Source organism: Bufo bufo, chromosome 4 (assembly GCF_905171765.1).
Source record: "Bufo bufo chromosome 4, aBufBuf1.1, whole genome shotgun sequence".
Classification (NCBI taxonomy): Eukaryota; Metazoa; Chordata; class Amphibia; order Anura; family Bufonidae; genus Bufo; species Bufo bufo.
The window spans coordinates 252,909,709-253,053,887 of record NC_053392.1 but is presented as its reverse complement, the minus strand read 5'-3'; the positions used below and the strand labels follow the sequence as shown (position 1 = coordinate 253,053,887).

The following is a 144,179-nucleotide window of genomic DNA, read 5'->3' as shown; positions in this document are numbered from 1 at the left end:
TTCACAGTGTGCATAGATTTTCCAATGTGATTGTATGTATGTAAACTATACATAAAGGCCATAAACTACTGGATTGGAAAGGACTGACACATAGAACACTACTGATTCTTTATGTTCTGAGGTTTGTCGTTAACTTTTGGCCACATTAATTGTCAGCTTAGGCAGTCACGATATCCTATACGAGTACATTCACATGACAGTTAAAAAACAGACATTAAAACTGGATAAGCTGTCTGCTTTTTATGGTCATTTTCCATCAGTGTGTGCATGCATTATGTCATTTAAAAATGGACTAAAAACTGATTAATTTCACTGACTTTTTTTAAACCCTAAAGCCCAGTATATATATTGTAGTGCCCCCAGAATATATGTTGGCCCCGTTTTTTTTTATACACTCACCTAAAGAATTATTAGGAACACCTGTTCTATTTCTCATTAATGCAATTATTTAGTCAACCAATCACATGGCAGTTGCTTCAATGCATTTAGGGGGGGTGGTTCTGGTCAAGACAATCTCCTGAACTCCAAACTGAATGTCAGAATGGGAAAGAAAGGTGATTTAAGCAATTTTGAGGGTGGCATGGTTGTTGGTGCCAGACGGGCCGGTCTGAGTATTTCACAATCTGCTCAGTTACTGGGATTTTCACGCACAACCATTTCTAGGGTTTACGAAGAATGGTGTGAAAAGGGAAAAACATCCAGTATGCGGCAGTCCTGTGGGCAAAAATGCCTTGTGAATGCTAGAGGTCAGAGGAGAATGGGCCGACTGATTCAAGCTGATAGAAGAGCAACGTTGACTGAAATAACCACTCGTTACAACCGAGGTATGCAGCAAAGCATTTGTGAAGCCACAACACGCACAACCTTGAGGCGGATGGGCTACAACAGCAGAAGACCCCACCGGGTACCACTCATCTCCACTACAAATAGGAAAAAGAGGCTACAATTTGCACGAGCTCACCAAAATTGGACTGTTGAACACTGGAAAAATGTTGCCTGGTCTGATGAGTCTCGATTTCTGTTGAGACATTTAAATGGTAGAGTCCGAATTTGGCGTAAACAGAATGAGAACATGTATCCATCATGCCTTTTTACCACTGTGCAGGCTGGTGGTGGTGGTGTAATGGTGTGGGGGATGTTTTCTGGGCACACTTTAGGCCCCTTAGTGCCAATTGGGCATCGTTTAAATGCCACGGGCTACCTGAGCATTGTTTCTGACCATGTCCATCCCTTCATGACCACCATGTACCCATCCTCTGATGGCTACTTCCAACAGGATTATGCACCATGTCACAAAGCTCGAATCATTTCAAATTGGTTTCTTGAACATGACAATGAGTTCACTGTACTAAAATGGCCCCCACAGTCACCAGATCTCAACCCAATAGAGCATCTTTGGGATGTGGTGGAACGGGAGCTTCGTGCCCTGGATGTGCATCCCTCAAATCTCCATCAACTGCAAGATGCTATCCTATCAATATGGGCCAACATTTCTAAAGAATGCTATCAGCACCTTGTGGAATCAATGCCACGTAGAATTAAGGCAGTTCTGAAGGCAAAAGGGGGTCCAATTAGTATTGTGTTCCTAATAATTCTTTAGGTGAGTGTATATATAGCAATGAAAGCCCGCAGCACTCCGTGAAAGATAAAATGTGCTCTTTATTCACACATATCTAGTGACAACGTTTCGGCTCTCTCACAGAACCTTTCTTAAGTCAGGTAAAACATAAAGTGCAATAGTGCCAGTATATATACATGATAAGGTTGTTACCAATTAATTCATCAACCAATGCAAAAAAGTGCACTCCCCTTTGTGGACATGTTACAATTCATTGATTTACACCACATCTCAATGTGAACTGGGACCGCCCGGCGTCCCAGACATATCCTATGGCATTATAACTGTGATTCCAATTTTTCATAATCATAGTGCATGTAATAAAGTGCATATAATAAAGTGCATGGTGCAATTAAAACCACTTAACATACATCTATACCTTGCTGGGAGGTTGTAAAATGAACCCAGGGGATGGCGTCTTAACTCGTGTGAATGCACGCTGATTCTCCGCGTCCATTCCTGTCACGACCCTTGGTAATGGTCGTGACTCCTGTAACCGCATGCAGTTGCCTGCAGTCTTGGTGTTGTTGTCAATCACAGGTGAGGGCTATAGTATGTTGCTTCACCTGTGGTTGCCGCTGGCAACATTGTGTATGTGGCAGCAGAGCAGCCTGAGCGGTGCTAGGCAGCTTGCTGCAGTAGGCATGCGGTTGCACCTGGCAACCTCTCTTTATAGGTGTGCCTTTTATCGGTGTGCACGGGGTGTTATACGTGTTGTGTGCACTTCCCCTTTAAGTTGTTGTTTTCCCTTCCCTGGTGTTGGAAGGGTTAACTTCCTTCCTAGTGTGTGTGTGCACTGGGTGTGTCTGACTGTGGGTGTGGCTACTTGGCCCTATAAAGCCTCGGTGGAAGGCAGTAGTCAGAGAGGGTGCTTCAGCCATGCTTGCTGGAGACATCCTCCTGCTTATTTACCATCTGCCAGTGAGGGCCACCCTGGTTGTCATAAACGTTATGTCTGGTGTTAGTTTATGGTTTATCTGTTATTGCAGCATATGGTTTACTGGGTTCCCGTGTGATGTCTGTTGTGTGCTGTGTCCTTTATGTTGGTTGTGGATAGCAGCACTTGCACGTGGGTTCCAGGTTGTGTGTCTGTGGCAGGTAAGTGTGGAACTAGTCTCACTTACCTGTCATTGCCATATGTCTGTTTATGTTCCCCCTTTCTATGTAGCTTGGCCAGTGAGACTCCTGTTCCTCCGTGTCTAGGAGGAACGGGTCGTCTTACCCTGCTCCTAGTCCAGGGCCACCCTGAGGGCGAGCAGGAATATCAGGTTCCGGAGTATGAGCCCTCCTACCTTCAGGGTTGGCTCATACGGATAGGAGACAGGGTCAGAGTTAGGGATGTGTAGGAGGTGACCAGCTCCCTAATTCTCTGTCCTGGCCTTGCAGCGACTCCATCTGCTGATACCGCACGGCTGAGGGTTTTCCCCATCCTCAGCCGTGACAATTCCTCGCCAATGCGCATGTGTCAACCCTTACCCCTCCTGTTAGGCGGTACATAACTGCTGTACGTCACCAGAAGGCGGAGTCCAAACGCCGCAACGTCTGGTATGCTGCGTCAGCACGCACCGTGCTCATCACGTGCCCGTGAACCTGCCGTCACAGCCACCAGCACCGCTTCGCTTGCCTTTTCCGCATTTTTACAACAGGGCAATCTTTGGGGCAATAAATTTATCTGCCATCCTCCTTGTTCCTACTACTTTACACAATCCAAATCACCAACCCCTGCTGGTAAGGGTTGACACATGCGTATTGGCGAGGAATGGACGCGGAGAATCAGCGTGCATTCACACGAGTTAAGACGCCATCCCCTGGGTTCATTTTACAACCTCCCAGCAAGGTATAGATGTACGTTAAGTGGTTTTAATTGCACCATGCACTTTATTATATGCACTTTATTACACGCACTATGATTATGAAAAATTATGGAATTATGATTATGGAAAAACAGAGGGTGGTTATTAACGGTACACATTCAGATTGGGTCACTGTCACTAGTGGGGTACCTCAGGGGTCAGTATTGGGCCCTATTCTCTTCAATATATTTATTAATGATCTTGTAGAAGGCTTGCACAGTAAAATATAAATTTTCGCAGATGACACTAAACTGTGTAAAGTAATTTACACTGAAGAGGACAGTATACTACTACAGAGGGATCTGGATAGATTGGAGGCTTGGGCAGATAAGTGGCAGATGAGGTTTAACACTGATAAATGTAAGGTTATGCACATGGGAAGGAAAAATGCAAGTCACCCATACATACAAAATGGTAAAACACTCGGTAACACTGACATGGAAAAGGATCTAGGAATTTTAATAAACAGCAAACTAAACAGCAAAAACCAGTGTCAGGCAGCTGCTGCCAAGGCCAATAAGATAATGGGTTGCATCAGAAGGAGTATAGATGCCCGTGATAAGAACATAGTCCTGCCACTTTACAAATCGCTAGTCAGACCACACATGGAGTACTGTGTACAGTTCTGGGCTCCTGTAAACAAGGCAGACATAGCAGAGCTAGAGAGGGTTCAGAGGAGGGCAACTAAAGTAATAACTGGAATGGGGCAACTACAGTACCCTGAAAGATTATCAAAATTAGGGTTATTCACTTTAGAAAAAAGACGACTGAGGGGAGATCTAATTAATATGTATAAATATATCAGGGGTCAGTACAGAGATCTATCCCATCAGCTATTTATCCCCAGGACTGTGACTGTGACGAGGGGACATCCTCTGCGTCTGGAGGAAAGAAGGTTTGTACACAAACATAGAAGAGGATTCTTTACGGTAAGAGCAGTGAGACTATGGAACTCTCTGCCTGAGGAGGTGGTGATGGTGAGTACAATAAAGGAATTCAAGAGGGGCCTGGATGTGTTTCTAGAGCGTAATAATATTACAGGCTATAGCTACTAGAGAGGGGTCGTTGATCCAGGGAGTTATTCTGATTGGAGTCGGGAAGAAATTTTTTATTCCCCTAAAGTGGAGAAAATTGGCTTCTACCTCACAGGGTTTTTTGCCTTCCTCTGGATCAACTTGCAGGATAACAGGCCGAACTGGATGGACAAATGTCTTTTTTCGGCCTTATGTACTATGTTACTATGTTACTATGTTACAGTTATAATGCCATAGGATATGTCTGGGACGCCAGGTGGTCCCAGTTCACATTGAGATGTGGTGTAAATCAATAAATTGTAAGATGTCCACAAAGGGGAGTGCACTTTTTTTTGTATTGGTTGATGAATTAATTGGTAACAACCTTATCATGTATATATACTGGCACTATTGCACTTTATGTTTCGCCTGACTTGAGAAAGGTTCTGTGAGAGAGCCGAAACGTTGTCACTAGATATGTGTGAATAAGGGCTCTTTCACACCTGCGTTCTTTTCTTCCGGCATAGAGTTCCGTCGTCGGGGCTCTATGCCGGAAGAATCCTGATCAGGATTATCCCCATGCATTCAGGATGCATCAGGATGTCTTCAGTTCCGGAACGGAACGTTTTTTGGCCGGAGAAAATACCGCAGCATGCTGCGCTTTTTGCTCCGGCCAAAAATCCGGAACACTTGCCGCAATGCCGGATCCGGAATTAATGCCCATTGAAAGGCATTGATCCGGATCCGGCCTTAAGCTAAACGTCGTTTCGGCGCATTGCCGGAGCCGACATTTAGCTTTTTCTGAATGGTTACCATGGCTGCCGGGACGCTAAAGTCCTGGCAGCCATGGTAAAGTGTAGTGGGGAGCGGGGGAGCAGCATACTTACCGTCCGTGCGGCTCCCGGGGCGCTCCAGAGTGACGTCAGGGCGCCCCAAGCAGATGGATCATGTGATCGCATTGGACACGTCATCTATGCGCATGGGGCGCTCTGACGTCATTCTGGAGCGCCCCGGGAGCCGCACGGAATGTAAGTATACTGCTCCCTCGCTCCCCGCTCCTACTATGGCCACCAGGACTTTAATAGCGTCCTGGGTGCCATAGTAACACTGAAAGCATTTTGAAGACGGTTCCGTCTTCAAATGCTTTCAGTACACTTGCGTTTTTCCGGATCCGGAGTGTAATTCCGGCAAGTGAAGTACATGCCGGATCCGGACAACGCAAGTGTGAAAGAGCCCTAAAGAGCACATTTTATCTTTCAAGGAGTGCTGCGGACTTTCATTGCTGTCTTCTGTCCTGAATCGAGGGATTACCGCAGTCCAGCCAGTGTCCATGCGCCGCCTTTGCCGCACGGGGTGTGGTCTGTGTGGATGGTGGGCGGTGCGGATGGCGTGTGGGGGGCGGCGTTGATCAGCCGGAGCACAGTGTGATGATTGCCCTGCGCGCCGGCCAATTCTAGCACCAATTATTGTAACTGATATAATGTCTAGTACATTTATAATGTCGTAAACAAAGTATCATGAAGGTAGGTGTAACGGATCTCCTGGCACCCCGACTGCGTACCTCTATTGACGGATGCTCCTAGTGCTTCCCAAAGGCTCCAAGCACTCCACTTGACACCGTAAGCACTGCCGACCCCATGAACCGCCGCAGCTTGGTTGGGATCTCGCCGTCTTCTACCCACCCTGGGCCTACGACAAGGCTTCCAGGTTCCAGTGGGTGAACCTCTTTTCCTTCAGAGAGTGATGCAGGAACAAGTTCTTAAAAGAACTCAGGGATTTTAGCCAAGGGAGTATACAGCGTATAGCATTCCCCAGTGTAGATGCAGCTTTTTCCCCACAGACATGAGACCAGGCTCTATGTTGAGGGTAAAACAGGAACTCTTTAATGGGGCTACATGTCAGCCTTTTATGCAGGTCTTCCAGCAAGGGACACTCCCCTGGGGACCTTGTGGAAAACTGAGACAGTTTTTACATTAACCAATCGCATGCATTTACAGTATGGAAACACTCCCAGCAATTGTACACAAACCCCTTTCCCCCTGCCTGTGATACAATTACCAAACACAATGGGCTCTGCCTGTGATACAATTACCAAACACAATGGGCTCTGCCTGTGATACAATTACCAAACACAATGGGCTCTGCCTGTGATACAATTACCAATCACAATGGGCTAACTGAAGCACTCACAGGCAGAAAACACACATTTTTCCCCAAAACACAGAAAACACCCCAAAGCCCCACATATCCAAATAAATTATATATTCCTGGATAGCTCTGATCTGGGTTAACAACATATCCAGAAATCACCCAGATCCGAGCAGGGGTTCCCGAATTCCATGGAAGTCACATTTGACCAACAGCAAGCATGGCTTTCCTGCCCAAAACAGTTACACAGATTTAGGCTGTGCAGCCGGTCTACCTTCTCCTTCAAAGTTTTAGCATATGGGCCATAATCCTGAGGCAAAAGGCTGGCAAACAGGCCCCTCCAAAACCCAGTGGTGAGGTTATTTCCGCCACAGTAGGTTTTGACCCTGTCATTCTGGAAACTTTTCTTAAATCTCTAATTACCTCATTTGAGTAGCCCTCCTCTTCTCCAGGGATGCTTTTTTCCATTCTCCTTGAACAGACCACTGATGTCCTATGAGACAGACTGCTAACAAGAAAATATTTGTTGGTCAAGGCAGTTTAATGTTATAGGGAGACACCCTATAGCAGCTGTCAGGCACCTCTCTTCCCACTGCATACACTGTACCAGAGAACATAGGAATGCGGATGTGAAATTCCATCATGCCAGATCTTGTTTTCCTGAAGAGAAAATTTATTTTTTACATAAATCCCATTAAAACAAGCATTGGCCTTTTAGGTATTATACCCTAGGAAATGTAATTATTCGCTAGAGGGTCTGTTAATACAGAATGTCTACATCCTTTGGAATTAAAATTCTTGGTACTCAACTAATCTTCAACTTGACAAGCTTATCTAATAAATCCAGTTAAAGTTGTGACTAGAAAGAAATGTTCTGCCTCACAAATGATTTAAGGGCCCTTCACACGGGCCGAGAATCTTAAAGATAATGACTAATGAGCGTTCACAGCATTCGATTATCTGACGGTGTAAATGTACGATCAAAATGAGAAAATGGATATGAACTAGGCCCGAACCAGGGGTGTAGCTATCATGGAAGCAGGGGAATCTTCTGCTATGGGGACCAAACTCAGAAGGGGCCTGCCAGGAGGAGAACTGAAAGATTTTATTCTCAGAGCCCCCTCAACAGTCTTATACAATGAGATTATATAAAATGACAGTATGTACAGTGACATGGCATACAGTATATACGTGTAGGAAAACGGATGGCCTGAGAGTTATCTCGATTAGCCACAGGAGTGAGGGTTGCATGGGAGGAGGTGGTTGCTGGGAGCGGCCAGAACAAAGATTAATTGTCATATTTAAAGGGTTATGGCACGTCCAGAAGTCACATGACCAGGAAGCGCAGTCTAAGAGTGCGGTCTCTTTAAACAGGCAATCTGCTAGTCACAGGTTGCCTGTAATTGGTATTGTCTTCTGGATAACCTCACTAGTAGAGTTGAGCGAACCTGCCTTTTGGTAGGTTCGGGTTTTAAGTGAATTATCACGTAATTCAATGCTGGCATACTGCATAATACAAGTGTATGGCCAGCAGAACGGAACCCTCGGAGCTGGCCATACACTTGTATTATGCGGTATGCCGGCATTGAATTACGTGAATCCATTACATAATTCACTTAAAACCCGACCCCAAACCTGCCAAAAGGCAGGCTCACTCAACTCTACTCACTAGCCTTCTACTGAATTATTGACCTCTGATTTGGACCCTGACTATAGCTTGACAATTTGGACCTTGATGTTTCTTCCTGGTTTTGACCCTGCCTTGGTATTGTATTTGGTTTTTCCACTTCTGGTTTACCCTGTCCGCTCTCCTGGTTTTGACACGGTTCTGACTCAGATTTATGGTTCTTGATTCAGCTTAGTTTTGTCTCTCTTGGTCTGACCCAGCTCTGTTTGTGCCGTTTTCCTAGTGTTGTGGCTGCCGATCTTTCACTAGTTTATTTTGTTCCTGGCCTGTCCTATTCTATAGACCTCTGCATGTATTTACGAAGGGACTGTTGACCAGTTGTGGTCACTGCTTAGGGTGGGTCGTGCTATCGTACAGTGAGACGGAAGCAGGGCCGGCCTTTGGGGTGTGCGGGCTGTGCAGCCGCACAGGGCGCCATAGCAACAGGGGCGCCGGGCGGCCGACAGCTCGCAATGTAATATGCGGCAGGCGAGGCGGCACTTGTGTTCTCCCTCGGGGCGGGCCCCCCGCCCCCTCCCCTGTACTTAGCAGGGGGCGCCCGGGGCCCGCAGCAGTTTAAAAAAAAAGAAAGTTGCTTATATAAGTTCGGGCGGCCGGTGGCGCCACTCATGCTGCGCTGCCTGAGGCTGAGCGCTTGCCGCTCTAAAGAATCCTGCCTGCGCCTGCTGTGTGCTGTTAATGTAGCGTGGCCGAGCTCTGTTCGATCCGCGGTACAGGAGCTTTTGTTTCCTGTACCCGGCCGGACTGACAGGAAGTGCTCACTTAGTGTGCACTTCCTGTCAGTCCGGCCGGGTACAGGAAACAAATGCTCCTGTACCGCGGATCGAACAGAGCTCGGCCACGCTACACTAGAGGTGGAGGTGGGAGTAGAATGAGAGTGACAAGGGGGGGGGAAATAATGAGAGTGACAAGGGAGAAAGGGGGGAATAATGAGAGTGACAAGGGGAGGGAATAATGAGAGTGACAAGGGAGGGGGGTGGAATAATGAGAGTGACAAGGGAGAGGGGGGAATAATGAGAGTGACAAGGGAGAGGGGGGGGAATAATGAGAGTGACAAGGGAGAGGGGGGGGGAATAATGAGAGTGACAAGGGAGAGGGGGGAATAATGAGAGTGACAAGGGAAGGGGTAAATAATGAGAGTGACAAGGGAGAGGGGGGGGGGAATAATGAGAGGGACAAGGGAGGGGGGGAATAATGAGAGTTACAAGGGGAGGGGGAAATAATGAGAGTGACAAGGGAGGGGGGGGATAATGAGAGTGACAAGGGGAGGGGGAAATAATGAGAGTGACAAGGGAGAGGGGGGGGGAATAATGAGAGTGACAAGAGAGAGGGGGGGGGAATAATGAGAGTGACAAGGGAAGGGGGGGGGAAGAGAGTGACAAGGGAGGAAGGGAGGGAGGGAGGAAGGGAGGGAGGGAGGGAGGGAGGGAGGGGGGGAGAAGAGAGTGACAATGGAGTCCCCAGAGCCAGACTGCAGCCAGAGTCCAGATCATCTTATTGTCCTGGTGGTAAGTAGACAATCCAATATGTTTATTATTTACCGTAATTGTTTAGTTATTAATACTACATTGGAAACTAATTTTCTCAGCTGGACACCGGCCGACACTGCGCATGCGCTGGGAGCCTCACCAGCGGTTAGGGTAGGGAAAAAGCACTGGCCCGTACGTAATTTTTCCCTTCCCTAACCGCTGGTGAGGCTCCCGGTGCATACGCAGTGTCGGCCGGTGTTCAGCTGAGAACATCCATCCGATCACTGCGCCTGCGCATTGGCCCATAGTTTTTCCCTACCCTAACCGCCGGCGAGGCTCCTGGCGCATGCGCACTCTGCTGTGAAATTTCCCTAACCTGTCGTTGTGCGCCTGCACGGCGCTGCACACCTCCTCACGTCATGTCCGGTGCGACTGGAAGTGACGAGGGTAGGGAAATCTCACGAAGTAGGGAAGTATAACATTACACCGGCCTTTGGGGTGTGTGGGCTGGTAACTACTTGGTTGGATAGTCAGCCAGCCTATGCCATGATGCCAGCAACAAGCAGTGTTTTTTTTTTTTGGGGGGGGCGCCACAAGGTTAGCTCGCACAGGGCGCCTGAACACCTAAGGCCGGTCCTGGACGGAAGAGTTCAGTGTTCACTTCTCCCTATCATGACAGCAGAGTTCTAAGACTAGGTGCTTCCGAATCGTTTTTTAATAGAGAATGCAAGTGCTTACGAAAACAAACATGTCAGGGGAGCTGACAGGATCTCTTTAAACTCAGTAATATCTAATCTTTTAATCTCACTAGATAGACCCCTAGTTTGCTGCGGTATAAGACCTTTTTTGTTACTGAGCAATGTACAATGGCTTCTTATACAGTAAGTGATACTTATTATTGTAAACTGGCTGTGTGTTAAGTGTATAAAAGTGTCAGAAGTACACTAATGAGGCTCTTTGTAGCTGGAACTAGCTGGAAATTTATTGGAGCTTGAAATGTGAATGTCGTACTTCAATTGAAAAAAATAAAATGAGTTATTTCAGTACTGTGGGCTGTGTATAAATTGGCTGATGCACACAAAATAAGTTCCTTTCTGGTGCATTTACATGATTTATTCTGGTACATAAATCTGCTGAGCTTGTGAAAGACATACTCATCAGTAGCAGATACTGCAGGGATCAGGCGTGGTCCCCGGCTATAATGGTAATGGCCCATTACCTACCTCCATAGTTATAACACATGTGAGCTGGATTAACACACTATACCTTTGAGCAGTAATTATCTATCTCTGGATTCACTTGTATTTTTGAACAAAAAGGGGTTATTTTATGATTAAATATTCAATCAATCTCTTAATCACACACAAAACAATTACCATATTCAATTGAAATCTATATTTTTAATGCTTCTATGTCTAGATGTTGCTGTTGCATATTTGTTCTGGTGCCGCCTGGTGTTCCTTGGATTCACTTCCGGAACATCCAACTAATGTGCCAAGTGCTGTTGGTCATACATGCTCTGTACTTGAGTCTACTACTGGGATTCTCTTGTACCCAGCCAAGGGGGGCAGTGTAGGCCGGTCAATAAGAATCAACTCACTAGAAATTACGAGTTCTCACCTGCACTAGACACACTGGGACAGGTTTATCATTCAAAAAATATTTGGCACATCCTTTTTCCACTTACTATGCCACTTGATTCCTAGAGTCAGATTGCAGCCATTTTTGACACTGTTTTTATGTTTAACTTGCAGTTGGTAAATCTGGCTTCAATTAACTCAACAGGCTAGCCATGATCACTTTCCCACCCTAGTTTTCAAAAGAGTGATGTAAAAATGCAAAATGTGAGTGACAGGGCTGGGCATCCTTAATGTCTTTTTGGAGTATTCACCGCTTAAAGGGGTTGTCCGGGTTCAGAGCTGAACTCGGACATACCCTTTTTTCACCCAGGCAGCCCCCCTGAGGCTAGCATCGGAGCATCTCATGCTCCGATGCGCTCCCGTGCCCTGCGCTAAATCGGGCAGGGCACAGGCTTTTTTGTTTTCAATAACACACTGCCGGGCGGGAACCTCCGCCCAGCAGTGTGTTCGGTGACGTCACCGGCTCTAAGGGGCGGGCTTTAGCTCTGCCCTAGCCATTTTACTGGCTAGGGCAGAGCTAAATCCCGCCCATCAGTGCTGGTCAGCCCCATGGAGAGCCCCGGTACGTCACCGGAACTCCTAAAAATGCCTTTGCCCTGTGCAATTTAGCGCAGAGCAAAGGAGCGCATCGGAGCATGAACTGCTCCGATGCTCATGTCAGGGGGGCTGTCGGGGTGAAAATGGAGGGATAACCCGGACAACCCCTTTAAGGCCGTATTTTGCGGAATGGAACAGCTGGCCCCTAAGGGTCCATTCACATGTCCGCAAAATGGGTCCGCATCCGTTCTGCAAAATTGCGGGCCAATTTTCAATGGGGCCGCAAAAGATGCGGACAGCACACAGTGTGCTGTCCGCATCTGCACTTCCGTTCCGCGGCCCTCGCAAAAAAATAGAACATGTCCTATTCTTGTCCGCAGACACGGACAAGAAAAGGCATTTCTATTATAGTGCCGGCCATGTGCGGACTGCAAAACAGTTTCGGACGTGTGAATGGACGCTAATAGAACAGTCCTATCCTTGTCCGTAATGCGGACAATAATAGGACATGTTCTATTTTTTTGTAGAACGGAAATACAGACATACGAAAACGGAATACACACAGTAAGTTCCGTTTTATGGTTCCGCATATGGTCTGCAAAAAAACGGAACGGACATGGAAAGAAAATACGTTTGTGTGCATGAACCCTTTATGCTGTAAATCTTCTGGTACTTGTGGTTAAAAACTCCAAATCTTTATTTCAAGCGCATAAAAACATCATCAAGCAATACAAAAAAAAAAAACAGCTACGCATTTCAGATGAAAATATATCATCCTTCCTCATGGCATCGATCTTTACTGCACATACATCGATTCAACATTCACCAGCATTTCGGATCTCAGCATCACTGAAAGTTACTTTCCCCAATGCTGAGATCTGATCTGCGCATGCAGCAAGAATACAGGGCCAGGCAAGAAGGCAGTAAGAATGCCTGCCTCAGTCACTCAGTGAAGTGGTGCTCCAAAGGGCTAGGTCCAACCCTCGCCGCTCCAAACACCTAATTAGCATATTGAATAATGTGCATATTTCTCCACAACAGGGCTAAATTTGAACTACTAAGGGATGCTGTTAGTGGGCGCGTAGGCATATGCCGAAGTCACCACCATGGTGACACTGAGCATATTGAGGGTTGTACTGCATACTGTTATTGCCCCCCCCCCTTCCCTCCTTTTTCTATTCCTCTTTTTTTCGCTATCTTGCAGTTATTTCTACAGCTCGTCTGAGGTGAATTCTAGTGAGAGGCTGTGATTGGTGCTTTGGTTGCCTGCTGGGTACCTGTTTTCTGCCAATCAGTGATTGGTCATCCAAGTTCCAGTGGCGGGAAAATCGGGTATTTATACAAGCGGTGAGCAGGTTCGGAGCTTGTCCGTCGCAAAACACTTGAAGAAGACGTTGTTCCAGCCCACCCTCCCCATTTGCTTTGCTGGGGGGACAGTTGTGGAAGTACTGGTTTTTAATGGTCATATATTAATTTGATTAATTATTTATAAGTTTATTATGGTATGTAAATGAACCCTTAATAAAGGACTGCCATTATTTTACCACACTACGGTTAAGTGTCATTATTTTGTCTTTAAAGTTAAAGTGTAACTGTCATATTTTTATTTATTTGCTAGTTTATTAGATCTAGGCATGTATACCTGAGTTAGTCTGTCAATGGTTGCCAAACGATCTGTAATTACCTTATAATAACAGCTTTCATTAATGTCCTCTGTCCCTTTCCACTGCTCCCTTAAAAGACAGTTGCTATGGATTGTCTGTCTCTGGCTAGGAAGACAGGAAGACGGAGGGGCGGTCCTTCACACTGCATGCCTGCATTAGGCTTCAGAGTGAGGAGGCGTGTCTCTCAGTAATCCAATCTGATTGGCTGGCAGGGAGCCTCTGGCTACAGAAAGTGTGTATGGGAAGTAAGGGAAAGCAGTTTTGGCTTCTGGCAGAGGAGCCATCTTGAGAAAGTCCTCATATTGTAAATGTTTACACAGCCGTAACTAAGGGAAAAACTCAAGGAAAACAGTGGTATGCGAAGAAACTAAAGATTGCTTTATGCATAATGCTGCTGCAGCAGTAACATATGCTAAAATAGTTTTTTTTTTAAATGAAAACATGACAGTTACTGTGAGGAATATGGATTATTATTTACTGTCAGCCATGCTCCCACACCAACCATCTGCTGAAAGGCAGCAGAGGTAGTGAGCTTCACGGGGGGGGGGGGGGGGTCTGCTTCAAAGCCATCCAGATGGCAGAGAGGCTCTTGCAGTCCACCTTTGTTTACATTTCTCGCCTCCATTCAGCCAGCCAGGAACCCAGCTAATGGAACAGGAAAAACTTCAGGGGGTCTAGGCCATTCCAGAGTTCACGGAACATTATCAGACATCATGGAACCAGCGGTTCATAAGGAATTATAAATCGCCTGTCCATCACAGACATAAACCAAATGCACATTTGTGTCCCTGTGGCCACGATGAACAGGCCTGTGGTCATAGCTTGGTGGTGGGATGCCAGGGAGGGGAGATATACATACAGAAACCAAATAACGGTACCATGCTTGGACTCTAATGGTAGCCGGAACTCAGGCAAATCCATTGCCCCTGCGACATTCTGGTCTGGAGCCCTAGTCGTTTTTGTAGCCCATGTGCTGCCAAGCCCAGCAGAAGGGCAGTGGACCCGACCCAGAGGCCGGGAGGGGCCAGCTACAGGTTAAAAGGTTTGTGCCAGAAAGCGGGCTGGTCTTTTCTGAAGAGAGGTCACATCGTGCCATGTGTTTAGAGGGACCAGCAACCAGCTGACATCACTGCTTCCCATGTGACCACAGCTAAGAACTCATCACAACCCAAAGGACTCCTATACCGGGTAAACTGACTTTTGTTCTGCTTAATCCTGTTTGTACCACGCCATCTGTATTTGTAACTTTAGACCACTGTATATATTCTGTGTGTATAGTGTTATTTCTAGTGAGTCCTTAAGGCGATTAAATATATAATTTAATCTTATGCTGTTCTTGTATCTCAATCACGAATCCCCATGTTCGTGTTTCGGCCTAGTTATATGCTACCGCGGGTTGGTTTCTTACCCTATAGAATCCTGTTAGCAGAATGGGCTTATATTAAACAAGAAACTGGTGGCAGTTTTCCCGGGCTGAGAACGCACTGTTTCACTGGGCCAGTGAAAAGGCTCTCTCAGCTTGTTGCCTCTCTATGCCTGGGTGGACAGGAGTCTGTGAAAACTGTACTAAGACTGACCTTACCCGCTCCTCCATGAGGGTGTAACATCACGCCTTGGTAACCAGAGACCATACCATATCTCTCTGGCTCTACATATTTGACGTCTGACGTCAGTCGGGGTATGGTATTCATCACAGTTACCCTTTAAGGTTAATTCTGTATAGGAGTTATTGCTCATATGGTACCATATAAAGAGCCTCTGTCAGTATGATCAAGCCTAATAAACCAGGTATACTGCCTCGTAGGTTTGATTATGCAGATTGAAAAGATACCTTTCTTTTGTCCGCATGTTAAACAGCTGCAGAGACATCTGTGCTTTTATTCATAAGCAAATGAGCATGTCGGAGCACCAAGGGGAGGGCTGAATCCTTGGAGCAGTGCTTTTGTAACACCCTTGTGCTCTGTACAATTCCCCCTTCAATTGATTGATGGGGCTTGACATCAGCATATTGAAGGTAGAGCTATGTCCTAGCATGTACATATCATATACACCAGTCACTACAGCCATACCGTGTTGAGAATAGAGGTTTCCTATACTTAGAAAGCTAATACTATTACTGGTTTATTCACAGACACAATATATGATTATAAAGACACCAGTATTATGTATTAGCTTTCTAAGTATAGAAAACCACTCTTAATATGATAAGGCTGTAGCCTGGAGGTAAATGGTCAGCCTTGTATGAAAATGCCCCAGGTTCAAATCCAAGGAGAGACTTCTAGATTATTTTCTTTAGTTATTTTTTTTCTCCCTAATTTAACCCATAATAAAAGGTTTTAGCCTTAAAATATTGAGAATATTGAGGCTTTCTATCCTTAGAATGCTAATACATATTGCTGGTTTATTCACAGGCACAATATATGATTATAAAGACACCAGTAATATGTATTAGCTTTCTAATTATAGCATGATCAATCCTACCAGACAGTATGCTTGGTTTAATAGGGTCGATCATGCTGACAGAGGCTCTTTAACCCTGTTATTCCTCTTGCAAGGCCTGAGAGGAGGGTGCATGACACAGAGATTCAAAGAAAATAAAAGAATAAATACCAGTCATGCACCATCCACTCAGACTTAACAAGATAACACATGAAAGAAGCACTACAGTTATTTTTTGACCTCAATAAATCATAAACTGGCAGTTTAATCAAATAACAGCATTTTCCATGATTGAAGCAGTCCACACAATTACCAAAATTTTTTCAACTGCACAACTGGCTTCCATCTTTTGACCTTTTTCTTCTTTCTTCTCTATCCCTGATGTGCTCGCTCTTGCATCCTGATGCTGTATCACGCCACCCCATTAATCCTGTCATCCTGAGCATAAGAAGGTTGTGAATGACACAAGTTTGTGGGCTGCAAAAAGAGGGCTGCACAGGCAGGGGGTGATCACCAACTTTTACAGAAACAACCTAAAAGCTGAGACCCCCATCAGTCCTAAGAATGTGGGTCCTGTTCCACCGTATAAATGGAAGGTCATGCTTGTCCATTGCTGCTCCATTCACTGTCTATGAGACAGCCTAATATAGACAAGCACTCTATTCGGCTATCGCTGGTAGTGCCAAATAGAATGAATTGAGCAGCAGTGCACATTCTTTGAAGACTCAGGACCTCCATTCTCGAAATGGGCAACAAAGACAACATTACATAGATCTGTGCAACAAATGTATCAGTTGTGCCCAATATTCCTTTAATGTCATTAGTTATGGTGCATGAATATGGATGTGTATTGCATCTGTGGTGGCTATACAAGTTGTGTGTGTAGAATGTATACATGAGCTATAAAATGGATAGATAAGACAGCCCCACAGTCCTGTCCTGCAGTCAAAAGTTTTCCAAATTAGAATTATTTAATGAAATTGTTAATGTATTTTAATTAGCGCAATGACATGTTGTATGCCTACAATGACCGGCACTCTGTCATACTAATTCTTCAATGAAATAATGTTTGTACACTCTATGTAATTCTTGCACTGTTCTGCAAGTGACTGTGTCTCCAATTCTTTCGCTCTTGTCCCTCCCAATGTGATTTTATTTTCCATTGCTGGGAATTTATGTGGCTGAAAAATATTGAAGATAAGACGTGAATATCCAATAATCCTCTGGACTCATAAGTAACCATGGAGACCGTCACGGCAGTCCATCCTTTGTCAACCTGGTTCTAGATTACGCTACGGTATGTCAAACACTAATACTAAGGGCTGATTGACACAAACGTGATGAGGAAACATGGTCTATGTTGGCCGCATCTCCCGGGCGAAATGTGGCTCCCCTAACCCAAACTGACTGTATCTCTATCTAATAAAGGGGCTATTACAGTGTACTCACATGAGAGTTCACAGCAATAGCCCCATGATCTAATATGGACTGTGTTTCCTGGGCCGATCACAATCATGTCCATGAGTCCTAACACAAATCCAGGTTGTGTTATAAAGTCACAAAAGTCATGGTGGACTGCAAATAGATTCTAACTAAAAACATACCCCAGAAAGTAGACAAGTATATCTAGACTGGAGTACCTACAGCGCACCTACTGGCACAGAGGACAAGACAATTTGTATGTGTCCGGATTCATGAATGCTACTCACAGGTAAGGCATATTTGAGTCTTGACCACTAGTGTCAGTTGGCTGATCACTTTGGTCAGCTACTGGTTACAGAGGTCACGTGTGGTAAACAATGCCCGGCAGGCAGAACAGCTACAGTCGTGCTGTATCTGCTAGGTCAGTAATTCTGCATTTATTCTTCTAGGCCAAGGGTCAGCAACCTCCAGCACTCCAGCTGTTGTGAAACTACAACTCCCTGCATGCTCCATTAAGTTCTACAGGAGTTCTGAGAACAGCCAAGCAAGAGGGCATCTTGGGAGTCATTGTTTTACCACAGCCGGAGTGCCGGAGGTTAGCCATCACTGTTCTAGGCCATTTACTAGTATTGTCTACTTTTGCTGCCACACAACAACCCTTTTGATGTGGTTCTAAGTTTTTTTTTGTAAACATTCTCATTAAGAGAAGAGTAGGGTTCAACTCTTAAAAATCAAGCAAAATATACTTTAAAATTGGTGGCAATAATCAACAGCGTCCCATTCTTGTTGGAACGCAATGACATCACAGCACCATGGGATCACGGCAGTCAATTGCTCAAGTTGTTGGATGCAAGGGTGAGCTGACAGAGGGAGGCTGTGTCTTTGGCCTCATGCACACGACCGTTGTGTGCATCCGTGGCCATCGTGCCGTTTTCCGTTTTTTTTCGCGGACCCATTGACTTTCAATGGGTCCGTGGAAAAATCGGAAAATGCACCGTTTTGCAGCCGAGACCGTGATCCATGTATCCTGTCCGTCAAAAAAATATGACCTGTCCTATTTTTTTGACGGACAACGGTTCACGGACCCATTCAAGTCTATGGGTCCGTGAAAGAACACGGATCCACACAAGATTGGCATCCGTGTCCGTGATCCGTGGCCGTAGGTTAGTTTACAGACGGATCCGAAGATCCGTCTGCATAAAAGCTTTTTCATAGTTGAGTTTTCACTTCGTGAAAACTCAGAACTGACAGTATATTCTAACACAGAGGCGTTCCCATGGTGATGGGGACGCTTCATGTTAGAATATACTAAAAGAACTGTGTACATGACTGCCCCCTGCTGCCTGGCAGGTGCTGCCAGGCAGCAGGGGGCAGTTCCCCCCCCCCTGTAGTTAACACATTGGTGGCCAGTGCGGCCGCCCCCCCCTCCCTCCCCTGTAGTTAACTCATTGGTGGCCAGTGGGCCCCCCTCCCTCCCCTGTAGTTAACTCATTGGTGGCCAGTGCGGCCGGCCCCCCTCCCTCCCCTGTAGTTAACTCGTTGGTGGCCAGTGGGCCTTCTCCCCTCCCTCCCCCTCCTAATTAAAATCTCCCCCCTATCATTGGTGGCAGCGGAGTGTACCGGAGTCCCAGTTTAATCGCTGGGGCTCCGATCGGTAACCATGGCAACCAGGACACTACTGCAGTCCCGGTTGCCATGGTTACTTAGCAATTTGTAGAACCATTATACTTACCTGCGAGCTGCGATGTCTGCGTCCGGCCGGGAGCTCCTCGTACTGGTAAGTGACATGACCTGTGTACATGGGGCAGTCATGTACACAGTTCTTTTAGTATATTCTAACCTGAAGCGTCCCAATCACCATGGGAACGCCTCTGTGTTAGAATATACTGTCGGATTTGAGTTTCACGATGTAACTCAAATCCGACGGTATATTCTAACATAGAGGCGTTCCCATGGTGATGGGGACGCTTCAAGTTAAAATATACCATCGGATTGGAGAAAACTCAGATCCTATGGTATATTAACTCCTGACTTTACATTGAAAGTCAATGGGGGACGGATCCGTTTGAAATTGCACCATATTGTGTCAACGTCAAACGGATCCGTCCCCATTGACTTGCATTGTAATTCAGGACGGATCCGTTTGGCTCCGCACGGCCAGGCGGACACCAAAACGACATTTTTTTCATGTCCGTGGATCCTCCAAAAATCAAGGAAGACCCACGGACGAAAAAACGGTCACGGATCACGGAAAAACGGAACCCGTTTTTGCGGACTGCAAAAAAATACGGTCGTGTGCATGAGGCCTTTCTGTGAGCGAAGGACTGAGATTTTAGGTCCATGAGAGCTATAATGGCTGTGATATGGATTAGGTCCAGATGCATTCAGTGAAACTCACACCATTTTGCAAGCGAGCTTTGTCTGCGATTGCGTTCAGTGTTTTCCGCGCGGGTGCAATGTGTTTTAATGCGTTTTTCACGCGCATGATAAAAAACTCAATGCTTACAAACAACATCTCCGCGCAACCACCTGTGATAAACGCATTGCATCCGCACTTACTTGCTGTTGCAATGCGTTTTTCACTGAAGCCGCATTCATTTCTATGGGGCCAGGGCTGCATGAAAAACGCAGAATATAGAACTTGCTGCGTTTTTCATGCAACGCAGAACTTATGCGTGAAAAAAAACACTCATTGAAATTAATGGATCAGGATTCAGTGCGGGTGCTATGCGTTCACGTCACGCATTGCACCCGCGCGGAAAACTCGCTCGTGTGAAAGGGGCCTAAGGCCTCTTTCACATGAGCGTGACGGATTAGGTCCGGATGCGTTCAGGAAAACCACCACTTTGCAAGCAAGTTCAGTCAGTTTTGTCTGCGATTGCATTCAGTTTTTTCCACGCGGGTGCAATGAGTTTTGATGCATTTTTCACGCGTGTGATAAAAAACGGAATGTTTACATACAACATCTCCTAGCAACCATCAGTGAAAAACGTTTTTCACGCAGCCCCATTCACTTCTATGGCCTCTTTCACACAGGCGTCGCGGGAAAATGCGCGATTTTTCCGCGCGAGTGCAAAGAGTTTTAATGCGTTTTGCACGCGCGTGAGTAAAATCGGCATGTTTGGTACCCAGACCCGAACCTCTTCACAGAAGTTTGGGTTACTTAACATTCTGTATTAAGAATGGTATTATTTTCCCTTATAACCATGTTATAAGGGAAAATAATAAAGATCGGGTCTCCATCCCGACCATCTCCTAGCAACCATGACCGCATCCGCACTTGCTTGCGATTTTCACGCAGTCCCCCTCGTGTGAAAGGGGCCTTAAGCTGCATCTTGTCTCAGGAACTGAAGCCTGGGGTAAAAGCTGCACATAGTTACTACACATATTTCAAAAGCACTGTCAAGTGTGATATTGGGTGGAGATATACTTTAAGGGTAGCAATGTAACAGAAAGGGCCTTGTAGGCATGGGGGCCCCATCTCCACCATGACACAAAAACACAAATAAATAGCAACACTTCCAACTTTCTTCTAGCTCACATGTATCAGGCTGGTGGATTGTGATCAAGCAGATAAACTGGTGAAATATTTGCTGGGAAACCAAGTGTAAAAAGCTCCACAATGATCACGTCAATTGGCTGTTATATAGCGAGGGGTCCACATACTGTTCTTACATCATATCCAATTGAGATCTACTTTTTAATAGCTGATCCGGTAATTTAAATTCTAACATTAAATATAATATTCTTTTTGTGGTCAGACACAAGTTAGACTAAACACTCACCATCCTAAAGCCTCATTCACACATCAGTGTTTTGATCAGTGATTTCCATCAGTGACTGAGCCAAAACCAGGATTGGAGCCTCCACAGACATAAGGTATAAGGGAAAGATCTGCATCTGTTCTGTGTTTAGAGCCGCACCCGGTTTTGGCTCAGAATCACTGATGTGTGAATGAGCCGTAACCAACATACTGACAGCCAGGTTCATGTGGGCCCTTGGGCAATAAAGTCTCAGTGGGCCCCCTTGTGGCATTTTGCACGGCGCTAACAGCAATGAAACTGCATGTATTATAGATTAAATATCTTACACAGATATGTGCCCCCTCACAGTAGATATACCAAAATATGTGCCCCGTTCACAGTAGATATCCCAAAATATGTGCCCCCTCACAGTAGTTATGCCCTCTCTGTGCCCCTTTCACAGTCGTAATGCTCTGTGCCCCCTTCACAGTAATAATACCTTTTGTGCCGACTTCACAGTAATAATCCATAATCCCCATTGTGCCCCCTTCATAGTAATAATCCCCATTCTGCCCCTTCATAGCAATAATCCCTATTGTGCCCTCTTCATAGAAATCCCCATTGTGCCCCCTTCACAGTAATAATGCCCACTGTGCCTCCTTCACCAGAAAAATGCCCACTGTGCCCCCTTCATTGTAGTAATGCCCTCTGGCTCTGTGCCCCCTCCATTGTAATAATGCCCTCTGGCTCTGTGCCCCCTCCATTGTAGAAATGCCCATTGTGCCCCCTTCACATTAGTAATGCCCTCCATGCCTCCTCCAGAGTAGACATGCCCTCTGTGCCCCCTCCATAGTAATAAAGTCCTCTGTGCTCCCTCCAGAGTAGTAATGCCCTCTGTGTCCCCTCCATAGTAGAAATTCCCTCTGTGCCCCCTCCATAGTAATAAAGTCCTCTGTGCCCCCTCTATAATAATAAAGTCCTATGTGACCCCTCTGTATTAAAAACAAAAAAACACAGTAACTACTCACCTTGTCCTGCTCCTGAAGCTCACAGTCCTCTCTTGCTTGCAGGCACAGATCGATCTGCAGCACTGTGTGGGCAGGGCTTAAGCAGATTACATGGCTGTAGGCTCCGCCTACACAGGTCAGCAGCACAATCTGTGCCTGCAGGATGAATTGTGGAGCAGGGAGAAGTCTTCTTGCTTCACCATTCAGAGCGCGGCGGGCCTGAAGGAGGGGAGGAGCGCTCCAGCAATGAGCGCTTCCATCTGTATTGATAGAAGCGCTCATTGCTTCTAGCCTCTGGCAGCTGTGCTGTGGGCCCCGGCACTTGCCGGGTGCTGACGCCGGCCTTGTTGACAGCCCATATCAGAAACTTTCTATGTCTGAATATAATGTTGATAAGTGATTACAATATTAGAGCAAAATGATAAGTGTATTGGGGAAAACTGTACAAATGAAAGGAGGCTCTAGTACCCTTTTGGGCACCTTTAGACTGGGTACAAGATGAGATATGGTTGGGCATGGAGGCATACAGGTTCGGTATGGGATCCTGTGGTCCATTTGCCCACAAATGTTGCTGCTGGGCTTTCAGATTCTGCACATTCGTAGGCTGCTGAAGCTGGCATCTCAGCTGGTCCCATACATGCTTGATTGGCAATAAATTTCAGCACCAGACAGGCCAAGAAAGTGTTACAATCTGGCGGAGACATTCCTGGGAAACCCTTGCTGTGTGTGGGCGCGCATTATCCTGCTGAAAAATGCTACTTGTAAGCAATGTTGGGCTGGGGTACTTAGGGCCCACCAGTGTAACTGATTCTGGAGGCCCACCTTAGGGCTCCTGCACACTAACTTCTTTTTTTTTTCATGTCTGTACCATTCACTTCACTTCAATGGGGCCGCAAAAAAAAAAATAAAAGACTCCATGTGCATTCCGTGTCTGTATGTCCGCATGGCCGTTTTGCAAAATGATAGAACATGTCCTATTATTGTTGGCATTACAGACAAGGACAGGACTGTTCTATTAGAGGCTAGCTGTTCTGTTCCGCGTAATGTGGAATACACACACACCTGGTATCCATGTTTTGCGGATCCGCAATTTGCAGACTGCAAAACATTTAACGGTCGTGTTCATGAGCCCTTACAGTAATACCAAAAATATTAAAGATGAAGTATGATGGCAGACATTCACATCAAAATGCACAAACATACATGTGGCAGAATTTACACATGTATGGATATCCTGCATTTAAGTCAGTCAGAAACAAAACACATGCAGTGCACACCAATCACTCATTGGACACATGTGGCACACAAGAAACTTCTACATGGCTCACATGCCACTGATGCATGTCACATACGGCACATACACCACTGATACATAGAACATATAGTATATGGCCTCATGCACACGACCGTATGTATTTTGCGGTCTGCAAAAAATACGGATGACGTCCGTGTGCATTCCATATTTTGCTGAATGGAGCAGCTGGCCCCTAATAGAACAGTACTATCCTTGTCCGTTATGTGGACAATAATAAGACATGTTCTATTGTTTTGCGGAACGGACATATGGAAACGGAATACACATGGAGTAACTTCCGTTTGTTTTTGCAGACCCATTGAAATGAACGGTTCCGTGTATGGTCCACAAACAAAACGGAACGGACACGGAAAGAAAATACGTTCGTGTGCATGAGGCCTATAGCACACACCAATCACACATAGGAAACATGCAGTGCACACACCAAGACATTAATGCCTAACCCTATTAAGTGTAGAACACTTAAATGGGTTAAAGAGGTTGTCTCACTTCAGCAACTGGCATTTATCATGTAGCGAAAGTTAATACAAGGCACTTAACTACAATGTATTGTGATGGTCCATATTGACTCTTTTCCATCACATTATACACAGCACGTATCCATGGTTTTGACCACTCTGCAATCCAGCAGCGGTGACCGTGCTTGCACACTATAGGTAAAGGTGTTGGCCTATGCGCACTTCCAGCCTTTCCCTATAGAGTGCAAGCACGGCCACCTCTGCTGGATTACATGGTGGTAATAACCACGGATACGTGCTGTGTATAATGTGATGGAAAGGAGGAAATATGGACAATCACAATACATTAGTAGGTGCCTTGTACTAACTGCATGATAAATGCCATTTACTGAAGTGAGACAAACCCTTTAACCCCTTTAAGCATAAATGTCTGGAATGAAATTTACCAAATCGGAACCTCCTCAGATTGCACATAATCTACAGTATATTTAAAAGGGTTGTCCTACCATAATGACCTATTGACTATCTACAGGATAGGTGATAAATATCAGATTGCTGGGATCTGACTGCTGGAACACCAACTGATCATGAAAAAAAGGGGTCCTGAGACATTAACGCCAATCTATGTAAACAATGGTCTTAAGACCACGTTCCCTTGATCATGGGGGTCCCAGCAGTCAGACCCCCATCAATCAGACACTTATCACCTGTCGTGTCATAGCTGTTATACCTTTTCACATTCCGTATCCTTAAAGGTTTTCTTTGGGTGTAAAAAAAATAATAAAAATTTAAAATCTGGCCCCAAAGATGTCAAACTAAAATGGAAATGCTCACCTGTTAAAGGGCTTGTGTCCACTTTTCTAGTTATCCCCCTTCTTGATTGAGGGGCAGGTCGAGCATATGCCCTGCCTCTCCATCCCTTCTCTATGGGGTCGCTGGAGCTGGCTATTTCCAGTGGTCCCAAAGAGAATACATTGAGCAGCAGGGCATATGTGTGGCCTGCCACACTAACAAAAAGGGGGAAGAAGACCCGTTCCTGGGATCAGTAGGGGTTCGCATTAATGGACCCCACTAATCATATCGTTATGCCCTATAGTGTGGAGAGGATAACTTGAAAACCTGGACAACCCTTTTAAATCCTCCACCATTCCACCACCAGTATATCTTTATATCTTTACATGGCAGCAGTAATGCCGGCAAATAAGGAATATCATCTCTACCACCATGTAAACCATTTGTCTCAATACTGGAGAATGAGATGCACTGTGCAGAATTTTTCAGTCACAAGTCCAACCCCCTTTACAGGTCACAACATTTAACAAAGCCCAAGCAAAGTTGCTAGAGGAGCAACGTGAGCAAAGGGCACAAATGCAGTGTCATAACTAAAGCAGAGACATTAGGTCACCTGAGGCAAGGTAGTAGTGTGGATCCTAGAGTAGGGGTAACTGGAGAAGAGGCAATATTAGCAGTGCATTTAGAGTGGGGCATTTGGGACTGGGGCATTTATGGGGGTGCACCTAAAGCAGAGGCATTAGGGTCGCCTGATGCAGGGTAATAGTGGTGATCCTGGAGCAGAGGTATTAGGGGGCAACTGGAGAAGAGGCAATAATAGGGGTGCATTTAGAGTGGGGGCATCTGGAGCTGAGGCACTAATGGGGGTGCACCTAAAGCAGAGGTATTGGGGGGACCTAGGGCAGAGTCCCCCCAATGCCACTCTGAACTCTGCAGAGAGCAGCACACATTCATAGATCTGTGTCTGCTACAAACAAATCTCCTTTACAGTCTCCTACAGCTCACTACTGTCACACACCTGAGAAATCAGCCCAGCACCGCAGAGGAGTCCTTCTCTCCAGCAACCACAGTTTTCTGACAGCAGGGAGGGCAAGAGGATGGCCAGACATGGTTTTCTCCTCCTTCACTGCCAGCAGCCCGGGAAGTTTAGAATATACTGCGGGGCCTCCTATACAATTTACACCAGTAGGAGACTGCATCCCTGTGCGATACTGCCACCTAGTGGTTAAAATAATTCTCTCTCCTGAGAAAGGAGAAATAATTACTCCTCTGTCTTATCTCTGGGCGCAGGAGACTGGGGGCCCACCGAGGACTCCCCCACCTCTCCGGTGGGCCAGTCCTAGCCTGGTTGGAAGACTTGCCATGAGAGACAACACATGTGGCTACAGGATGTCCCGACCATATTGTTGAGCTGTTAGTGTCCCTCATATACAATGACTCCCCAGATCAATACACCAGCATTTGTAGCAGTGTGTCGTTGCACAGCAAAGGCAGGATTGAAGCACTCACCATGAGGCCTCTATACTTGAACTGACATAAAGCAGATGTAAAAATAAAATATAATGCTGTTAATACCTTAAAACTGGAATGAAAATGCAGTACTAAATACTGAACTTGCATCCTCAAGCAACAGAAACAGGTGTAATGTTATATGTAGACAGATCTGTGAAAATAAGGAAAATTACATCTTCGGAGCATTTGCTTTCTTATAATCTCCCATCATCAATACAAAACGAGCAAATAAAAACACCATTGTTTGCTTTTTATATATATTTATATATACACAGCCGGTCGTATATTTTCATAGACGCAGGAAAATGAGTTACAAACTTGGATGTTACCGCACAAGACCTTCCAAGAGCAGCAAACAGACACGTACAAAATGCTAGAAAAGAAGGGTCTCCCCTGCACAAAGCATGCGCCCACAGAGCCCACAGGGAGAAGGGTCCCCACAGTGTCACCGGAGCTCTACGAGTCCTTGTACAGTCCTGAGGCTGCACTAATGTCTCAGAATCCATAACATACCCCCATGTTCCTCACATCTGGTACCTGGATTCTGAGGTGCAGTGGGAACCAAAGAATTGCGAGCAGATCCAGGAGATGACAGGGACAAGCCGTGCTGCCACTGTTCCTAACCCAAAATCCACCAACCAACACATAAATCAGGCTGGAGGTGGCATTAGTTGGAGGTGGCATAAGATGGGGTGCAAGACATGCAAACAACAGCTTTAAGGCCCTCCACTGAACCAGCACGCTGCCCTAGGGCAAAGATCATGCAAAATAGACCAAACAGGCAATTCATTGTGGGTATATAAATAAAAACATAAAAGGAGAAAAGAAAATTAAAAATAAAATAAAAATACAGTAAAAGGAAAAAAAAAAAATCAAAAAGAGAGAAATCAAGATGGCTGGATTTAATAAACCATAATAATTAAATTAAGCATGTGGAGAGAATGGTTTAATGAGTTAATGCCCTCTGTTAGTCCATGATTCTCTGAAATCAAGGCATACTGTGATTCAGAAAAAAGGAGACTGGAAAAGTGATAGGGTGGCAGTGGCAGTTTGATTTTAGGTCAGGGTTGTTCCTCCTCATCTTCATCTAGTGATACCACACCAGAAGACACCACATCAGAGCCCTTCCTACGCAGAGTGAGAACCCCAGAACCTCGACTCAGTGTAGGGAAAGAAATCAGCTCGTCTTCGCTTGGACTTAAACAGGATTCAGAAAAGGACATGGAATATGAAGAGTCCTCACATTCCAGATCTTGGAGACGATCGTATGGACCTAGACCTGACTGTGGTTTCATTAGTAAAGACTCTTCAACCGTCTGAGCTGGAGATCCCAAGAGGAGCTGTTCCTCATCTAAGCTGCAGAGACTGGAGCAAAGAGTTTCAGGAGACAAGGTACGTGAGGAGTCGCTGTCACAGCAGCATATACGAGAAGACACCAAATCCTTCTGTACTGGATTGAGGAAATCTACACAGATTAAAAAAGAAAATTATAAATACCAACACAAAAAAAAAAAGGTCTTATCTGTTAAGTTCCATTACCTACATGAACAACATATACATGATATATAGATGAAGAAAAACAATGTTTAATTATAGTATAAGTGCAACAATCAAAGCATGAGACATTTTTCCTCAGTCAACATGAGTCTATAATATGCCACCGTGTCTTTCTTATAATTAAACACTGAAAAAAATTGAACTAGGACATACTAGGACAGATCTCCCAATTATACCGATTTGCCCATAGACTTTAGTTGGCATACATCTGCCCAAATGTATCTTTTGTTAATACCTATTTATAGGGCACATCAGGCCCAACTGCGTTAAAAAGCATAGCTGACTGCACTTTTCAATACAATATTTAATTTTTTTTTTTCTAATAGCACATGCATGCAACTGTATAAGCATACAATACAATACAAAGAACTGGCATGTGAACGATTTCTTTCATGAATTGTGTTTTGGAGGAGGGGACATTGTAAAGTGTGTAAAGAAAATAATTAAAGAGATATTCCCTTCTCAGGCATTCATGACAGAGACCGGAATACCCACTGTATGTGGGGGTCAGGGTGGTCAGAGTTACAGAAAAAGAAACCTCGTAGGACAGCCCCTTAGGCTAACTCCTATAGAAGTTGACGGGATTTACACTGTTTCTGTAGCTTCCCATCCACTTCTATGGGGGATATGGAAACAGAATGATGCCAGTCGCCATAATCCCGACTAACTGGCTGCTGCATAAAACGGCTATTCTGATAGTAGCCATGAATTGCTGAAATGGGAATACCCCTTTAAAGGCTATGTACACCTTACACAATTTTTGTTTATGATAGCATTTTACTCATTTTTGCCATAAAATCATATTTTCAATTGGCCTTTATTAAAAATATTGAGCTGTTCTGTCATAAAGGGTTAACTGTTCCATAATTAGAAAGTACAAACAGAATTTTAGCAATTTTTGCAAATTTATTAAAAAGGGGAATATACAGTTTTGCATTCAGGCCCTTTGCTACAACACTTCAAATCTAGCTCTGGGAGCCTTCCATCTCTCTTGATAATCTTTTAAATGGTTCTGCACCTTGATTGGAGTCCACTTGTGGTAAATTTAGTTGGCTGGACATGATTTGGAAAGACATACCCCCCTTTTTATATAAAGGTCTCACAGCGGACAATGCATATCAGAGCAAAAACCAAGCAACGGGGAGGAAAGGACTGCCTGTAGTGCTCTGAGACAGGATTGTGTGGACAGGATCACAGATCTGGAAAAGAGTACAACACATTTTCTACTGCACTTAAAAGTTTCCAAGAATGGCTCCATAATTCTTAAATGGAAGAAGTTTGAAACAACCCGGACACTTCCTAGAGCTGGCTGACCCACCAAACGAAGTAATCAGAGAGAAGGAGGTGACCAAGAACCCAATGGTCACTCTGGGTGAGCTCCAAAGATCCTGTATGCATATGGGAGAAACTTCCAGAAGGTCAACCACCACTGCAGCACTCCACCAATTTGGCCTTTATTGCAGTGGCTAGAAAGAAACTTCTGCTCAGTAAAAAAAAAAAAAAAAAATTCTTGAAAGCCCACCTGGAGTTTTCAAAAAAACAAAACAAAAAAAAAAATCTAAAATGGTCTCTCAGACTGTGAGAAAAACAGTCTGACGAAACCAATACTGGACTTTTGGGCCTCAGTTCTAAGCATCATGTATGGAGGAAATCAGGCACTGTTCATCACCTGCCCAATACCATCCCTACAGTGAAGCATGGTGATTGCAGCATCATGCTGTGGGGGTGTTTTTTGGCAGCTGAGACAGGGAGACTGGTCAGGGTTGAGTTAAAGCTGAATGGAGCAAAGTAGAGAGATAGTCTTAATGAAAACCTAATCCAGAGTGCTTCAGACTGGGCCAAAGGTTCACCTTCTAACAAGACAATGACCATAAGAACAAAGCCAAAAAAAACTAGGAGTGGCTTAGGGAATGTTCTTGAGTGGCCCAGCCAGAGTCCGGACTTGAGCACAATCAAACATCTCTGGAGAGACCTGGAAATGTCTACAGACGACCCCCATCAAACCTGACAGAGCTTGAGAGGATCTGCAGAGAAGAATGGCAGAAAAATCCCCAAAATATGGAATCATACCCAAGAAGACTTGGGGAGGTAAATTAGCAAAGATTTCAAAGATTTTGTTTTCACTTTCTCATTATAGAGTACTGAGTGCGAAATGAGGGGAAAAAATTAAATTTTAATTTAATTTTAGCACAAGACCACAACATAACAAAATGTGAATATTATAATGTTTTGTTATGTGTTCAGAATAATGTACTCAAAACATGAAAATTTATTTAAAATAATAGTGTTTATTGAAAAATGCAACACTGTTAGTCTGTCTATTCAACATCTGACACAATATTCCACTGTACTGTACATCTCTGTATAATGATTTCAACGTATGCTTCTCTGTATTGTATAATGACAATGCATAAGGTGTTGTGACTTTCGCTGCATTAATAAAATATCTTTTAAAAATAAAAATAAAATGTAAAAGCATCTCAAGACTTTCCAAATGCAATGCATATATAGTACAGAAAGCAGATTCTGGACATGTATAATGTACTAAATACAGTTTACATGTAAAACTGGGAGATGAGAGGCAGGCTCAGAAGCCTTAGGCTTGTTTCACATCTGTGTTTATACAGATCCGCAGTGGTCCTTGAATCCAGAGGGGAAAAAAGCAGTCTGGTTTGAGAGCTGCACTTCTACAAACAGACAAACAACACAAGTTTGTGAGCGTTCGCGTGTTTGATTTCAAGTGTGTGTTTGTATTAAGTGTGTGACTTTAGATTACCTGACTTCAGATTCAGGGACTTTAGGAGGGGACTACAGTAAGTTAGATTCTTATCACTGCACCATATTGTATTTTTTCTCTTTTCTTGCGTAATCCCTATTTAGTATGTGTTCCATTATTGACAGCGCAGTCCAGTGCACATCTTGTCTAATGTATGCAGTCCTGGAACAGCCGTTTGAGGGTGCATATCTTTGTTCAAAATTGTGAGCAAATTGCCCATTTGGAATCGCACATCGAGTATCTAACCGGGCAAGTTTCAACACTGAGAAGCGTTGACAATTTGGAAAAGAGTTTGCTGCTCACTGAGCAAGCACTCTATGGGGTAGATGTGGTGGAGGCTCAGGAAAGTGAGGTAGCCAGTCAGGGGAATGTCAGCTCCAGTAAGCAGGGGACGAGGAGAGCAGGGCAGGCCAGGCCAGACAGGTGCTGGTAGTGGGAGACTCAATTATTAGGGGTACAGATAGTGCGATCTGTCACAAAGACCAGGATCATTGAACGGTGTGTTGTCTTCCTGGCGCTCGAATTCGACACATCGCGGATCAGGTTGACAGAATACTGGGAGGAGCTGGAGAAGATCCAGCGGTCATGGTCCATATCGGAACCAATGACAAAGTTAGAGGTAGGTGGAGCATCCTTAAAAATGATTTTAGAGATTTAGGTCACAAGCTTAGGGCAAGGACCTCAAAAGGTAGTGCTTTCCCAAATACTACCTGTACCACAAGCCACACAAGAAAGGCAGCGGGAGATTAGGGAGCTTAACAAGTGGCTCAAGAACTGGTGTAGGAAGGAGGGGTTTGGATTCCTGGAGAACTGGGTCGGCTACAGGCTCTATTGTAGGGATGGGCTTCACCTCAATGGGGAAGGGGCAGCTGTGTTGGGGGAGAAGATGGCTAGAAGGTTGGAGGAGTGTAGGGACTGGGGGGAGGGTCATTACATTATAGGATGGGAAGAGAGTGCAGATAGAGACCGGGGTGAAAGGTAATGGGACTGGGGGAGGAATGAAAGGAGGGACTAGAACAGTTCAGAAGGAAAGGTGTAGGGTAAAAAATATACATAAACCTCTTAATTGTATGTATACTAATGTCAGAAGCCTGACTAATAAAACTGGTGAACTGGAATTAGTGATGTGTGAGGAGGACTATGACATAGTGGGAATAACTGAGACATGGCTGGATGACAGCTATGACTGGGCGGTTAATGTACAGGATTACAGTCTGTTTAGAAAGGATAGCAAAAACCGGAGAGGGGGAGGGGTCTGCCTTTATGTAAAAGTCCTGTCTAAAGCCTACAGTCCGAGAAGATATAAGTGATGGACATGAATATGTGGAGTCACTGTGGGTAGAAATACATGGAGGCAAAAAAATAAATAAAATACTAATAGGAATTTATTATAAACCACCTAATATACCAGAATCCACAGAAAATCTGCTACTAAACGAGATAGACGAGGCGGCAGATCATAATGAGGTTGTAATTGTGGGGGACTTCAACTACCCAGATATAGACTGGGAAAATGAAACCTGTATATCTCATAAGGGAAACAGATTCTTGGCAATAACCAAAGACAATTACCTCTCCCAACTGGTTCAGAACCCGACTAGAGGGACGGCCATACTGGACTTAGTATTAACCAATAGACCTGACAGAACAACAGATGTGCAGGTTGGGGGACACCTGGTAAATAGTGACCATAAAGTAATAACCTTCTAATTGTCATTCAAAAGAGTGTTTCTTCAGGGAGGAACAAAAATACCACACTTCAAAAAAGCTAAATTTAGCCAACTAAGAGAGGCCATAGGCCTAACTAAGTGGGACAAAGTTCTCAAAAATAAAAATACAGCCACAAAATTGAATATTTTTTAAAAGCATCCTAAAATATAATTGTGAGAGGTACATACCTTATGGGAATAAAAGGTTAAGGAACAAAAAAAACGAAAAAACAATGTGGATAAATAGAACTGTAAAGAAAGCAATGAATTACAAAAACAAAGCATTTAAATCACTAAAACAGGCCCTCTACAGAGTAATGGGGAGACGGGGGAGTTGCAGAGAGCGATGAGGATAAAGCAAAGCTATTAAATATTTTTTTCTCCACTGCATTCACTGAGGAAAATAAACTGTCAGATGAAATGCAGAATGTAAAAGTAAATTCCCCATTAAAAGTGCCCTGTCTGACCCAGGAAGAAGTACAGCGACGTCTTAAAAAGATTAAAATAGACAAAATCGCCAGGACCAGATGGCATACACCCTCCTAAGAGAATTAAGTAATGTCATAGCTAGACCCTTATTTCTGATATTTAAGGACTCTATACTGACAGGGAATGTTCCACAAGATTAGCGCATAGCAAATGTGGTGCTAATATTCAAAAAGGGTCCAAAAACAGAGCCCAGAAACTACAGGCTGGTAAGTTTAACATCTGTCGTGGGTAAACTGTTTGAAGGTTTTCTAAGAGATGCTATCTTGGAGTACCTCAATGAAAATAAGCAAATAACGCCATATCAGCATTGCTTCATGAGGGATCGGTCATGTCAAACTAATTTAATCAGTTTCTATGAAGAGGCAAGTTCTAGACTTGATAGCAGCGAATCAATGGACGTCGTATAACTGGACTTCTTCAAAGCATTTGACACTGTACCACATGAAAAGGTTAGTATATAAAATGAGAATGCTTGGAATGGGAGAAAACGTCTGTAAGTGGGTAAGTAACTGGCTCAGTGATAGAAAACAGAGGGTGGTTATTAACGGTACACACTCAGATTGGGTCATTGTCACTAGCGGAGTACCTCAGGGGTCAGTATTGGGCCCTATTCTCTTCAATATATTTATTAATGATCTTGTAGAAGGCTTGCATAGTAAAATATCATTTTTTGCAGATGACACTAAACTGTGTAAAGTAATTAACACGAAGAGGACAGTATACAGCTACAGAGGGATCTGGAAAGATTGGAGGCTTGGGTAGATAAGTGGCAGATGAGGTTTAACACGGACGAATGTAAGGTTATGCACATGGGAAGGAATAATGCAAGTCACCCGTACATACTAAATAGTAAAACACTGGGTAACACTGACATGGAAAAGGACCTAGGAATTTTAGTGAACAGCAACCTAAGCTGTAGAAACCAGTGTCAGGCAGCTGCTGCCAAGGCCAATAAGATAATGGGTTGCATCAAAAGAGGCATAGATGCCCGTGATGGGAACATAATCCTACTACTTTACAAATCACTAGTCAGACCACACATGGAGTACTGTGTACAGTTCTGGGCTCCTATGAACAAGGCAGACATAGCAGAGCTGGAGAGGGTTCAGAGGAGGGCAACTAAAGTAATAACTGGAATGGGTGGACTACAGTACCCTGAAAGATTATCAAAATTAGGGTTATTCACTTTAGAAAAAAAGACGACTGAGGGGAGATCTAATAACGATGTATAAATACATCAGGGGTCAGTACAGAGATCTCTCCCATCATCTATTTATCCCCAGGACTGTGACAAGGGGACATCCTCTGCGTCTGGAGGAAAGAAGGTTTGTACACAAACATAGAAAAGGATTCTTTATGGTAAGAGCAGTGAGACTATGGAACTCTCTGCCTGAGGAGGTGGTGATGGTGAGTACAATAAAGGAATTCAAGAGGGGCCTGGATGTATTTCTGGAGCGTAATAATATTACAGGCTATAGCTACTAGAGAGGGGTCGTTGATCCAGGGAGATATTCTGATTGCCTGATTGGAGTCGGGAAGGAATTTTTTTCCCCTTAAGTGGGGAAAATTGGCTTCTACCTCACAGTTTTTTTTTGCCTTCCTCTGGATCAACTTGCAGGATAACAGGCCGAACTGGATGGACAAATGTCTTTTTTTCGGCCTTATAAACTATGTTACTATGTCTTAGTCCGGCCACTTCTTGGCATATTTGCACCCGGATCTCCACCGGTACCCATTCATTATAGTGAATGGGCCAGACAGAATTCCAGTAGCGAGGGATCAGGCAGGCTGTTCCTGGCCAGAACAGCCTGCCAGATCTGCATAAGCGCAGATGTGAAACAGGCCTTACAGTTAACACTATGTATGTCTGCTTCAACCTGACACTGATTGGCTGAAGCAGTTACACTATGTGACCGCTCTAGCAAATGAGAAAAGAAATGAGTCTTTGGCAACATGATTTGCCTTTTATATATTAGTATGATAATTCGGAGAATTGTGATTGCTAGCCTAACCCAAAAATGAACTTCATGGAAATCTTCTGTCAGCCTGATCGTTCAGGTGATTCAGGTAACAGTTTCTATGAGGATGTCTCTTTTTCAGTTATCTCCATGTATTTATAATATATGCACAAGCAATTGCACAGACTGACCTGCAGGCTGAGAATGGTCCAAGGAAGGCTGCAGATCCTCATCATAAGAATCGTCTGTGGAATCTTCACCATCAACAGAGGACCAAGCACGGAGTTTAGCTTCTGCTATAGCAAACTGCTCAGCTACTCCTGGTAGTATATAGTAAAAGTGCAGACAGACAACGGGAAGAGCAAAGAGAACACGCATAGAGCAGAATAGAGAGCAGTGATGCATGGTTCAAAAAAATGCAGGATTGCGATAAATAAAAACAGTGACAGGATAGCAGGGAGCAGAATTCAGGAGAAAGCAATGGAAGAGGGTCATGGAGCGGCATGGACACAAATACAGCACAAAGACATTAACACAGTTAGGCGGTAAACAAAGAAGGATGGACGTTAAAAGATGACACTCCCATAAACAATGAGGCAATGGCAGCAAAAGTGATGAATATTCAGGAGCAGCGTAAAGAAGCCCAAAAAAATGTATTAAATAATGGCGAGCCAGAAGGGTGAGGGAGCACAGGGAAGATAAGGGGTGAGTGAAATATTCCGTCATCCATATAACCATCAATTGCTTTCATATCTCACTCTCACCTGCGGCAAACCTGGCCTCCTGTTCTCCCTCACTTAAATGTGAGTAGGAGTTAAAGTGAGTCTCCAGAGCTGCAGGATTGTCGCTGGGTTTGCTCCAGCCCTTCCACTCAATCAGATGAGCCACGCGTCCCTGAGCCATTGCTGTAGGCTTGGTCACATGATCCTTTACCACCTGTGAGATTCCTGGTACAGGGAGAGAAGACAGAGGACACAGGTGTCTCAGTCTAATGATATTGGTACACATCGCAGTATATGTTTACAGCCATTTAAATCCATGTAACTGGCTGACCTCCCATCATCTACGATCCTACCTATACAATTACATATGCGGCAGGGACCGATGTATAAGGTTATGAGCACTGTAGGCTTTCATGGACCCACTGCATCCAGCGGCCACATTTTAGAGCTTTCCGCAGTTTGTTCTTCTCCTCCACAGACAGTAGTGATCTTCTTTCTCAGGCCCCATCAGCTACATTTAACACAATGATGTAAGACTGAAAATTGAGTCATGTATGGGAATAAAGTGGAAAGTGTGTGGCGTGAGCCTCAGTCGTGTCATTAACTGGCTCCCCTGCAATCACGTGCCAACCTTTGTCAGCTCAGAACATCTGATGGCATTAATTTGTGTCTCTGGGATGTATGATCTAACCACTTCAAGCAGAATCATGCAATGCCTTCAGCATTTAGTCCTCACAAAAATTGTACTAAAATAGCATATAAATATTTAAAGGGGTTATGTCATGATTTAGGTCTGATTTTACATCATACAGTGCATGACAATCACTTTCTAACAAAGCTAGAACCAGCCCTTTCTCAGGGGGTGTGTCCTTTCTCACAGGGCGTGTCCTACCTGCTTTCCTTAACTGTTGCAGCTTCTAACAGAAGATATATATGGCTGGTGGCAGTTGAAGTTTTAAAAGCAGAGTTCACGTGACCACCTCAGTGAGGTGGACGGACAAATAAGGAAAAGAACAAAGAGCAGGTGGCGCTATACGGATACATTTTATTGAATAACTCAGTGGCTATGCTAAATTTTGAATAAGGCCACTTTCACACTTGCGGCAGGACGGATCCGACAGGCTGTTCACCATGTCTGATCCATCCTTCCGCTATTTCGCCGTGCCGCAGCTCCATCCCCATTGACTATAATGGGGACGGGGCGGAGCTCCGGCGCAGCACGGCGAGAGACGCCGGACTAAAAAGTCGGACATGCAGGACTTTAAGTCCGGTGGCCTTTCGCCGTGCACCGCCGTAGCTCCGCCCCCGTCCCCATTATAGTCAATGGGGACGGAGCGGCGGTCCGGCGAAATAGCGGAAGGACGGATCAGACATGGTGAACAGCCTGTCGGATCCATCCTGCTGCAAGTGTGAAAGTACCCTTACATGCCATTTCAAACGTATTCAGATCCAGGTGCTGGTTTGAAAACTGTAGAATATTTTTCATCACACAACCTCTTTAACGATATTATAAAAGGGGAATTTTTGCTCACAGACAAAAAAAAATCGTAACTGAGGTGAACAAATTACCCTATTAAGGATAGCAACAATGGTGGAAAGACATGCATTATTATATGAGAAAAACATATAACTCACCGTGTAGAGAGGAGCGAGCGAGGGCTGTGATTTCATGAATAGTGAGGGCTCGTCGAGACTTGGGTAACATTTCACCAGCGTCTTCAACGTGTAACTATCACAAAAGAAACAGGTTAGTGTGTTCCAGAGGAGACCTCTGACTACTGCTCGAGACGGGGAGACATTAAGAACACAGTAAGACACTAGCAGCGAGGTGGGCAGCAGTGGACATGGTACTTACAGGTAGTGCCATAGTGATATAATAGAGTTATGGGGCAACGCTGGGGCATTCGTCACCTAACAGAAGCGAATTGTTATTTCTTCACTTGTCCCAGTCAGTCACAAGGGCAGAGATTCCGCTCTCCTGAAGGCTGTGTACTTCGACATGGAAAAACCCAGCATCCAAGTTATACCATGTGACACATCCTTAACTAATGCAGCTTTTAAAAAATAAAAAGCGCTTACGGCTGAAAGGAGGGCATTTTCCTCAGACTGTGAGCATTGTTTCCAGGGAACTCATAAAAACAAGCACATAAGACCGCGCTCTCCACTCATTAGTGCTCTCTTAAAAGTGAAAATCAGAACCCAGCAAGCAATCTGTTACCTTACAGGCAATGCAGGAGAGGTAAGCACGCGTATAACTAGGTGCCAGAGGCAACAGCTCGTCGTTTGTTTCTGTACTTCTCTCCAAATTAAAGAGAGACTTCATGTTCTGAACCATTTCAGAGGATAAAAGAAGTCTATGCGTCACATCTTCTGTCCAATCTCAGTTTCTAGTAGAATGGATCAGTGAGGATGGTCTACTTTAGAAAGGGGACACATAACGTTGTCTACACAGGCTGACGTTTATGACATGACATATGCGGTAGCGCTTATTTTGCCTACAGGTGGCTGCACGACACCAGGGGGATAACAAGTTGTGAAGAAGCAACTAAAATATCTTACAGTACATCTGCTATTTGAACTGATCATTAAAGGGGTTGTCTCGCTTCAGCAAATGGCATTTATCATGTAGATAAAGTTAATACAAGACACTCGCTAATGTATTGGGGTTGTCCATATTGCTTCCTTTGCTGGCTTGATTCATTTTTTCATCACATTATACAATGTTCATATCCAGGGGTTCCGACCACCCTGCAATCCAATAGCGGTGGTCGTGCTTGTACACTATAGGAAAAACCATCGGCCTCTCTGGTGGCCAGGAAAGAGGGAGCGCACATAGGCACACATGCGCAGCAGCTCCTGTCCTGGCCTCCTCGTATCTGTGCTGCAGCAGAGACCGTAACATCTGGATACAAGCAGCGTAAAATGTGATGGAAAAATGAATCAAACCAGCAAAAGGAGACAATATGGACAATCACAATACATTAGTAAGTGCCTTGTATTAAAGGGGTTGTTCAGCGATTTATATTGATGACCTAACCATAGTATAGGCCATCAATGTCTAATCGGCGAGGGTCCGACACCCGGCACCCCTGCCGATCAGCTGTTTGAAGAGGAGGTGGCACTCCATACGAGTGCCGCTTCCTGGTCATTACACTACGAGTCGTCTCCCTTGTAGCGGTGGCGTAGTGTAATTACAAGCATTTGCTCCATTAAAGTTAACGGAACGAGTACTCGTCAATACACTGCACTTCCGAGACAACAGGCAGTATAATGAACAGGAAGTGGCACCCGCTGATCAGATATTGATGATCTATCCTGAGGATCGGTCATCAATATAAATCGCTGCACAACCTCTATATTTTTGCCTATATGATAAATGCTATTCGCTAAAGTGAGACAGTTCCTTTAAAGGTTGGTGCACATGAATGATAAGACCATTTGAGAATCTAGATAAATGACAGTACTAATCCAGAAAATAGTTAGCTGCACATCTAATAAACTAACACCTCAAGGGTAGGAATTCATGCCTACAGTAAAAGTCACTAAATGATAGGTCAATCATTTTGAAGCACTGTACCTTAAAGAGGACCTGTCAGCATTTCAGAAAATTATTAGAACTCTGCGTAGGGCTGTCCCTCTGTTATTCCTACTGGAATTTTACAAATAAACTGATAACTGGGTGTTATAATTCCCGTTTTTAAAGGATTGTGCCCCTACACAGTCTGGCACTGTCAGCACTGATTGGACAATATCATAGTATGAGTGGATAAGGTGGTCATATTTAGGTGTCAATTTGTACATTTCTAGGAGGAACAAAAGAGGAACAACACAACATAGCGTTAAAAGATACGATGCTCCAGAATTGTTATATTATGGGTAATATAAGTATGTACTAAAACAGACTTGTTAGGAAAGGTTACAGCTAATCTTTTAAGGAAGTGTGTCAGCAATTTTGACAATGCTGAACTGCTGGCACTGCTTTTGTGGAACTTACATTATCAGGAGTAGTGGGAATATGAACTTGTTTCTGCCAGATTCTGCTCTTGCAAGTGCCCAGGAGCTTCACTGTGAAGTGCTCTCTGCACTGACCTGCTTTTTCCTCTGCTCTAAGTGACAGCTGTAGAAAACTCCTGATTGGATGCTACAGATGTCACTCAGAGCATAGGGGGGGAAGAAGCCACTCAGTGCAGAGAGGAGAGCACCATAAAGTGACTTGCAGTAGCAGAACCAGACAGAATAAAACTTCATATTCATAATACTCCTGATAATATAAGCTCCACGAAAGGTATGTTTGTTATGGTCTCCCCGAACTCCAGTTAGCGCTGTCAGCAGTTTTGCATGGTCAAAACTGCGGACAGACTCCTTTTAACTGATCAAAGATCAGTCATTGGAAGCTAGGTATCAGCTTGCAGGTCGTCACTAAAAGACATTTAACATTCCCATATTGTACCTTAGGAATTATTTAGATGACATAGTGGCATGTTGATTAGGGGACAGGAATATCTATGAATACGTTTACAGTGTGACAAAATGCCATATTCAGTATGAAGTAGAAGCAGAGCACTGTGACATAGATGGTAAATGATCCTGATAATGGATACAATTGGAAAAACAAATCTGTGCATGTTTACGTACAACTTTCCAAAACTCGTAGGCCAGCCATACACATAGCTATCCGCCAAATGAGCATTCTCCTGGGTCCAACATACATGTGCACAGATGGCTCGGTGGGGTATGCATGTACCCTGAACAAGGAGAGGTCTCTGTCAGCAGCTTATCTCCCTGAAAACAAGAGCACCGGGTAGTGAAATCCAACTGCCTGAGCAGTTGCTGATGAGGTCAGGAGGTGGGTTAATCTAAGGCCTCGTTCACATCTCCACTCGAAGATCCGGCAGGCTGTTCCAGTACAGAGCAGCCTACCGGATCCCCATTGACTGCAATGAAGTCCAGTGGTGACACGGTCGATTTCCAGCATAAATGCTGGGTTATGGCCAGACAAAAACCATTGCATGCAAAACGGAGATGTGAACGTAGCCTAAGGGTATGGCCACACGATCAGGTTTCTGCACTCAGTTTTGGAAGCCTATACTAGGAGTTAATACAAAAAAAAAAGAAGAGAAGTTGTATTTGTCCTTTATATTTTCTGTTCTTTTATGAGCTACTCCTGATTTTGGCTTCCAAAACTACATGAAGAAACCTGACCATGTGGCCCGCACTGTAATATGTACAGTCAGGTCCATAAATATTGGGACATCGACACAATTGTAACATTTTTGGCTCTATACACCACCACAATGGATTTGAAATTAAACAAACAAGATGTGCTTTAACTGCAGACTGTCAGCTTTAATTTGAGGGTATTTACATCCAAATCAGGTGAACGGTGTAGGAATTACAACAGTTTGCATATGTGCCTCCCACTTGTTAAGGGACCAAAAGTAATGGGACAGAATAATAATCATAAATCTAACTTTCACTTTTTAATACTTGGTTGCAAATCCTTTGCAGTCAATTACAGCCTGAGGTCTGGAACGCATAGACATCACCAGACGCTGGGTTTCATCCCTGGTGATGCTCTGCCAGGCCTCTACTGCAACTGTCTTCAGTTCCTGCTTGTTCTTGGGGCATTTTCCCTTCAGTTTTGTCTTCAGCAAGTGAAATGCATGCTCAATCGGATTCAGCTCAGGTGATTGACTTGGCCATTGCAGAGCATTCCACTTCTTTCCCTTAAAAAACTCTTTGTCCATCTGCACTGTGAAGCGTCGTCCAATAAGTTCTGAAGCATTTGGCTGAATATGAGCAGATAATATTGCCCGAAACACTTCAGAATTCATCCTGCTGCTTTTGTCAGCAGTCACATCATCAATAAATACAAGAGAACCAGTTCTATTGGCAGCCATACATGCCCACGCCATGACACTACCACCACCATGCTTCACTGATGAGGTGGTATGCTTAGGATCATGAGCAGTTCCTTTCCTTCTCCATACTCTTCTCTTCCCATCACTCTGGTACAAGTTGATATTGGTCTTATCTGTCCATAGGATGTTGTTCCAGAACTGTGAAGGCTTTTTTAGATGTCGTTTGGTAAACTCTAATCTGGCCTTCCTGTTTTTGAGGCTCACCAATGGTTTACATCTAGTGGTGAACCCTCTGTATTCACTCTGGTGAAGTCGTCCCTTGATTGTTGACTTTGACACACATACACCTACCTCCTGGAGAGTGTTCTTGATCTGGCCAACTGTTGTGAAGGGTGTTTTCTTCACCAGGGAAAGAATTCTTCAGTCATCCACCACAGTTGTTTTCCGTGGTCTTCCGGGTCTTTTGTTGTGGCTGAGCTCACCGATGCGTTCCTTCTTTTTAAGAATGTTCCAAACAGTTGTTTTGGCCACGCCTAATGTTTTTTGCTATCTCTCTGATGGGTTTGTTTTGTTTTTTTAGCCTAATGATGGCTTGCTTCACTGATAAGATGAGATCCAAAGAGCTGTCCCTGAGAGTTGACAGCAACAGATTCCAAATGCAAATAGCACACTTGTAATGAACTCTGGACCTTTTATCTGCTCATTGTAATTGGGATAATGAGGGAATAATACACACCTGGCCATGGAACAGCTGAGAAGCCAATTGTGCCATTACTTTTGGTCCCTTAACAAGTGGGAGGCACATATGCAAACTGTTGTAATTCCTACACTGTTCACCTGATTTGGATGTAAATACCCTCAAATTAAAGCTGACAGTCTGCAGTTAAAGCACATCTTGTTCGTTTCATTTCATTTCAAATCCATTGTGGTGGTGTATAGAGCCAAAAATGTTACAATTGTGTCGATGTCCCAATATTTATGGACCTGACTGTATTTCCGGCTTTAGATCAGCTGGAACAGATAGTCATTTGGCACCCTGGACTTATTCTTTAAATTGTTACCGGCTCTGCTGTTAAGTGGTCAGTATTGCACAACCTATCCGAATTTCTAGGCTGCCCATACACATACTGATTTAGATAGTGTCTGTCTTTTATAATGACTCTCGCTTTATGATCCAGACCTGGTTTTGGGTTCAAAAACTGCATCAGAAAAGGCCACACTGACTGCTTGGGGGCACATCACTGCTGTGGCCAGTCATTGGCTGCTGCAGTGCATGTGACCCCAATCCATGCTAGCAGTTTACATGTGAGGAGGCAGAGGTGGTACCACGTAGCCGGAATATCAGAGTGAGGTAGGTATTGGGTGGGGGATGATTTAATTAATACTTGGAGGTTGGACAAACCATTTAAAGGGGTTGCCCACCTTTTTGTTTTGTTTTTAATTTCTTTTGCAAACCCCGTTTCTGGGCAGACCTGCAGAAGGAACCATACTTATATACTCCCCGCCGGGTCCTGGCTGTCCAACTCGGGTCCCTGCTGTCAATATCTACTTTGATTCCGTTGCAGCCAATGACTGGCTGCAGTGGTGACGTACCCACCCTTCAAGTGACCTACTGACACAGCACAAGGAGGGAAGGTACCGCTGCGGCCAGTGACTGAAGCCAGAGACCAAAAGGAGCCAGTGGTGGAAAGCAGGTAAGAATAATTTCCTTTGCAGGTCTGCATAGGAGGACGGGGGTTACAAGAATACCCTTCTCCCCCCAAAAAAGGCGATCAACCCTTTTAAGGCTGGGTTTCCATGTTCAGGTTTTTTTAATGCAGTTTTTGAAGCCAAAACCAGGTGTAAGATCATAAAGGGAGAATAAGAATCACCGGGGCTTATGCACACGGGGCTTATGCATTTTGCGGTCTGCAAAAATAAGGGATGACATCCGTGTGCATTCCGTATTTTGCGGAACGAAAAAGCTGGCCCTTCATAGAACAGTCCTATCCTTGTCCGTAATGCGGAAAATAGTAGGACATGTTCTATCTTTTTGCGGAACGGAAATACGGACATACAGAAATGGAATGCACACGAAGTAACTTCCGTTTTTTTGGCGGACCCATTGAAGTGAATGGTTCCGCATAAGGTCCGCAAAAACATCGGAACGGACACAGAAACAAAATACGTTTGTGTGCATGAGACCTAAGGGACAGATACTACCTGAATTATTATTATTTTTTTTAATCCACTCCTAGTTTTGGATCCATAAAACTGCATCAGAAAACCTGAACGTGTAAATCCAGCCTGCATCTGAAATTATCCTTGCCCGCTACCTATTATCATATAAATAGCTATCAAACATTTTGCTCTACAAAACTGTCCTCAGAGAAACACTATGTGATTTTGCCAGTCACTTCCATACACTTGTTGGACTCTGCCCCTTCTGGTAACCCTCATCCCATTTGAGTGTGAAAGAAAATAACTTGCTCTGACAATATCTCCTGCTATAATTAACTTAAAAAGTAGGGGTCTTATATATAGAATGGACATTTATATGGTATTGTGTTCTAAAATAGAATTGTAAAAGCCATTCATGAAGATCTCTGCATAAAATCAGGAACAAATATCATGTGGGTATATTAGAAATGGTTAGCCATTGTGTGAATACGGCTGGGGTACTGGTATAAAAGATGTATAAAACACATACAGCACTCTGTCAATACACTTTCCAAAATATATTTAATTTTCAAGTCACATAAAATGTTAAAGGTAATACATGTTAGGCTACTTTCACACTTACGCTTTCCGCTATTGAGATCAGTCATAGGCTCTCAATAGCAGGGGGAAAACGCTTCAGTTTTGTCCCCATCCATTGACAAAGGGGACAAAACTGAACTGAACGAAACGCCCCAGAATGCATTCTGTTCCATTTGGTTGCGTCCCCATCACAGACAATATAACGCTGCAAGCAGCGTTTTTCTGTCTGTGATGTGGTACAGAGCAAGACAGATCCGTCATGACTCACAATGAAAGTCAATGGGGACGGATCCGTTTTCTCAGACACAATAGAAAACTTTCAATGGTGTCCATGACAGATCAGTCTTGGCTATGTTAAAGATAATACAACCAGATCCATTCATAACAGATGCAGCCGGTTGTGTTATCAGTAACGGAAGCATTTTTGCTGAACCCTGCCGGATCCAGCAAAAACGCTAGTGTGAAAGTAGCCTTATTTATATGGCTGTTAATCTTATCTTGTGTTGGGAAGGGGGGGTACTCTTTCTTCTTGGGAAGAGAGCGCCTTAGGCCTCATCCACATTTCCGTGTCAGTGACACGTCCGTGAAGGATCCGTGTGTCCGCTTTTACTATCTATGTGTCATCCGTAATTCACTGATGTTGCTCAGCTGAAAATTAATTTCAAAAGAATCTCCTACCAGTCTTCAGTGAAAAACGGACACACCATGGATGCCATCCGTGATGTGTCCATGATTTTCACGGACCCATAGACTTCAATGGGCATGCTTGGTTTGCATCAAGGATCAAAGTAGTACACGTCTCCATGATTTTTTTACTGACCCATGGTCAGTAAAAAAACAAAACATTCTGAGATGTGAACAGACATATTTAAATCAATGGGTATGTGTGCTGTCCATGGAAAATGCACACAACACACATCAGTAATAAAAACAGAAATGTTGACAAGGCCTTAATCAGCATGAGGAGTCTTATAGACCAGGCAAAGCTACTCTGAAATTCTGGGACAAGGGTAGGCAAATGAGCTCTTAACAAGCTCTGCCTCTTATGCCACTAGATATAAGGTAGCTATCCTGTAAGTTAATGTTCAACCCTTTAAATAAGCCTTGAGACATGACTTGGATATTAACTAAGACAGCATCTCATCTGCAGACAGCTGTTTCAGGGTAATTGCCCCTCATCAGTGCAGAGCAGAGAGTACTGGCTTACCTGTGTGAGAGGCCTAAGTCAGGCATCTGGCCACAGCAGTGCTATGTCTATTAGGGGCTGCAAAACATATCGCAGGCCAGTGCTGTCATTAGCATAGACATTGTATAATAAGGACAGCGCTCTGGCCTGTCATGTGTGAGTGCCTCAGCTCATTTTGCCACCCTTCATTGACAACCACATCGCCCTCCTACCGGATGCCCTGTGCTGCAGTGATGTGGGGTAGGGATAGTCCTGCGGTATTTAACTTGTTAAACGGTTGTCTCGTTACAACAAACTTTGTACTTATGCTGTGTTAAGATATAATCAATGGCATAAAGGGGGTCTGCCACTATGCATTTGATAACTTTCTACGAGCCAAAGTGGAGAGCCCCTAAGGCCTCTTTCACACGGGCGTCATGTTTTTAGCCCGGATAAGATGCGGGTGCGTTGCGGGAAAATGCACGAATGCAAAACATTGTAATGCGTTTTGCATGCGCGTGAGAAAAATCGGCATGTTTGGTACCCAATCCCGAACTTCTTCACAGAAGTTCGGGTTTTGGTTAGGTGGTTAGGTGTTACCTAAATAAAAATAAATATAAACATCATGGGTATTACCGCGACCGAAAATGCCCATACTATTAAAATAGAAAAAAAAAATCCAATACGGCGAATGGCGTAACGGACAAAAAGGATCAAAATGGCCAATTTGCCATTTTTTCATTGCTTCTCTAACCCCAAATTTTTTTTATAAAATGTGATCAAAAAGTCACGCACACTTCAAAATGGTATCATTAAAAACTACAGATTGTTCCGCAAAAAATGAGCCCCTAAACAGCTCAGTAGACATAAGTATAAAAAGTTCTGGGGGTCAGAATATGGTGATGTAAAAATTTTTTTTTACAGTAAATCTTTTTTTTTGGTGTTTTCAATGGTTGGCAAATTGAGCCATAATTCGCAAAATTAGAAAGCATAACAATATACGCCTATACAATATACGCCTATGCTGAAGAGACATTTGGATACATCAATGGTTTGCAATTTGCATAATAGTATAAAAGTAGGGTCCGCAACATTTGGACCTTAATATCAAAAATGTAAAAGGTAAAGAGGGGAGAGGGAAGACCGGGGAGGGAAAGAGGGGGAAGTGAGGTAGTCCAATCTCAGTTTGTTTTTGATTCAAAAAGGCCCTTTCTACTTTGTTCATGTTGCTACACTCAAATTTCAATTCAGGCCTAGGGATCTTCTATTATTCAGGTTGAGTAATTAGAGTTATTGAGCCATGGGCTCCAAGTGAGTAGCCTAGACTTCAGGGGTAGAATCGTGGAAGGTACTAGACTTTCATACCTACAGGACTTGTTAATCTCTAGAATAACCTCTGCTATAGTTGGTGAAACTGTTTGTTTCCAGTAACGTGTGATAACCAATTTAGCACTAAGTAGGATGTGTCCAACTAGGTTCCTGCATTCAGGGGGGATATTGTGTATGCCTAAAAACAAAAGAGCCAGTTCAGGACGGGGGTCAACAACCTGAGAGGTTATCTCCGTGATCAGATCAAAAACACTGCGCCAGTATGGGGTGAGTATGGGGCATGTCCATAAGATATGGAGTAATGAGCCTCCAGCTCCGCATTCCCTCCAGCAGTAGGGGGAGGATGAAGGGTAGATCCTGCTCAGTCTCTGTGGAGTGAAGTACCAATGCAAGAGGGTCTCCAGCCCTGCTTCATAACGGGAGACACATTTGAAATTGGAGGTTAGGAATCTAATAGCTTGAGACAAATGCTCATCTAGAAAGGTTTCCCCCAATTCTGTTTCCCACTTTTTGATGGGTAAAGTTTTGGTAAAAGTATTTTTTCCCCCCAAAACATCATACACATAACGCGTAGTATGCTTTTTAAAAAGAGACGGGGAATGGAACAGTCTCCATATATCGGAGTTTATGGAGGGTGGATTTTGCGTAATCTTAGCAATAAAATGTCTGACTCTAAGAAAGTTAAAGAATTCTGTATGCGGCAACGTGAACAGGCGATGGATGGATTCAAAGGGGAGAAGACAGCCATTCGACATAATCTGGGAGACAGAAGTGATTCCCCTCTCTCGCCAGACCGTCAAGTTGATGTCAGGGATGGTCAGTTCTATTGTTCCTATAGTGGCTTGTGGGAGAAGAGTGGCCACCTTATCACTTTGTATTTTATGTATGGAAGACCACAGGCTACTAACTAGTCTCATTGTCAGTAAGCCTCCACTTGGCCTTGATGGATTCCACAACAGATGGATCAGGTAATCCTTCAATAAAGCTCGTTTTATAGTGTGTTGTTCAATCTGGATCCAGGCCTTATTGTCATCCGGGGACCACCATTCACGGGCAAAGGAGAGTGCTATTGCTTGAAAATAATCTTTAATGTCTGGGAGGCCTAGTCCGCCCACTTGCTTCTTTTTGGATAATAGTGTCCGTGCTACTCTCGGTTTGGTCGGACCCCAAATGTATTTACCCAAGGTCATCTGTGCTTTTTTAAAGAATGTCATAGGAATTGGGATTGGGAGGGCTCGAAATATGTAAATAAATTTGGGGAGGGTCATCATTTGAAATGATGCTACTCTACCTACCCAGGATAAAGCCTTCATAGAAAAGCTGTTAAGGTCAAAAATTTTTTTTTTATCAAAGTTTACATTTATTCTTTTTACACTATTTAGACATAAAGAACCCATACATATGGGGTATCATTGTAATCATACTGACCCAGAGAATGAAGGGCATGGTCAGTTTTGCAGTAAACAAAATGCCGTGGGAACAAAACCCGTAAAACGGTGGAAGAATTGCATTTTTTTCTCCAATTCCACCCCATTTGGAATTTTTTTACCGCTTCCATATTCTGTAGATATGCTATATATGTTCAGAAGGGACAACCCCTTTAAGCTTCGCAAAAGATTCCAGAATGATTATACATAAAAATATAATTGAAGGAGCTGTCTCATAAAGACAACCCCTGTCCATATGTTGTATTAGGGGTCCCCTGCTTGGAGCCATAGCAGGAAGCCACTCAGATGTGGCTCTTGCTCTGGTTAACGCTGCCAATGCATGTAATTTATGGTCGGCCATTTATCAGAACTGGCTTTCAAGTGGCTATCTTTATGAGACAACCTCTTAACAGTCTGCTCGGCCTTATTAACATAGCAGAACATTTGGTGCATATACATTTTGAATAAGGTTAACCGAAAAATTCAGACAATACATAATAGGGCAGTTTTAAATGAAACAGTTTTTAGTGCAATTTGCGCAAAAAAACTTATTTGAACCGCATTTATCGTGTTTTAGATACTTTAAATCCTCGGGATAGGTCATCAATATCTGATCAGCAAAGGTTCAACACCCCGCAACCCCACCAATGAGCTGTTTGAAGAGGAGACGGAGCTCCATGTTGGCGCCACTTCCTGTTCATTACACTGTACGCCATTCACTTAATTACACTATGTGCCGCTCCAGAGGAGACGACGTGTAATGTAATGACCAGGAAGCAGTGTAATCATCAATATAAATCGCCGCACAACCCCTTTAAGGAACTTTTTATGCCTGATCCGACAATGGTGCGTGGTTTAGTGGACAGAGTACATAGCTTTGCCAGGCTAGGCCAAAAAATAGAATAGACAGACTGTAGGTGCGCCAGATTTATCATTGTGGATTAGCCACTGTGATAAATCTGGAGCAGTTTTACACTAATAATCTTACTATTAGACAGTATTAGTAAATCTGCCCCAGTATTTTGGATAGAATTTGCTTGGATTTCTACCCTAAAGGTATAAAGGTGGTTCACACCTAGCATACAGCAAGATTGTGGAACTTTTACTGCAACCTGTCTGAAAATGATGGGTCCAGCAACTTGTAAATGGACATTTACTTTCCTAGTCCAGTTTCAGACGAGCGTGTTCACTGCATGAAACACGTGTGGAAGCATGAATTCCAATTCTGCTGTTTGACTGGATCGCACAGCATTATAATGATTTATAATGCTGTGTGTTTCTACCCGACCTCTAAAGTAATGTTTTGTACTCGCATAATGCTGTCAGTACAATCATTACAGTTGAGGTTGGGCAGAGACACACAAGATTATAAATCATTAGAATGCTGTGTGGTCCGGTCATAAGTGGCAGAGTTCTGTAGGGGAATTGATTATGTTTCACATAGTGAACACACTCATCTGAAACTGGCCTTAGAAGAGGGTAATCAGCCCTTGAAAGTGAACGACATGGTTTTATCTGACAAACTCTCGACAACACCTGGACATCTCAAAACGAGATAAATGGTAATAGATTTTTCTGATGGGAAAAGGTGTGCATGTTCTGTGACTTGGTGAACTGCTGGTTAGATGTATAAACCAGTCAGAGCTAGGTGAAAGTGAGCCTCAGGCCTAGAACTATTCCTCTTTAGGCGGCAATCACATCTGTGTTCTGAACTACGGCAGTCTGTTCCGGAGAAGAAACAGACTGCCGGAGTTCATAGTATCAGGCATAGGACTGTGCACTGCCGAATCCCCATTCAATATATTGGGATCCGGCGGCTTTCCGGCATAAAGGCTGGCTTTTATGTAGTATTTTTTTGTCTGACCGAAAGCCTGAGGTTCACAACATAAATGTGAACCACCACTTTACTTGGTGCCCAAGTGTATAATGATCCTAGCAATACAATGACTTTTGTTACAATCCTCCACTGTATTGGTCAGACCTTTGTGTACACAATCCAAAGCATTTGTTGCATTTCCAAGGCTATTCACTCCTTTGCTGCTACATGCAGTACAGCTAAAATGGGATCAAAATACTTGTGAACACATGGGAATCAAAGTATAATGTACTTTAGTGTCCAACCTGTACAGAAATGAGTACTGTACTGTAGTAAAATTCCCATGAATTATTATGTCATGCTACGCCCATACCTTATCAAGCCAATATGTAAAAAAATTTTAAAAAAAATTAAAAATATAACATCCACGGCAACCCTATTTTGCTGAGCAAAGTACATGACCTTCTTTAACCAAGAATCCATACAGAGACACAGAAAATGTGAAGGGATGTTCTAGAAAGTAGCTTTACACTAGGGATATTCAAGTAGTTTTTATAAACTAGTGATGCCCTATATTGACTCCAATTTAAATACCCCACGCTCTCCCAACTAACAGAGTGGAGCAGGTCTGCTCTGTGCTGTCTGTGGCTCAGTCCAGCAAGTGCGGTGACGTCACTACATCGTGCCTGAGGAGACAGACACAGTTGAAAGTGGGACATGCAGGGGTCCTGACAGCTGCCAACTGTAGTCCACTAGTATATATGCTTACACAAGAAATTTAAGATCTTTCTGGGGCCAACATTACATATATAATAAAATGGTACCACATGCTCTGTAGCACATATTTCCTACCAGCATGAAGACCACCGCTGGACAGCAGCTGTGGCTACACAGAATAAACCTTAAACCATTTTTAGTTATCAATATTGTTATGCCTCGGGCATCTTTAAAAATAAACTTTGGGCCTTTGTTGGTAGATTAGATTTATAATTATACATTAATTCTGAAATACATTGTTCAGTCATAACATTCAAATCTAAAACTGTGAAAGTCCCCCATATGCTGTTAAAACAGCTCTGACCGGTTGAGGCATGGACTGCACAAGATCTCTGAAGGTGTCCGGTGGTAACTGCTTACAAGACTTTAACAGCAGTACCTTTAAGTCCTGTAGCTTGAGAGTTGGGGCCTCCAAGGATCGGACATGTTTTTCCTGCACTTCGCATAGATGCCTGATCAGATGATGAACTGGGGAGTTTGGAGGCCCAAGTCAATACCTCAAACTTTTAGCAATGCTTAAACTATTCCTGAACAATTTGGCAGGCACATAATCTTATTTCAAGAAGCCACTGCCATTAGAGAATACCACCGCAATGACGGAAGGTACTGTTTAGGTAGGTGGTATTTATCAAAGTAACATCAGAATGAATGCCAGGTCCCAAAAGTTTCCCAGAAGAACATTGCAATATCATACTTCCTCCACCAGCATGCCTTCTTTCCATGAAGCCTCTTGATGCTATCCCTTTCTAAGGTAAGGGATGCACATGCACCCAGCCGTCCAAAATATGTAAAACAAATGGGATTCATCAGACCAAGCTATCTTCTTCCACTGAGAGTGGTCCAGTTCTGATATCGACTGCAGGCACTTTTGGTGGTGGACAGTGGTCAGGATGGGCCGCTTCATACACATCAAGTTGCAACGAGCTCTGATCTAATATCTTTCTACCATAACCAGTATTTGGTATCTGTGCTACAGTAGCTTTTTGTTGAAACAGAACAAAAGGGCTAGCATTTGCTCCACATCCATATCAATGAGTCTTGGGTGCCCAAGACCTGTTGTTGGTTTATCAGTTGTCCTTCCTTGGACCCCTACTGGTAGGTACTAACCACCAGGAACATCTCACAAGACCTACTAATCTGAAGATGCTCTGACTGACTCCTGTAGTCTAGCCCTCACAACTAGTGTTGATCAAGCATGTTCGGCTGAACCCCATGCAGTCAATAAACATGCAGGTAAGTAATGCCACTCACTGTAATGCCGTAGCCATGTTGGTTACTGGCATTACAGCGATTGGCTGGCCGAAACGGGTAATCGGGTGCTATAAAGCACCCGATGACTTGTGGTTCGGCCAGTCTTAGTCAGAGAGAGCTGTGCTGTAGAAGGGACAGATAGTGTAGGGAATTTAATCATTTTTTTTTTGTTAGACAGGGTTGGTGTTAGAGACCCAAAAGTCCTTTTATATATATTTTTAGCGCAACCTGTGCTAAATTGCGTGCCATTGCAGAGACCCAAAAGTCCTTTTAAAGGGCTTCTATCACCAGATTTGGTCCTATTTAGCTGACTGACACTAGCGATGTGCTAGTGTCAGCAGTCCATAACAGTGTTCTTACTTATCATCTGTCTGCTGCCGTTCACCTTAAAAACTTACTTTTATAGATATGCTAATGAGCCTCTAGGCGCTATGTGGGCGTCATTAGCACCTAGAGGGCTCCGTCCACTAACCATTTCAGCTGCCCATCGCGTCCCTCCAGCCCACCCCGCTCCTGTTGATTGACGTGAAACTTCTCAGTATCTCGTACCAATTCCCGCGCCTGCGCCGTGCGCTTCTGTATTCGGCGCAGGCGCAGTGAGTGAATGCCGCGCTCCTGGTGCCTGCTTCCTCACTGTAACGTAGTTGGCGCAGGCGCAGTGAGGAAGCCGGCGCCGGGAGAATACAGAAGCGCACGGCACAGGCACGAGAATTGGTACGAGATACTGAGAAGTTTCACGTCAATCAACAGGAGCGGGGCGGGCTGGAGGGACGCGATGGGCGGCTGAAATGGTTAGTGGACGGAGCCCTCTAGGTGCTAATGACGCCCACATAGCACCTAGAGACTCATTAGCATATCTATAAAAGTACGTTTTTAAGGTGAACGGCAGCAGACAGATGATAAGTAAGAACACTGTTATGGACTGCTCACACTAGCACATCGCTAGTGTCAGTCAGCTAAATAGGACCAAATCTGGTGATAGAAGCCCTTTAAAGACTATTGTTGTATCTGCCAGCAATATATATTTTTTGCGCAACCTGCGCTAAATTACTTTCAATTGTTTGGGCACTGCATTACTGCCGCGACATTACCTGCGCTACATCTCCAATATAACTTTAGTGCATCCGAAATATCAGTGACATTCAGTGTAATTTTTTCGCTGCTGGTGACAGCGACATTACCTGTGCTACATCTTCTGTATAACATTTGCCCATCCTAAATATCAGTGACATTTAGTCGAATTTCTTCGTTGCTGGTTGCAGCGACATTAACTGCGCTACATCTCCTGTATAACATTAGCGCATCCGAAATATCAGTGACATTCAGTGTAATTTATTTGCGTGTACACTTACAAAACCTGTGCTACTGTACGTGTGACATAGTTGCAAGCATATATACCATTTAATATGCGGAAGGCGAGCAGTAAGGGACGGGGAAGTGGCCGTGCTGCTGATGGTGCACCCAGAGGCCGTGGCCCTGTGTGCGGTGAAACTTTGCCTGCTACCAGAGCACACTCATCCACGATACCTAGCTTCATGTCCCAGTTTGCAGGGCGGCGCAGGACACCACTCTCGACGTCACACCAGTGCGACCAGGTGGTCGGTTGGATTGCAGCAAATAATGCTTTCAGTCAGTTAAGCACCACCCTGTCTTCCACAAACTCCAGTCACAGTAGCCAAGAGTCTGGTCAACAGAATCCTTGCCCTGATCCTCCTTCCTCCCACCATGGAGAATCTTTGCAAACAACTGATCCGACACTTGGATATTCAGAGGAGCTCTTTTCATCGCCATTCCTTAATTTGGGCCTCTCGCCAAGCCCGTTTGAAGAGGGACATGAGGAGATCTTGTGCCCTGATTCCCAAACTCTTGAGCATCCACAGTCAGAAGAAGATGGCGGTGGGGAAAGGCAATTAGTGTTTCACGAGGTGGATGATGATGATGATGATGATGAGACACAGTTGTCAATAAGTGAGTTTGTTGATGGGTCAACAAGTCAGGAGGATGACCAGAGTGAAGAAGTGGAAGAGGAGGTGGTGGACGATGAAATCACTGACCCAACCTGGGGAGGTGGCAAGCCGAGCGGGGACAGCAGTACAGAGGGGGAGGCATCCGCAGCACCGCAACAGGCTGGAAGAGGCAGTGGGATGGCAAAAGGGAGAAGGTGGGATACACCAAACAGGTCCACAACGGTTCCCCGGAGCACCCCCTTGCGGAAATCTCCCTTGCCAAGGGGTAGGTGTTCCGCAGTCTGGCGCTTTTTTGATGAAAGTGCGGACGATAAAAGAATTGTCATTTGCAACCTGTGCCGTACCAAAATGAGCAGGGGTGTGAACACTAGCAACCTCACCACCACAGCATGATCCTCCACATGGCATCAAAGCACCCTAATAGGTGGGCCGAACGCCTGGGTCCACAATAAGTGTCTGCAGGTCACACCACTGCCTCCTCTTGCCCTGTGTTACATGCTGGCCAATCCCCTGTCCAAGACGCAAGCCTGGATGCCTTCCGCCAAGCACCATCAGCTAGCACATCCACTTCTGTGTCCCAGCGCAGCGTACAGATGTCCATACCCCAGGCCTTTGAACGAAAGCGCAAATACCCAGCCACTCACCCACAGGCCATAGCACTAAATGCGCAACTTTCCAAATAGCTGGCCCTGGAAATGTTGCCATTTAGGCTTGTGGACACTGAGGCTTTCCGCAGCCTAATGGCGGTGGCCGTCCCTCGTTACTCAGTCCCCAGCCGCCACTATTTTGCCCGGTGTGCCGTCCCTGCCTTACACCAGCATTTGTCCCGTAACATCACCCGTGCCATGACCAACGCAGTTATTGAGAAGGTCCACTTAACGACTGACACATGGACAAGTACTTGTGGCCAGGGACGCTACATTTCCCTGACGGCACACTTGGTGAAAGTTGTGGAAGCCGGGAGAGAGTCGTACCCTGGGATGGCACAGGTGCTACAGACACCAAGGATTGCGGGCCCTACTTCCATCAGGATTTCCGCCACCACCTACATTAGTGGATGAAACCCCCCCAACTCCTCCACTTTCACCTCTGAATTGTCATCTTGCAGCACCAGTCAGTAGCTTGAAGCAGTGTAGCACTGCAGTGGGGAAGCGGCAACAGGCCGTTCTGAAACTTATTTGCTTAGGTGACAAACAGCACACCACCGCAGAGCTGTGGCAGGGGATGAGGGACCAGACTGAGCTGTGGCTCTCGCCACTCAACCTACAACCAGGCATGGTTGTGTCGGATAATGGCAGCTTTGGAGCTCAGCAAGCTTACACACATACCATGCCTAGCCCACGTCTTCAACTTAGTGGTTCAGCGGTTTCTCAAAACCTACCCCAATTTGCCTGAGCTACTGGTGAAGGTACACAGCGTGTGTGCCCATTTCCGAAAGTCATCTACAGCTGCCGCTGGTCTGGCAGCGCTGCAGCACTGTTGTGCGACGTGAGCACGCGCTGGAACTCCACGTTCCATATGTTGGCCAGGCTTTGTGAGCAGCAGAGGGCAGTAGTGGAATACCAGCTGCAACATGGTCGTCGCCTTTCCAGTCAGCTGCCGCTCTTCACAAGCGACGAGTGGGCATGGATGTCTGACCTCTGTGAGGTTTTACGCAACTTTGAGGAATCAACACAGATGATGAGCGATGCCTCTACTACCCACGTAACCATCCCACTTCTGTGTCTATTGAAACGCTCGCTGCTCACAAAGAAGGCGGATGCTTTGCATGTGTAAGAGGTGGAAATGGGGGAAGACATTAAACAGGGTGATAGCCAGACCACTCTCATTTCGTCTTCTCAGCGCGAATTGGAGCAGGATGAGGAGGAGCAGGAGACGGTTGCCTCCACTACAGAGGGTAGTACCCATTGCAGGTTTATTCCATCAGTTCAGAGTGGATGGGCAGAAGAGGAGGAAGAGAATGAGGAGACTGAGAGTCATCCTCCTGATGAGGACAGAGAAATCTTGCCTGTTGGGACTCTGGCACACATGGCTGACTTTGTTATGCTGTCTTTCCCGCGACCCTCGCGTTGTACGCATTTTGGCCAACACAGATTACTGATCGTTCACCCTTCTCGGCCACTGCTACAAAGAGAACTTCTCATCTCTCATTCCTGTGGTAGAGAGGACTAGCAAAATGGTGCAATACCAGAAGGTCCTTGTGGAAAAATTGCTCCAAAAATTTCCAGCTGACAACGCTGGCGGCAGAGTACGTAGTTCTTTGGGAAACCGAGGAGGGGAGACGAGGGAAACACACAGCAGTTCCAACAGAGGCAGGGCAACACTCTCCAAGGCCTGGGACAGTTTCATGACACCCCACCAGGACCCTCGCCCTGATGCGAGGACTACTGTCACAAGGAGGGAAAAATTTTGGAAGATGGTGAAGGAGTAGGTAGCAGACCGTGTCTGCGTCCTCAATGATCCCTCTGTGCCTTATAACTATTGGGTGTCCAAGCTGGACATGTGACACGAACTGGCGCTCTACGCCTTGGAGGTGCTTGCCGCCAGCGTTTTGTCAGAGCGGGTTTAGTGCTGCTGGGGGCATAATAACTGATAAGCGCATCCGCCTGTCAACTGAAAATGCTGATCGGTTGACTCTTATAAAAATGAACAAGGCCTGGATTGCCCCTCACTTCTCTACTCCACCAGAGGAAAGCGGCTGAACATAAAGGCACTTTAAATTGGCTTTTATGGTGTATTGCACCCCTTCTACCACAAAAAAGGGTATATGGTTCAATCTTCCTTTTCTCGTCCTCCGTCTCCTCCTCCATCAATATCAACATGCTTATTAGGCTGCCCTCGCTCCTGATGTCTTAGAGGGTCAGCTCAGCAGCAGGCACTCAACCATAATTTTTTTCAATGGTCAGCTCAGCAGGAGGCCCTCGCCCATAATTTTTTCCATGGTCAGATCAGCAGCAGGCACTCGCCCTTAAAGGGATTCTGTCACCAGTTTTCACCCCTGTCAGCTAAACATATGCTGATGTTCAGGGCCTCATCAGGATTCCTAATGTGGGCTTCTAAAATGTGATCCGTAGCCTTATTTTGCTAAAAAACAGGTTTTACTAACCTGTCACTCAAAGAAATAAGGTGCCCAAGGGGATGTCAAGGGATGCAAGGTGCCGGCCTTTCCAGACTTCTGCACCGCCTCCTAATCCTCTGTGCCGCCTCTCGCTCTCCCTCCATCCCCTCTCCTGCTGTAAGATCTCGCGCGTGCGCACAGGGCTCTGCCTGATGCGCCCGTGCGGACTTCTCAATTTGGCTTCTTAAAGCGAAGTGCGCATGTGCTGGCACTTCGCTCAACCCAGGTATGAACTGCACTCTGGCGCCAGCCTCTCAGAGCCCTGTGCGCACGTGCGATATCTTACAGCAGGAGGAGGAGGGAGGGAGAGCGAGAGGCGGCACAGAGGATTAGGAGGCGGTGCAGAATTCTGGAAAGGCGGCAGTGGAAATAAGGTGCCCAAGGGGATGTCAAGGGATGCAAGGTGCCGGCCGCACCCACCGCCACCTTTCCAGACTTCTGCACCGCCTCCTAATCCTCTGAGCCGCCTCTCGCTCTCCCTCCCTCCCTCCCCCCTCCTCCTGCTGCTGTAAGATATCGTGCGTGCGCACAGGGCTCTGAGAGGCTGGCGCCAGAGTGCAGGTCATACCTGGGTTGAGCAAAGTGCCGGCGCATGCGCACTTCGCTTTAAGAAGCCAAATCGAGATGTCCGCACGGGCGCATCAGGCAGAGCCCTGTGCGCACGGGCGAGATCTTACAGCAGGAGGAGGGAGGAGAGGGGATGGAGGGAGAGAGAGAGGCGGCACAGAGGATTAGGAGGCGGTGCAGAAGTCTGGAAAGGCGGCGCTGGGCACGAACGGCGGTGGGTGCGGCCGGCACCTTGCATCCCTTGACATCTCCTTGGGCACCTTATTTCTTTGAGTGACAGGTTAGTAAAACCAGTTTTTTAGCAAAATAAGGCCTCTTTCACACGACCGTATGGCTTTTTCAGTGTTTTGCGGTCCGTTTTAAATGGATCCGTTGTTCCGTTTTTTGTTTCCGTTCCGTTTTTCCGTATGGCATATACAGTATACAGTAATTTCATAGAAAAAATTTGGGCTGGGCATAACATTTTCAATAGATGGATCCGAAGAAAATCGGAACGGATACGGAAGACATACGGATGCATTTCCGTATGCATTCCGTCTTTTTTGCGGACCCATAGACTTTAATGGAGCCACGGAACATGATTTGCGGCCAAAGATAGGACATGTTCTATCTTAAAACGGAACGGAACTACGGAAATGGAATGCATACGGAGTACATTCCGTTTTTTTTGCGGAACCATTGAAATGAATGGTTCCGTATACGGACCGTATACGGAACGCAAAAAATGGCCCGCAAAACGGAAAAAAAAACAAAAACGGTCGTGTGAAAGAGGCCTAAGGCTACGGATCACATTTAGAAGCCCACATTAGGAATCCTGATGAGGCCCTGAACATCAGCATATGTTTAGCTGACAGGGGTGAAACCTGGTGACAGAATCCCTTTAATGTTTTAGAAGGTCAGATCAGCAGCAGACCCTCACCCCTAATTTTTTAGATGGTCAGCTCAGCAGCAGGCCTTCGCCCCTAATGTTTAAGAGGGCCTTGCTCCTAATGTTTTTGAGGGTCACCAGCAAGCTGTCAATCATAATTTTTCAAGGGTGTGTATGATGCCCTCCTTTATGTGTAATAAAGGGTGTATTAGAGTGTCGGTTCCTTGTATTTTTGGCAGCCCTTTCACTTAGTGCATAGGCGTCCCACTACCTGAACTATTGTACCACAATGTGAATGAGGCTCCATTAAGTGATATACAGGTTGTATTTTAGTACCTTTTCCTTGTAATTTTTGGCAGCACTTGCACTTTATATACAAGTAAATATACAGGAAAGAATGTTTCCTAATCATTTTTCCTCTAAAATCGATTTTATCTTCGGTTTTGTGCGTATTATTGTCAGTCTGTAAAGGTGGCGTACTACTCGGACAACATCGTTCCCAGCAGCGACCTGGGAGTCCAGATGCATCCAGACATCCTCTCCATGCTGTTCCCGAACCATTTACGTGGTGTTTCCATCAACTTCTGACCTTTTCATGTAAACCAGACACCCTCCTCTCTTCAGAGCAGGGGGTACCTGGTTTAATGCTCGGGTTCTCCCATTGACTTCTATTGTGCTCAGGTGCTCGGTAGAGCACCCGAGCATACCAAAGTGTTCTACTCGAGCACTTTGGTGTTTGTTCAACACTAATCACAACATGGCCTCAGATCCTTAGACTTGTCCATTTTTCCTGCTTCAAACACATCAACTTGAAGACCTGACTGTTCCACCCCAATAATATAATATTGATATCGAGATATAGATATATATATATATATATATATATATATATATATATATTCACACACATGGCTTCATTCTAATGTTATTTAAATAAGTGAATGCAGACAGTCATATCTTAGCAGAAGGACTAACATATTATATACAGTCAACTGTATTATTTTCATTTCATAGGCAGTGCTTTAAAAAACATGAAAGTGAGACAGTAAAGTGTCATTACAAGCAGACTGAATGCTTCTAGTTCATGCCAGTTTTATATACTGAACTACAATGCAGATTTACTGACTCTTTTACTGCAAATGAATGGAACATTCTTGAAATGTAAGAAAAAATAAGTAATTTAATTTTCGAACATAACCACATATGAACACACTCTTATCCCTACATCTAACTCACTTCTAAAAAGTAGGAATATCACAAAAACGAATCCTGGGATGGAGAGTGGGCACAAAAGACAATGGCAAAAACATATAGAAATGCACTCTAAACACTGATCATGGAACCCAGTGCACATACCACTACCCCAGAATTGCCCAAACTTTTGGCTGTTCCTCTGGTCTGCTGCAGATCTTCCCAACTCAACACACAGGCGTTGCTCTGTTAGGGAGAGAGAGGAATGCATATAGTGCTCTGCAATGCAAAGTGCCAGGAAGACAGAAAGGAAATTCATGCTATGCAACATGCGCTGCACTTTTCCATCACATTCAGTTTTATAACAGGTGGTGCTCACTCCAATCTCCCCCTCCTTCCACCTACTCATTGAGAGCCAACACCAACAAGGTGAATTTCTATGGAAACCTCAGCATGGAGAGAATCTCCTGGGATACAAAGAGAACATGTCAGGTGGGGGGGAGAGAGGAATAAATAAGGGGGATAGAAAGCAAAGAGAGGAGGAGGAGGTTGAGAGAGAAGAAAAAGGTTTCCTTGTCCCAAATAAACAGGGCATTGTATTGTAAATGACATATTTTTTTAAACCAGAACTCAACCACTAAAAAGTAGGCAAAAAGCAATGAAACAGCATTCACAGGCAACCTGCCTTGTTTACGAGTGAGAACTTAATAAATCACCACAAAGCATGCTAGAAATCTGTCACCAAATGTCACAATGCAGGCAGATGTGTGAGTTACTCTTCAATCTGAAGAATATTATTACCAATATAAATGTATTCCACATGTATGACATTGTAAGACAAGCCTTGTAGAAGCATGACACAAGGCACCAGTCTATAATAATGATGCATAAAAACCTCCCAACACTACATTATGGAAGTGACTGGAAACAGGGTGGCCCCGGAACAACATTATCCACTGATCCACAGGATAGGTGAGAAGGAATGTGTGACTGCTGGTGTTCTGACTGCTGGGACTACGGGGTCCCCGGTTTGCATGGAGCTGTGGTGTGCACCTACGATGGTGTGACCACTGCTACATTGGCTTCTATAGGACTGCCAACTACAGCTCTGTGAACTGATAGACTGTGTAGAGATATAACCCACTGGCAAGAGAATGGTTATCAATTCATTCATAAATATTCAGTAGAAAATCAGCGCAAAGATTTTGAAAAAGAGATGCTCCAAAATTGTTTCATGCGAGTATCAATGAAAACAGGCATTGCAATAACTATATGTCAAGATAAAATATTTTTTTAGTAAGCCCAAACATTATTACTGAATCCACCATTAAAGGGAATCTGTCACCAGTGACCTCCCTATCCAACTGTCTACATTAGGTGTGGGAACGTCCGCAGATCATTTCATATGGCCCCCAGCTACCTGCCAGAGCATACCGTATTTTTTGGACTATAAGATGCAATTTTCCCCCCAAAATTGGGTGCAAAGTGCAAGTGCGTCTTATAGTCTGAATGCTAATGACCGCTTCCATTATGGAAGTAGTCATTAGCATGTGGGGAGGCAAGGGAAGGTGAGGGCAGCGCTGCGCTGGCTGTACTCACCTTCCCTGGTCTTCTTCCGTACCCTGCTGTGTCCTAAAACGTACAGAGTCAGGAAGTAGGACATATAGGTGCATGCTATGACCTGATGCTGTGGACCCAGAAGAAGCGATGTGGGGAGAGAGGAGTCCTGCATCTGCAGTGCCGCCTGGAGCAAGCTAGGCAAGTTTATTTTTTGTAACATCTGATTTGAGGTCTGATGGGGGTCTGATCTGAGGCTGAATGGGGCTGGAGGGTCCGATCTGAGACTGATTATATCTGATCTGGGGGTCTGATTGGAGTCTGATGGGGTTCGAACTGAGGCCAATGGAGGCTAGGGGAAGTCTGATCTGAGGCTGATGGAGCTTTGGGGTATGATCTAATTATACGTTTGACCAAATATAGTGGTCTAATTTTTAATTTGAGAATTTTGTATAGCCTGCGAACAAGGATACAAATATCCAAATGGGCTCGGCAGCAAAAAGTTTCCTCACTCCTGGTCTACATGGACACATAGCTGTGGTTCTCCTGCTTAATAAGCTTTTTTTCTTTGGTTTATCTGAGGCTCTGTTTCCAAGTTATGATACATTTCATCATTGCTCTTGTTGCACCCAAGCTCCGCTCCTCACTGCTTTGATTGACAGGGCCAGGCAGAGAACTAATGTCGGGACTGGCTACAGAAATAAGTAGAGCCTGGGTGCCCCAAACTGCTCACATTTGATGGACATGCAGGTTTGTTGGCTGGAACAGGGGGCAACACCAGGATCCATTTTCACTTGTGCTGGACAAAGGAGGAGAGGGGCTGGGGCAATTTATTCTTATAATGGAAATCAATGGCAACAAAATCCAACTGTACAGGTGCCCAGTTGCATCCTGTTGTAGCAGTAAAAAATATATGCCTAAACTATACAGCAAAAAATATAGTGTGAACTCAGCCATAGAGCTGCACTGAAAATTCTGCTGGTTGTCAGTGGAAGCAGACATACAGGCAGCCCTAACAGCTCAGCTGAGCTCCTATTCAGTGTTTTTTCCGACATCAGATTACTGAACAATGACTGCTGGTATATAGGAAACTTCCCAGAATGTATCACTACAGCAAGCTATGAACAGACACTGAACCAGTGAAGACTAGTGGAAGGTTTCAAAATGCAGGCTGCAACTGATCAGAAAAAACAGGGGCAGATATACAAGGGATCAGAGTGAATGCCCAAGGTATGGGTGGCTGCCTCAGAGCGCTGTAATAATCATCTCCCTAGTTTTGGAGGGGGCATAATTATTTTGTCCATTAGGTGTCAGTATGGGCTACTGACAAGTGAAGAATTCCACCATCTATCCCTCCGTCCTACCGGGAGAAGAGGTTACAATAATGAGCTTCTGAGCAGATTTTAAAGGTCAGGGGATAGATTTCTGCTAGTTGCTGCCTCAGCAGGGGTCAACTGCAGGAGAATGTGTGAAGAGGGCAAGAGACGACATTGAATAAGATTTTTGTCCAAAATCAGGATGGAGGTCCAGAACTTTCACTGGTGCCAGGAACATTATGTAATTAAAGTGTACATGTACATCGGTGCTCCTGACATGTCTGATTTAGTAAATACATGCATTCCTATGTAATAACAACTGGGGAGCATCATTACTTAGAATTCTGCATTCTGCCGTTCCTGATATCCCTCCTACTATTCCGCTTGTCTACAATGTCCCTGCACAGTCTGACACTGGTAGCTCAGACAGAGGGAGGGACAAACCCCCAACTGGTAGGACCCAGTTGTCAATTTATTCATACATTTCTAGGAGTTATAACAGAGTAATGGCACAATGCAGAGTTACAAAAAAAGATGCTGCAGAATTACTATATTATAGGGAATATAAATATTTACTAAAAGAGACATGTCAGTGGAGCGGACAGGTCTACTTTAAACGGATTATCCAGGATATAGATTAATTTACAATTTTTATTCAAGAAGTGTTTGTGGGGTGTGTGCCCTACGTATAAAGATGACACATTTTTCAACATTTTGAGCAAAATCAATATATTATTTTTTAGAGTAAAAAAAGAAAAAGGAGCACCTTGCAAAACTTTCGGAAACCAAGGAGATTTGAGTGCTCAGATAACTTTGAGGGAGGTCTCAGATCTTAAAGGGAGTCTTTCACCTATACTGACTGTTCTAGAACACTAACACCATTATCAGCATTATAGTCCCCATATGTGAATGCTACTTACTGTTTAGCTGTCCATCGCTTATTATGCGGCCAGCTAGATCGGGATGTTGGGTCCGGCGCATGCGCAATAAACGCTTGGATGCCGATGCCCATAATGGGTAATGCTGTGCGCAGGCGTGGTGATTCGGATGCACGGCGCAGGCTCGGGATTTCACACTGAAGGGAGAAGGTAATCAGAAGAACCTAGGGCGGGTCAGAGTGGTGAAAGGGGAGGGGTTTCAGATTAATAGCGACGAGAGGCCTGGGCACCGGCCGCTTGAACGCCGCCCCTGGGCACCTTCAGGCCTAATTTGCATATTGAATAAAATTGTTTTTTGAAGAAAATAAGCAACGGACAGCTAAACAGTAAGTAGCATTCACATATGGGGAGTGGGGACTATAATGCTGATAATGGTGTTAGTGTTCTATAATGGTCAGTATAGGTGAAAGACTCCCTTTAAATAGCCTGTTAGGGTTAAGGCTTTTTCACAGTCCTCGTCAGGAAAGGCCGATAATGCAAATTTCAAAACTTGATACTCAGATTCCTCTAACCTTGTCCCAAAAAACAGCTGCCATGGGTTCTTCTAAGCAGCTGCCTAACAATCTAAAAATGAAAATGGTTGAGGCCAACAATGCAGGAGAAGGCTATAAGAGGATAGCAAAGCATTTTCAGGTTGCCTCAGTTAAAAAAAAATATATATATATATATATATATATATAATAATAATAATAATAATAATAATAATAATAATAATAAAGTCAGTTAACAGGAACAGTGGAGGTCAGGAAAAGGTCTGGAAGACCAAGATTTTTTTTTAGAGACCTAGGATTTCTAGAAAGGCAAATCAGAACTCCCGTTAGACTACAAAAGACCTTCTGGAAGATATAGCAGACTCTGGACATATGGTACATTGTTCTACTGTTCAGAGACACCTGCACAAATATGGCCTTCATGGAAGAGCCATCAGCAGAAAACCTCTCCTGCATCCTCACCAACAAATTTAGCATCAGAAGTTTGTAAAAGAACATCTAAACAAGCCTGATGCATTTTGGAAACAAGTGCTGTGGAACTCTTTGGCCACAATGAGCAAAGGGATGTTGGAGAAAAAAGGGCACAGAATGTCATGACAAGAACACCTCTCCAACCATTAAGCATGGGGGTGGATCAATCATGCTTTGGGGTTGTGTGGAAGAAAACATAAAACCAACTGTAAAAAAGTTGAAGTTGAAAAGAGGATAATGGATAATGATCCAAAATCCACAACAGACTACCTCAAAAGATACAAGCTGGAGGGTTTACCATGGTCCCCACAGTCCACGGATCTAAACCTCATTGAAAATCTGTGGATGGACCTCAAATGAGCAGTGCATGCAAGACTGCCCAGGAATCTCACAGAACTGGAAGCCTTTTGAAAGGAAGAATGGATGAAAAACAAGAATTGAAGGACTCTTGGCTGGCTACAAAAAGTGCTACTAGGTACTAACCATGCAGGGTGCCCAAAGTTTTACTTCTGGCCCTTTTCCTTTTTTGTTATTTTGAAAATGTGGAAGATGAAAATAAATAATTGTTTTTGTTTATAATACAAAGATAATATGTCATCTTTAACTTTATGCCTTTTACAGATAATTTAATCTTCAACTTGCTAAAAGGGGCTGCCTCACTACAGCAAATTGCATTTATTATGTAGAAAGGAAGTTAATACAACCACTTACTAATTTAGTGTTATTATCCATATTGCCTCCTTTGCTGGATGGATTTATTTTTCCATCACTTTATACACTGCTTGTTTCCAGGGTTACGACCACCCTGCAATCCAGCAGCAGTGGCCGCGCTTGTACACTAGAAGAAAAAGCACTAGTCTATGTGCTGTCCCACAGTTCCAGCCACCAGAGAGGCAGGCGTTTTTTCCTATGGTGTGCAAGCACGACCAAACACTGATGGATTCCAGGGTGGTCATAACCATAGAAACAAGCAGTGTATAATGTGATGGAAAAATGAATCCAGCCAGCAAAGGAAGCAATATGGATAATAACAATATTGTAGGAAGTGCCTTATATTAACTTCCTGTACATAATAAATGCCATTTGCTGAAGTGAGAAAACCCCTTTAACTGTTCACAGTAACCGTAATTTTGACAAACTTTTGCATGCCATTGTTGCATATGCCCTATGTACAAATGGTGTGTGTTCACATGTGAACTATGTACACTGCTCAAAAAAATAAAGGGAACACTTAAACAACACAATGTAACTCCAAGTCAATCACACTTCTGTGAAATCAAACTGTCCACTTAGGAAGCAACACTGAGTGACAATCAATTTCACATGCTGTTGTGCAAATGGAATAGACAACAGGTGGAAATTATAGGCAATTAGCAAGACACCCCCAATAAAGGAGTGGTTCTGCAGGTGGTGACCACAGACCAATTCTCAGTTCCTATGCTTCCTGGCTGATGTTTTGGTCACTTTTGAATGCTGGCAGTGCTTTCACTCTAGTGGTAACATGAGACGGAGTCGACAACCCACACAAGTGGCTCAGGTAGTGCAGCTTATCCAGGATGGCACATCAATGCGAGCTGTGGCAAGAAGGTTTGCTGTGTCTGTCAGCGTTGTGTCCAGAGCATGGAGGCGCTACCAGGAGAAAGGCCAGTACATCAGGAGACGTGGAGGAGGCCGTAGGAGGGCAACAACCCAGCAGCAGGACAGCTACCTCCGCCTTTGTGCAAGGAGGAACAGGAGGAGCACTGCCAGAGCCCTGCAAAATGACCTCCAGCAGGCCACAAATGTGCATGTGTCTGCTCAAACGGTCAGAAACAGACTCCATGAGGGTGATATGAGGGCCCAACGTCCACAGGTGGGGGTTGTGCTTACAACCCAACACCGTGCAGGACGTTTGGCATTTGCCAGAGAACACCAAGATTGGCAAATTTGCCACTGGCGCCCTGTGCTCTTCACAGATGAAAGCAGGTTCACACTGAGCACATGTGACAGACGTGACAGAGTCTGGAGATGCCGTGGAGAACGTTCTGCTGCCTGCAACATCCTCCAGCATGACCGGTTTGGCATTGGGTCAGTAATGGTGTGGGGTGGCATTTCTTTGGAGGGCCGCACAGCCCTCCATGTGCTCGCCAGAGGTAGCCTGACTGCTATTAGGTACCGAGATGAGATCCTCAGACCCCTTGTGAGACCATATGCTGGTGCGGTTGGCCCTGGGTTCCTCCTAATGCAAGACAATGCTAGACCTCATGTGGCTGGAGTGTGTCAGCAGTTCCTGCAAGACGAAGGCATTGATGCTATGGACTGGCCCGCCCGTTCCCCAGACCTGAATCCAATTGAGCACATCTGGGACATCATGTCTCGCTCTATCCACCAACGTCACGTTGCACCACAGACTGTCCAGGAGTTGGCAGATGCTTTAGTCCAGGTCTGGGAGGAGATCCCTCAGGAGACCGTCCGCCACCTCATCAGGAGCATGCACAGGCGTTGTAGGGAGGTTATACAGGCACGTGGAGGCCACGAACACTACTGAGCCTCATTTTGACTTGTTTTAAGGACATTACATCAAAGTTGGATCAGCCTGTAGTGTGTTTTTCCACTTTAATTTTGAGTGTGACTCCAAATCCAGACCTCCATGGGTTAAAAAATGTGATTTCCATTTTTTTATTTTTGTGTGATTTTGTTGTCAGCACATTCAACTATGTAAAGAACAAAGTATTTCAGAAGAATATTTAATTAATTCAGATCTAGGATGTGGTTTATTTGTGTTCCCTTTATTTTTTTGAGCAGTGTATAAATGTAATGTGTGCTGCATGTGACCCATGTATGAATGTTTATATATAAACTTTGATTTGGCCATAAATCAGCTTAGAACATCGTTCAGCAGAGGCCAGAGATGAGCTAGAGAACAAGCTTTTCGACAGCCAACATTATTCTGCAGCTGCTAAGTACTGTGAAACATAGAGGCTGCAGACACCAAATGATGCCGAGTTTTTAACGAACACCTATTCCAAAAATGTTTAAGTGTTTTTTTAGCCTAAAATATATGTAAATTAATAATACAAAAATGGCTCCAATGGTGTCCATGGCCTTTAAATGGTTTCTTCAGGTTTTTATAAAATCGTAGCATCTTGTGTCCAGTGTAGGAAAGATAGTTTTGTCAGTATTTACCCGTTTGTCATGTCACAGTCTCCACTGTGCTCAGTGTGGTTGAGGTCTTTTTCCGCACGGGTCCCAACTAGATGTTTTCCTGGGTCTTCCTGTCTGCATATGCAGCTGAACAGAAAGATTCGGGCACACAGCCGGTCTGGAACAACCAAGCAAAAAAAGATCATAGCCAGTGTGAGTGCTATGGAGATGGCGGCATTGGCGGTGCAACGGACAGGAAAGTATACTATCTTTCCTATACAGCACATAAAATGCTGGCATTTTATGAAAAGCTTTGAGAAACCCTTTAAGTTCACTTAATATGAGCTTAGTGCTATTTAAAACAGGGGTGCACAACCTTTTCTCGTTGGGGGCCATGTTGTCAGACTGAAGGAATCCCAAGGGCCGAAAATAAAAGTATTACCAACTGAAATACTGTAATTATGGCGTATTGTATATCCAGTATATACTATAAATGTCTGGTTACACCTCCAGGATTCCCATCTAATGGGAGAATACATGAAAAATGCGTGTGACCAGCCACAAGACATAGACATACATGTCTGTCACCAGGTAGTTGGGGGGCCGCACAGAATGATATCGAGGGCCAGAGTCCTCTCCTGCATAACAGAAACGGGACAGATCCGTTTTTGCAGCCCACAGACTTCTATTATGACGGAATGAATAACGGAATGCCTCTAAAGGCATTCCGTTATGCATTCTGTCATAGAATTGCGTTATAGTCCGTGGTAACGGAATCCATAACGCAATTATGCTTTTACCAGTAAACAAATCGCAAACAAATTTAAAAATATGAAATTCGCTCTTCTCTACTCATATTAATCATTTTTGCTAAATGATTAATATGAGCTACAGCAGCTTTGTTCCAACATCATAAAAATCAATGTCTTCTATGTGGTGAATGCAGAAAATAAAGAAAGCAATGCAGTGAAAGTACAAGCAGTGGTTCTCCTCTCTAGAGCTGAAGGTTCACAAGATATGCAGGCAAAAAAAAAAAATATATATAAGATTCTTTGTTACAGAACTCGACTCACCCAGGCCTAACCCCAGAAATGTAAAGTACTACTCTCCATCGTCCAACTGGAACATAGAAAAGTCAATTCCAGTCACGTTCTGCCATCTTATTTTACAGATACACATACTTTTTTAGCCCTTAAAGAAGAACTCCCGCAAAAAATGTTATTCTCTGACCTGTTAGAAAGTACATGATGTAATCTGTAGTGCATGTCATTTTCTTACCAGTGTCTGTATTTGTGAGTTATAACCTCCCTAATGCTTCTCATCTGTGTCATGTGACCAGCAATCAGACTCTCCAACTGACACAGCATCTTATGTGTGCACAGGAAGTCAGTTTCTCTATGTATTCCTATGGGAGCCTCACTCTCAGTCTCATAGGAATGAATAGAGAAGTAACTGACTTCCTGTCCTGTGTCAGTTGGAGATCAGATAGTTGGTCACATGGCACAGCTGAGGATCAGAAGGGAGGTTATAACTCACAAATATAGTCACTGATGAGAAGATTACATTCACTACAGATTACATCATGTGCCTTTCTAACAGGTCAGAGAATAAACATTTTTGCGGGAGTTCTATCAGTGACTGAAATACTTGACCGCAGTTGCATTTCTGGAATCTTCTGCATTTCTGGAGGCCCTGAATTCCACAATTCTGGTTTCATAAAGTCTAAACAAAAGTGCTTATTTGCTTTTAGATTTTTACACCACTCACTTCAATTTTGGTGGGAATGGTTACCCTGTACCCTCACCAGTTTCTGAAAAGGGGGTGTGGATGGGACCATCAGCCTCGGCATATTCATTATTTATGCCAGAAACTGGTTGTAAATAATAACTGAAATTTAGGCCAGTTATGAGCTGGAGTACATTTCAGTCTGACGCATGGACAGCCAGAGGAGGAATCTAATTTATGACGAGGCCTGTGCCTCATGATAATTTAAATATCTCTTCCAGCGGCACAAGCTCTATCAAGACCTAAGTGTTGATAAATCAAGGCCTTAGTGCCAGGCAACTATGGATGAATCTGGCTCATAACATACAGAATCTTGTCCATCTCTGTTAAAATCCTTTTTATACGCAACCAGGTCTCTCTCCAGCCGCATGAATATCTACAAGCCTAATTATGCTGAAACACATCGGCAGTTATTACAGTTGTCCAATTCTTGTCATAGCTATTGCATATCTACGTAGACAGGAGCCGAGTGATTAGGTCTGACTGCCGCAGACTAAGTAGGCCTTTTTACATGATGGCTGCTGAAATGAGATAAACAATTTGTGGGCCCCAACCTACATGACGACGTTAATGAGGCACTTTAAACATGCCACTGCTGCTAGAAAACATTACAGTATTAAGAGCGATAACATGAATCATGCGGAGGTGACATTGTCACTTGTCACATGGCAGTAAGCCCTGGATGAATTAAACATGCTTGCTCATGCAGACAATTGCTGGGATTACAGGTGCTGAAGTTGTCAGTGCATTGTAACAGAGGGCATGTGTCACAGCAAGGCAAAGCATGTGTCACCTCTAGGTACTCCTGGCTCTCCGACGGGACTCGTAGATTAAACCTTCGTACAAGGTACGGCCTTTTCTGAGGATAAAAAGCAGCACTGCACCTCCCCTCACGCCACTCCACTTGCAGAGCATCCACTGGATGGGAACACGCAGGAATTAGTGAGGACAAGTAGATAGAACAACAACAACCATCATGGGGTAGGTAGAACCGCATGACCTGGTGCTGGTGGTACTGGCATGCAGTGATGCGGACACTCAGATTGTGACTGGCTGCTGAACTATTCACAAGTAGCAAAGCAGGGTCTTTTGGAGAAGACAGAGATACATTTAACATAAAGGACAGTTAGAGGAGAAAACGGACATACATGCACAGATAAATGTATTGGCGGTATGCACTCACCCCTCCCCCCCCCCCCATTGGTGTCTCCCCCTGCATTTCTGACAACTTTAGAAAAATGTGATTAGTGCAAAAGGAAATCTAGACGAGACAGATAGATGCACGTATTAAATTCAACATAAACTCTTGGTAACAATGGAAAAGTGCTATTGAGTAACATAATATGTACGTTTGATTGCAACTGCCGTATGACCAGGGGTGCACCTAGCCTTTCTGCTGCCTAAAGCGAAAACTGAAACGGTGCCCTAACCCCCCAATGCCAACTTCTCAACCTAACCCCTTCCTTCCAGCCCTACTGTTAAAGACATACTTGGAAAACATTACATACAGCGCTACAAATCATACAGGGTAATACAGTGCTACATACTGTGCCCACTGTGCTACCCAATACTATACTGAAGAAACAGAGAATCCACCTTCCACTGCTCCCCTCTTGCCCCTACCCGGTGCTGCCTGAGGCAATCACCTTACCTCGCCTCATTGGTGGTGCACCCCTGCGTATGACCTACAGCTATGACATGAGAAGAAAAGGATAATAATTAGTTTAAAAAAAAAAATATAAATTACTTTAGTTTTCTAACCTGCTTTCTGCAACAGAATTATCTATAGAACTTTCTGTGTAAGAAATAGGCTTTTTAAAATTAGTACTCTCGGCAAATACTTGGAGATGCAAAGGCGAAGGAGCATGCCAACAATTCATTTTTTTACAAAACAAAAAGGTGAAATCCTAGGTATTCCTGGCTGCAGTGCTTACTACAAATAGAAATATGCAGCCATGACAATATTATACGTCAGACACCAGATGGCAGTGACCAGTTACTCAACTTTACACTGTCCTATGCAAAGTCAACACTAGAAGTACTGGGAGGTTAGGCATGCATCAAGAAGTGAAAGGACGTGTAAGGGTACTTTCACACTTGTGGCAGAGGATTCCGGCAATCCGGATCAGTCTGACAAATGCATTGAAATACCGGATCCGTCTCTCCGGTGTCATCTGGAAAAACGGATCCGGTATTCATTATTTTTTTGGCATTTTTAAAGGTCTGCGCATGCGCAGATCAGAAAGCCGTGTCCGTTTTGCCGGAACACTTAATGCCGGATCCGGCACTAATACACTTCAATGTAAATTAATATTAAAAAACCTGAATGTGGAAATCCATCCTAAGAATGTGCCAAACACTACACAAATACAATTTAGGGGTAAGCTGCACGCGGATACGACTGCTGGGCAAGAGCAGAGCAGCCAATTAGACGTTATTCACATGAGGATCCTGTGGCTAGTCTGCATCGTGAATTTTACCCCTTACACAAGATTGATATCTTTCACGCGTGTGCTGGGTATGTATGGAGGGGGCTCACGAGCTGAACTTGCTCCATGCATGGTGGGTGTCAGTTATTTTTATACAGCAGGCACCCAGGTGCAATTACTGGGATCGGAGATGACTCCAATCCCAGTCATTTAACCCTTCAGATACCACAGTCAACAGCACCCGTAGCTTCTGAAAGGTTAGACAGAGGGAGGGGGGAAGCAGCAAAATTGTGAGGTTCCAATTCGTTATAATAACAGCCTGGGGCACTGTGAAGGCCCCCAGGCCTACAATGGTAAGCTGCCCGTTATGTCTTTATACTATATTCAAATATAAAAATATGAGCAATGAACACAGTAATAGAAAAAAACATCAAAATAGCCAATTTGCTGCTTTTTGGTCACCTCACCACCCAAAAAAAATTGAATAGTTATAAAAAAAAAATTGTAAGTACCCCAATATGATAGTAACCTTCACACAACTTTGTAGATGGAAATATATAAAAAAGTTAAGGATGCCAGAATATGGTAAAGCAAAGAATTTTTTGCAAAGGTTTTCATTTTGTTTAAAAGTAGTAAAACATAATAAAACCTATATAAATATAGTACCGCCGTAATCAAACCGACCCACAGAATAGGGTCATCATGTCATTTTTAGTGCTCAGTTTCATCTCACAAAGATTTTTCCCCCCATTTTCCAATACATGATATGATAATGGTGCTATTGAAAAATAAAACACGGTATAAACCCGTATTCACAAAATAAGGCAGAAGTGCGCGCATTTTTTCTTGAACTACAGCACAGCATGCCCTAAGTATAGCAGTTGCTGCAGAAACATGGCATGTAAAAGCTGTCACCATGATGTGGTTTCCATAGAAGCAGTCCTAGGAGCATGACTAATTGATCTACAATCTAAGCTGCTATTGTTTACTGCTGCTATCAATCTTTATAGACTCCATTAAATGAAAGTGTTATAAAGCCGATTCGTCGGCTAAACATACTGCCCTATGTAGGGGTAAGTTATTACAGATATAGATTCCTTCTATGCATATACATGGCGTCGCAGAGAGGGGCAGCAGAGAAGGCGCTCCCTTCATGAATACAGTGGACTCCTAACTATAAATCCACTGTATTCATTGATCACGTCTATTAGCCAAACTGTACAATTTTGTCTCGGCAGACCTGTACCTGTAATATTCTTCCCTTCCATAGGGCGGCAAGTTCAGCTGACAGATCCGCTTTAATAGCCCGAAAATTTACAAATGAAAAAAGTATTAACTACCTTAATCATTGTAGAATATAATTTTCCATATTTTCTACCCATCTAAACTACTGGAAGAGGTCTAAGATCCAAAACCATGATCTTTTGTACTTTTTATACTCAGTTATTCTGAGTTATTTTACGTTCTTTTCTCCATGCATACAGAGATTTTCGTGAAACCAGCAGAATTCTGAATTTATATGTATCTATGCAAACACCAAAGCATATACAATATTAGAACAAAATTAGCATAGAAAAGTTACTCCATGTTTTTTGTCAATTTAGTGTAGTTGTTTGAAAGTGGAACTCTTCTTTAAAGGCATATTCTCATCTTACAAATTTATGGCATATCCACGTAATATGCTATAAATGCTTCATAGGTGTGGGTCCAACTGGGATTCGATGACTCTTGCTTCCTAGTCGCTGCACTATCAAATTTTAAAAAGTCAAAAGTAGTTAAACATAGATTTTTACCTGCTTCTGGGTTAGGAAATCACAAATCTCGTCAGTTTGGGCATTTTTTTAGTCTCTCTATATATCTTAGCTTCTTGGGGTTATATGAGTGTGAATATTAAGGTTTTAGGCTTTAAGGAACTGAAGTTTGCTGGGATATCCGACAAAAACCCTTATACCAATCCGGTCTACTGCAAGTTCTAGCAGCATTAAAACAAAAAGGTGCGGCACAGAGCTGGGCAAGATAACGAAAATGAAAAATAACTGTTTCTGTAGTGGCATCACTTGGTGAGCATTCAGACGACAACTTTCTTTTCTACATTTTGTATTACCTTGGAACCTCCTTTAAGTGTTACAGTTGAAGCATATGAAGCGTTATTGTAACAAAATAAAAAAGTTTTATATATCACAATATCAAAATCAGTTAAGTTAAAAGTATAAGTTTTGCAAAAAACCCTCTTTGCTAAATATGCACCAATTCACTCTGTACCACAAGACATAATTACTATTACTCTTTTGTATCTTTGGATTCTTATGTGTAAGAGTAAATATGGGTTAAAGAGGACCTATCACCACTCCTGACATGACTGTTTTTATAGCTTCATGTATTCCCCATGTAATAATTCCGGAGAATCTAGTCTTATGTCTGTATGTTGTACCATTCCTTTATTATTTCTACTACAATTTATGAATGAATTGCTATTAGCCTTCAGTAAGGGTACAGAGGGGAGGTAACAAGTTGGGGGGGGGGGGGGGGTGTACCTGCACAGACTCACTCTATCCAATCAGTGTTTCCATTGTCAGACTGTGCAGGTACACACCCCCAAGTTGTTACCACCCCTCTGTACCCTTACTGCAGACTGCTAGCAATTAATTCATAACTTCTAGCAGGAATAATAAAGGAATAGCACAACATAGAGCCATAAGAATAGATATTCCAGAATTGTTATTACATGGGGAATGCATAAAGCTATTAAAACAGGCATGTCAGGAGTGGTAAAAAGGTCCTCTTTAAATCTGTTTGAGTGGACAAAAAAACACTATCCCAGATCATAACTTTCTTTATAACAGATGAATTTTTCAGGAGAATCAAATGGAGGCCACAAATGAAAAAATACCCATGCACCTGTTAATGTCCCCAAAAAGTTGTTCCAAAAAGAAACAAGACATGGCTGATGTGTACGATTAGGGCCAAATACAGGATTTATTGGCACATTTTATTGTGGATTACCAATTTTTTAAGTTTACATTCACAGTTAAAACAATAGTTTACTGGATATAAAAATCTAAATCAACATAACTACATACAATGAACAGCAAATTGAGAAGATATAACTAACTAACTCTTGCTTGTATGATTATAGTCCTATCATTGTTGTAATAGTTGTGTATTTGTGTTCCTAGTGGGGAGGCAAACCATATACCTGGCTGTATTTCAATTAGCATGAGAAAAACATATGAAAAAGGAGTAAATAAAAAAAATATTAAAATGAGCACTGCATGTTTAAATAATCTTATATGAATAAGTCATCATTATGTTTTTTCTTGACACCATCGATTATGGTAAGATATAAAATTGTTTAAAAAATGTGTTTTAATGGTGCACTCTGAGTAAGTTCTCTGGAAATAAGCTTCACAGCTTCAAAATTCTATGCCGCTGATAAGATCCCTAAGGGTACATTCACATGGTGTGGTCAGAACGTGTTTCTTCTGCCTTTACCACAAAAATGCAGCAAAATGGTGCTGTTTCTGCAATACCAGGGGACGTTACTAGCTGTACCATATGAATGTACTCCAAGTGACCATGAGGCCATCTGGAGAGCATAGATATGAGTGTTAAATACAAGAGCTCACTTGCTAGAAAGAACTTGCCGTCATGTTTATGCAGAAGTCACAGAAAACCAGAAGAGGAAAACATGTTTCTTAAAATCTCATGGTTAATATTTTGTCAGGAACAAGTCACATTTTTTTAGAAATCCAATGAATGGGTTCCTGATGAGTACATTTTAGAGATCTATTTCTTCACATCCTGTATGTACTTTATAGACTGGATAGCCAATTAACAACTAGACCTCATGATAAGGCACACCAAGAGATACAAGAAGAAATACTGGTATTGATGCCCACGAAAAAAATCACTATCAACTATAAAAAAAAGTACCGTAAGTCATTTATTCAAATTCATTAAAATACATGTAGGCAAAATATTAAAATAGGAAGTCCACACAACAGTATTTAAGTACAGTTCATGTGATGGGCAGCCTCAGGGCAGACAATTAGGTGGAAACAAGCATAACTACATGACATACAAAAGCTGGTATTGGGAGGGGGGGGTCAAGAAAAAGCATCAAAACAAGGACTGCAATAGAATAAAGTGCAATGTGCAAAAATAGACTCCAGTTCTAGGTGTGATGCAAAAAACATCCATCAAAGTAAATACCAGAAAATGTCCCAGGCAAATTTGGCCAAGAGGCTCAGCTCAACAGAACAAAGAAATAGTCTGCATGAGGATCCTCAACGTGTTTTGCCATATACAGTATATTACACCTAGAACTGGGGTCTATATTTGCACATTGCACTTTATTCTATTGCAGTCCTTGTTTGGATGCCTTTTTTTGACCCCCCCCAATACCAGCTTTTGTATGTCCGGTAGTTATGCTTGCTTCTACTTAAATGTCTGCGCTGAGGCTGCCCCTCACATGAACTGTACTTACCTACTGTTGTGTGAACCTCCTCCTAATTTAATATTTACCTACATGTATTTTAATGAGTCTATAGACTGGGTATACACTTGTCATTAGTGTTCTAATGTTTTCATATTGCAAGTGCGACATGGCATGAGAATACCCTGGTAACATATGATAACCCTTCATCATTTGGCTGACACCTGTAGTACACAGAATGTACTCACACATTTCACACTTGCCATACACACGGCTGTCACGTATTGGACACGGGACACATGCTGCACCACATACCAAAGACACATACACCACTCAAACACATACATACACACACACACACACACACACACACACACAATAGCACTGTTATGCATTCAAACAGTGTGGGCGTTGCTGTAGTTTTACCACAGGGTGCAAAAGCTCAGAAGCTGGCACAGGTGATGCTCAGTAACTGATTAACCCCTTTCTGACATGACAATTAAACTTTTTAGTTTTTTACTACATGCTTTCCCAGAACTACCGGTATAACTTTTTTTATTTTACTGTTCGCATACACGTATGAGGGCTTGTTTTTTGCGGGAAAAATTGTACCTTCGAAAGGCACCATTTAGTATTCCAAATGGGGTGGAATTGGAAGAAAAACAAAAACAAACCAAAAATTCCACAGTTTTATGGGTTTTGTTTTCACAGTATTCCCAGTATGATTACAACTAGGGATGAGCGAATCGACTCATCCCTAGCGCCGTACAGTATTAGGCCGCATGCATAGGGCAGTTACGTGCATTGGGGACCGCGACATAGAAGGGGTTTGTGTTGGATGAGGAGCGCATCGAGTCCCCGCGCTGCTGTGGCGTGGACTCGTTGTGTCAGAAGGCAGCCCGATGCCGCGCAGAGGCTGCCCAATGCCTTGCACGGCATCGAGACCTGCCTTCTACCGATGCCGAGGAGATCCAGCCTCAGGCTGGGTCTCCTAGGCAACCTGTTCGTGTACTACAGTGAGTAGTGCACAAACAGGCAATGCATTACAATACAGACGTATTGTAATGCATTGCAGAGGGGATCAGGCCCCCAAAAGTAAACGTCAGAAATAAAGAAAAAAAAAGTGTTTTTAATAAAATTAATAAGGTTTTTAAGTAAAAAAAGAAAAGCCCCTTCCCCCTTATTTTATAATAAAAAAAATATGAAAAAACCCACATATTAGGTATTGGCCCATCCGTAATGACCGGCTCTATAAATATATTACATGATCCACCCTGTCCGATAAACACCATAAAAGTACATCACAAAAAGTGCAACACCAAGCGATCAAAAAGGCGTATGTCCCACAAAATGGTATCAATAAAACCTCATCCCACAAAAAATTAACACCTACCTAAGACAATCGGACAAAAAATAAAAAAAAAACTATAGCTCTCAGAACATGGAGACACTAAAACATTTTTTTTTTTTGTTTCAAAACTGCTATTCTTGTGCTGAAATGAAATACATAAAAAAAATAAAAATTATAATATAGATATTAGGCATCGCCACGTCCGGAACAACCAGCTCTATAAAAATATCACATGACCTAACCCCTCAGATGAACACCATAAAAAAAAAAAAAAAAAAAAAATGGTTTAAAATAAGCCATTTTTGTCACCTTACATCACAAAAATTGCAATAGCAAGAGATCAAAAAGGCGTATGCCCCCAAAATAGTACCTCGTCCCGCAAAAAATGATACCCTACTTAAGACAATTGGTCAAAAAATAAAAAAGCCATCACTCAGACACTAAAATAGGATTTTAGTTTTGCTTCAAAATTGCTATTATTGTGTTAAAGTGAAATAAATAAAAAAAGTAGACATATTAGGTATCTCCGCGTCCATAACAACCTGCTCTATAAAAATATCACATGACCTAACCCCTCAGGTGAACACCGTAAAAAAAAAAAAAAGCCATTTTGGTCACCTTACATCACAACAATTGTTGCAATCAAAGCGATCAAAACGACATTTCCCCCCCAAAATAGTACCAAACGATCACCTCATCCCTCAAAAAATGAGATCTTACCTAAGACAATCGGTCAAAAAATAAAAAAAAGCTATGGCTCTCACACTATGGATACACTAAAACATCATTATTTCGGTTTCAAAAATGGGCAATTCCATTTGTGACGGAATCACTATTTAAGTATGTGCTTCCACATTTGTCGGTAAATAAGTCTGCTACTAAAGTATATGCTATATGCATTTTGGCATTGTGTGACAAAGCATATATGAGACTGTACATTTACCGTAAGCAAAAATACTTATATTTTTTGCTTCTGTTACATTGTGTAAATTGTCCATTACATGTTGTGACGGAATCACTTTTCATGGACACAAAGCGATGAGTTTGTTTCAAAAAGAACAAATCTCTGAATGTTAAAGAAAAAGATAATGTTTCTGTTAGATATGTTATACATTACTTAGTATATAGCCTAGTAGCAGATATCATTTTTCTCACTTTGTTATACAACATAGCTTACCATCGATTTCAGCACTGTGACGGAATCACCAGTTGTCCTTCACAGTGTAATGAAAGATTTTATTCAACTTAAGTCTGGCCTGCTTCATCATTCTTTCTCAAGTGGAGAACTTCAAATTGGGAGTCTGCTAGTTGTCCAATGTATGATCGTTTTAATTTTTCCCATAGTATGTACAGAGCACGAAACTACCAACATTTAACAATGATGTAGTCCTTTAAACCAGGTGACATCCAACTGATATCGCTGTTGTAGAACTCTTCCCCAACAGCATTGACCTGCTGATTACTTGCTCTGGGACTTAAAGACTGGGATGGAGAGGGAAACTGATCACTGAGGCACTGTACAACTTTTATTATTTTTTACGTGGACTGTGCGGAAGACCTCTCTTGACCCGCTTAAAGGGGTTGTCTGGGTTCAGAGCTGAACCCGGACATACCTCCATTTGCCCCCGGCAGCCCCCCTGACATGAGCATCGGAGCAGTTCCTCTGCTAAATTGCGCAGGGCAAAGGCATTTTTTGGAGATCCGGTGACGTACCGGGGCTCTCCATGGGGCTGCCAGGCACCGATGGGCGGGATTTAGCTCTGCCCTAGCCAGTAAAACGACTAAAATAAACATAAAATAAATTGGATGCTACATAGACCTATACTACCACTCTAGTTAGCATGAAATAGCCTTATGGACATTCAGGTGATTCCGTCACACACACGTGATTCCATCACAGTGCCATAACTGTCCTAATAACATGTGAAAATGTGTGACTTTTTACAGTAATAATCCTGGTAAAGGTAGTGCTTTGCACAAAACTTTTTACTGACCTGTATAAAATACAGACCCGTATAGCAAGAAAAATCTCGGTTATCGTGATGGAATCACATGCTCATGCACACCATCTTTAAACAGCTAGTGGTTGACTTGTAAACATGGTGGAAAGTCTATCTATTAATATCAAATCTCTAATGCATGCTACAAGTGACTGCACTTACCAAACAAATGTCAAAACGTCCTGGCTTACTTGATGGTATCACAAACTTGACAAAGAACGCACCATCTGTGCAAGCAAATCGGCCATCTTGGTTTACAATGTTGCTACATCAAGGCGCCTTTTTTTTAAAGTTACAAAACAATATTTCCTTGAACTTTAGATTGTGTACATTAATATTACACACATATTGTGTTTTTAAATACAATTTCATTTTTGTGCGATGGGGTTGACATTTCCATGGAATTGCCCAAATGCTATTATTGTGTAAAACTTAAATAAGAAAAAGTAGACATATTAGGTATTGCCACATCCGTAAAAATCTGCTCTATAAAAAAAGTCACATGACCTAATCCCTCAGGTAAACGCTGTAAAAATAAATAAATAAAAACTGCGCTAAAACAAATTTTTTGGTCACCTTGCCCCATAAAGTGTAATAATGAATGATCAAAAAAATCATATGTACCCAAAAATGGTACCAATAAAAACGTCAACTCTTCCTGCAAAAACCTAGCCCCGGCAGATCGATCGACGATTGGCAGAAAAACAAAAAACAAAAAGGGTGTTCAGAAAATGGAGATACAAAAAATGCTTTATTATGTAAAACTGAAACAAACAAACAAACATAGAAAGTAGACATATTTGATATCATTGCGTCCGTAACAACCTGCTCTATAAAAATAGCTATGATCTAACCTGTCAGATGAATGTTGTTAAAAAAAAAAAATATGGTGCCAAAACATAATTTTTTTTTTTACCTTGCCTCATAAAAAATGTAAAATAGAGCAATTAAAAATCATATGTACCCCAAAATAGTACCAACAAAACTGACACCTTATCCCGTAGTTTCCAAAATGTGTTCACTTTTTTGAGTTTCTACTGTAGGGGTGCATCATGGGGGCTTCAAATGGGACATGGTATCTAAAAACCAGTTCAGCTAAATCAGCCTTCCAAAAACCATATGGCGCTCCATTCCTTCTGCGCCCTGCCGTGTGACCATACAGCAGTTTACGACCACATGTGGGGTGTTTCTGTAAACCGCAGAATCAGGGTAATAAATATTGAGTTTTGTTTGGCTGTTAACCCTTGCTTTGCTACTGGAAAAAATGGATTAAAATGTAAAATCTGCCAAAGTGAAATTCTGAAATTTCATTATTTTCCATTAATTCTTGTGGAACACCTAAAGGGTTAACAAAGTTTGTAAAATCAGTTTTGAAAATGGAGTCATTTTTGGGTGGTTTCTATTATGTAAGCCCCATAAAGTGACTTCAGACCTGAACTGGTTCTTAAAAAGTGGGTTTTGGAAATTTCAAGATTTGCTTCTAAACTTCTAAGCCTTCTAACGTCCCCAAAAAATAAAATGATCCAAACATGAAGAAGACATATGGGGAATGTTAAGTAATAACTATTATATGAGGTATCACTATCTATTATAAAAAGTAGAGAAAGACATTTCAAAATTTGTGAATTTTTCAAAATGTTTGGGATTTTTTCACAAATAAAAAGGTGAAATATATAGACTCAAATTTATGACCATCATGAAGTACAATGTGTCACGAGTAGTGTTGAGCGAACTTGTGTTTTAAGTTTGGCGTCTAAAGTTCGGGTTATCGAAGTATCCCGTTATGGATTCCGCTACCATGGGCCACCTCGATAACCTGAACTTGAACTTTAGACGCCGAACTTAAAACACAAGTTCGCTTAACACTAGTCACGAGTAAACAATCTCAGAATGGCTTGGATAAGTAAAAGTGTTCCAAAACTATTACCACAAAGTGACAAGTCAGATTGGCAAAAAATGGCCTGGGCAGCGAGTATTTCACAATCTGCTCAGTTACTGGGATTTTCACGCACAACCATTTCTAGGGTTTACAAAGAATGGTGTGAAAAGGGAAAAACATCCAGTATGCGGCAGTCCTGTGGGCAAAAATGCCTTGTGGATGCTAGAGGTCAGAGGAGAATGGGCCGACTGATTCAAGCTGATAGAAGAGCAACGTTGACTGAAATAACCACTCGTTACAAGCGAGGTATGCAGCAAAGCATTTGTGAAGCCACAACACGCACAACCTTGAGGCGGATGGGCTACAACAGCAGAAGACCCCACCGGGTACCACTCATCTTCACTACAAAAAGGAAAAAGAGGCTACAATTTGCACGAGCTCACCAAAATTGGACTGTTGAAGACTGGAAAATGTTGCCTGGTCTGATGAGTCTCGATTTCTGTTGAGACATTCAAATGGTAGAGTCTGAATTTGGCGTAAACAGAATGAGAACATGTATCCATCCTCTGATGGCTACTTCCAGCAGGATAATGCACCATGTCACAAAGCTCGAATCATTTCAAATTGGTTTCTTGAACATGACAATGAGTTCACTGTACTAAAATGGCCCCCACAGTCACCAGATCTCAACCCAATAGAGCATCTTTGGGATGTGGTGGAACGGGAGCTTCGTGCCCTGGATGTGCATCCCTCAAATCTCCATCAACTGCAAGATGCTATCCTATCAATATGGGCCAACATTTCTAAAGAATGCTATCAGCACCTTGTTGAATCAATGCCACGTAGAATTAAAGCAGTTCTGAAGGCAAAAGGGGGTCCAACACCGTATTAGTATGGTGTTCCTAATAATTCTTTAAGTGAGTGTATATATAATATATATATATATATATATATATATATATATACACACACATACACACACACACACACATATACACACACACACACACACACACACATATATACATACAGTCGCGGCCAAAAGTTTTGAGAATTAAATTAAGTTTTTATAATAGCAATTTGCATATACTCCAGAATGTTATGAAGAGTGATCAGATGAATTGCATAGTCCTTCTTTGCCATGAAAATTAACTTAATCCCAAAAAAGCCTTTCCACTGCATTTCATTGCTGTCATTAAAGGACCTGCTGAGATCCTTTCAGTAATAGTCTTGTTAACTCAGGTGAGAATGTTGACGAGCACAAGGCTAGAGATCATTATGTCAGGCTGATTGGGTTAAAATGGCAGACTTGACATGTTAAAAGGAGGATGATGCTTGAAATCATTGTTCTTCCATTGTTAACCATGGTGACCTGCAAAGAAACACGTGCAGCCATCATTGCGTTGCATAAAAATGGCTTCACAGGCAAGGATATTGTGGCTACTAAGATTGCACCTCAATCAACAATTTATAGGATCATCAAGAACTTCAAGGAAAGATGTTCAATTCTTGTTAAGAAGGCTTCAGGGCGTCCAAGAAAGTCCAGCAAGCACCAGGATCGTCTACTAAAGAGGATTCAGCTGCGGGATCGGAGTGCCACCAGTGCAGAGCTTGCTCAGGAATGGCAGCAGGCAGGTGTGAGCGCATCTGCACGCACAGTGAGGCGAAGACTTTTGGAAGATGGCCTGGTGTCAAGAAGGGCAGCAAAGAAGCCACTTCTCTCCAAAAAAAACATCAGGGACAGATTGATCTTCTGCAGAAAGTATGGTGAATGGACTGCTGAGGACTGGGGCAAAGTCATATTCTCCGATGAAGCCTCTTTCTGATTGTTTGGGGCATCTGGAAAAAGGCTTGTCCGGAGAAGAAAAGGTGAGCGCTACCATCAGTCCTGTGTCATGCCAACAGTAAAGCATCCTGAGACCATTCATGTGTGGGGTTGCTTCTCATCCAAGGGAGTGGGCTCACTCACAATTTTGCCCAAAAACACAGCCATGAATAAAGAATGATACCAAAACACCCTCCAACAGCAACTTCTTCCAACAATCCAACAACAGTTTGGTGAACAACAATGCATTTTCCAGCACGATGGAGCACCGTGCCATAAGGCAAAAGTGATAACTAAGTGGCCCGGGGACCAAAACGATGAGATTTTGGGTCCATGGCCTGGAAACTCCCCAGATCTTAATCCCATTGAGAACTTGTGGTCAATCCTCAAGAGGCGGGTGGACAAACAAAACCCCACTAATTCTGACAAACTCCAAGAAGTGATTATGAAAGAATGGGTTGCTATCAGTCAGGAATTGGCCCAGAAGTTGATTGAGAGCATGCCCAGTCGAATTGCAGAGGTCCTGAAAAAGAAGGGCCAACACTGCAAATACTTACTCTTTGCAGAAATGTCATGTAATTGTCGATAAAAGCCTTTGAAACGTATGAAGTGCGTGTAATTATATTTCACTACATCACAGAAACAACTGAAACAAAGATCTAAAAGCAGTTTAGCAGCAAACTTTGTGAAAACTAATATTTGTGTCATTCTCAAAACTTTTGGCCACGACTGTAATATATATATACATACACACACACACACACACACACACACACACAGTGATCCCTCAAGATACAATATTTTCTACATACAATGGTCTTTTCTGACCCATCGTAAGTTGAAACCAGACTCAACATACAATGTCTCAGACTGAGATCCAACAATTAAGGCCACTTCTCTGGTATAATACCATATTTTCCGGCGTATAAGACGACTTTCTAACACTAGAAATTATTTTCAAAAGTCGGGGGTCATCTTATACGCCGGGTATACTCAGATCCGATGGTATATTCTAACCCCCAGGCGTTCCCATGGTGACGGGGACGCTTGCTGGGGGTTCGAATATACAGGGCCACGCTGCTGACAGGAGTACATTTATAAACTGTAATCAGTAACTTTAATCATCGCTCATCTCTTTACTAGGATACCTTACTCTCAGCTCCGGTAACAGCAGGCAGTGCGGGCGGCGCTCACTCACTGATGTCACGTGCCTGCTCCTCCCACTAGGCGGTGCAGGCGCGTGACGTCAGTGAGTTAGCGCCGCCCCCCCACTGCCTGCTGTCACCGGAGCTAAGAGTAAGGTACCCTAGTAAAGAGATGTGGATGGCACCGTTTGGGGGGGAGGAACTGTGGATGGCACCGTTTGGGGGGGGGGGGGGGGATCTGTGGATGGCACAGTTTAGGGGGGGGGGGATCTGTGGATGGCACAGTTTAGGGGGGGGATCTGTGGATGGCACATATAGCATAAGATGCTATATAGTGTCATCCATAGATCCCCCCCATAGCAGTGTCATCCACTGATCCCCCTCCCCATAACAGTGCCATCCACAGATCTCAGTCAGTTCCCTGGACTGGAGAAGATCGTCTTGAAGACAGGGAGGGCTGGGCATTCAGGGGTAGTCTTATACGGCGAGTATAGCCCAAAACCTTTATTTTAAATGGAAAAGTTGGGGGTCGTCTTATACGCCCGGTCATCTTATACGCCGGAAAATACAGTAACTGTTTTATCTGTCCTAGTTATCTGCTTATTTTTCTTAAATCTTCATTTTCTCTTATCTTGGATGATATTTTGGGGCTTTGGTACAGATTACTCAACTTACAATGCTTTCAACATACAATGGTCATCCTGGAACCAATTAATATTGTAACTTGAGGGACCACTGTATATAAGCGCTGCCCACATGGGTGAATAAAAGGTGATTGTTTTTTTATTCAAATCTCTGGAGTGCTGCCTATTTTTTATATTTTTGTATTCAAGGACTGCTTATCCTTTGGGCAGTGCACCCTTCTACTGATTAAATCCCTTGTGCTGCCTCATTTTCTATATATACAGTACAGACCAAAAGTTTGGACACCTTCTCATTCAAAGAGTTTTCTTTATTTTCATGACTATGAAAATTGTAGATTCACACTGAAGGCATCAAAACTATGAATTAACACATGTGGAATTATATACACAACAACCAAGTGTGAAACTGAAAATATGTAATATTCTAGGTTCTTCAAAGTAGCCACCTTTTGCTTTGATTACTGCTTTGCACACTCTTGGCATTCTCTTGATGAGCTTCAAGAGGTAGTCCCCTGAAATGGTTTTCACTTCACAGGTGTGCCCTGTCAGGTTTAATAAGTGGGATTTCTTGCCTTATAAATGGGGTTGGGACCATCAGATGCGTTGAGAAGTCAGATGGATACACAGCTGATAGTCCTACTGAATAGACTGTTAGAATTTGTATTATGGCAAGAAAAAAGCAGCTAAGAAAAACGAGTGCCCATCATTACTTCAAGAAATGAAGGTCAGTCAGTCAGCCGAAAAATTGGGAAAAATTTGAAAGTAAGGGCTATTTGACCATGACGGAGAGTGATGGGGTGCTGCGCCAGATGACCTTGCCTCCACAGTCACCGGACCTGAACCCAATCGAGCTGGTTTGGGGTGAGCTGGACCGCAGAGTGAAGGCAAAAGGGCCAACAAGTGCTAAGCATCTCTGGGAACTCCTTCAAGACTGTTGGAAGACCATTTCAGGGGACTACCTCTTGAAGCTCATCAAGAGAATGCCAAGAGTGTGAAAAGCAGTAATCAAAGCAAAAGGTGGCTACTTTGAAGAACCTAGAATATGACATATTTTCAGTTGTTTCACACTTGTGGAATTATATACATAACAAACATGTGTTAATTCATAGTTTTGATGCCTTCATAGTCATGAAAATAAAGAAAAATGTATATATTATATTATATACACACACACACACACACACATATACATACACATATACATATTATATATATTAGGGTTGTCACAATACCAAAATTTCGATTTGATTTCGGTAACATAAAAAAGTATTGCGATAATCGAAACCATTCGATACCACGCAGAAAAAAAATAAAAAGCACCAAAAAGGCCGCATGCATTTCACATTTTATGGAATGTCCAGCCCAAAGACCAGTCCTATTTTATTTTTGGGAGTACAAGGTGACTAAAAAAAATGGCGAATCGCACATTTATTTTATTTTTTTCCTGTTACGGTGTTCACCGCATAGGAGATATTTTTTAATATTTTAATAGTTTGGAAAGGGGGCGATTTAAACGTAATATTTTGGTGTTTTCTTTTGAAACTTTTTTTTTACTTTTTATTTAATAACTATTAGCCCCCTTAGGGGCTAGAACCTGGGATCTTTTAATCCCTTATCCAATTCACACTAATAGAGCTCTATTAGGATGAATAGGACTTCACCCTGTCCATGCTGCCCTGTGCTTTGTGTACACAGCAGCAGGGAGCTTACCATGGCAGCCAGGGCTTCAGTAGCATCTGGGCTGCCATGGTAATTGATTGGAGCCCCGAGATCTCACTGCTGGGGCTCCCACTGTCCAGCTCCCACTGCCACTGCACCGCCAATGAGGCAGCTACCCCTGCCACTAATAATTATTAAACCTGGGGGTCTGGGGGGGTGCACTGCGCCACCAATCAATATAATTTATAATACTGGGGTGGGGGAAGGGGGGGCGCACTGCGCCACCAATGAAGTTACCTAACCTTTTAATACAAATATAGGCGGCAGGTGCCAGCGGCAGAATCACATACCCGGCACCCGACCTCTATGACAAGGCGCTGCGATCCGCGGCAATTAACCCCTCAGGTGTGCCTATATTTTAATTAATGGGTTAGTTATCTTCATTGGTGGTGCAGTGGCCACAGCCCCTCCTCTCCTCTTCCCTTCTCTCTTCTCATTGGTGGCAGTTGCAAAGTGGGGAGGGACAGACAGCAGCAAGCATCATGTTCTCTTGATACTAGGCTGCGCAGTCGATCCGGGTACAAAAGTATCTATTGGGTTTCGATAATTCGATACCCAGTTCAACCCTAATATATGCATATATATATATTATATATATAACTTGGAAAAATGAGGAGGCAGCACACTGTGTGAACAAGGGGTGCACGTCAGGCTGATGTGGACCAGCACCTAGGTCCAATAAGCTAGAAGTAGAAAAATAGCCAGCAGCACTCCAGGAAGTCAAAGGCAAACGGTGGTTTATTAGACCCAAAGTCAAGCGACGTTTCGACAGCTTGTTGCTGTCTTTGTCAAGCATGGTGCACATGTGACACAGACATGGTTTAAATAAGGATGTCAATCCACAATACATTAACATCAATTAAATAAATATAGTGCAAATACAGACCATACAACTTGCAAGTGATTACAAAATTTTTCATATGATGAAGCGCCGATATCCGGCAAACATGGTGCATGAAAGGTAATAAAACATTGATGCAACATAACGTGTTTACTGTGAAAGAAAACATAATTAGTGCAGGTGATTGTCCTAATGAAGTGAATTAAAAAACTCACTGTCCGGTGGGGAACTGGATGCGGCATAGATCGTGTGCAGTGGCGTCCCGGTTCACATACTGCGCATGCGCGAGAACGGCAAGTCTCGCGATAGCCGCAATGGCCAAAGACTGAACAGCAGCCTAAACAAAAATGGCCATAGCGGTCTCACACGTATTGTGCGCATGTCCTACAGGTAATCGGTGCCGCCCAGCAATCACTACGCTAACGTGGTCATGGAGACAAATAGCAACAAAACAATGGAGATAAATGCTATCAGCGAAATATACAATCAGAAAGGAGCGTCGGCGATACTGACCACCGGTCCGCCAGAAAAAGCCTGTGAGACCCCTGGGCATAGCGCCAAGCACCGTTGCGATCGCATAAAATATACAAAATTATTGCGAGATGGTGCGTCACCCAATAGTGATGGATCAAATTAAGGAACCATCAGTACAGGGGGGAGAGATAAGTGTCGCCGGGTTATCCCCTCGAACTGTCATCGATCCCTCATCAGGGTGCATCACCCTCTCGCCCATTCGTTTGAATATCAAAAAAAGAAAAAAGAAAAAATGACAATATAAATCCAAATGTCATAAAAAATATACAGATGTATAAAGACTGGATGGGTGGACCTCCGATACACAATGGACAAAAAAACGCATAAACAATATATCAGTAAACAGAGTATATTATATGCAGGTAAGGTGAACAAAACTTGAATGACCCATTGCAACCACGATATATGATGTGTCATACAGCGCCCCAATCACGGCAGTGGAACTGAAACGAATCTAAAAGCAAAAAGAGAATATTTTAGCATGATTCTCATATAAAATTACACTTGATTAAACATACTGGTATGTATGTGTATATACATGTGCATTAAACCCACAGCAAGAAATCTGGATTCAGCAATCACAAGAGAGAGACACTAATTGTGAACAGTATAGAACAAACTAAATCACACCTTGAAGTCCACGTTTAGCCCATTGGGTCTCAAGGTTTTCAATGTGTAGATCCAATACAATTCTCGTTTTTTAAGGAGAGCTTGTCGGTCTCCCCCCCGTCTCCCTAGTTCAATTTGCTCCAGAATACGGAATCTCAAGTCATTCTGTGTGTGTCCCGCCTCCTTAAAATGTTTAGACACGGGTAAATCTAATTTTTCTTTCCTGATGGAATAACGGTGCTGGTTCAACCGTGTCTTTACATCCCACGTGGTCTCACCAACATACCACTTCCCACACGGGCAGGTAAGCTGGTAGACCACGTAGGATGAATCACAGGTCAGAAATTGGGTGATTTTCATCATCCCATTCGATGCCGGATTGAAAAATGTGTCTCCTTTGATCATTAGTTTACAATTTATGCAATGATAACAAGGGTAGCAACCAGTGCGAGTGGAACCACACATTGTTCTCACACTCGCCCTGGTGCTACCCACATCTGCCCTCACCAATCTGTCACCCAAATTCCTCCCTCTCCGATAGGAAAACAAAGGGGGCGTTTGGAATTCCGCGACAAGGGGGAAACTATTCCCAATCAACTTCCAGTGTCTCCGAATGACGCCCGCAATTTGTGAGCTGTCAGTCGAAAAGCTGGAGATGAAAGGGATACGTGGAATTGGGGGATCACTCTGGGACTTGGTGATAGTGGATTGAGTCTCCACTCTCTTGATACTATCCCTAATCAATTTCTTAGGATATCCACGTGTGGCAAATTTATTGACCATTTCCTCAAATCTAGTATGTCTCACTTGGTTATCTTTAACTATCCGTTGTACACGTAGGAGCTGGCTGAATTGTAGAGACCGGACCATGGACCGAGGATGATGACTATCATAACGTAACAGAGTATTCCTGTCAGTGGGTTTCACAAACAGATCTGTACTCAAGCCTCGTCCCATGATCCGGACCTCCGTGTCAAGGAACTGAAGTTTATCATTAGACTGAATCATGGTAAATTTCACAGTAGGATTAACCTGATTGAGAAATGCGTGGAAAGCAAGGAGGTCCAACGTGTCGCCCGTCCACACCAAGAAGATATCATCAATATAGCGCCACCACCCCAGAACATGTCTGAAGTGGTGGCTGCCATAGATGAATGACTCCTCAAGGTGGGCCATAAAGATGTTTGCATAAGTGGGCGCCACGTTGGACCCCATCACGGTTCCACGCATCTGAACAAGAAAATCGTCCTGGAAGAGAAAATAGTTCTTTGTCAAAACAAATCTTAGCAATGTAAGCAGGAAGGTTCGGCATGCCATGGAGTATTCTGAGTTGACAAGGCACATCTCTACAGCCTGTAGGCCGAGTTCATGGTCGATCGACGTGTACAGACTGCACACGTCGAACGAAACCAGGGTCGCGCCCACAGGAATTTCAAGATTATCTATCTTGGATAAAAAGTCACCCGTGTCTCTAATAAAGGATTTAGTAGAGGAAGCAAAACGGCCCAACATCTTATCCAAGAAAATTGCCACATTGTAAAAGAGGGACTCTCTGCCGGAAACAATTGGGCGACCCGGAGGGGGCGACATCCCCTTATGGATTTTTGGCAGGGTGTACAGCAAAGGCGTACAAGGCTTATCACGATACAAATAGCAAAACAATTTATCATCAATAATGTCTGCCTCACGGGCCTGATTTAAAATATCTCGCAGTTCCCTTAGCAGACCAAATTTAGGGTCCTGTGCTACTCGTTTGTATACTTGTGAATCATCCAATTGGCCCTGGATCTCCCGGATGTACTCACTGGTGTCCATGACCACAACCCCACCACCCTTATCCGCAGATTTGATGGTGAGGCTGTGGTCGGAGGCCAGAGAGATCATCGCGGTGATCTCACTAGTGGTGATATTAGCAAATCTGAGGTCATTGTTCTCAGAAGCCCGTTTTAATTCGTCAAGGTCCCTCCGTATGGCCAAAGAAAAAGCTTCAATAGCAGGGTGGTCTATAACAGGGTTGAAGTTACTTTTGACATACAGCCCTGTATTACTCAAAGATAACTCAGTTGGCCTGTCTCCTTCACATCTCACAACCTGGTTCAAGTGTAATTTTATATGAGAATCATGCTAAAATATTCTCTTTTTGCTTTATGATTCGTTTCAGTTCCACTGCCGTGATTGGGGCGCTGTATGACACGTCATATATCGTGGTTGCAATGGGTCATTCAAGTTTTGTTCACCTTACCTGCATATAATATACTCTGTTTACTGATATATTGTTTATGCGTTTTTTTGTCCATTGTGTATCGGAGGTCCACCCATCCAGTCTTTATACATCTGTATATTTTTTATGACATTTGGATTTATATTGTCATTTTTTCTTTTTTCTTTTTTTGATATTCAAACGAATGGGCGAGAGGGTGATGCACCCTGATGAGGGATCGATGACAGTTCGAGGGGATAACCCGGCGACACTTATCTCTCCCCCCTGTACTGATGGTTCCTTAATTTGATCCATCACTATTGGGTGACGCACCATCTCGCAATAATTTTGTATATTTTATGCGATCGCAACGGTGCTTGGCGCTATGCCCAGGGGTCTCACAGGCTTTGTCTGGCGGACCGGTGGTCAGTATCGCCGACGCTCCTTTCTGATTGTATATTTCGCTGATAGCATTTATCTCAATTGTTTTGTTGCTATTTGTCTCCATGACCATGTTAGCGTAGTGATTGCTGGGCGGCACCGATTACCTGTAGGACATGCGCACAATACGTGTGAGACCGCTATGGCCATTTTTGTTTAGGCTGCTGTTCAGTCTTTGGCCATTGCAGCTATCGCGAGACTTGCCGTTCTCGCGCATGCGCAGTATGTGAACCGGGACGCCACTGCACACGATCTATGCCGCATCCAGTTCCCCACCGGACAGTGAGTTTTTTAATTCACTTCATTAGGACAATCACCTGCACTAATTATGTTTTCTTTCACAGTAAACACGTTATGTTGCATCAATGTTTTATTACCTTTCATGCACCATGTTTGCCGGATATCGGCGCTTCATCAAATGAAAAATTTTGTAATCACTTGCAAGTTGTATGGTCTGTATTTGCACTATATTTATTTAATTGATGTTAATGTATTGTGGATTGACATCCTTATTTAAACCATGTCTGTGTCACATGTGCACCATGCTTGACAAAGACAGCAACAAGCTGTCGAAACGTCGCTTGACTTTGGGTCTAATAAACCACCGTTTGCCTTTGACTTCCTGGAGTGCTGCTGGCTATTTTTCTACATATACACATTGTGTGTGTGTGTGTGTGTGTGTGTGTGTGTGTGTGTGTGTGTGTGTGTGTGTGTGTGTGTGTGTGTATATATATATATATATATATATATACATACATACACACACACACACACATATATACTGTATATATGGTTTTTCTTGTGTTTTAAGTTTGGAAAAAATACATTTTCATCGCCATATTCTAATGAGGGCTCTTTCCTTTTTTGCGTTGTATTACTTTTTGATCAATTTTTACTTAATTTTTTGGGGAAGGTCAAGCGATGGAAAAACTGCGATCATTTTTATTTATTTTTTTCCTGGCATATGGGATAACTATTTTTGTATTTTAATAGTATGGGCATTTTGGACACAGTGCTGCCTAAGAGGTTTATTTTTTTGTTGTTTAAAAACTTTTCTTTCTTACTTTTTTTAGGCTGCCATGGGGACCCCAACATGCACTAATTAGACTGCCATTTCTATTCAGTAATACATGTATTCCATTACTGAATAGAAAATTCAGTATATTCCAATGCAGTGCTGTCACCTCCATTGGAATACCAGTAATAGGCCTAGAAGCCTTGTACAGGCTCAGGCCTATTACCACTAAGGAGCGCCTTCCCCGATCTCACCAAGGGAAATGCATTCTGGGCTGGGAAACGCACGCTCCCGTGTTTTTTTAGCTCACATTTGAACAGGGCATCTGAGGGGTTAAAGGTCTGTGATCGTTATTATTGCTGATCACAGACATTAGCCCAAGCAGGCATTCGGCGGCTATGGTGCTCGCTCTGCTCCAGAGCAGAAGCCATCTTCAAAGATTCAACATCCGCCGTACTTGTATGGCAGATGTTGGGAAGGGGTTGGCTCATAATATAGATTGATGTCTGCCTCTCGGACCCGCTCCTACCTCTAGAACATTGCCCCTAAAGTGAAAGAGAGCTCATCACTTTGGGAGTTATAAAAATAGTCAAACAAGCGTGCTTTCCCATCTTCTCCATGTCTTATAGTGGTGAATAGAGAGAGCACCATGGCAGTGCGGCACCCTCTCCATTCACAAATAGTTGAGCTAGCACTTGGCTATTTTCAGAACACCCATAGCGTTGAATGGAGGGTGGCAGTAAATGTGTGGCTGCTCTCCATTCACTTTAGGGGCCCTATTCTGGAAAGCAGCTAGTGCCAGAAGTGGAAGAGGCACCTATTGGAATAGTTCCGGTGTAGTTGGCAGCTGACCCAGGGGAGTCAGAGACACTGGTGGAGAACACCAAAGGATAAGGCAATACTCATAGTCAGGAAACATGCCAAGATCAGGGCGGACAGAATAAGCGCAAATCCAATGAGTCCAGAGGTCAGGGCAGGGTCAGCATGGAGAACGAGCTCTAGCAAGCTACAGTAGAAAGACCTAGCAAGATCTGTAGAGACCAACTGCTCAGGGCAGGAGTAAGGGAAACAGCTAGGTATACATAAGAGCAGCTGATTAGCAGTTGGACACACATGCAGCTGCTCACAGAGCAGGAAAGGTTAACCCTATCAGTGCTGAAGACAGATACAATTAATACAAGATCTAATTTACGCACAGGAAGCTGGTGCTTGTGCGCACAGGACAGTGGCGGCCATGAACTGCCATTGTAACAGTATAAATGGTGAGTTTTGATAACTCTTTTCCCACAAAACTATATATCAACCTGCTCAGCTCCTCCTGCCTGCATTTTGTGGTGACAGGTTCTCTTTAAGGCCAAAAGAGGTTGAAACCACTGCAATTTGTGGTAGCATAGTGTGCAAAGCCAATCAGAAACTAAATACCACATAGCTGTATACACAAAATGCAAACACAAACAAAAGGTATACAAAAAAACTATGCCTAAAAGGGGGCTATGCACTTTAGATAGATGTTGGACAAAAGAGCTATTCCTCCCAATCGCCTCCGCTCCAAGCATGTATGTGTTCTTGATGGAGAGGCGATTAAGCTGCCGACAGACGTCAAGTTCCCAAACCCTAATACACATTAGACGGCCAGCTGCTCCTGCCAAAATTGGTAGGTTCATCATCTGTCGTTCATCTAATGAGTATATGCACTTTAAAGTGGTTGTCCAGGGTTCTGAAACTGATGGCCTTCAATATGATGGCTGGGTTCCAACACCCCGCTGATCAGTGGTTACCTTGTAGCTCTGGTGCCAGACACAGCTCCATCCATTGTGTAGTGGATTTCGCTGGTAACGGCAGTGCTGCTGCCATTGAAGTAAAAGGGCCTTCAATATTAAAATCCTGGACAACTCTTTAAGATAATTATCATATCATGCATAGAAACTAATTAGCATAACTTAATGCACTTTCGTCAATATGTCCTAGGAAAACTCACCATTTAAGCGCCTGTTAAACAATATTACATCTGATACGGTATCAGGGAACCAGAATGGCAACAGAATATCAATATTAATATTTTCAATATTCTAAATTAATCCATTGAACATAAAGATTGTGTGGTGGAGGTGATGCTAACTAGTCTATATTGTGTATCCAGTCACTCGTAAGAAAACATTACAGTTCTGTGTTCATAACCGTGCCAAAGTAGCTTTGAACGCCATTTGTCAGCACATACAATTACGAGAAGTTCTTTATGATATTCACTGCATTACTTATCTTATAACGCTTCTGGTTTCCAATGTCTGTAATAGGGCAAAGCTGCATTCACAAATCTCCTGGTTGTAATTGGAAACGGTCGACAGGCTTGTTGATAGACGCGTCTCTAACAGCTTAGCCGAACTTGTACAACAGGGGGTCAGCAACCATCAGCACTCCAGCTGTTGTGAAACTACAATTCCCAGCATGCTCCATTCATTTCTATGAGAGTTCTTAGAAGAGCAGAGAAAGTATGCATGTTGGGAGTTGTAGTTTCACAACAGCTGGAGTGCGGAGGTTGCCTACCCTTGTTCTAGAATACCTTGGGCCAGTAAGTTTTCAGACATCAGATTACTATACACTGATTGATATAAAGGCTACACTTCCCAAAATACAACTGACATGAGCAATTAAGGAATGCTGGAAGATAAAGTTAGATCATCTTTTTTGAATGTAGCTCTGGACTGTATTACAGGCTGTAAACCAAGGCTAGGGAAGGTTTTGTGAAGCAATGTTAGATATACTTTATGTAACCTCTAGTGTTGGTCGAGCACCAAAGTGCTTGTCTTCCCAATGCTCGGGTGCTCTACAGAGCATCCGAGCACAATGGAAGTCAATGGGAGAACCCGAGCATTAAACCAGGCACCCCCTGCTCTGAAGGGGAGGGTGTCGGGACTCTAGTTTGGCTTAGGAGTCCCTGCTCTGACTTCATACAGTGGATATAAAAAGTCTACACACCTCTGTTAAAATGTCAGGTTTCTGTGATGTAAAACAATGAGACAAAGATAAATCATTTCAGAACTTTCTCCACCTTTAATGTGACCTATAAACTGTACCATTCAATTGAAAAACAAACTGAAATCTTTTAGGTGGAGGGAAGAAAACAAAAAAAATACTTAAATAATGTGGTTGCATAAGTGTGCACACCCTCTTATAACTGGGGATGTAGCGGTGTTCAGAATTAAGCAATCACATTCAAAATCATGTTAAATAGGAGTCAGCATACACCTGCCATCATTTAAAGTGCTACTGACTAACCCCAAATAAAGTTCAGTTCTAGTTGGTCTTTCCTGAAATTTTCTTAGTCGCATCCCACAGCAAAAGCCATGGTCCACAGAGAGCTTCCAAAGCATCAGAGGGATCTCACTGATAAAAGGTATCAGTCATGAGAAGGGTACAAAATAATATCCAAGGCATTAGATATATCATGGAACACAGTGATCATCAAGTGGAGAAAATATGGCACAGTGACATTACCAAGAACTGGACGTCCCACCAAAATTGATGAAAAGACGAGAAGAAAACTGGTCTGGGAGGCTACCAAGAGGCCTACACCAACATTAAAGGAGCTGCAGGAATATCTGGCAAGTACTGGCTATGTGGTACATGTGACAACAATCTCCCGTATTCTTCATATGTCTGGGCTATGGGGTAGAGTGGCAAGATGAAAGCCTTTTCTTACGAAGAAAAACATCCAAGCCAGGCTACATTTTGCAAAAACACATCTGAAGTCTCCCAAAAGCATGTGGGAAAAGGTGTTATGGTCTGATGAAACCAAGGTTGAACTTTTTGGCCATAATTCCAAAAGATATGTTTGGTGCAAAAACAACACTGCACATCACCAAAAGAACACCATACCTACAGTGAAGCATGGTGGTGGCAGCATCATGCTTTGGGGCTGTTATTCTCCAGCTGGAACTGGGGCCTTAGTTAAGCTAGAGGGAATTATGAACAGTTCCAAATACGAGTCAATATTGGCACAAAACCTTCAGGCTTCTGCTAGAAAGCTGAACATGAGGAGGAACTTCGTCTTTCAGCATGATAATGACCCAAAGCATACATCCAAATCAACAAAGGAATGGCTTCACCAGAAGAAGATTCAAGTTTTGGAATGGCCCAGCCAGAGCCCAGACCTGAATCCGATTGAAAATCTGTGGGGTGATCTGAAGAGGGCCGTGCACAGGAGATGCCCTCGCAATCTGACAGATTTGGTGTATTTTTGCAAACAAGAGTGGGTAAATCTTGCCAAGTCAAAATATGCCATGCTGATAGACTCATACCCAAAAAGACTGAGTGCTGTAAACAAATCAAAAGGTGCTTCAACAAAGTATTAGTTTAAGGGTGTGCACACCTATGCAACCATATTTTATTTTTATATTTTTTCATCCCTCTAACTAAAAGATTTCTGTTTGTTTTTCAATTGAGTTGTATAGGTGGTGGAAAAAGCTCTGAAATGATTTATCTTTGTCTCATTTTTTTTACATCACAGAAAGCTGACATTTTAACAGGGGTGTGTAGACTTTTTATATCCACTGTATATAGCTATGTCCATATAGGGAGTCAGTGCTTGGGGACACCCAGTGTATTTAAACCTAATTTAGCCAATATTTCTGAAAAGTTTCTGGTGGGATTTGAACTCACAACCTTCTACATTACAGCCCAGAATGTTACCAGAACACTATAGAGCTGCATGGGCAGTTATTTAAAAAAAATATGAGACTTCTGCTGTATAGGAATACTTACTACTAGAAAGTATTCCTATACAGCAGAAGTCTCATATTTTTTTTTTTTTTTTTTAAGTAACTGGCCATGCAGCTCTATAGTGTAGTGGTTAACATTCTTAGCTGCAATGTAGAAGGCTGCGAATTCGAATCCCACCAGAAATTTTTCAGAAATAGAGGCTAAATTAGATTTAAATACATTGACTCGAGCATCGCGCTCGAGCACACACGATATTCGGCCGAGTATAGCGATGCTTCGGCCGAGCATGCTCGCCCAACACTAGTAACCTCCAAACCACTAATGTTGCCCGTTCAGATTAGTCTAAATATAATCAAAAAGGACAATTTCAACCAAAACAATTGTGGATGAAATTTATCAGTGAATGAACGTTTTAGCCCACAGATGAGAGACCATCATCGTCTAGAAAGAAGTCGGCCATGAATAGTTTCATCTAATGTAAGGACCAATATGGACTACAATGTGCATGGCTAGGTCGCTCCTAAGAATTCTTCGCCAGGGGATCCTGTTCATTCACTGGTTATTCCATTTACCTCTATCTAGTGCGTAATACTACCTTAAGACTGCCTGGTGTATTGTAGAGCAAGCTAGCGATACACATGAAGATGCAAGTTGTCCAAGTCTGCTGATTTTGGAATGAGTGGTTGACAATCTTAGGTTTACGGGGGGCTTTCTAACACTTCTTATTGCCAGATGTCAGAAAGATTAAGCATGCTGGATTTCGACATGATCTTTGTTCCAGTGGGGTACAGCGGCATTTCCCCACCCCCATCCACCTGTTGATATAAATATGTGTGCGCGGCTTGGAGGAGTTGTTTATGGTGAAGTCGAACACCAGTTGCGTATAGCCAGCTTAAAGATTCTTGGGGTATTAAATGTGGAAGAATTTTAAGGGGCTGTCCAACATCCATAAAATTTTAGAGGGTGGCTGGAGAGTCTTTAAAATCCCTGACAGGGATTAGAAATGGTATGGATGGGGGCTGCAGCATTGGGAAAGTACGACGGTGAAACGGCAAGTGCTTTTTTGTTGTCGTTTTAAACGCCGTCCACCCAGCCTCCAAATTTTAATGGATGTCAGTCAACCCCCATAACGAAACAATGAATCTACTTTTTCCTCTGGCATGAGAACCAAGTCTCACAACATACTATATACTTATACCAAGTTACGTGTTTTTCTATAACCATCTGGTAATTCAGAATATCTGAAAATAAAGCACTTGTCCAGTCTCTCAGATAGTCTAGAGGTATATGACTGGGAATAACTGTACAAAATAGTCAATAAAACTATGCTTACTCAGCTCGTGTGGAATTAATTGTAATCCGTCATGGTATGGCTAAGCAACAAAGCCAAATAATATTAACAGCTTTTATTCCAGGACGCTCTGTATACCTACAGCTCTAAGCTATCCCTGAATACCCTGAAAGCTAATTATACAGTAGCTGCCACATTACGAGGACCTCTACAGAGATACAGATCTATTGGTACTCAACAGCTTATATAACAGAGGAGCGTCAATGGAGGCTCGCCTGCTGTTGAGATACTACAACTTTCAGCTTGCTCCAAGTGCCAGTCAAAATACCCCAGTTAGTACAACACTCGCCAGCTTTACCATCTGCTCTTATGGAGGCAGCATGGGGTTTCCTGTACATCTCCATGACCCCCACAGATCAGCAGAACAAAGCATAGGCTACTAGCACATCTGCGTTTTTAATTCAGGTTTTGAGATCCGGCAGAGGATCGCAAAACCTGAATTAAAAGGATCCGTTCCATTTAATACATCCTGATGGCTCCGTTTCAGACGGATCCGGTTACGGTATATCAAAACTGAACAAAGCTGAGGCAACAAGGCATGAAAATCATTGTAATTCAATTGGTGCCTGATCCGTTGTTTTCTGTAACGATATGGAGCAGCGGTTTTGTGTCCATCCCCAAAACCGAACTGAACTGATGCAACCTGACAATTAATGGGGACTGATCAGTTTAATTCAGGTTTTGAGATCCTCTGCAGAATCTCAAAACCTGAATAAAAAACGCAGATGTGAAAGTAGCCTTATGTACCTGACACAGCGACACCCACATGAACTTAGCTGTACCTGGTACTGCAGCCAAGCCCATGTAAGTGAGCAGCACCAGGCACAGCCACATTCGATTGGACAGCATTGTGCCAGGCCCTGAAGTGAAGGAACAGCAGCAGGGCCACCTGAGAACTCCTCACTGTTGCTGGCTGGGTAAATACCACTGGGGCACTATATGGGGCCATTATTAGACAGCATGCTGAAGGTAGGGCTGGTGCTGTGGCCCGCATCTTGCCTCTTAAGCCCCCTGCTTCATATCTTGATTAGAGACAACTGGAGGAGTTGGAAGAGTAAAGAACTTGGTAGCTATTGATGGCCACCACAATGGGACAGCTTCTGGGGAGGTATTTTGTGCTACACTGTGGTATTACTGACTCTGCCACTTGTATTGGCCCCATCTACTTGTGTTGCCCCACCTTCTGTCAATTTGGACCCACCTACAACATTGGGGCCACTATTATATATTTTTTCCAGCGCCAATGTAAGCTCATAGTCCTAGGGGGAGGGGCGCTGGTCGCGTAGAAGTGAGCGGTATGACAGCGTGCAGTGACAGTGAGCACAGTTTTCTATTAAACTCTGCACGTCTATTGAGGAATATGGTGCCGGCACTGAACTGTGCCAATTGTGGGGAAAGGTAAATGTAGTCTTTGCAAAGGAATTACACCTAAAACTTGGGAAAGTATCATCTAGCAGTGTAAATGGCGTTTCCTCGCTGGAGGTCCTCCTTGTGTAATTGACATATGTTTACACATGACTTACATTGTAAGTGCACTGTGCCCAGGTGTGTTCTCATACAAAGCTTTCCCTCTGCCAGCTGACCATTCCCTTGGGGCTGCCTACAGGCATTGCCTACTCAGGTCCTGCCAGTACACAATTATGTCTCCATACTGACCTTATGCACCAGAGTGAAAGAGACCAGGCTGAGAAAATGGAGAACAGCAACACAGCAAACGGTAAGGCTACATGCACATGACAGTGAAAAACTGACATGTTTTTTTTTTTTTTTAACAGCCATCACACATCTGCTTTAAAACCAATCGTAGTCTAAGGAGTTATTCACACAGCAGTTTTTTGATGGTCAGTGAAAAACAGACGTGAAAAAATAGAACATGTATCTTTCACTGACCGACTGCCCCCATACAATTGAATGGATCTGTTTTTAACGTCCGTTTCTCAGAAGTGAAAAAAAACATGCGTTAAAAATTGGCAGTTGATCCATTTTTAACGGACATTTTTTTTCACTGTCGTGTGCATGTAGCCTAATGAAATTTATAGAGGACCTACCACTACCCCTGACATGTCCGTATTAAATCATTTTTTACCCCGTGCAATAATGATTCTGGAGCATCTATTCATGTAACTCTACATTGTTGTGTTCCTCAGTTATTGCTACTAGAAATGTATGGTGGTGGCAGGACCTATTTAAGGATAAATTAATTTACGTATCGGGGCTACTTGCTGTTTGTTTTTTTTTGCCAAAAATCTAAAACTGCAGTTGACCACAGCATTGTATAGCAAAACTCCATCCTATTTGCTTTGCTCTCTGGCATAATAAATAATGACGGAGGAGTTCACACAACAGTATGTATTTTGTGGTCCGCAAAAAACGGATCCGCAAAAAATACGGATAACGTCAGTGTGCATTCTGTATTTTGCGGAACGGAACAGCTGGCCCCTAAAAGAACAGTCCTATCCTTGTCCGTAATGTGGACAATAATAGGACATGTTCTATTTTTTTGTGGAACGGAAATATGGACATACGGAAACGGAATGCCATTGAAATGAATTGTTCCGCATACGGTCCGCCAAAAAAAAAAACGGACACAAAGAAAATACGTTCTTGTGCATGAGGCCTTAAAGGGGTTTTCTAGGATTTTTATATTGATGACCTATCCCCAGGACAGACCATCAATACAGGATCGGCAGGGGTCCGACTCTCGGCACCCTTGCCAATTAGCTGTATGAATTGGCCATGATGCTCAATGAGTGCTTAGAGCTCTTTCTAGGGTTCATCTGTAATGTGGCCTAGGCGCGGTTCAGTCCCATTCAAGGGAATAGGGTTGAGCTGCAATATCAAGCATAGCCACTATCCAATGGACGGTGCTGTGCTTGGCTCTTGGGGGGTAATGTTGCTTTGCTAATCAGCAAGGGTGCCAGGAGTCAGACCCCCGCCGATCTCATATTGATGACCTATCCAGAGGATAGGCCATCACTATAAAAAATTCCAGAGAGCCACTTTAAACCAATACCTCTCAGCCTCCTAAAAAATTATTATTCACAAAAGAAAAAAAAAAGAAAAATAAAGACTTTTTTTCCTCTTATTTCTTTGTCCTGCTCACTGAGATGGCCGCACATGCTCAGTTTCATCCTTCAACTGCCTCCTGAGCTGTGATAGGGGGAGATGAGACACGCCCCCTGAGCTGCAGCAGAAAAGACACTCCCCTTGATATAAATCTAGCAGAGCAATGAATGGGGAGATCTCTGGATCCATGTGAGGTACAGGGCTGGTTCTAGCTGTATTAGAAAGAGTTTGTCATGTACTATACGAAGTCCGATTTTCATTTTTTACATTAGTCATGGGATAACCCCTGTAACAATACACTACCGAAAAGCTATAAAAGAAAAAATGCAGGACTTAGTTGACTGTACAAATAAATACCGGCTGACCATTACATGACAAAAGGAAAGTAAGTACAAGCTGTGAAGCCATAATGCCATGGTGACATCAAGATTAGCACTTAGCCCGTTCTGCTCTCCGTTGCCACAAATTATGATAAAAATAGCTGCACTACAACAATGACACCCACCTTTTACATTTAAACCGGGGTTTCCATATTAAACAGTGCCAAACTACACTATACTTCACCTGGACTGAATTTTAGGTTATAAACGTCATGTTGGGCTGTGAGCCAGGGACCAATGCAAACAGTATAGAAAAAGGTATGCAGCTTCCTTATATCTCATCAGTGGACACTCAGCATGCCAGCAAGGTCTCTTCTCTAGTTACTAGGTGCCATGTTTAACACACTGGACAGAATGAATTAATACTAACACAACGTGTGATCTGGGTGCCAGTATATATCGCCCTGTGCGGAAGAGCTAGTTCGGAATTCAATAGAGCTAAAGACTAAAAACTTGAGAATTAAAACTTAGAGAAAACATTACTCTCATCTTAAAGGGGCTGTCTAGTTTAAAAACATATTTTCATATCAAGGGTTATAGAATTCTGAGTTAATAGGTGGGGGTCTTCTGTTAAGGGCTCATGCACATGACCGTATTTTTTGTCTGCATCCGATCTGCATACTTGTTTTACGGACAAGGATAGGACTGTTCTATAGGCTACGGCCATGTGCATGAACCCTAAAGAGGCTGTGCCAAGTATACAAGTTATCTCCAATCCACCGGATAGAAAATGACTTAACTGTGCATGTTCCCATCTCTATGGAGAGGCAGGCCGAGCATGCGCCCTGCCCCTCAATTCATTCTTTATGGGATTGCCTGAAATAGCTGAACGCCGTACTCGGTTATCTCTGGCAGTCCAATATTGAGTGCAAGAGTGCATGCTCGCCCTGCAGCTTCATCAGGTCGGGGGAAATGGGACCCCGTTCTTGGGATCAGTGGGAGTCCCTGTAGATAGGGGATAACAAAGTCCCTCATCTTCTGGCCAGATTGTAGAATAGCTTCAAAAAATGTCTCTCACCCTGGAGGACCTGTCTTGCCCTGCATTACCCAGACTGCCCATCTGTTTAAATGGGCATGTGTAATGTTTAACATGCCCTGTGGTGGCGCTGCAGGGAAATTGAAAACTTCCTTCCCAGTTTCTCCACAGCTGATTACTGGGGGGGGGGGGGGGGGGGGGTCACAACAGGGGGACAATTTATGAACTGATTATCAAGGAACCTTTCTAGCAAGTAGTGGAAAAACCCCTTTAATGCTTTATGGGTTAAATACACGGGGCATTCAGCTTCCCTATTACTGTGCATTAGTCTTATCTAGATAAATATGTCCCACAGTACAATTACTGTTCAAATAGAGCAGAAATATATAGTTACTATAGCAATACAGAATTTTTCTGCAGAGACCCACGAAGGATAAATTTGGATACTATAACACGTATTATATCTTCTAAATGCGATGAAGATTTGTATAGAAGATATTAACTACATAACCATACAAATCCTAAAGTCCTAAAGAACACACATTTCGAATATGCTGCTATAAATGTCAGCGGACAGGTGGATTTACCCGATATCAAAGCAATATTGCTGTTTTATTTATTATTACTGGATTATTCTAACCTATCGGATCGGGCTGCTGGCCACATTGGCGTGTTAAAGAACAGTTAGTATGGAGAGCATGATGTACTGGTTGATTTTGGCAGATAATAAAGTGTAACAGTCAGGTGCTCATTTACAGGCCTAAAATGAGGAGGTAGACACACTCAGACAAGCACTACCTCTCGCCAGCTGAAGTCAGGCTCAGTAGAAGGTCTATGTGTCCATCTTCAGCTAGGCAGGAAAGACTGTTCTCCGCTGAGCCATTTTGCCTCCTTGCTTTAGTCATTGTGAGTGTGTCCACATCCGGACCCCACCAACCAAAAGTTGTGTCCCAACTCAAAGCTGGAGAGGTCACAGAACCTGTCAGAAAAAAAGGAAAGTACCATATAACTGCAGCTGTCTGTCCTCTCGATTCTCCTGGGATCGCAGTGATTATCGCATTGACTAATGTGTTCCCTAGCTCTTTTACCAATAAGTCCCCTTTGGCATTATAAGACTCTGTATGTGACTGCATACAGCTGCCACTCTTCACAGACAGCTATTAATTACTTGTAGGACCAAAATCTTTTATAAGCCACCTGTCAGGGCACTGCAACATCCCAACACAAAGCCTGTGATGAAATACAGTATTCTGTTTTTCTTCTCATTTGTGCCTTTGGAGGCCCTTTGTATTGGATATACTCTCATAAGGCACAAAGCCCCAGACTGCAGGGTTGAACGCGGCCAAATGTTCTTCACTGGTTTGTAGTGCTGACAACCACTTAATCAGCACTACACAAAAGAGTGTGTGTCCTTAGCTGCAAGTGGAAGTCCATCAATATAGCATGATGAAAGGATGTCAAACAGGACACGCTTCTACCTACTAACAAGGAAACATGGGAGGCAAACCAAGGAATACAGAATATGACCATTCAGCAATGGTAAGGAGGACATTTCAGCCTTCTCCCATATTCCTGAAGGTCTCAGCAGTCCTCTGCTGCTCTTCATCCTGACAATGCTACCAGAAACCATGGTCTAATACACTGCATGCCTTCTTATGTAACATATCAGATATAAACGTTCCTCAAACATCAAGTTTCTAGGAAACAGTGTTTGTATTGTATGTGGTCTGGCATAAAGGGGCCCATACACCTTCAACAGATATACAAAGACAAATGGAAAAAGAATTAACAGCAGAAAAATTACACAAAATTGAACAAGAATTGTCCCAAGATTTTATCATGTGGAAGAAGGAAATTACTGAAAGAAAGCTGAGAAATATCAGAGAGATGTGGTTGACTATCAGTCTAACAGTGCATCGTTAGCAAAGAAGAGAGTCAAATGAGGATCCCTATCTACAGCTTCCTACCAGATCTTTCTAGGATCAAGTACAGAAGTGAACCTGCAACAGATGATGGATAAACACTCAATCGGCATCAGTTACTTTTCCCAATAACCCATACACATGCATACTTGACTTGGCTGAGTGTGCATGTTTTTTTCCCCAAGGGGAGAGGAGATTAAACCGCTGTGAGGCATTAGGGGGGAGATTTACCATCTCCCTATGCCTGGCCTTTGGTGTTCAAAAGTCCCCAAAAACTGTTTTGCAAAAATAGCTGATATAAATTGATCATGAAATGTTATGTACTAGAAAAAGTATACCGAAAAGAGAAAGAACACACTCAAAAATGTAATAAAAAAATAAATTAAAAAAAACCTGCACAGCAATGTCAGGAGAAAAAAAAATTATGCTGCGTCCAAGGAGGAAAACTTTAAGGGGTTAAACATACAATATACAAAAAAGTGCTCATATACATTTATAAATAGTATTCCAAGGAATCTATTTTAGTACAGCAAAAGTGATATCCCAACATGCTTTTGGTATATGTTTGTGCTACAGAAAACTATTGGTGTGTTACATTATATGCTAGTATATGTACTAAAATGTACAGTTAGGTCCTTAAATATTGGAACATTGACACAATTCAAAAATTTGTGGCTCTATACACCACCACAATGGATTTGAAATGAAACGAACAAGATGTGCTTTAACTGCAGACTATCAGCTTTAATTTGAGGGTATTTACATCCAAATCAGGTGAACGGTGTAGGAATTACAACAGTTTGCATATGTGCCTCCCACTTGTTAAGGAACCAAAAGTAATGGGACAGAACAATAATCATAAATCAAACTTTCACTTTTTTTTTTGTAAATAATTTTTATTGGTGTCGCCAAAATACAAAATATAAAGTTTACAGACATTTCAGTTACATGAGTAAAATGACAATACCCATTTTCAATTTTTAGTACCATACCCAGAACCCCTCTCCCACCCCCCTCCCCCAATCAACTCGGTCAAATCAGCGCATGCCCACTCCCCAATAATTCCAACAGACTACTAATGTTAATGTTTTCCCCCAGGACCTCAGACAGTTACTATAGGACCTTGTATAATCCAGTCGAAACAATCAAATGGCTAGTTTCCCCAAAGTGCCTTTGAGGGCCTCTAGGTTGTACCACTCTGTATACTGAAATGACAACATAATCTCTCTAATGACCTCCTGTTTGAAGTTATTTGAAATAAAAGTTTTCCATTTTTTAAAAAACCCCTTAGTTTTCTTATCTTTGTTTGATTCTGTGTCAAGTTTATCAATGTACATTAAACGCGTCAACTGAGACTTAACCTCTTGTATCCCCGGCACCTCAGGTTTCAGCCACTTCTGGAGAAGGCAACGCAGTGAGACCAACAAAGCTACATCCACTATCAAAGGGGTAGGGTTTTGAGAGGCCTCAAAGTCGTGAAAAAGCATAGTTTCAGGCGTTAGGTTCAGGTCCGCTTTCCAAACTTCCCCAAGCCAACGCCTGACCTGACTCCAGAAGGCCTGCACCCGAGGGCATAACCATACACAATGAGCTAGATCTGCTTTGTCCTCCCCACACTTCAGACATGCAGTAAGAAAATCTGACTTATTGGGCTGCTTAGGGAAAGCAAAAGCATATATGGCCGAGTGCATTAAACGCAAGTGCGACTCCCTCCACACCTCGCAAGGCACAGCCCTGCACACTCTGAGCCAACCCTGGAGGACTTTTTCGGACGCGACCGAGATGCCTAACTTTTTTTCCCATTTTTTAAAGAGAAACTGGGCTGAGGCTTTGTTGCCTGATTCCCTTAGCACTTTGTATATATGGGATATAGAGAGCCTGAACTTGTCTGCTCCCAAGGAGAAAATCAAAGCGGCCCCAGCACATTCACTTGTTACATCTCTTAGCCTATCTCTGCAGAACAAATGAACTTGCTGAAAGGGTAACATGTGGTGTTTATCTAGATTATACTTTTGGCAGAGTTCTGTAAAGGTAAGATATCTTTTATCTCCAACTTGAAGAAGGTCAAATAAAGTTTTAATGCCCCTAGACCTCCAGACCTGAAACATCTTATTTGTCACTCCTTGCGGAAATTCGGGATGCTGCCAAACTCTCATTACTCTAGAAGCTAGATAGGATTTTTTGGATAGTTTACGGGCCTCCTTCCAAGCAACCATGGTATCTCGGATTACCAATGAGTGCTTCAATATTTGGGGTAGAACCTGCCTCCTAGAGTGTAGTAAATTTACCAAGGGCCAAGGTTGATACATCTGCGTCTCCAGATCATAGTTTGAAAAATGGCTAGTCTCGTGCACCCAATCTAGACCATGTCTGATAAGACATGCCAAATTATACAATCTAATGTTTGGCAAGTTAAGGCCGCCCAACTCCCTAGGTAACATTAACTTGGTTAAGGCTATACGAGGTCTTTTACCTGCCCATATGAATCTCGTAAAAACAGACTGCAAGTCACGCACATCCGAATGTTTCAGAAGTACTGGTACCGTTTGTAGAGGATAGAGTAATCTAGGGAAACATATCATCTTCAGCAGATGGCACCTTCCGGATAAGGACAAGGGGAGGCTCTGCCACCTGTTGAGATCAGATTTAATCTTTTTGAACAAGGGGAGATAGTTCAGACCATAGAGGGAAGAAGGAGATCTTCCTATTTTAATACCTAGATAGGTGATTTGGGAATCGCTAACCCTGATACCCTCGCATACACTGGGAAATCTACTTCCAGCCTTCCCTGGTTTTAGTGGTAACAAAACACATTTATCCCGGTTTATTTTAAATCCAGACACCAGTTCAAAGGAGTCCAGGAGACGGATAACACTTTCCATGTCCTCCAAGGGGTTGGCCACGAACAGGAGAACATCGCCAGCAAAAAGTGATGAGAATACTTCCTTCTGCCCCACCTTGATCCCCCTAAAGACCTCCCCCCCCTCTAACAGACGAGCTAAGGGTTCCAAAGTGAGATTAAATAACAGCGGGGAAAGCGGACACCCCTGACGTGTCCCTCTGCATAACGGGAACGAAGGAGACAAAAAGCCAGGAATTGCAATCCTCGCTCTAGGGGAAGTATAAAGCGCTGAAATAAAGGTTCTAACTGGACCACCGAAGCCCATCCTATCTAGTATCTCGTCCATCCAATCCCACCTGACACTATCAAAAGCCTTCTCCGCGTCGATCGCAAAAAGCGCACATCCACTGAACCACATCCAGTATCGTCAGCACCTTTCTGATATTGGAAACAGCTGCTCTGCCCTTGACAAAGCCCGCCTGGGATGGAGACACCAACCCCGGCACATATGAAGAGAGTCTGTCTGCTACAATCCTTGCCACTAGTTTCAAGTCCACATTAATTAAAGATATCGGACGGTATGACGAGGGGTCCGTTGCATCCTTTCCCGGCTTTGGTATTAGTTTAATATACGCCAAGTTGTCAGCTGAAGACAAAGGGGCACCCCCCAGCATACCGTTAAATACCGCAGCCAAAGGCTCTTTTAGTTCGTCTCCTAACATCTTATAGAACTCCCCCGTAAACCCATCAGGACCCGGGGCTTTATGTAGACCTAATCCCTTGATGGCTATACAGATTTCCTCCTCAGATATAGGGGCGTTCAATGTACCCAATTGGGCCGAGGAAAGGGCAGGTAGGTTAATACATTTAGAGAGAAAGGAAGACAACCGGGACTTAGGACCCGGATCACAATATAGCTTCTTGTAAAAAGCACCTAAGATAGAGACTATTTCCTCTGGTTTATTATGCATTTTACCTCTTGAATCAGTTATTTTCATGATGTGACTCCGGGGTCCAGAATTTTTGATAAGATTGGCCAGCATTTTACCAGACTTATTTCCTCCCCTAAAATATTTATTTTCCAAGTTAGATAAGTCACACTTCATTTTCCTTTCATACCAGAGTTCAAACTCCCCCTTAGCCAGAATCCAAGACTCTTTGTTCTGTGGGGTCATATTAACCTGGTAGTTTGTATATGCTCTCCGCAGGGAAGAACTAAGTTCCTGGAGGCGATCTGAGATTTTTTTTTTTAAACCTCTGGCATAGGCTATTATCCTACCTCTAAGAACAGCTTTTGCTGCGTCCCAAAACAAAGACGGATTCTCAAGACTAGATATATTATCTCCTCTGTACTCTAAATACCAACCTCTAAGAATCTCCCTGAAATTTTCATCATTACATAGGAAAGCCGGGAATCTCCAAATGAAATCCTGGCCCCTTGGCTGGATTTCAGACAATACTATAGATATCGGACTATGATCCGAAATTACCATGTCATGTATTTTTGAATCCACCACTCTTGATCCCAGAGACTCCGAAACCAAAAGGTAGTCGATTCTGGACCAAGATTCATGAGGAGATGAGTAAAAGGTGAAATCCCTGTCGTCAGGATTGGCCGCTCTCCAGGTATCAACTAAGGCCGTATCTCTCAAGAAAGGTTCAAGCACTGTGTCATGCACATGGGTCTGAGGGGGAGTTGACCCTCTATCCGTGCTTTTCCTATCCTCTAAGGTGTTGAGCACTGTATTCAAATCCCCTCCAACTATCTGTTTGAGCCCCAGGCCTCTATTTATTGTGCTTGCCAGTTTAGCAAAAAAGATCTTGTTCTCAGTGTTGCACACCCTTTAGAATGTTCCGTTGGCCTCTTGTCACCGGGCCCATTTTACCCTCAAGTTCAGCTGCCGCTTTCTCCAGTGAGGTGAAGGTTTTGCTGGAGCCATCCAGTTTGAACACTCTCAAGGTGGCCGGATAGATTAGAGCGAATCTAACTCCTCCTCGGTGCAACTGGGTGCAAAGTGGGGAAAAAGCTTTACGCTTTTTGGTGACTTCAGCGGAGTAGTCTCCAAACAAGAGAATCTTCATGCCTCTCAATATGACCGGTTCTTTGCGAGCTTTATAGGCCTTGAAGATGGCCTCTTTGATAGAATAGTCCAGGAACCGCATGATCACCTGCCTTGGACTGCTTGGCTGATTCTCCATGCTGGGACGAGGAGGACCCATTCTGTGAGCCCGCTCCACCTTGCAGCTCCCAGTTATCCCCAAGGCCTGAGGTAACTCCTGCTCACAAATGGTAAGTAGATCTCCTTGAGGAATAGATTCTTTAAGGCCCACTAACCGTAGGTTGTTGCGCCGGGATCTATTTTCTAGATCCTCAATCTTCTCCCATAGGCGCTTGTTGTCAGCCACCGCAGCCTGTAATTTTATTAAAATAGACTCTGCGGTGTCCTCCAGTACTTGGATACGGCCCTCAGCTTCATCCAGCCGAGTTTCATGCTGTTGCACCGCCTCTTGTAGCTGTCGCATGACATTGGTGACTGATGCCAGCAACGTAGCCACCTCGACCGCAAGAGCCTTGTAATCAATTTGTGATGGAGCATTCGAGTGTCCCGTGCGCTCGCCCACCTCGCCCGCTTCAGGTACCTTAGGCGCCATTACTACGTCAGCCCGGTCCTCAGACCGCGAGGGAGAAACTGCTTTTCCTTTCCCTTTCTTGCCCATATTCGTCAGGAATCGATCCATACGTTGTAGTCGATGGTTCAGGAACGGTAAGCACACGAATCCCGACGAAATACAGGCAATTTGTAACTATATGTGATCCAACTGCATCGGAGCTCTTGTGCCTGCCGCCTTCACATGTCGGCGCCGGAACCGGAAGTAAACTTTCACTTTTTAATACTTGGTTGCAAATCCTTTGCAGTCAATTACAGCCTGAAGTCTGGAACACATAGACATCACCAGACGCTGGGTTCATCCCTGGTGATGCTCTTCCAGGCTTCTACTGCAACTGTCTTCAGTTCCTGCTTGTTCTTGGGGCATTTTCCCTTCTATTTTGTCTTCAGCAAGTGAAATGCATGCTCAATCCGATTCAGGTCAGGTGATTGACTTGGCCATTGCATAACATTCCACTTCTTTCCCTTAAAAACTCTTTGGTTGCTTTTGCAGTATGCTTTGGGTCATTGTCCATCTGCACTGTGTAGCGCTGTCCAATGAGTTCTGAAGTATTTGGCTGAATATGAGCAGATAATATTGCCCGAAACACTTCAGAATTCATCCTGCTGCTTTTGTCAGCAGTCACATCATCAATAAATACAAAAGAACCAGTTCCATTGGCAGCCATACATGCCCACGCCATGACTCTACCACCACCATGCTTCACTGATGAGGTGGTATGCTTAGGATCATGAGCAGTTCCTTTCCTTCTCCATACTCTTCTCTTCCCATCACTCTGGTACAAGTTGATCTTGGTCTCCTCCTCTGTCCATAGGATGTTGTTCCAGAACTGTGAAGGCTTTTTTAGATGTCGTTTGGCAAACTCTAATCTGGCCTTCCTGTTTTTGAGGCTCACCAATGGTTTATATCTTGTGGTGAACCCTCTGTATTCACTCTGGTGAAGTCTTCTCTTGATTGTTGACTTTGACACCTACCTTCTGGAAAGTGTTCTTGATCTGGCCAACTGTTGTGAAGGGTGTTTTCTTCACCAGGGAAAGAATTCTTCGGTCATCCACCACAGTTGTTTTCAGTGGTCTTCCGGGTCTTTTGGTGTTGCTGTATACAATTGATGGCTGGCACTCTACTAGGTATATATTTTTCTTCGGTGCTCAATGATGGAGGTTATCCCCGCAATAATATTGTAAATTAATTCACGGCACACAAATTAATGTGAATGAAATGAAAGGTTTTTATTTGCAATGCCACCAGTGGTTGTCAGTTTATATGGCCAACGTTTCGGTCCTCCCGAACCTTGTTCACGGCCTGTTAATTATAATAACACTAAATAAATATGACAAAGAAATAAAATAAAATAGAACCATATAGAGGCAAATATATAGATATGTACAAATATACACAATATATACTATATTTCCGTCTGCATACACTTGTAAAAAATACATATTCTGATCATGGGATAGTCATCACAGGAATAAACTTCCATCTGCATACACATGTAAAGATACATATTCTAATCATGGGGTAGTCATCATAAGAATAAACTTTAAAGATAGCAAGGCAGGAAAAGCAGAAAACCATTGGGGTTATGAAGAAAATAATAATCATCAAAAAGAATCAGGGGGTATCAGAGTTTATAGCCAGATTATGACCACAATACACAAGTAGAAAAACAACCAGATGTCCAATGATAGACATTTGAAAACTTAAGAAAACAATGTGTGTAGAGGCCACAATGGGTTAAACCAACAGAGGACTAGTGGATCTATTTATGTACCATACTCCATGCCATATGTCCGTTGACTCAAATTCTATTTAACTATGAAACATCTCAGTATTAAAGAGTTCAGGCAACAGAGCATTATAGCACATATATAGAATCGAGAATATTCAATAAAACATGTAGCTACCAATGTGGTGTACATACCTCTGAGTAATCCTGACTAAAGAAAGAGTGGCGTTGCACCAAGTGAAGTGCGCATGTCTGGTATATATGCAAAACCCTGACCTCGCGATATTACAGGAAGCATCATCATCGGAATGTCCGCTTGCGCAATTCTGGCAGCGGAGGTCCGATCATGTGATTTCAATAATGATCGAACCTCCGCTGCCAGAATTGCGCAAGCGGACATTCCGATGATGATGCTTCCTGTAATATCGCGAGGTCAGGGTTTTGCATATATACCAGACATGCACACTTCACTTGGTGCAACGCCACTCTTTCTTTAGTCAGGATTACTCAGAGGTATGTACATCACATTGGTAGCTACATGTTTTATTGAATATTCTAGATTCTATATATGTGCTATAATGCTCTGTTGCCTGAACTCTTTAATACTGAGATGTTTCATAGTTAAATAGAATTTGAGTCAACGGACATATGGCATGGAGTATGGTACATAAATAGATCCACTAGTCCTCTGTTGGTTTAACCCATTGTGGCCTCTACACACATTGTTTTCTTAAGTTTTCAAAAAGTCTTTTCAGATGTCTATCATTGGACATCTGGTTGTTTTTCTACTTGTGTATTGTGGTCATAATCTGGCTATAAACTCTGATACCCCCTGATTCTTTTTGATGATTATTATTTTCTTGATAACCCCAATGGTTTTCTGCATTTCCTGCCTTGCTATCTTTAAAGTTAATGCTTATGATGACTACCCCATGATTAGAATATGTATCTTTACAAGTGTATGCAGACGGAAATATAGTATATATTGTGTATATTTGTACATATCTATATATTTGCCTCTATATGGTTCTGTTTCATTTTATTTCTTTGTCATATTTATTTAGTGTTATTATAATTAACAGGCCGTGAACAAGGTCCGGGAGGACCGAAACGTTGGCCATATAAACTGACAACCACTGGTGGCATTGCAAATAAAAACCTTTCATTTCATTCACATTAATTTGAGTGCCGTGAATTAATTTACAATATTTTGGTGTTGCTGAGCTCACCGATGCGTTCCCTCTTTGTAAGAATGTTCCAAACAGTTGTTTTGGCCACACCTGATGTTTTTGCTATCTCTCCGATGGGTTTGTTTTGTTTTTTTCAGCCTAATGATGGCTTGCTTCACTGATAGTGACAGCTCTTTGGATCTCATCTTGACAGTTGACAGCAACAGATTCCAAATGCAAATAGCACACTTGAAATTAACTCTGGACCTTTTATCTGCTCATTGTAATTGGGATAATGAGGGAATAACACACACCTGGCCATGGAACAGCTGAGAAGCCAATTGTCCCATTACTTTTGGTCCCTTAACAAGTGGGAGGCACATATGCAAACTGTTGTAATTCCTACACCGCTCACCTGATTTGGATGTAAATACCCTCAAATTAAAGCTGACAGTCTGAAGTTAAAGCACATCTTGTTAATTTAATTTCATTGTGGTGGTGTATAGAGCCAAAAATGTTAGAATTGTGTTGATGTCCCAATATTTATGGACCTGACTGAATATATGTACATCTGATATATGGACCAAGAGAACTGTACTCATGCTGTGAAAGAGGATGGGAGTGGTAGTGGCCCCAATGAAGTCTTGTGTCACAGTGTACTCCCTCAGGCCGTTGTTCTCTGGGGATCATTGCAGTGAAAATTTAGTTGTAAGAATGAGGCCAGAAGTGAACATATAACAGTCTCTTTTTAATAAGTGCAAAATATAACCTGAGGTACATCTAATAGCAGCAAATTCAAAGTGGGGAGTGAGGAGGTATGGAGGCAGGTAGGATGGCTGCTAATGGTACCTTGTGGGTATAGGTGTCCACTGTCAGGTTCAGACTTAAGCTTTATCTAACCTAGTGGTAGTTTTGGGTGATGGGTGTCTGAGCCGTAATCCCTCACCTTGCAAAAATGTCTGTAATGCAGTTTTTGATGTTTACTCTGCTGTCTTGTCTCTCAAGTGCTTCCTTAAGACTGACCAGAGTTGGTCTCTCTGGAGAATCCTGCCAAGATACAGGAGCTCAGCAGTGTGCTTTATCTCCTGTAAGAAGCTACTCAGCAACTCCAGGACCAGTAGGATCAGGCCACTCCTACCAAGAGGGGAGGAACTGGGAGGTTAGCCCTGTTCCTGCCAATATTTGCCATCCACCCCTCCTCTGATGGAATGCACGTCCAATACATAAAATGACAACACATTACAATAATATAACTATACACAAGACATTTGCAGATACCCCAAATTTACATAGAGTTACACAACATTTTATGTATGCCCCCCCCCCCCCCCCCCCTCCCCGTAACAATAGTTATCATAGTATCTTCCTATAGTTTGTACAACTTCTATTTCCTAGAGCGGTTCCTTGGCCAAAGCCTGATCACGTAGTGTACCCCTTGCTGGGACCCCCAGCAATCAGCTGCAATCTGCTGGCATTAAGTACAGCACAGCACCCCTCCCCCACTCTACCTCTCTGAAACAGCAGTCAGCTGGCAGAAAGCTACATGAGAGCTGCCCATTACCCTTTCCTGGCTGATGAATGTTGCTTAATGTATCACTCTGTTAATAGATAGCAAAGCAGTTGGATGCTGTCAGTGACAGCCCAGCTCCCCTGTATTCTGCAGGCGGTGTAACGTATACAGAGCTGGCAGTAAGACCAGGTTTCCAAAGACAATTTCCTTTTCATCACGGCGACTGGATTTTGTCTAGCTAGACTCTACTTAAGACTTAACTATAAAATACTGCCATTTTTATGATTATTGCAAATGTCATGGAAAAAGAGGCAAAATCCTTTTCAGCTTGCATAATGTATAACACATAAAAATAATATCTTCATACGTTGTCAAGAAGTTTGTGGCAAGAAAAATGAGGTAAGTGATAAAAGCAGCTTAGCAACAGTATTGTTTGCAAAGAAAATGGACAACTGCTTGCATTACGACTAGGCAGACAATGCTTACCAGGATTCGGAGAAATAACTATAGTGTCATTTTTACAATGTAACCCATGGAATCAGGAACGTCGGCAAAATATCACTGTACAAATCAATATGATTTTCTTTTTGCAGTCATTTAACGGTCACTACTAAGTCATTAAAACATAAAGATACATTAAAAAGGTTTTCCGCACAGCTCAATGCAGAGAAAGGAAGATGATCGATCATTATTATGATGGTTTTCCCCTCATTCACTTTGCATAGTTTCGACGGTATATTAAAGATGCACTCACCTGACAAAGAAGCATTTTTCTCATTTGTCGGGTGATCGGCACACCACCTTTACAAGGGCCAGTTATCAAGAACAAGCATCTGCAGGAGCGTTGCTTTCCGATAATTGATTTAAAGTTCGGCCAGTGTAGAAGGGCCCTAACTTTTTAGTAGTATAGCTTATCAAAGAAAAATGCCTCTTTTTCCACTTATCAGCTCTTTTACTCTCCCCTTCCTAAACTAAAGGCCCTTTCACATGGACCAAGGATTAGGATAATTTGGGGGGCAAACATTCATACTTCAGTAAGTGTCCCATGAAAAGATGCCGCAGACCACCAGACAAAAGAGCAAACGGTCATTGGTCAGGTGATCGCATCTTTCACGCAGCACCGAAAATTGGCATTTGTCAGCAGCTAGTCACCCTGTTATGCATGGAGGTGGCGCAGACAGACAATGAATCTGCATGTGAATGAATGATTGTAGTAGCAATAGATCATCCCCATGGAGAGGGAACAATTGCTGCATGTAAATATAGCTAATTAAGTGGGCAATAATCAGAAATGGCTTGCTCCCGATAACTACCCTGTGCATTAGCCCACGTAAATGGTCTCTAAAATTGCTGTTGAGGGGGAGTAGAAGTGAGATGACAGTCTGTCTTCAGAAGGAAAATGTTAGTTGGGGAGAGCTGATAAGTGGAAAAAGCCATTTTTATGGTCTAAGAGTCACTTGTACTATTGATTTATGCAAATTTGTGTAAATAGTTAGTGACTATTTAAGCATTGATACCCAGTGCTGGAAAATTCCCAAATGCCAATTATTTGATGTAAAAATTTTCTACTAGCGTCTAGGGCTCTGTTTACGTCATTGATGACACATATTGCTAGGTGACTAGAAAAGTGAATGTGGATTCTTGATTTATCTGCTAAAGTTTTTAGAACTTTATCCATCCTTGGTTAAGTTGGTGGTCACAGTGACCAATGTAGGAGGCTATCTGACCAACTGGTTAACAAAAACTGCAAAAGCTGATCTGTGAATTAGGCCTCATGCACACGACTGTATTTTTTCACGGTCCGCAAAACGGGGTTCCGTTGGTCCGTGACCGTTTTTTCATCCGTGGGTCTTCCTTGATTTTTGGAGGATCCACGGACATGAAAAAAAAAAATGTCGTTTTGGTGTCCGCCTGGTCGTGCGGAGCCAAACGGATCCGTCCTGAATTACAATGCAAGTCAATGGGGACGGATCCGTTTGACGTTGACACAATATGGTGCAATTTCAAACGGATCCGTCCCCTATTGACTTTCAATGTAAAGTCAGGAGTCCCTATTATACCATCGGATCAGAGTTTTCTCCAATCCGATGGTATATTTTAACTTGAAGCGTCCCCATCACCATTGGAACGCCTCTATGTTAGAATATACTGTCGGATATGAGTTAGATCGTGAAACTCATATCCGACAGTATATTCTAACACAGAGGCGTTCCCATAGTGATGGGGACGCTTCTAGTTAGATTATACTACAAACTGTGTACATGAGTGCCCCCTGCTGCCTGGCAGCACCCGATCTCTTACAGGGGGCTGTGATCCGCACAATTTGTGCATATCATCGCCCCCTGTAAGAGATCAGGGGCTGCCAGGCAGCAGGGGGCAGACCCCCCTCCCTCCCCAGTTTGAATATCATTGGTGGCCAGTGTGCGCCCCCCTCCATTGTAATATCATTGGTGGCCAGTGTGCGGCCTCCCCCGGCCCCCCCTCCCTCCCTCTATTGTATTATCATTGGTGGCCAGTGTGCGCCCCCCCCTCTATTGTATTAATATCATTGGTGGCCAGTGTGCGGCCTCCCCTCTCCCCCCCCCCCCGATCATTGGTGGCCGCGGAGATTCCGATCGGAGTCCCAGTTTAATCGCTCTGGGGCTCCGATCGTTAACCATGGCAACCAGGACGCTACTGCAGGCCTGGTTGCCATGGTTACTTAGCAATATTACAATATTAGAAGCATCATACTTACCTGCTGCGCTGTCTGTGACCGGCCAGGAGCTCCTCCTACTGGTAAGTGACAGATGCAGCACCTGAGGGGTTAATTGTGCGGATCACAGCCCCCTGTAAGAGATCAGGTGCTGCCAGGCAGCAGAGGGCAGTCATGTACACAGTTCGTAGTATATTCTAACTAGAAGCGTCCCTATAGTGGAAACGCCTCTGTGTTAGAATATACTGTCGGATATGAGTTTTCACTTCGTGAAAACTCATCTCTGAAAAAGATTTTATGCAGACGGATCTTCGGATCCGTCTGTATGAAAGTAACCTACGGCCACGGATCACGGACGCGGATGCCAATCTTGTGTGCATCCGTGTTCTTTCACGGACCCATTGACTTGAATGGGTCCGTGAACCGTTGTCCATCAAAAAAATAGGACAGGTCATATTTTTTTTGACGGACAGGAAACACTGATCACGGATGCTGCTGCAAAACGGTGCATTTTCCGATTTTTCCACGGACCCATTAAAAGTCAATGGGTCCGTAAAAAAAAAACGGAAAACGGCACAACGGCCACGAATGCACACAACGGTCGTGTGCATGAGGCTTAAAGGAGTTATTTTTTACCATCCAAAGGAGTGCCGTTCATTTTCTGGACTAATATTGGGGTAGGCTGGTTTCACACGGGCGTTGCGGATTGGGGCCGGATGCGTTCAGAGTGCGTTCAGTGAAACTTGCATTATTTTGCAAGCAAGTTCAGTCAGTTTTGTCTGCGGTTGCGTTTAGTTGTTCAGTTTTTTCCACGCGGGTGCAATGCGTTTTGATGCGTTTTTCACGCGCGTGATAAAAAACTGAAGGTTTACAAACAACATCTCTTAGCAACCATCAGTGAAAAACGCATCGCACCCGCACTTGCTTGCGGATGCAATGCCTTTTTCACGCAGCCCCATTCACTTCTATGGGGCCAGGGCTGCGTGAAAAACGCAGCATATAGAACATGCTGCGATTTTCACGCAACGCAGAACTGATGCGTGAAAAACAACGCTCATGTACACAGACCCATTGAAATAAATGGGTCAGGATTCAGTGCGGGTGCTATGCGTTCAAGTAACGCATTGCACCTGCGCGGAAAACTCGCTCGTGTGAAAGGGACCTAAGAAATCTTTTTCCTTGAGAACGTGCACCCACATTTTTCTCATCCAGCTGCTGCTGCCATTTCAAAATGCGTTCAGTGTTACTATGGCAGCCAGGACGCTATTAAAGTCCTGGTTGTCGTAGTAGTAGTGGGGAGCGGGGGAGCAGTATACTTACAGTCCGTGCAGCTCCCAGGGCGCTCCAGAATGATGTCCCCCGCTCCCCACTACACTTTACCATGGCAAACAGGACTTTAGCGTCCTGGCAGCCATGGTAACCATTCAGAAAAAGCTAAACGTCGGATCCGGTAATGCGCCGAAACGACGTTTAGCTTAAGGCCGGATCCGGATTAATGCCTTTCAATGGGAATTAATTCCGGATCCGGCCTTGCGGCAAGTGTTCAGGATTTTTGGCCGGAGCAAAAAGCGCAGCATGCTGCAGTATTTTCTCCGGCCAAAAAACGTTCCGGTCCGGAACTGAAGGCGTCCTGAACGGATTGCTCTCCATTCAGAATGCATTGGGATAATCCTGATCAGGATTCTTCCGGCATAGAGCCCCGACGACGGAACTCTATGTCGGAAAAGAACAACGCAAGTGTGAAAGAGCCCTAAGGCTAGTGATTGGATGCGGAAGACGTGTGCAACAGTCATATTTGGACCAGCGGGGCAGTTAAAGAGAGGGTATGCTTTTTTATTATTTTACATAGCCTCCCTGCTCAAGGCCAGGTTTTAAAATCCTCAGAAAACCTCTTCATGTGAAGCTTCCCTTTCAAATGGTGATCTGGCACATCATTTACAAGGAGACATCACAGATTCACAGAAGTATACTTTCAACACCATGACTCTCTATAGGCAATTTTTACCTGCAATTAGGGATGAGCAAATCAACTTCGGATGGAACATCCAAAGTCGATTCGCATAAAACTTTGTTGTACTACTGTACGGAGCAGGAGTTATTGAAGCAATAACTTCGGCTCATTGGAGCCAATACATTCTAATACTGTACGGAGCTCCTGCTCCATACAGTATTAGAACGAAGTTTTATGCGAATCGACTTCGGATGTTTCATCCGAAGTCGATTCACTCATCCCTACCTGCAATGTCAAAGTGCCTTGCAAGTTCACAATTGTGGTCATGTAGTCCTAGCCTAAAGCTGGCCATACAAATTAGACTAAGGCCTCATGCACACGAACGTTGTTTGTTTCCGTGTTCGTTCCTTTATTTTGTAGATAGGATGCAGACCCATTCATTTCAATGGGTCAGCAAAAAATGCAAACAGCACACCGTGTGCTGTCCACATCAGTATGTCCATTCCGTAGCCCTGCAAAAAAAAACACATTGTTTTAAGCATTGTTACAATGGATCTGCAAAAAAAAAAACGGACGGCATAAGTTTTTATTGTAACAATGCCTATCCTTGTCCGCAAAACGGACAAGAATAGGACATGTTCTATTTTTTTTTGCAGGGCTACGGAACGGACATACTGACGCGGACCGCACACCGTTGAAATGAATGGGTCCGCATCCTATCCGGAAAAAAAACCAAAACGGAACGGACATGGAAACAAAATACGTTCATATGTATGAGGCCTAAGGCTTGCCGAACCCCTCTATTTTGGCAAGGCTGTTCGACCATCTAATGTGTATTACATGTTCAGCAGGTGTTCATTTGGCAGAAGTCAGGAAAAAAAAAAAAAAGGATCAGACATGCCCGATACTTCTTTTCTCAAGTGAGATAAGCTGCAACCAGGGATGTCTGGTAGTGGCGTAAGGCACCAAGCATCTTCAAAAGCTGTCAACCAAACGCGTGTCTTCCCATACACATGCCCTCTCCTTCCTGCCGAGTGAGCACATGTTCTAATAAAGAGTCAGGAGTAAGTTGCTGTCAAACAAAAATGCTGTCCCTTAGGCCTCATGCACACGACCGCATGTATTTTGCGGTCCACAGAAACCGGATCCACAAAAAATACGGATGACGTCTGTGTGCATTCCGTATTTTGCGGACCGGAACAGAGTAACTTCAGTTTTTTTGCGGACCCATTGAAATGAATGGCTCCGTATACGGTCCGCAAAAAAAAAAAAAAAAGGAACGGACATGAAAATAATATACGTTCATGTGCATGAGGCCTAAGAAACACAAGGATCAGGCATTTTGAATCTCAACATGCCCAATCCTTCTCCCAGCCAACCTCTGCAGAACAAGCGTCAGCTGAAAGTATAATACAAATTACAGCAAGTTCCACAGAAATTGGTGGGTTCCGACATGGCCACTTTTAATCTCATCTCATTATTGACAAGACATGCACGCTCAACCAAACCATGACAAACCATGAATGCATGTGTATGAGGAGATCAGGTGGAATAGCTGTAGGAAGTGTATGACCACCTGCATAGCCGTGTTCCGCGTATGATCGATACGAGTGTATTACTGTACAGCAGCGGCTGTAACCAATGACGCCGTGCGCTCCTGCTGTCAGCAGGAATCCCGGCCGGGTTACCACGGACCGCTCTCGGCCGCGGAACACGGCCGTGTGCATGAGGCCTTAGACTGATTCCACACATCTAAAGGCTACTTTCACACTCGCGTTTTGGGCGGATCCGTCATAGATCTGCAAAAACGGATCCATTACAATAATACAACCACATGCATCCGTCATGAACGGATCCGATTGTATTATCTGTCACATAGCCGTCATGAACTCCATTGAAAGTCAATGGGGGACGGATCCGTTTTCTATTGTGCCAGAAAAAACGGATCCATCCCTATTGACTTACATTGTGTGCCAGGACGGTTGGCTCAGATTCTTCAAGCGGACAGCAAAACGCTGCAGCGTTTTGGTGTCCGCCTCCAGAGTGCAATGCTGAGCGGATCCATTCTGAGCGGATCCTTTTCCATTCAGAATGAATTAAGGCAAAACTGATCCGTTTTGGAGCGCTTGTGAGAGCCCATGACTGATCTCATAAACGGAAAGCCAAAACACGAGTGTTAAGTAGCCTAACATCTAGATTTTTATTTTTTTGGTCTCATGCACACATTTTTTGCAGATCCAATGCAGACCCATTCATTTCAATGGGGCACAAAAGATGCGGACAGCACACTGTTTTCTGTCTGCAAGTCCGTTCTGCGGCCCCACAAAAAAATTAAATAGACAAGAATAGGCAGTTCTAACAGAAGGCAGGATGTAGTGATCCACAAAATGCGTAACGCACATGGCTGGCATCTGTGTTTTGCGGATCTGCAATTTGCGGACTGCAAAAACAGCAATGGCCTTTTGCATAAGGCCTTAGGCTGCGTTCACATGAAGTCTTTTAGTGGCGTTTTTCTGCACTTTTAGGCCCCTTTCACACGAGCGAGTATTCCGTGCGGGTGCAATGCGTGATGTGAACGTATTGGGCCCGCACTGAATCCGGACCCATTCATTTCAATGGGTCTGTGTACATGAGCGTTGGTTTTCACGCATCACTTGTGCGTTGCGTGAAAATCGCAGCATGTTCTATAGTCTGCGTTTTTCACGCAATGCTGGCCCCATAGAAGTGAATGGGGCTGTGTGAAAATCGCATCACATCCGCAAGCAAGTGTGGATGCAATGCGTTTTTCACTGATGGTTGCTAAGAGATGTTGTTTGTAAACGTTCCATTTTTTTTCACACGCGTGAAAAATGCATCGATGCGCATTGCACCCGCGCAATAAAAACTGAACGCGATCGCTTACAAAACTGAATGAACTTGCTTGCGAAATCGCACATTTTACACTAAACACATCCGGACCTAATCCGCTCAAGCTCGTCTGCAAGGGGCATCCGTGGCCGTTGTGCCGTTTTCCGTTTTTTTTTTTTGCGGACCCATTGACTTTCAATGGGTCCGTGGAAAAAAAAAAAAAAATCGGAAAATGCACCGTTTTGCAGCCGAGACCGTGATCCGTGTATCCTGTCCGTCAAAAAAAATATGACCGGTCCTATTTTTTTGACGGACAACGGTTCACGGACCCATTCAAGTCAATGGGTCCGTGAAAGAACACGGATGCACACAAGATTGGCATCCGTGTCCGTAGGTTACTTTCATACAGACGGATCCGAAGATCCGTCTGCATAAAAGCTTTTTCAGAGCTGAGTTTTCACTCCGTGAAAACTCAGAACCGACAGTATATTCTAACACAGAGGCGTTCCCATGGTGATGGGGACGCTTCAGGTTAGAATATACTAAAAGAACTGTGGACATGACTGCCCCCTGCTGCCTGGCAGCAGCCCCCCCCCCCCCCGTAGTTAACACATTGGTGTCCAGTGTGGCCGCCCCCCCTCCCTCCCCTGTAGTTAACTCATTGGTGGCCAGTGCGGCCGGCCCCCCTCCCTCCCCTGTAGTTAACTCGTTGGTGGCCAGTGGGCCCCCCCTCCCTCCCCCTCCTAATTAAAATCTCCCCCCCTATCATTGGTGGCAGCGGAGAGTACCGATCGGAGTCCCAGTTTAATCGCTGGGGCTCCGATCGGTAACCATGGCAACCAGGACGCTACTGCAGTCCCGGTTGCCATGGTTACTTAGCAATTTGTAGAAGCATTATACTTACCTGCGAGCTCCGATGTCTGCGTCCGGCCGGGAGCTCCTCCTACTGGTAAGTGACACATTGCTTAATGACCTGTCACTTACCAGTAGGAGGAGCTCCCGGCCGGACGCAGACATCGGAGCTCGCAGGTAAGTATAATGCTTCTACAAATTGCTAAGTAACCATGGCAACCGGGACTGCAGTAGCGTCCTGGTTGCCATGGTTACCGATCGGAGCCCTAGCGATTAAACTGGGACTCCGATCGGTACTCTCCGCTGCCACCAATGATAGGGGGGGAGATTTTAATTAGGAGGGGGAGGGAGGGGAGAGGGCCCACTGGCCACCAACGAGTTAACTACAGGGGAGGGAGGGGGGGCCCACTGGCCACCAACGAGTTAACTACAGGGGAGGGAGGAGGGGCCCACTGGCCACCAACGAGTTAACTACAGGGGAGGGAGGGGGGCCGGCCGCACTGGCCACCAATGTGTTAACTACGGGGGGGGGGGGGCTGCCCCCTGCTGCCTAGCAGCACCTGCCAGGCAGCAGGGGGCAGTCATGTACACAGTTCTTTTAGTGTATTCTAACCTGAAGCGTCCCCATCACCATGGGAACGCCTCTGTGTTAGAATATACTGTCGGATTTGAGTTTCAGATCTAACTCATATCCGACAGTATATTCTAACGTAGAGGCGTTCCCATGGTGATGGGGACGCTTCAAGTTAAAATATACCATCGGATTGGAGAAAACTCCGATCCGATGGTATATTAACTCCTGACTTTACATTGAAAGTCAATGGGGTACGGATCCGTTTGAAATTGCACCATATTGTGTCAACGTCAAACGGATCCGTCCCCATTGACTTGCATTGTAATTCAGGACGGATCCGTTTGGCTCCGCACGGCCAGGCGGACACCAAAACGACTTTTTTTTCATGTCCGTGGATCCTCCAAAAATCAAGGAAGACCCACGGACGAAAAAACTGTCACGGATCACGGAAAAACGGAACCCGTTTTTGCGGACCGCAAAAAAATACGGTCGTGTGCATGAGGCCTTAGTCACGTTTTTTGGAGCACTTTTTGTACAGACGTTAGCCGAAGGTCTATGGGAAATATGAAACGCAGGTCATGGAAATAGCTTTTTATTTTTTTTTATACTTTCTTGCCTCTTTTTAAAAACACAGAACTCTTTAGCTCTTGGCATTTCTTCAGTTGTTTTGCCAACATCTTAAAGAAAACGGCTAGTGGTAAGACATAATGGGGGAGATTTACTATCTCTCTATGCTAGTTTTCTTGCGGGAAAAGTCGCAAAACCCATGTTTTTATGCCCCCCTTGCAACTTTCTGAAAAGAGGACATGGTGAGCGGGCACAATTTTCTTTGTTTATGCCAGTTTTTACGAAGACAGAAATCTACAGCAGCTCGGAGCTACCGTAGATTTCAGCTTATGAGCACGAACTGCCGGAGGATGTGCCTAATATATGGTGTCTCCTCTGGCAGCGCAGCAGACATGAAGACTGACTTGTGGTATGCCTGCAAAATAAAAGCAATAAAAACCACAGCAAAAAAAAATAAAAAATTCTTGTGCTTAGGTCTCATGCACACTGCCGTTGCCCGTCCGTGGCCGTATTGCCGCAATACACGGGCACTAGCCGTGTGTACCCCGCATCACGGATGCGGACCCATTCACTTAAATAGGAGATGCGGTGCGGAAGGGAAGCACGGATCGGAACCCCACGAAGCACTACGGAGTGCTTCCGTGGTGTTTCTGTCCGTGCCTCCGCACCACAAAAAAAAATAAAAAATAGACCACGTTCTATTTTTTTACGGTGCGGACGGATCACTGACCCATTCAAGTTAGGCTACTTTCACACCTGCGTTAGGTGCGGATCCGTCTGGTATCTGCACAGACGGATCCGCACCTATGATGCAAACGCTTAGATCCGTTCAGAACGGATCCGTTTGCATTACCATGGAAAAAATATATATATATATATATATATATTTTTTTTTTTTCATGATGATGCAAACGGATCCGTTTTGACTTTACATTGAAAGTCAATGGGGGACGGATCAGTTTGAAAATTGAGCCATATTGTGTCAACTTCAAACGGATCCGTCCCCATTGACTTACATTGTAAGTCTGGACGGATCCGTTTGGCTCCGCACGGCCAGGCGGACACCCGAACGCTGCAAGCTGCGTTCAGGTGTCCGCCTGCTGAGCGGAGCGGAGGACAAACGGAGCCAGACTGATGCATTCTGAGCGGATCCGCATCCACTCAGAATGCATTAGGGCTGGACGGATCCGTTCGGGGCTGTTTGTGAGAGCGTTCAAACGGAACTCACAAGCGGAGCCCAGAACGCTAGTGTGAAAGTAGCCTAAAATGGGTCTCGATCCGTCCCGGCCACCGCATGGATGTTGCCCGTGCATTGGGGACCGCAAAGATTAGTAAACATGGATCAGGGATCGCTGGCTCCAGTATTTCATAAAGATGTCCCATAGTAAGGAAAGGCTGGCAATTGTATGAAAGCAAAGTGAAGTCTGTACACGTTAATGGAAAAGGAAAGGGACATTGCATATGAGAATAGAAAGCCTGTGTCATGCAGTGCAATAAGGGCATAGCGATGACTGCATGTTTTCAGGGCGCAGACCTTCAATAATAATAAGAATCACGGTCAGGACGTCTTGCTCATGCCTGTAGCCATTAATTGACCAGCTGCTCTCAAAGCTCTTCCATAGCCACCGAGGTCTATGCGACAGGAAGTGACAGTGCCAAGTAATGTAGGGTGGATAAAAATAATATGGGCAGGCCGTGCTGTACTCGCTTGCTAGACAGCCCCCTTGTCAAAACCGAAAAAGACCGATTATAGCGTTTAAGCATTTTCATGTACAAATATTCTAACATTAAAAATAGTCAAATCATTGCAAGGCTTCTACAAAAGTCTAGAACAAATCTCTTTCGCAAAAAAACAAAAACAAAACCCTATATTATAAGTGAAGGGATCTATCTGAAAATGAATACGTCATGGCCGCCATGATAGGACTGGATGCTATGGTGGTCCAATGTATTACATGTGCACAAGATAACGGGGTTGTCCAGGCCCATAGCTTACAATGATAAAAGATAACAGTAGTAACTAGGGCTAAAGCGATTACTCGAATTAATCGAGTAACTCGACACAAAAAAAATGGGTTTGTGCCATGTGACCACGGAGCGGGAGTGAAGCTTTTGCTTTTACTCACGCTCCGTGGACTCCCGCCGAGTCACACCGTATCCAGACGTGCACACATCGTCAGGACAGAGTGCAGCGCGAGAAGAAGAGGATGGAAGATCTGTGGAGTGTCGGCAGCGCCCCTACAGGAAAAGTAAGTATTTTATTTCACTGGCGCTGCGATTGGGCACTGATGGCTAGGAGAGGGAGTGGGGGAACTGATAGCATGGGGGAGTTCATGGCAGTGGGAGGAGCTGGTGACACTGGGGGGGAGGCGGTGGCACTGGGGGATGGTGATAAGGGTGCATTCACACGACCGTAAGTGTTTTGCGGTCCGCAAATTGCGGATACGCAGAACACGAATACCGGCCGTGTGCATTCCGCAATTTGCGGACCGCACATGGCCAGCGCTACATAGAGAATGCGTAAGCTTGCCCGCGGTTGCGGAGAAGAATAGGACATGCTCTAGCTTTTTTGCGGGCCACGGAACGGAACAACGGATGCGGACAGCACACAGTGTGCTGTCCACATCTTTTGTGGCCCCATTGAAATGACTGGGTCCGCACCCGTTCCGCAAATTTGCGGAACGGATGCAGATCCATTTATACGGTCGTGTGAATGCACCCCAATGCCGAGGACTGATGGCATGGGGGGAGAGGGGGGGGGGACTGATAAAAGATAGAAAACGTTTTTTTAATTAGATTTTTCTTATTAGAGTACTCAATCGTTGGATTCATTGGTAGAAAACGTGATTAGTAAAGTATAGGACATGTTCTATGTTTTTGTGGAACGGACATATGGATGAGGAAAGCACATAGATGAAATCAATGGGTCTACTAAAAAAATTAAAATAAATGAGGACGGCACACGGACTGGACCCGTATTTTGCGGATTCGTGGTTTGTGGACAGCAAAATGGACACAGTCTGGTACATGAGGCCTTACAATAAGATCTAAGGCTAGGCTGGCGTATTTTCTGCTGGGGTCTGCAGGTTTCCGTTATGGTGTCCATCATTCTGCTGGAAAGGTATTTTGTCCAGGACTTTTGTCTGAACTTGCAAGGGAGGCCCCTAACATCCGCCACAGATGTGAAAACAGCCCAAGACCTCTTATTCACATGTCCAAGATGACACTTGTGACAGGACAGTCAGTGGTTCATCCGTGTTTGGTCTGTGTGTCCGTTTTTGGCCCTTCATGTGTCATCCGTACACTGCTAGGCTGAAAATTCATTTCCAGAGCATCTCCTACCAATGGTCCATGAAAATCACTGACAGAACACAGATGCCTGTTGTGTCAGTGGTTTTCATGGACCCACAGAGTTCAATGGGGGTGCTTGGTCCACATCACAAACCAAACGAGTGCATGACTGTGTACAATAAATACATTGGATTCACTGACGTGTGAAAGAGGACTAAGGCCTCTTGCATATGAACGTTGTGCATCATTTCCGTACATTGGGGACAGCAATTTGCGGTCCCCAATGTACGGGCAACGTCTGTGCGGCGGCCGGGATGGATCGAGACCCATTCAACTTGAATGGGTCCATGGTCCGTCCACACCTCAAAAAAATAGAATAAGTTCTATTTTTTTGCGTTGCAGAGGCACAGAAAGGAACACCACGGAAGCACTACGGAGTGCTTCAGTGGGGTTCCGATCCGTGCTTCCATTCCGCATCTCCATGATTGCGGACCCATTCAAGTGAATGGGTCTGCATCTGTGATGTGGAGTGCGCAAAGTTCGTGTGCAAGAGGCCAAAAGCTCAGGCCTCATGCACACGGCCGTGGCCGTATTGCGGCCCGCAAACAGCAGGTCCGCAATATGCGGGCACCGGCCATGTGCTCATCGCATCACGGATGCGGACCCATTCACTTGAATGGGTCCGCAATCCATAGCTGCGGTGCGGAACGGAGGCACGGAACCACTACAGAGTGCTTCCATAGTGTTTCTGTCGGTGCCTCCGCACCGCAAAAAAAATAGAACAAGTTCTATTTTTTTGAGGTGCGGACGGATCTCAGACCCATTCAAGTTGAATAGGTCTCGATCTGTCCTGGCCGCCGCACGGACGCTGCCCGTGCATTGGGTACCGCAAATTGAAATCAATGGAGCTGATTTGCCAGAATTTTGGGTGTGGTTTTGGGAGCAGAATCCGCTCCAACATCCGCTCCGAAAAACTCAGTGTGAATGTACCCGTACTATGATTTTTTTAAATGCTTATATTTAACACTGGAATATACTGGTTCAAAGCAATACTATGGGTGGTTGTAAGAAGGGGCATACATGAGCAGCGAGCCGTATGGGTGCTGTTTCTTTATCGGATCCTGTGCATGAGGCAGAAGAGCAGGAGAATATTTCTTGGCCCTGTGATTACACTACAGGACCTAAGCCAAATCCCATTCGGAGATGCTGCTAATAAAGGTGTGGCAGCATTACTATGGAGCGGTTCTATTGCTTTGTGTACATTATGAAAGCTTGATTTTTATATAACGCCTGCAAAGGCAAATTAAACATAAATGATACATTCTGGGTGGTTAATCTATGCTGGGACATAAATGTATAGCAAACAGCGTAGATTTTGTGCATGGTATCCTGGAGCTGTAAAGAGCTGCAGAAAAACCTTGTGAACGCACGCCACCCTGCACCAAGCTTACAGACACACCGCACCCCAGGCAGAGGCATCCTCTACAGATCTCTACCGCCATCCCATACAAACAGGTCACAAAGCTGCACAAGTAGAGGAACCCCATGTAATGGTGCTTAGAAACAATAGCTTCAAAAGACTCCTGCAAATCTGCAAGACAGAAGCCAGGGAAACCATGCAGAAGTACTGCAAACCTTACAGAGGTAGGAACTGCAGCAAGTTGAGAGTGCAGAGATGTACTATAATAACCAGAAGCTGCCCATGGACAGGGATCGGCAATGAATGTAGCTACTGTCGTGCATTAGGGACCAAGAGAGAAAGCCTCTAATGGAAATTAATTCCTAGGTGCAGTTGCTGGCGGCACATTCTACTGTGGACTCTGATTTCTGCTGAACACAATTGAAAAAAGGCATTCACAAAAAAAGAAAAAAAGAAAAACATACAAATTGCTGCAAAAGATCCTTTAGGGGCGTGACTGGTGCGAGTCGCAGGAAAATGATGCATTTTTATATTTTTATCAAATCTTTGCAACGGCACATATAGCCAACTTACAGGGACTGTCCCACCCCAGCGAGATGGGACTAAGCTACAGCTCCGGGAGGTCGGGCTTACAGAAACTGCTGAGCAGGCCGGTGATCCGCTATATCCGTAACTCCCGAGCTACAGAAACGGCGGAGCAGCAGCCCACTCGGCAGTTTCCGTAAGCTCGGCCATCTGGGGCTGGAGATTAGTCCCATGTCTTGCCATGGAAACAGCGCAATGGGACAACCTCTTTACATGGGTTACAGGAAAAATTTAAATATGGCTGCCAGCAACCTGTACTAGAATATGAGAAGGACTGGTTGCTTCCACTTGCAGAGCTGCCTAGAGGGGTGAAGGGTCAGGGCTAGGGGTGAGCGAATCGTGCTTCTGATCCATTCATTTTCTATGGGGCCGGCGAAAATAGCTGAGCGCCGGCTCGGCTATTTTCCTCGAGCCCATAGAAGTGAATGGGAGCGGTGGCAGGTCATGCATGGTGCGCTGCCATTCACTTTTATGGGGAGCTGCCTTGATGGTGGCCGGACCGAAGTCCTCCAGCCACCACCTTGCGGGGCTCTGTTCCCGATATAGGTGCGGGTCCCAGCGGTGGGATCCGCCCCTATAAGACAATGGGGGCGTATCCTAGAGATGAGACATCCCCTTTAAGTAACACAAGCTTCGAAGTCTACCGTGGTCTGCTCCAGAGTTCCTAATAAGGCTTCATATATGTGATCCGTAAAAGGGGTTTACTGGACTGCCTCCTGCGATGCTCCGCTAGGCTGCCTCAATGTACACATCCAAACCAGATGTTTACATTGAGGGAGCCAAGCGGAGCATCGCAGGCCGGGAGGAGAAGGAGCAAGGATCCAATGCCAGGAGTAAGTCATCTTCCCTTTACAGGTCTGGTAAAGTAGGGGGGTTTGCAAAAAAAATAAAAAAATAAAAAAAAATTCTTGCAAAAACCCCATTAGGGCTCATGCACACGAACGTATTTTATTTCCGTGTCCGTTCCGATTTTTTTTTACGAACCCTATGCAGAACCATTCACTTCAATGGGCCCGCAAAAAAAAACGAAAGTTACTCCGTGTGCATTCCGTTTCCGTATTTCCATTACACAAAAAAATCTAACATGTCCTATTATTCTCCGCATTACGGACAAGGATAGGACTGTTCTATGAAGGGCCAGCTGTTCCGTTCCGCAAAATACGGAATGCACACGGACGTCATACGTATTTTTTGCGGATCGCAAAATACATACGGTCGTGTGCAAGAGGCCTTAATTTGGCCCATATGTTTGCAGCACTTATCACCTGGACTTGCATGCAAATCGGTATCCACGCCTGAAGTCTGGGAGCAAACATAAGTACTGCTGCACATGTCAAACCAGAGGGAAGAAAAGCATACAAATAGAATGCAGCCATCCTCCTCGCTACTGTAGTGCAGACAAAAAGGTCCCAGGAGGCATGAGAGAGAAGAAGGCCCCAGGAGAAGAGGGCAGCAAAGGCCCCGGGCGTCAGCCGATTAAAGGTAACTGAAGCTGAAGAAATACAGGCCCCTATATAAGCTATGGGCAAGGAGACTGGGGGCAACAGGGGGTGAGGGCGACTGAGCCCAGAAATGTTACATCACTCAGCAATAGTCTACCTAATGAGCAGAAAGGAGTCTGTAAAAGTGAAATATTCAAAGCATAAGGACCCGGGTGGGCAAGGAGGAAAATAAAGAGAAAAGACCCTGCTGTTACTACCACAATCCATATGTGTGCCATTCACCGTATCACATCCTGCCTGTACCTACACAGCATATACTTCACCCCTGCCACTGCCAGCACCCTGTTATGCCCACTGCTGCAGCACTGCATTAACCCCTCCAATGCTAGGGCCAAAGCCTGCAAAGCATACCCAGCTTAAAAAGCCAATTCCCGTTCAGCCAGAGCAGTTACTACACATTGCCACAGCCTGCAGAGTACTAGCCCCATTGTATAGCAGAGCAAGACTCGCACCCAGCTCAGCCAGGGTTAAATGAAGCAAGATCTACCATGAAATCATTTGTGCAAGACCTCTGTGGTGGTCAGGGTCCAATCACCATGTCCATCCGAGAGGCTAATGAACACCTGTATATGGTTGTAAGGGTTGACCGCCACTGCTTATATACTAACATAGGATGCACACCTACTATAGACTTGTGATATATTATATGCTGTATAGTATAGCTGTATACCTGTAATATACTGTATATAGTGTATAGTATAGCTGTATACCTGTAATATACTGTATATAGTGTATAGTATAGCTGTAAACCTGTAATATACTGTATATAGTGTATAGTATAGCTGTATACCTGTAATATACTGTATATAGTGTATAGTATAGCTGTATACCTGTAATATACTGTATATTATATAGTGTATAGTATAGCTGTATACCTGTAATATACTGTATATAGTGTATAGTATAGCTGTAAACCTGTAATATACTGTATATAGTGTATAGTATAGCTGTAAACCTGTAATATACTGTATATAGTGTATAGTATAGCTGTATACTTGTAATATACTGTATATTATATAGTGTATAGTATAGCTGTATACCTGTAATATACTGTATATAGTGTATAGTATAGCTGTAAACCTGTAATATACTGTATATAGTGTATAGTATAGCTGTATACCTGTAATATACTGTATATAGTGTATAGTATAGCTGTATACTTGTAATATACTGTATATTATATAGTGTATAGTATAGCTGTATACCTGTAATATACTGTATATTATATAGTGTATAGTATAGCTGTATACTTGTAATATACTGTATATTCTATAGTGTATAGTATAGCTGTATACTTGTAATATACTGTATATTCTATAGTATAGCTGTAAACCTGTAATATACTGTATATTCTATAGTGTATAGTATAGCTGTATACCTGTAATATACTGTATATTCTATAGTGTATAGTATAGCTGTATACTTGTAATATACTGTATATTATATAGTGTATAGTATAGCTGTATACCTGTAATATACTGTATATTCTATAGTGTATAGTATAGCTGTATACTTGTTACATACTGTATATTATATAGTGTATAGTATAGCTGTATACTTGGAATATACTGTATATTCTATAGTGTATAGTATAGCTGTATACCTGTAATATACTGTATATTCTATAGTGTATAGTATAGCTGTATACTTGTAATATACTGTATATTATAGTGTATAGTATAGCTGTATACTTGGAATATACTGTATATTATATAGTGTATAGTATAGCTGTATACCTGTAATATACTGTATATTATATAGTGTATAGTATAGCTGTATACCTGTAATATACTGTATATTCTATAGTGTATAGTATAGCTGTATACTTGTAATATACTGTATATTATATAGTGTATAGCTGTATACCTGTAATATACTGTATATTATATAGTGTATAGTATAGCTGTATACTTGGAATATACTGTATATTATATAGCGTGTAATATAGCTATTAGAGATGAGCGAATTTCAGGTTATGAAATTCGTTCACACTTCGGTTACTGGTAAAAGGTGAATTGCATTATGGATTCTGTTACCACGGACCATAACACAATTCTATGACGGAATGCCTTTAGAGATATTCCGTCATAATAAAAGTCTATGGGCTGCAAAACAGTTCTCCCCTTCATAACGGAAACGGGACGGATCCGTTTTGCAGCCCATAGACTTCTATTATGACGGAATGAATAACGGAATGCCTCTAAAGGCATTCCGTCATAGAATTGCGTTATGGTCCGTGGTAACAGAATCCATAACCCAATTCACCTTTTATCAGTTAACGAATCGCAAACGAATTTCATAACCGGAAATTCGCTCACCTCTGATGGCTCAAGTGATAAAACCTGTTCTGTCTGTTCCATGGAAACTCAGGAAGGCACAGCTGTGACAGAGCTCAAAGTCCATCCAGTATCTACCCACACATTGCTGGAGCTCTGGCCATGACTGGTCCTATTCTACCAGGACATTCCTCCTCAGTACTGTACTTTAACTGTTTACTGGAATGGACCAAAACGTCTTGGTGCTATGTCACCAGTACAGTTAACCCTTTCCTAATTCCCCAGAATATCTACCCTTTATTCTGCAGCCCAGCAACTACTAGAATTTGGAAGGGATCTATGAGAATGGTAACCATACCAGGAGTGATCCTACATGTTATTTATATGGTCTGAAGTAACATGCTCCTCACCCACTGAAAGGGGCATGCTACACAGAGCTTTGCCTAGTAGTGCAAGCAGAGCATAGCCAGAGCCTGCAGAATATTACCTAACAGTGCAGGCAGAGCATAGCCAGAGCCTGCAGAATATTGCCTAACAGTGCAGGCAGAGCATAGCCAGAGCCTGCAGAATATTGCCTAACAGTGCAGGCAGAGCATAGCCAGAGCCTGCAGAATACTGCCTAACAGTGCAGGCAGAGCATAGCCAGAGCCTGCAGAATACTGCCTAACAGTGCAGGCAGAGCATAGCCAGAGCCTGCAGAATACTGCCTAACAGTGCAGGCAGAGCATAGCCAGAGCCTGCAGAATACTGCCTAACAGTGCAGGCAGAGCATAGCCAGAGCCTGCAGAATACTGCCTAACAGTGCAGGCAGAGCATAGCCAGAGCCTGCAGGGTATTACCTAACAGTGCAGGCAGAGCATAGCCAGAGGAGGCAGGGTATTGCCTAATAGTGCAGGCAGAGCATAGCCAGAGCCTACAGAGTACTGCCTAATATTGAAGGTAAAGTATAGCCAGAGCCTGCAGAGCATTGCCTAGTAGTGCAGGCAGAGCATTCCCAAGTAGTGCAGGAAGAGCAAAGCCTACAGAGCATTGCCTAATAGTGCAGGCAGAGCATAGTCAGAGCCTGCAGAGCATTGCCTAGTAGTGCAGGCAGAGCATTGCCTAGTAGTGCAGGCAGAGCAGAGCCTACAGAGCATTGCCTAGTAGTGCAGGCAGAGCATAGCCAGAGCCTGCAGAGCATTGCCTAATAGCGCAGGCAGAGCATTGCCTAGTAGTGCAGGCAGAGCATAGCCAGAGCCTGCAGAGCATAGCCTAGTAGTGCAGGCAGAGCATAGCCAGAGCCTGCAGAGCATTGCCTAGTAGTGCAGGCAGAGCGGTGTAGGGAGCACTGCGGAGGGAGCTGGTTAGGAGGACCCGCTCATCAGGTGCACCACCGGGCTATACACCAGCACAGCCCCGCAGACATGCAGAACATAGCAGAATAATACATACACATATCCCTGCTCCTCTCACCGGTCCCGCTGCTCCGGCTCCCGATACAGCCCATAGTCATCCTCAGCAGTCCGGGCACATCCCGACAGTGCACAGGAGCCGTCGGGTCTGGAGAACCGGGTGACTGCCGTGTCCCTGCTCCCGTTATGTTCCCCGGAGCTGCAGCTGCTGATGAGCGGAGGCTGTGACGTCACTGCCCCTCCACACAGCAACACCCTGCTGCCGCCTTATTGTCAGGGCGGCGGAGAGGGGGCCTGCGAGTGAGGGGGGAGATTGGGGTAATTACAGGAGAGGCAATGGCTGGACACACAGCAGGGAGCACGACGAGGAGGCTCCTCACGGAGAGAGCAGACGATGGCGTCTCATGGAGAACAGGCCAATGTGAAGCCTGTGATAATGAGGGGCCAGGACATCTCCATGATGTGTTTACCTCACTGCATGACTGCTGATTACCTGAGATATAGTGGGTCAGGTAAATGATAGCTGCTCAGCCAGGAGGGCACAATCTGATCATGGGGCCCCTCCATCTGCCTCCCTTGTAAGAGAGAAAGTTGGCAAGATGTGTGCAACAAGGGAGTCCTATATTCAATTACAGTGCCCACTGGGTAGGGGTACTGTGCTTTACTGCAAAGTTTGTAAAAAATATCCTACGTTTTATGTCTACAGCTCTTTTCATACCTATGTGTCTCCATGGTAACAGACCACAAACCATGTAGTCTAAATTCTAATTTTAAGCTGCATTACTGAAATAAATGGACTTTTGCACGATATTCAAATTTTTCGAGTTTCACCTGTACACTACTGGAAAATGGAAAAAGAAGACCTGGAAAACTTAAAGGGGCGCGCAGGGCGCGGGTTCTTTTGTTTTCAATAACACACTGCCGGACGGAAACTTCCGCCCGGCAGTGTGTTCGGTGACGTCACCGGCTCTGATGGGCGGGCTTTAGCGCTGCCCTAGCCGTTTTACTGGCTAGAGCAGTGCTAAATCCCACCTATCGGTGCCGGTGATGTCACTGGGGTTCCTGGCAGCCCCATGGAGAGCCCCGGTACTTCACCGGATCTCCAAAAAATGCCTTTGCCCTGCGCGATTTAGCGCAGGGCAAAGGAGAGCATCGGAGCATGAACTGCTCCGATGCTCAAGTCAGGGGGGCTGCCGGGGGGAAAATGGAGGTATGTCCGGGTTCAGCTCTGAACCCGGACAACCCCTTAAACTTTATTTTGGTGGAGACCTTAAGGCCCCTTTCACACGAGCGAGTTTTCAGCGCGGGTGCAATGCGTGACGTGAATGCATAGCACCCACACTGAATCCTGACCCATTCATTTCACGCATCAATTCTGCGTGGCATGTTCTATATTCTGTGTTTTTTACGCATAGAAGTGGTTCCATAGAAGTGAATGGGGCTTCAGTGAAAAACGCATTGCATCTGGATGAAATCCAGATGTGATGCGTTTATCAATGAAGGTTGCTAAGAGATGTTGTTTGTAAACCTTTACTTTTTTATCACACGCATCAAAACGCATTGCACCCGTGCGGAAAAAACGGAATAACTGAACGCAGACAAAACTGACTGAATGTGCTTTCGAAATGGTGTAAGTTTCACTGAACACTGAGTCTGGGACAGGACTCATCTTAGGTTAATTTGCATATGTATCAAATCGTTTTTTTTACACAATAAAAGCACACAGAGCTATGGGGACTAGGTATTGCGGATGTGCTAGCGGCCATCTAGCAACCCATGTCCTCAGCTCTATACCCAAAATCCCGGTGACAGGTTCCCTTTAATGAAATCACACTTTTGCATTTATATTTTTGCATTTACTAATCTGTTTTTACTTGGAGAGCCTCTTTAATTCTTGTTGGCAATGCAGCAACAGATGGCACCAAAAAATTTGAGAACCCCCAATCCAGACATTCATTTACAGATGTGTCCATATCAACTGACATATCACTAAACTATTAACCCCTTCCCCATGTGCATTTTAAGCTTTTTTTTTCATCATCACATTCCAAGAGCTGTAACCTTTTTACGTTTTTCTGTCGATGTAGCTGTATGAGGCCTTGTTTTTTGCAGAACGAGTTGTAGATCCTAAAGGGGTTGTCTCATCTCAAACAATGGAAGCATATCGCTAGGACCCGCACCTATATTAAGAACAGAGCGCATGCGCAGCTGCCCTCCGTTCATTTCTATGAGGCCTCTAAAAATAGCCGAGCGCTATAGCGATATGCCCCCATTGTCTGAGATGAGACAACCCCTTTGATGGCACCGTTTCAGGGTACACATAATCATTGATTAACTTTTATTAACTCTTTATAGGGAGGAATGGAAAAAAATCTGCAATACAGTCATTGCCTTTATTTGTTGTAAATTTTGCGTCGGTTATTTTGTGGCATGTTATTCTCTGGTTCAGTATGATTACCGCAGCGTGTGAAAGCACCCGAAGTCTTTTTGATTGCTTTCTATTCCATAGTTTGGGTGATTATGGATGTGGCAATACCAAATATGCGCATGGGATTTAATTTTTTCATTTTTTTCCCTTTGAAAAGAAATTTGTCATAGAAAAATTGTGTGTTTTTTAACCTGGATTTATTTATTTTTACACTTTATTCAATGATTCATTGAACTGCGTTCTAGAAAGGGAATTTAACATGCAATCCATTTATTGCTCACATAGTACATTGTACTACTTACCATATTTTTCGCCCCCATAAAACGCACTTTTTCCCCCCCAAAAGTGGGGGGAAAATGCCCCTGCGTCTTATGGAGCGAATGCTTCCATTTTACATCGCAGACTGCGATGTATGAGCCGGGAGAGAGGAGGGGCTGGAGTCCGGAACTAGGGGCGGGACCCGGTTCAGTCACTGTACTCTTACACCGGGCCCCGCCGCTCACCGAAGTATTTATAAACATGAATCCTTATCCTGTTATTAAGTTTAACTAACGCTGCGCTCTCCCATGTTCCCCTGTATCCCCACAGCACTTACGAACACGCTTCCATAGCAGGCAGAGCGGACGGCAGCAGTAACATCACTCACTGACGTCGCACACCTGCTCCGCCCACTTTATGAATTACTGCGGTGAGCAGAGGGCCGGTGTATTGGGGGACACTGTTATGAGGGGGATCTGTGGATGATATACAGCAGTGTCATCCACAGATCCCCCCCCCCCCCCCCCTATAACAGTTCCATCCACAGATTCCCCACCCCATAACAATGCCATCCACAGATCCCCCCCACCCCATAACAATGCCATCCACAGATCTCCCACCCCATAGCAGTACCATCCACAGATCCCCCACCCCATAACAATGCCATCCACAGATCCCCCACCCCATAACAATGCCATCCACAGATCCCCCACCCCATAACAATGCCATCCACAGATCCCCCCACCCCATAACAATGCCATCCACAGATCTCCCACCCATAACAATGCCATCCACAGATCTCTCACCCCATAACAGCGCCATCCACAGATCCCCCATAACAGCGCCATCCACAGATCCCCCATAACAGCGCCATCCACAGATCCCCCATAACAGCGCCATCCACAGATCCCCCATAACAGCGCCATCCACAGATCCCCCATAACAGCGCCATCCACAGATCCCCCATAACAGCGCCATCCACAGATCCCCCATATGACAGTGCGTCATCCACAGATTCCCCACATGACAGTACGTCATCCACAGATCCCCCACATGACAGTACGTCATCCACAGATCCCCCACATGACAGTGCGTCATCCACAGATCCCCCATAATAGTGTCATGAATAGACCACCATTAATTCAAAAGCACACCTTTTGGTTAAAAATATATTTTTTCTTATTTTCCTCCTCAAAAACCTAGATGCGTCTTAAAGGCCGGTGCGTCTTATAGGGCGAAAAATACGGTATGTAGATACTGACAGGCAATTAGGCTGTGCCTCTGGCACAGCCTAATAGACATAGGCAGAGGCCAGACTTGGGGGGCCTTCATTGGACTCCTGGCTGCAGTGAAGACATTGGCACCCTGCAATCTCAAATGCAGCTGTCCCAATGGATGACAGAGGATGCCCCCTCCCTCAGAAACCACTTAGATGCCATGGGCACTATCAACTGTGGCATCTAAGGGGTTATACAGCCGGGATCAGCCTCTGACGATCCAGGCCATTAGGGCTCATGCACACGGCCATTGTGTGCATTGGGGACCGCAATTTGCGGTCCCCAATGCACGGGCAACATCCGTGCGGCGGCCAGGATGGATCGAGACCCATTCAACTTGAATGGGTCTGTGATCCGTCTGCACCGTAAAAAAAAAAACATGCGGCGCAGTGGCTTCTGATCCCTGCTTCCGCTCCGCATCTCTCGGATTGCGGACCCATTCAAGTAAATGGGGGGTGCACACGGTGCCCGTGTATTGCGGACCCGCCGTATGCAGGCCGCAATACGCATGAGCCCTTAGAGCAGGAGCCCAGCTTTCATAACAGAGCCGAGCAGTAAAAAAGACTAAGCTGCAGTAAAAGACCCCTTAATGACTGCCATAAAAAATAAAATAAAAAAGCTTTCATTAAGGGGTTAAACTTAATTTCATAAAAAATAGCCCAACCATCTCCACAAAGTTCTGAAGCTACAGATCAATATTACATGACTACAGCATGCATTAAACCAGAAAGACTTGTGGAGGATCCCAGATGGTTAATAACTCAGGGGGCCGCACAGTCTCTCTGCTCCTAGTTACTGAACGAATATAGCCTTAAACAAAACTGAAATAGATGGCGATCAGAATGACTTCTAACGCTGATGTGCTAGCTCACTGACTGCTATAACAACCAAATGAACACTCCACAAAATAACAGGTTTAACAGATACAACTGGCAGTGTTAAATATTATCAAGCAACCTTAAGCTAGTCACAGAAGGAAAGGCTGCTGGCAGCTAAGTAGTTGCCTCATACAGAACAAGCATTACAGGCCTCATCTAACAGTTATGCTCAGGTTCCCCTTCTCTAAAGTCTTTAAAGGAATACTCTAGGCAAAACTAGTATACACTTGTAGTATTATACCTGGAACAGAGCGTGAGAGGGCGGAGCATGACACAGGGACCCATAACTGTGTGATGCACCACCCCCTCAGACACTTTACTAAGCATAACATAATGTACAAGGTATGTCTGCAGTGTTCCTTTGAAGGGCCACTAAACTCAGAATCCAACCAAAGAAAAAATATTAACCAACAAAAATGTAATGCAATCTTGTGTCTTTGTTATTTGCTCTTGTTTCGTCAGATATCACAATTGCAGATCACTAGAAAATAAACTAGAAAAGCAGTACATTGTTCTCTCATGCTGCAGCCATGACTACTTCTCCTCCCTCTCCTCCTTTGATGCTAGTGCACATGAGCAAGGACATTTAGGAGGAGGGGCCTGGGTTTACTGTGGATAATCTTTGTCTACACAATGAATGTGGTAATTTTTTTGTTGGAAGGAATCTCCTAGTTTCCAGAAGCCTGGACAAGCTGAGTAAGAATCCCCATGACAAATCCTCCATACACTAGCATAGCTAGACAGATTTGTCATTCAGGGTCCCAGGAAAGCTGGGTAACAAATTCATGATGATAATGTTTGTAAAGCACTGTGGAATATGTTGTTGCTATATAAGTAAGTAAAATAAATTATATAGACCTGTAATAGGCACCATCAAATAATAGGTTTACATAAATGAATCACTCTACTTACTCCTAAGTAGTGCCACAGTTAGGCAGGTTTGCCTTTCAGGGTCCTAGAAAAGCTGGGTTACCACCATGTGGAGCTGTAACAGAGTATGCAGAATACTAAATCTGCTAAGATAAAGCCTCCTCCTCATTCCTAAATAGTGCCATAGCCAGGCAGATTTGTCTTTCAGGGTCCTGGGAAAGCTGGGTTACTTGCACCACGTAAGGGTAACATTATATTCTCAATGTGTACAGATCCACAATGTCTGGACAGACCTTGCGCAAACCCCCCATACTATACAGACAAACTTGACTCTAGGGTGCCTGGGAAAGCTGGGTAGCACATTCTGTAGTGTCAGTGGTGTGGTTCTGTCTAGTATGCTGCACACATACAAAGAAGGTTTTGCAAGAATCTGCTGAAGTTTTGCAGCTTCCACCTCTTTCACAGTGCTGTGAGTGTCTATTGAAGAATGCAGTGTTCAGCCCCACCCCTACCCTGAACTTCCTGTGCGCTCAGGCTAGTGCACAGAGGTTATCTTCAGCCAAAGATGGCAGGGAGGAGAGACACTTCACTGACTGCAGGACATCTATTATAGGGTACAATCTCACATGAAAAAAAATGGCCATTAAAGATGGATACATTTTCCATTTTATGGCCTTTTTTTCATCAGTTTTTAACGGTTGTTAAAAATGAATGAATTTCATAGTCAGTTTTTTTGAAATCTCAACCCCTGCAGTGTCCTCAGTGTACATAAATGCCCCCATAGTACCCCTGACGGCTCCCTTTGTATACCCAGTATAAGTAATGGTCGCCAGTGCCCTCAGTATTTATAATTCCCCCCCCCCTCCCCTTGTGCCCTCAGTAACTATAGTTCTAAATCCAGCCACCAACCCCCAGTAGTGCCAGAATAATCATGTGATATCACCAGACTGGGAGCATCAGATCCTGCTGCCTCCAGTGGTGAGGTGAGTATTTTATTTTAACCCCTGAAAGGCCCTGTTTATACATAGTGTACCCATTCTTAATGGCCGTTAGACAGGTGCACTCCTGTCTAAATGGGCATTAAAAAAAAAAACAGCCCCTTTGATTTCAATAGGGTCTGTCTGGTTGTCAAAACAGCCCAAAATAGCACATTAGAGAAGCAATCTAATGATTGCCTGTTATACTTCCCTATGGGAACTATTAAAGTACATCCCCCTTTCCCCTAAATTAAAGTACATAAATAATAAAATAAACATCATGGGCATCGCGTGCAAAAGACGCCCGTGCTATTAAATTTTGAATTTTTTTTAATCTCATACGGCAATCGGCAAAAAAAGTCAAATTGCCCAAAAAAGTTATCAAAAAGTCATACACCTCCCAGAATGGTATCAGTGAAAAGTACAAAAAAAAAGAGCTCTCACACAGCTCCGTACACATAATAATAAAAAATAAAGTTATGGGGGTCAGAATATGGCAATGCAAAAGAAAAAATCATTTTTTTAATTCAAGTTTTAAAAATTTTTGTAATTTTTTTTCAGTATTAAAAAAAGAAAAACTACATGTGGGGGATTGTTGTAATCATAGTAACTCAGAGAATAAAAGTAACAAGTCAGTTTTACCGCAGAGAAAACGGTGTAAAACATAAAACTGTGGCTGAATGGTGTTTTTTTTTTTATAATTCCACCCCATCTGGAATTTTTCTCCCGCTTCCCACCATTGTATTATGCAACTGTAAATGCCATTAGACATTACATCTTGTCTTGCAAAAATAAACTCTCATACGGCTATGTGAATGAAAAATAAAAAAGTTATGGCTTTGGGAAGGCTGGGAGTAAAGAATGAAAACAGAAAAATCGGAAAATTACCCCGTCTTGAAAGGGTTCAACATTTACGTTATTCATATTCCCTATAATTACTCTCAAAATGCCAGTAGTATAATACACAATTTACAGAAGCTTGTATTGTGTCAATGGAGTGCTCCGAGAATCTTCCCATTAGGGCTGTTCCGATCCCCACAAAATGGAGATTTTTAAAAACTATCTGAAGGAAAGACTGTTTCCCATAGCAACCACGCAGGCAGCAGATGAACCACATGGTGTGTATTCATTGAGCCTATCCACCTAAACATGAATATATCTTAATAAACTGTGTGGTAATACTAGGCCTGGGCAGCCAGGAAAGTATCCAGAACAATCTTACATCAATGGCTAAACAGAATACAGGGGATTAGAGTCTGATCAGCAGGGGTCCGGCCTCTGGACACTCCTCCCATCAGTCATGAGAATGGGGGGTCTGTTCTCCCCTATTTAAATGGAACACTACCCACATGTGCCACTCCACTCCATTCAGCTCCTTGGGGCTGCTGGAGATAGCCGAGTGCAGTCCCATAGAGTTGAATGGAGCAGAAGACATGCATGGTTGTCTTCTGCTCCATTTAAACAGGTAGAACAGGCCCTACTCTTGTGACTGGCAGGGGCCCTAGCAGTGGGACCCCCACTGATCAGACACAGGATAGGGGATAACTTGTCTTCATGGGACAACCCCTTTAACATGGGGATATACTGGAGTGTTGCAACTGTTTCTTCTATATTTTTGCTTTAATAGTATTGCTTTTTCACATGGCAGACCCTGTGTTCCAGATGTCGTAAAAGACCATTTTTGGTCAACCTTCAGGGCCCTTTCATGGCACGAACATGCATGGCAGTTGTCTGTCGAAACGTCTAACATGCTGGAGGACATCTTCATGCCTTCCATCTCACAGCAGAAACTGATCAGTGTTTTAATGTATGGCAATGACATCCAATACAACCGAGAAAGACAACAGCCATCTGAGATCCCTCGTGTATGGCCAGCTTTATGCTTCTAGAGATAACTGAAGCATTCCACAGAATTCAAGGGTAGAATTGTCTTTACAATTTGCCTTCTCACCCTTACATAAAACAACTCTGAAACCTACCGAGCCGATTCCTGGCGGCATCACAAACCAATCTGTGAATTGTCTAAATTTGGAATCAGTCGCATTTAATGGGTCACATAAGATCATATCCAAGTTTTTTTAGGAACCAGATTCGCTTAGCTTTGGGCATGTTAAGGAACTAATAATAGCGGGATTTCACATGAACATTCAGACATAACACTCCGTTACACAGCGCCAGCCAAATACTAAATATTCCAGTTTATAATTAAACAAATTCCATCCAATTTCAAGAAACCCTATTTAGAGAGAGAGAGCACGCCTTCACGTCACAGAGAAGAACTGCCACACTTTGAGGGCCCTTTACCCTTGTCTTGCTGGTATCTCATGGGCATTGCTTTGGGGGTGCACCCAGAGCACCTAGATGTCATTCAAAGACCATAAGTAATAGTGATTACTTGTCACTTACTACAACTGATGCCATGTTGACAGGCTGCCTGCTGATAACGCAGTACTGGAGCATTATGCAGGCTGAAGGTACTTGTCATCTGTTGAAGTGACATCTAAGAACCATCTGCTTTCTAAAGTGAGCTGTATAATATGCATGAAAAAACTGGAGAGATTGTGTTTTACTATGCACTACATCTGCTATTAGCCATGTAACAATTCTGCAGAAATCTAGTTTAGGATTAGAAAAAAAAAAAAGGCACAACATATCTATAGGTACACAATGAAATCCTTCACTGAACATTTAAAAGTAGGAAAATGATATTGAAATGATGGTGGAGAAGCCTTGGGATTACGCCTTTGGCCAGGAGTCACACAAGAAGTTGGATAAAAGAGGATAAAAAAAAAAAAATGAAACTGATGTTCTTTCTTCTGTATCGACTCCTGGCTAATGCATTGACTGGTGTGGG

The 144,179-nt window shown here is 43.8% G+C and overlaps 1 protein-coding gene across 5 annotated transcripts; it reads right to left on the bottom strand.

Moving 5' to 3' along the window:
- Nucleotides 1–26,597: 26,597 nt before the first annotated feature.
- On the bottom strand, nt 26,598–134,779 carry FAM131A (family with sequence similarity 131 member A). 5 transcript variants are annotated; one of them, XM_040428523.1, is made up of 5 exons: nt 134,678–134,779; nt 37,164–37,257; nt 35,571–35,753; nt 34,998–35,126; nt 26,598–27,782 (listed from the first exon to the last, which is right to left on the bottom strand). In XM_040428523.1, exons 2-5 carry the CDS (start codon nt 37,231–37,233, stop codon nt 27,379–27,381), a joined length of 786 nt encoding a protein of 261 aa, XP_040284457.1. In that variant the 5' UTR covers nt 37,234–37,257; nt 134,678–134,779; the 3' UTR covers nt 26,598–27,378. The 5 variants fall into 5 exon arrangements, with proteins under 5 accessions (XP_040284457.1, XP_040284456.1, XP_040284454.1 ...); XM_040428522.1 differs by having other exon boundaries at nt 134,699–134,779; XM_040428520.1 differs by lacking the exon at nt 134,678–134,779 and adding an exon at nt 100,079–100,099.
- Between the last annotated feature and the right edge of the window lie 9,400 nt (nt 134,780–144,179).

Bases quoted from the DNA above. Each gene is read 5' to 3' on its own strand.
- FAM131A (XM_040428521.1), bottom strand. The intron at 35,754-37,163 runs GTGAGTTATATG...TCCCTGTACCAG, and splicing joins CGCTCGCTCCTCTCTACACG to GAATCTCACAGGTGGTAAAG. The intron at 35,127-35,570 runs GTGAGAGTGAGA...ATATACTACCAG, and splicing joins GGAGGCCAGGTTTGCCGCAG to GAGTAGCTGAGCAGTTTGCT.